Source organism: Bos indicus x Bos taurus, chromosome 23 (assembly GCF_003369695.1).
Source record: "Bos indicus x Bos taurus breed Angus x Brahman F1 hybrid chromosome 23, Bos_hybrid_MaternalHap_v2.0, whole genome shotgun sequence".
NCBI classification, from domain to species: Eukaryota; Metazoa; Chordata; class Mammalia; order Artiodactyla; family Bovidae; genus Bos; species Bos indicus x Bos taurus.
The window spans coordinates 22,059,262-22,203,440 of record NC_040098.1 but is presented as its reverse complement, the minus strand read 5'-3'; the positions used below and the strand labels follow the sequence as shown (position 1 = coordinate 22,203,440).

The 144,179-nt window shown below is 39.1% G+C and overlaps 1 protein-coding gene and 1 long non-coding RNA gene across 3 annotated transcripts; one reads left to right on the top strand and one right to left on the bottom strand.

Annotated features, from left to right (window-relative positions):
* Nucleotides 1-43,095: 43,095 nt before the first annotated feature.
* Nucleotides 43,096-57,178, bottom strand: LOC113881577. Its single transcript, XR_003508077.1, has 3 exons — nt 57,097-57,178; nt 48,168-48,229; nt 43,096-44,029 (listed from the first exon to the last, which is right to left on the bottom strand). It is a non-coding gene; the product is annotated as an uncharacterized LOC113881577 (long non-coding RNA).
* Nucleotides 57,166-115,665, top strand: LOC113881576 (patched domain-containing protein 4-like). Of its 2 annotated transcripts, XM_027524611.1 has the most exons (3): nt 57,166-57,257; nt 57,600-58,011; nt 114,586-115,665. In XM_027524611.1, exons 1-3 carry the CDS (start codon nt 57,253-57,255, stop codon nt 115,087-115,089), a joined length of 921 nt encoding a protein of 306 aa, XP_027380412.1. In that variant the 5' UTR covers nt 57,166-57,252; the 3' UTR covers nt 115,090-115,665. The 2 variants fall into 2 exon arrangements, with proteins under 2 accessions (XP_027380412.1, XP_027380411.1); XM_027524610.1 differs by lacking the exon at nt 57,166-57,257 and having other exon boundaries at nt 57,586-58,011.
* The last annotated feature ends 28,514 nt before the right edge of the window (nt 115,666-144,179 follow it).

Below are 144,179 nucleotides of genomic sequence, written 5' to 3'. Positions count from 1 at the left end.
AACCAGCTTCCAGGGATGGTTGGAACCATAAAGACTTCTATTTACTGATGACCAAGAGATCAGCCCTTGATAGGACCAAGCAGGCAAGTAGAAGGATGTTTCTGAAAAGCTCTGGTTACAGTGTCTGAAAGGCTGTCATAAAGTGCTAGAGTGGGACAAGTCCATTACCAAGTCCAAAATTGTCATCGAGCTGCCATGTTTATGGAATATACATGTCTGATGTCTGACATGCAGTCAGAACTCAAGAGGATGCTAAATCCCCCAAAGGGACAGGCAAATTTTCTAAAATTATTATGAAAATCAGTTGCTTCAAAGGTGATAACAGACTCCTTTTCAAGAGGGATCGGCTCTTCACCTTAATCTTAGAGTGCATAAGAGCCCCTTGTGCGTGAGAGCTAAGACCTTGCTGAGCTGGTCGTCTCTGTCTACTTGATATGAGTTCCTGAGGGGAGACTGGGCTGATGAGACAAGAGTTGCCATCATCCTGTTGGGAGAAGAAAGAAACCTGTGAGTTGGATGAAAGGTCTCTCTGCAGCTGTCCCTGCACCTGTCATGATTCCCTCCTCACGCTTTGTAGTCTCAGGAGGAACTTCAGCTTTCTGTTCTAGAAACTCTCTCTTCAGCAGCACTGTACACACACGATCTTACAGTTAGAATCAGAGCACTTCCAGAGATGAGAAAGCATTGTGTCACACTCTGTTGTTTTTGCTGTTTAGTTACTGTCATGTCTGACTCTTTTGTGACCCCATGGAGAGTAGCCCACCAGGCTTCTGGTCTATGGACTTTCCCAGCAAGAATATTGGACTGGGTTGCTGTTTCCTTCTTCCAGGGGATCTTCCTGACCCAAGAATCAAACCTGCGTATGGTGCATTCACAGGCAAATTCTTTACCACTGAGCCACCAGGGAAGCCGTTTATACTCTACACCTTTAGTTAATTTATTCATTCTCCCTCAACAAACGCTTAATGATCACCTAAATGGTTAAAAGATGCTATGAGATACAAAGGCAAACTAGCATTTCATTGTTTAAAAAGTTTGCATAATCACATCAGTAAGAAGGCAGATACCAAAGTAGTTAAATTATCAGTTAAAGGTCATACGTATCTGTTATAGACTGATTTATGTTATTCCCAAATTCATATGTTGAAGCTCTGATGCCCAGTACTACATAATGTAACTGTGTTTGGAGACATGGTCTTTTAAGTGGTAAAACGAGATCAGTAGAGTAGACCCTAATCCAATATGACTGGTGTCCTTTTAAGAGGAAATTAAGACACAAAACACATGCAGAGGAAAGGCCATGTGAAGACATCAGAAGGAAGCCATCTACAAGTCAAGCAGAAAGTTCCTCAGAAGAAAATAACCTGACACCTGACACCTCGGACTTCTAGTCTTCGGAACTGTCAGAAAATAAATTTCTGCTGTTTCAACCAGTCTGTGGTGTTTTGTTATGGAAACTCCAGCAAACTAACACAGATTCTCTGCACAAAACAAAAACAGACAAGCAAAAACCCCGAAACAAAACAACAAATCAGACAGAAATTGAAAGAAAAGGTCAATTCACACACACCCACACACACCCTCCTTAAGATCAAATAAGTCCTTAGAATCCATTTCTCTGATTTTAAAATATTCAGATAATTGGTTTACCTCTAAACCTTTGTTAGAAAAGTTATCAATTATTCTCTTGATCACATTTGTAAATTCTTCTATTACACTCGAATATAGTCTTTTGGTATCTGTTGAATACCATTTAAATGGTCTAGATGTTCCCCTCTTATTTTCTCTTGTGAGTTTCAATTCCGCTTGACACCCTTTCTTTACATCTCCTTGTTAATAGTTGAGTGTGTGTGTTGTTTCTGTCATGTTAACAAAAATACCTCTTCCCTAAACAGTTTCCCCTCTTGTTCAGTTTATGTTCTTGTCTGCTCTTAACAAATATTCTCTCTCTCTCTTTCTCTCTCTCTCGCTATGTAATTGTCTTAAGCTTTTTTCATATGTCTCTATATAGTCAGGGTTTTAGTCTACCCTGGCCATTTTGCTGCCGATCTGCCCACTCCATTTGAGGCAGTTCATTTACATTATACATTTAGTAATCTTAATGATCTATGTAAATTCTCCCTCTTTTTTTTTTAACCTATTCTTTTAAATGCTGACCTCAGGAAGCTCTGTATGTAGTAAATTGTTCTCTTCTCTTTTTCTCTTCCACAGAATTACCAAAAGTTTTTCAGAATTCCATTCTAGAAGGCCCTATCACTCTTTGTATCATATTTTATTTAAAATTGCTTACATGATAGAAAATGAACATGGGTTCCCTGTAAAATTGTCTTTCAGTCATACAGAGATTTAGAGAACAAAAAGATCAATTTCCCTTGTGATCATACCAATTTTAATTCCATTCCCAGAGGTAGTTATTCATATTTTGATGTTTCAATATCCTTTTCCAGACATTTGTTGGAGGAGATAATGGAGAGGACATGACGACTGGCTGACCCTATGAGCTGGCCCTAGGCAATGGGAGGCTCCTCACTCCCTCTGCTGTCCTTGGGATGCAAATTCTCACCACTGATTTTCCATAGAGGGAACCGTTTTCAAGGGTGCAGACTGGAGAGAGCCGTGTGCCCTTGAGACCTTCTGGATGGTGTACATGACAGAACCCAGGTAAGGCCTCTATATAAATTTTCAAGATCCTGGTGGAGATTGTGGAGATCTACTCATCTTGTGCTACCAAAGACAAAGCTCCTAATTAAGGAGGCTTGTCTTGTTTATTAAACCTGGGGACTACCACTCTGGAGTGGCTGCCTCTTCCTTCAGTCTCTCCAGGCCCCTCATGTATGGGCCTCAGTTTCAGATTTCACCTGGTTTTGAACAAACAGAATTTAAATGCCTAAACCCAAGAACTTTCTAAGGCTTTATAGTCTCTTCATTGATCATCAATTTATAAACCAAAGCATCATCATAATCAAAGATATTAGAGTACATGCATGATGTCATTGTGCTGTAGTGCATGATGATTGGCTGTGGTTCTGTAAATAGCCAGTTGGTGTTGCCATGGAATCCTTATTATTTGTGATACAGCCCAAAGGTGTAGGTGTTAAGGCCGGGTTGCATTAATGTCCCAGTACTGCTGCTGGAATGGCTTAAGCTGTCTAAGATGAGCTGTAATCTATATATTTTGACATGTAAAGCTCTTTATAAACCATTAAACTGTCCAAGTATTTATAAACAGCTCAAACCTTGTTTTAATACATATTCAAATCTTACTATCAAACTGCAGTGTGGATTTGAAATATCTACGTGTTGGAAACAGCCTTACACCAAAACATGACAAAAATGATACATCTGTGGGTATCTTTTTTTGGCCTTTCTAAAATCTAACATATCCATTATAGAACTGTCTTTATGTCAGTACATCTAGTTCCCTCTCACACTATTTAAAATAGCTATTAAATAGCTACTTAATAGCTATTGGTATTACATAGCTTATCAGTTGTGGTCCTAATAAGAAACATGCATGGACAGGACTAAAGGAATCTTCGAGGGATGGGAGCAAATGAGCTTTGGTCCTGGAACCCAGTGAGAGCTGTGGGCCTGGGGCACTTGCCTACATTTACCCAGTGGAAGGTCTGGCCGTAGGCAGAGGGTTATAGTCACTACAAAGCACAATATAGCAGGAAAGTACTGAAGGAGAAACATCAGAAATACCCGCTTGCTCTCCTATTTTGTTGGTGCCTCTTTGGGTTGATCCAAACCAACAGAAAACCAATGCATAACGGAAGCCAGAGACAGCTCCCCAGGGATCAGAGAAGGACAGAACATGGATATAGAGGGGCAAAGACAAAATAAAGACCATTTCATGTATTTGAGTAATTCTAAAAATATTCATTGAGGACCTGCTATGTATGTACAGGGATTCCCTGGTGGCTCAGACAGTAAAGAATCTGCCTGCAATGTGGGTGGCCTGGGTTCAGTCCCTGGGTTGAAAAGATCTCAGGGAGGAGGGCATGGCAACCCACTCCAATATTTTTGCCTGGAAAATCCGCATGGTCAGAGGAGCCTAGTGGGCTACAGTCAGGGGGTTACAAAGAGTTGGACATGACTGAGTGAATAAACACAAATAAGTACATACAAAATGTATGTACCAGGTACTGTTCCAGACATTGTTCTGGGTACTTTTCATATACTGCTTCAGTAAATAAATTAATAGCATAAACTTAATGACAAAAATTATAGGTGACTCATTTTTTCCTTTCTATTTTCTCTTACAACAATCCCAAACAAAATACATTTTCTTGAACACACACATAAGTGATCTTGTGGGAAAAACACCTAGATATGAAACTGCTGAGTTAAAGGGAAGGAATTTTTTTAGCTTAAAGTGAAAGTTGCTGAGTCGTGTCCAGCTCTTTCTGACGCCATGGACGGTACAGCCCATGCGTGGCATTCTGCAGGCCAGAATACTGGAGTGGGTAAGATTCAGTCAAATAATTCTCCAGAAAACTGCATCAATTCACACACTCACCAATGAGAATGCAAATCACTCCAGACTCCTTGCAAAATCTCACTATTTTAGCATTTTCACCCAATCATCCACGCAGGAAATCGGATATTGTTGTGGTTTTGACATGTTTTCCCCTGAATACCTATGTGATTCAGCATATCCTTTTATATTTATTACCAATTATTAGTAATTTCTATTGATACTTTGTATTATATTATCTATGCCATTTTCTATCAGATTGCTCACCTATTAAAAAAAACAGACATTTTTAAAATACACTAAATTTAGTAAACTTTTATAGCTTTATTTGTTTGTTTTACAAATATTTTCTTCTAATCTGGTGCTTGTCTTTCACTTTAAAAATCTGGTATTTTACGGGACGTGTTGCTATCCACTGAGTTGTATTTATCAATCTTCCTTTTGGAACTTTGGGTTTGTAGCATATTAGATCTTTTGCTATCCCAGGGGGAAAAATATTTTCTTTTTTTCCTATTTTCTTTTTTTTCCTCCAAGAACCCCTTGAACTTCTATATATAAGTATTTACTTTATACGGTGTTTCTTTTTGTATGTGATAAGTAGTAGAATTATAACATTAGATTTCCAATTGTTTAGTTGCTAAGTTGTGTCTGACTCTTTGTGACCCCATGGACTATAGCCCACCAGGCTCCTCTGTCCATGAGATTTCTCAGGCAAGAATATTGGAGTGGGTTGCCATTTCCTTCTCCAGGAGTTTTTCCCACATGGGTATCCAATTGTAACACACTATTTATTGAATAGCAAGCTTTTCCTCCCAAGTATTTGAAATACCATTTCTGTTATAAACTAAAAATAATCTCTCAATTACAAATTACATTTGCAATCCTGGGATAAATATATTTGGTTATATTAGTCTTCCAACAAGTAAGAACTTAATTTGCTGATTTTAAATTCTGTTTATGTCCTTATGTGACATTTACTAAGTTTTTATGACAGTCTTGTATTTTAGATTGATGTTATAGTAGCCTTTTGATGAATAAGAAAGCTTTAATCTTTTTCTTTACTATGAAACAACTCAAATAATAGGAGTTATTAGACAACTTTTAAGTGCTTTATAGGATAATTTGATTGAACTCAGAAGCTTAATAGATGTCATTTAAAGTACTTATGCTTTAAATACTTTCATTAAATTTTTTTGTTGTTTTTTATTTATTAAGGTATTTTACTGGTTTTCAGTCATCTTTTGGTTACTGATATTTTCCTAGAAAATTATTACTTCATCAAGATCTTCATGTATATTTACATATATATGCACATAGCATTTTCTTCTTTTTTTCACTTCTTCAGTATCTATAATTATATCCTGTTTCTTTTTCATAATGTGGATTATTAGAGAATTGTTTTTTCCCTGTTAATTAGACTGGCTAGAGTTTTTAATACTCTATTAATATATATATTCTAAAATGTTTCTGCTTTATAAATCCCAAATTTATCTTTGTTTATTCTTTCTCTCTCTATAACTACTTGCAATTGTTTTCTAACATCTCAAACTAAAGGTTTAGTCTATTTATTATTTCATTTTCTATTAAATGCATTTAAGGCTATTTCTCTGAGAACCAGTTGGGTGGGAGAAAGTACAAGAGAATAAATTGGTATCCAAAACTTTCCATCATCACTTATATCAAAAGATGTGAAAATGGGCATTTGGATTGAAACTCATGAGAATTAGAAATTACATCTCAAGGTGAGGTGGCAAATCCATCTCAAGGTGAGGTGGCAAATGCCTCTGACAATACAGAATTGTCAAAGGGAATACATCTAGGGCATAGAGTCAAGAGCTGAATTTCGAGGAAATTATTGAAGCTTAAACTCTGCTCTGAGTCACAATCACTCTCTCTCCCACAAGAAAAAAGAAGGAGGAATGTACTATCCCTGGTTCCCATTCACATCACTAGAAAGGGGACTTCAGGTGAACACTCTTAGTCTGTGTATTTTGTAGTTAGATGCACATAGTAGTATACAGGAATTTGAGTCAAGACCAAGAGAATTAAATAAAGCACAACATCCTGGCTGTGGATACCTCCATGGGAGCACAGTTCAGTTCAGTTAAGTTCAGTCGCTCAGTCGTGTCCGACTCTTTGTGACCCTATGAATTGCAGCATGCCGCCTCCCTGTCCATCACCAACTCCCGGAGTTCACTCAAACTCAAGTCCATTGAGTCGGTGATGCCATCCAGCCATTTCATCCGCTGTCATCCCCTTCTCCTCCTGCCCCCAATCCCTCCCAGCATCAGAGTCTTTTCCAATGAGTCAACTCTTCGCATGAGGTGGCCAAAGTACTGGAGTTTCAGCTTTAGCATCATTCCTTACAAAGAACACCCAGAACTGATCTTTAGAATGGACTGGTTGGATCTCCTTGCAGTCCAAGGGACTCTCAAGAGTCCTCCAACACCACAGTTTAAACGCATCAATTCTTCAGTGCTCAGCTTTGGCCTGAAATTTGAAAGGAAACTGCTCTTCCAAAATCTTGGGAAAGGACTTACAATGTCCATGGTTCAGAAAGTCCTAGAAAGCAGCACGGCCTCTCTCCCAATTTCCTGTCCGCCATGCCATAATTATAGTCGTCAACTATCCAAAATGGGAGAAGGAGTAGAACAAATAGGCGAAGAAAGTGAGAAGAAGCCAACTAAACTCCTTTCCTTAGATTTTTTGCCTGCCGTGGGACCTCCAGGTGATGTCTTAAGTCAAGATCAGAGTTTTTGTATATATGATACTATGTATAAAATAGATGACAAATGAGAACCTACTCTGTAACTCAGAGAACTCAACTCAGTGCTCTGTGGTGACCTAAATGGGAAGGAAATCCCAAAAGAGGGGATAGATGTATTTGTCCAGCTGATTCTCTTTGCTGTTCACCTGAAACTAAGACAACACTATAAATCAACTATACTTCAGTAAAATTTAATTTTAAAAAAAGATTAGAGTTTCTGATGATTACATAGGACTGGACATTTTAATCACTGAAATGATACTCTGTTTGACAAATTAAACAGGAAGTATTCCTTTAGGGTAAATCAGAAGGCTGCACAGTTGGCCAGAGCTCAGTAAAGGGGAAAAATAACTCACTGAACAAAAGCAAAAGGACAAGGAGAGGCATCACAGAGTTCCTGTGTGACTGCACCCCATCAGTCATGTTTGCTTACATTAGGGTTACACTTGATCTGATGGTTCTGAGAGGAAGTGTTAATGTCTCCCACTTTGATTATGTCCTTACCTACTAGTGCTTATAATTCTTTGAATTTGCATTGTGTATTTTAAACTGATGAGGTTGGAAGAATAAAATCTTCTGATTCTTAAAAGTTCTTAGAAAAATGGATCTTGTGTCATAACAAAATAGCCTCTCCAGTACTTTTGCCTGGAGAATTTCATGGACAGAGGAACTGTAGTTCATGGGCTCACAAAGAGTCAGACATGACTGAGTGACTAATACTTTCACTTTCAGCTCATCCAAATAAATAATCTTCACATTACATTCTGTCTTTTTGTTGCATTAATGTCATCACATGAGGTTTTAAAGTAAGATTTTGCTTGGTACTTTTTTCTTCCATCCTTCATTTTCACACTTTGTGTCATTTTGTTTGGGATGTGTTTCTTGAAAATAGCATTTAGTTAATGTTGTTTGATTTATCTATTTGTTTTTATTCTGGGTTTTACTGTTTAATTTTTTTACCCAATCCAATGATATCTGCCCTATAGGAAAATTTAATTCTTCATGTTTATTTAAATTACTTTTGATTTACTTTTTATTTATTTTATTAATTTTACTCATCTCAGTATCATGAGGCTTAAACATAGTAAATTATTTTAGGTTAATAATTTATTCTGAGAGCTTGTTACCTAGATTGTTTTCTTAAACTTCTGATCAGGATTCTCTATTCCAAGTGACGGATAAGCAGTTCAAAAATATATACACGTGTGTTTATGTTTATGTACAGGAGAAAACAAGGAAAACAGAACAATAATGAAAGGGAAGTTGACCTCAGTGTTGATAGGACACTAGGGTTTAGACAGTATCAGGTCATCTCCGCACATTTCTGTTAGCAGCAGCTTCCTCTCTTTGTGGGCTCCATTCCCTCAGGTTTCCTCTCCTACTTGAACAGTGACACCTACAAGCTCCTAGTCTGATAGCTCAGAATCTTAGGTGAACAGAAATAACATTGTTTATTCTCACTGGTATACCACATTAAATCATCACTCATTATTAGCACATCATCTTATTAACCCATCCCTACCCACTTCTCTACCCCCAAATCTGCCTTTAAAAAGATAGAATAAACTTCTTCCCAAGATTGGTAAATGACATTTAAAGTTTAATTCCTACAGTAATTAAAAATGTATTGTATGGCTTGAAGCTATCCACCTGACTGTCCTACATTCACATTTTAAAAAAGAGAACTGCTTGGGCAAATCACTTCAACTTTAGGGGTATCGATTTTTTTCAGGTGAAAAATGAAGTTACTTGAAGTGGATGATCCCTGAAGTTTTTGTATCTTCAGGCCTCCATGATTCTGTGACTTTATAATATCTGCGTTGTAGGATTCTGCAAGAATTTATGTTTGTGAAATAATTTAATACTCAAGGATGAAAGATTTTATGCTAGTGCCCAAAACTATTCTTATTAAATGAAGCATGCCAAGGAAATCCTTTCCACCTCTTCCTCAGTAAGACAAAATGCAAGAATGATTCTGACTGACTTGTGTTTTGATCTTGTGACTACTGTTAAGCCAATTGTAGTTGCTTGGGATTTGGATATCATAACTAGAAAGAGTAATTCTCTCAATAAAAGGACAAGAGAAGGAATTACTATGCAAAGATAGGTATCTCATCTCTATTAAGCTTCACTCAGTTGGGGTCAATCTAGTTTTTTCTAGTAGTTTAGATATTTTATAAACTATATTTATTATTCAGTGACATATGAATAGATATATGAGAGAAATATTACTATCTTATTTGTATTTAACTAATTAATTCATCTAGGATTTTCTCAACATCTATATCCAAATTTTAAACACAACAGAAATTTTAGCATGCTTTCATATCCTCTCAACCATGTTGATATAATCTGAAGATTGAAATTCCAGATTGTTTTCGATTTTATAAGCTATGTTCCAATAATTATTTAACTATGCTCTTTCTGGAGAAGGCAATGGCATCCCACTCCAGAACTCTTGCCTGGAAAATCCCATGGACGGAGGAGCCTGGAGGGCTGCAGTCCATGGGGTCGCTGAGGGTCGGACACGACTGAGAGACTTCACTTTCACTTTTCAGTTTCATGCATTGGAGAAGAAAATGGCAACCCACTCCAGTGTTCTTGTCTGGAGAATCCCAGGGACAGGGGAGCCTGGTGGGCTGCCATCTCTGGGGCCGCACAGAGTTGGACACGACTGAAACGACTTAGCAGCAGCAGCATGCTCTTTCTGGCCCACTATCCTCAATAATAATAATTTTGTCTACATTTACCTTGCCATTGAAAATCATCAACCCAGCATGTAGTGCTGAACTTCATTAAAATGGCCACTAACAGAAATTATATAAGACATGTTTCCAATGAGGTTGTTAATAGAAAATCTACTTCTGTAAACCCTTGTCTGCATATGCATGCAAATAGTCTTCGGTATATTCAATCAATGAGAAACTATATCCTGAGATCTGAATCAGATTGCCTATTTCAAAATCTCTGCTCACAACACAGTCTAGAAGTAAAAGTCCAAGCGATTGCGTTTTTTGGCTAACCTTTCTTTTTTATGTCTCAATAATATTACGTTGTATATATTGATATTTCTATTCATGTCACATTTATTTATCTGTTGATGGACACTTGATTTTTACCCCATCTTTTATCTGCTATGAGTAATGCTCCGATGAACATTCTTTTGTACAAATATCTTTTGAGTTCCTATTTTCAATTCTTTTGGATATTGACCTAGAAGTAGAATCAGTGAGTCATATGATAAAGTCAATATTCAGTTTCTTGAATAATGGACATTTTACAGGACCAAATATTCTGAATATGGAATATAAGATGACTTAGAAAAATCAGGGAGGAAGCATTCAAGGATTAGATGAGGATTTAACCAGATGCTTCCTGAAAAGTTTTAACAAGCTGAAGATCTATTATGTTTAAGCATTTATTCATTTCATCTATCAACAAAATAAAAAAAATACTACTCTATAAAAAAAATACACTCAGTTTAAGAAACACCATAATAGTGCCTTAATCTGAAGAGTACAAGCAGTAGCAATTAGATGAGATGCATCAGATACCACCGGGATGTAAAAAAGGTGCTCTGTGTCTAGAGAAATAAATCCATAGGGCAAAAGAACTAAAAAGATGCTCTTGAAAACCCTGGATAATCCAGTGATATTGACCAATAAAATAAAATGATCACAATAATGTTTAGTAGAAGAAAAGTTCTAAAGGAGACAGATATTCCCTTCTATTAGAATTGGGTTAGAAACACACCTAGAAGATGCAGTGACGTATTGAATTTAAATGGTGAGCCAACATGCATCAGCCATAATAAGACTTGGGATAGAGCATGCAAATATAGGACAAGACTTACAAGGGGAGAGTGCAGAAAACATTCCAGATGCAACTGCAGAGGAGATGACGTCACTGAAGCTTCCACTCTGTCAGAATCTTAGTGCACCTTGGAAACCATTCTGAATATGGAATGGATGCATAGGAGCATGTTGGTAGAGATTCAAGTACAGAGTAAAGATTCAATGAGATGATCCTTGAGACATTTTATAAACTGGAAGTTTATGGCTATGCCATTCTACTTAACTATAACTTTGTTTCATCTATCAGTACAATGTATCAAGATGAAGCACAAAATCATAGTGCGACATACCAACTATTGACTGATGCTGAAGTTGAAGCTCCAATACTTTGGTCATCCAATGTGAAAAACTGACTTATTGAAAAAGACCTGATGCTGGGAAAGATTGAAGGCAGGAGGAGAAGGGGATGACAGAGGATAAGATGGTTGAATGGCATCACCAACTCAATGGACATGAGTTTGAGCCAGCTCTGGGCTTTGGTGTTGGACAGGGAAGCCTGGCGTGCTGCAGTCCATGGGGTCACAAAGAGTCAGACATGATTGAACTGAACTGAACCAACTATCAGCCAACTTTACCTCAGGGAAATAGGATCTGGGCCTTTTCTGCAATTTCAAACAATTTCCCAAATTAATCCCTAACTATAAGTCATTATTGAAATCAGAGCTGAAAACACCTGTGTTTTTTTTTTAGCACTTAACAACCACTGGATTTAACACAAATCACAGATTGAAAATGTCATTAAACATAACATCAGTGAACAGTAGAACCCCAATTAGAGAAATTAGCTTGTGTTATATAGGTATTATTCTTGTCTATATATTGGTATTCACTACATATAAAATGTATCTTTCTGAAGAGTGAACTCTTGTATTCATTTTCTTCTATGACTGTTAAAGCATCTTTTAAAATCAATATCTGTAAAACTGTGCTATCCTAGGTCTTTGGAAGTACAAAGAATCTTGAAGATTGCTGATCTGAATTTTACTGTAAAGGATAATGAAACTCAGACAAACCAAGAGATTTACATGAGACGCACAAGGAGATAGTGACTGAAGTGGCTCAGAAACTCTATGCCCTAAACCTCATGTCATAATTATGTTTCCTTTGTTGTAAATACGTCAGTGTATTACTTGAATTATAATGTAGAAAACATGGCTGAGAGTAAATGGCTTGCTGTTATCCTATGGAGTTGGAGGGCATGGAGCAGAAAAGAAGTAACCAGAGTTGGGTCACCTCGATGAAGCAGAGAGTGCAAATAATTATGATGCTTGATTCTGAGAGAGTAGAAAGTCCAGAGGTGTCCAGAGGCCTGCTTCTATTGAAGGCCCTTACCATGTGCTAGTCACATTAATTACTGGAAACAGGTTCTCCTTTAAGGATCGGAACTGTGCAGAACGGCGACCACTTTGCAGAGATGCTGCCACTTGGAAAGCCCTCTCCACGCCTGCGTTAGAAATCTGGATCAGGTCTGCATCAGCCATGCCAACCTCATTACTGCCAGGAAAGAAGCAGCTTCTCAAATAAAAAGAAGATAAACAAGCTTCTTTGTCATACCAGTTCCAGACGAAAATAGCTGAAACACTGTTTAATATGAAGCAAATTGCTATAGAGGTACAGAGCTTGTTTTCATTTTAAGGAATCTGTATCTAGGTACTTAAGTCTTTGAAAAGAACATAAGATACAATATGCTCTTTATTGAGCATCTTAAAGGATTTCATTTTTGCAGTATAGTACTTAATTTTATTTCCAATCTTCAGATATACCTTAGAGTTGAGGGCAATTCTTATTCCATTATTTCATTCTTTTTCCCATAGCCACTCAGATTGAATGAAGACAGTTCTAGAGTTTCCCCAAACCCCAAAAAATTTGTGTTGAAAAGATCACTCTTCTTGTGGAGTTCAGTTCAGTTCAGTCGCTCAGTCATGTCTGACTCTTTGCGACCCCATGAATCGCAGCACGCCAGGCCTCCCTGTCCATCACCAGCTCCCGGAGTTCACCCAGACTCACATCCATCGAGTCAGTGATGCCATCCAGCCATCTCATCCTCTGTCGTCCCCTTCTCCTCCTGCCCCCAATCCCTCCCAGCATCAGAGTCTTTTCAAATGAGTCAACCCTTCACATGAGGTGGCCAAAGTACTGGAGTTTCAGCTTTAGCATCATTCCTTCCAAAGAAATCCCAGGGCTGATCTCCTTCAGAATGGACTGGTTGGACCTCCTTGCAGTCCAAGGGACTTTCAACAGTCTTCTCCAACACCACGGTTCAAAAGCATCAATTCTTCGGTGCTCAGCCTTCTTCACAGTCCAACTCTCACATCCATAGATAGTATAAAACCTAGGTGTAATTTGGTCAAAGGAAACATCAGTTTCATAATCATAGAATTCCCCCTATCCTTTTAAGTTAACACTCATTTCATTTTTTTCCTCTGAAGCTAAAGTAACTCCTATGTTTGCTATTTTGTACCTTGCATTCAGAATTTCCGTTCTTCTTGCAGAATTGCTGCAGAGTAATTGCAAGTGCTCAGTCGCTCAGGAATTCGAGTCAGTCAGTCTCTCTTGGCTACCCCCTGGACTGTAGCCTGCCAGGCTCCTCTATCTATGAGATTTCCCAGGCAAGAATACTGAAGCCAGTTGCCATTTCCTACTCCAGGGGGTCTTCCCAACCCAGAGATAGAACCGTGGTCTCCTGCATCTCCTACATTGGCAGGAATTGTAATGGCCTTAATGATAGTTGAAAATGTCCTCAGTGTTGCTTACTCCTGGACTTTTCCTAATTTCTGAGAATGGCAGTTTGGGTGATTGTGGCTTGCAGCTTTAAAAGGATACAGTCCATGCTTACGAGGCTGTAGGACCTGGCTGCTCCAGTGTGACAGATTTTGTCCAGAAGCTCAGTTACCAACGAAGGACCTAAATCACTAACATAACTTCTTTGCTTGCGACTGCCTTATCCTTCTGAAGTTGATGTTAAAAGACACCTGCGCCTTCTCCCTGCTGAAACACTTGGCCAGACTCACTGTTTTTCATACATATTTAGAAAGCCGAACTGTTACTATTTGCAAGTGGACTGAGTTTCTATATTGATGATCTTTTTGATTTTTCTTTCCCCCAGGAAACCTAGCCTATACTACATACATGTACAACAGCTTCCTGCTAAAGGTTGTTTTTATCATTCCTGGCTAGGTTATAAACCTTTAGAATATATGGGCTCTGCCCTACTTAACCTTATACACTCTAAGTTGCTTGACACAGAGTGTTCAGTGAAAGCTTGAATTCAACAATCCAGAGATCCAGTATGGACCTTATAGAAGCAGGTTGGTTGCCACCCTGGGATATTTCTTCCTCTGTTATTGTCCTTTTTATTAGTGGTTCGTTAATCATAAAAGCATGCAAATTATATTTGGAGTTGGCTAGATGTGAGTTACATTCCAAATCTATCATTTATTCATGGTATGATTTAAACTTCCTGAGTCTCATTGTCCTTGGCTTTTGAATGGGATAATGATGCCTCTTTTAAAAGGTTTTTATAAAGACATAAAACTGTTAATCATTATATTTGTCACATATTGTATGAATTTCTCTTCCCTAACAAGAAAATACAACTATTTCAACCTTTAGCATAATTGTATTAAAGAAAGGCTTTGGAGTCAAATCTCCTAACAGTCAAACACAGTGGCAAAACTATAGAGCTAACAATACGTTGAAAGTGAAATTCTCTCAGTCGTGTCCAACTTTTTGCAACACCATGAACTATATAGTCTATGGAATTCTCCAGGCCAGAATACTGGAGTGGGTAACCTTTCCCTTCTCCAGGAGATCTTCCCAACCCAGGGATCAAACCCAGGTGTCCCGCATTGCAGGTGGATTCTTTACCAGCTGAGCCACAAGGGAAGCCCAAGAACACTGGAGTGGATGCATGCGTGCTAAGTCGCTTCAGTTGTGTCCGATTCTTTGTGACCCTATGGGCTGTAGCCCACCAGGCTCCTCTGTCCATGGGATTCTCCAGGCAAGAATATTGGAGTGGGTAGCCTATCCTTTCTCCAGAGGATCTTCTTGGCCCAGGAATCGAACTGGGGTATCCTTCATTGCAGGCAGATTCTTTACCAACTGAGCTATCAGGGAAATGATACCTTAAAAATTATGAAATTCAGTGCTTTTCAAACTTATAAAGCTATGGGATTTCTGTTTAAACAAAATCATTGTAAGTGATTCAAAACTATACATTAATTCTCTAGGATGTCCTGTTTAAAGCAAAGATATAGTTGAGCCCCATCTCTTTTATCTCCCCTTTTTTTCCCACTCACTGTGCTTTCAACTTAGGAATTCTCCAAGTTTCTAGGATGCCCCATATGCATTTTTGAAATCCAGTGGATAATCCAGCTCTCTAATATTATAGGTTAAAAAAGCTAAGAGTCAGGGTGAACAACAAGGTCTTATTGTATAGCACAGGGAACAGTATTCAATATCCTGGGATAAACCATAATGGAAAAGAATATGAAAAGAATATATATATATAAATATTTGTGTGTATATATGTGTGTATATATATATATATATAACTAAATCATTGTGCTATATAACAAAAATTAACACATTGTAAATTAACTGCACTTCAATAAAATTTAGTAAAATAGAAACACTAGTGAATAGCATTTTCTAACATTTAAAAAAATGCTGAGTCAGAGATATTATGTTATACATTAATATCAGACCTGAGGTAGGAACCACATTTCTTAGTTTTCAATGTGGTCCTTTCTCCATTCATTAGAGGGTGACACATGCACTTAGTGTGAAAAGGATAATTGGTTTCATGTTGGTCTTTCAGCCCAAGCAAGTCCAGACAAAGACAGAAACAAAAGCAATTATCTAATTTGTTTTGAATTTTGTTGTGTATCAAACTATATATTTTGGAATCACTTTCATCTAACTACTGCAAAAACCCTGTGATTTGAGTATTGGTATTATCCCCATGGATGGAGGAGCCTGGTAGACTGCAGTCCATGGGGTAGCGAAGAGTTGGACACGACTGAGCGACTTCATTTTCACTTTTCACTTTCATGCATTGGAGAAGGAAATGGCAACCCACTCCAGTACTCTTGCCTGGAAAATCCCATGGACGGAGGAGCCTGGTAGGCTTCAGTCCATGTGGTCGCTAAGAGTCAGACATGATTGAGCGACTTCACTTTCACTTTTCACTTTCATGCATTGGAGAAGGAAATGGCAACCCACTCCAGTGTTCTTGCCTGGAGAATCCCAGGGATGGGGAAGCCTGGTGGGCTGTCGTCCATGGGGTCACACAGAGTCGTACACAACTAAAGCAACTTAGCAGCAGCAGCAGCAGCATTATCCCCATTTGACAGTGAAAATATTAAGCATTAGAGAGGCCAAATAACTTGCTTAAAGTTACTTAGCAAGAAACTCTTGTGATTTATGCTAAATTCAGATCTTCCCAACATGAAAATCTGAATTGAAATAGCGCTATACTCTTGATACCAAGGGCTTCCCAGGTGGTGTTTGTGGTAAAGAACCTGCCTACTAATGCAGGAGACTAATAAGAGACGTGGATTCGATCCCTGTGTCGGGAAGATCAAACTGGAGGGCATGGCAACCCATTCCAGTATTCTTGCCTGGAGAATCCCAGGGACAGAGGAGCCTGGCAGGCTATAGTCCATAGGGTTGCAAAGAGTCAAACACAGTCGAAGCAAATTGGCATGCAGCATGCACTGATACCAAGTTCTCTATTGCACACATTTGAAAAGAATCTATTAATTATTTTGCTCTACATTAATAAGACATTCTTGATTAAAAGCTATTAATAACCATTACTTTGTAAACTGTGCTTGCATTTCACAGGCATATTTAAATTTTGCAAGTTTTTATTTCCCAAGAGAAAGCTAAATTTAGTCAATATTTTTCTAAGAAAACAGTCTTTGATCTATGGTAGCACACTAATATTAAACCTTTAAATTAAATAACAAAGAAGTATTATTACAACTCAACTAGTTGCTATAAATTAATCTAGATTTCCATTGTAAGAATTGTTTTAACAGAAAATAAAATTATGGGCATTTGTAGTTGCAATCTTATATTAATTTTTATTTATATAACTCTTAAATTATCCAAAGTCAAATATTTAATCATGAATTATTTTTGAACTGATTATTTTAATGTATCCACCTATTTTTACTTGTGTAATGCAATATATATTTATGCTAGTTTTACATTGATTATATATCTTCATATTTTGAAACTTTAGTGATTCCCTCATGTTTAAATTAATATAATTGACATACAAAAAATACAAATAAGTAAACTGTACAATTTGATTTTTTGACACATGTATATTTCTATCAGTACAAAACTATGAATCAAGATAGTAAATATATCTGTAATACCCAAAGGTTTCTTTATGCCCTTTTATAATCTACCCTTCCCTTGCCCAATCCCTAAGCAACCTTTGGTTTGTTTTCTGTTCCTATAGTTTGTTTTTTCTAGTGTTTTATATAAATGGAATCATACACTATGGGTTCTTTTTTTTTTGAGGCGGGGCATAGGGGAGTGGAGATTTGGTTTCTTTCACTCAATATAAATTTTTTGAGACTCATCTATACTGTTATGAATATTAATAATACCTCCTAAAGCTACTAGCTGCTCTAACTTGCTATAATTTCAAGGAGAAGATACCATATGTATCTTAATATATTACCATTTAAAATATCATCATCTACTAACATTTACCGTATTACCTTAAATCTTTCTCATTTTCTTAGGCCATCAATCACAGATCTTCCATTGTTTGTCTTTTGAGATAAATATTTCTAGATTTAGTTGTGTCTCTTGAAAAAGAAGACTTTGAAAAGCTAGCCCTAAGAATTTAGAAAGGTAAAGTTATTACTTTGGTCAAATCCATATGTCTTCCAATGTTCTGTCAACACTGTTCTTAGCTGATTGTATTACACAGCATTAAGTGAGGACTTTGTGGTCTTCCTTGTCTTATAATCAATCTCATATTTCTTCATTTTCTCTGTAATGTAACCCTATTTCCACTTTTTTTTTCTTTTTATTCATCAACCCAACAGTAAGTTCCAAAATGCTCCAAGTACGTTCCCTCAAGGGGAATCTTCTCATTGTCAATAGTCATGATTCATATGTTCATTTTCTTGTGTTATTTTTTTTTCACAAATTAGTCCCTTGGCTCCAACATAATGTGTGTCATTTATCCCCCTAGGACTTTCTTCCATTGCTCTCTTTTAGGGAAGCAAAGAACATGATGCTTCTGGTAAAATATATTCATTTTTATCTGGAGTGCCCTCTCCCTGTCGACCTCATTTTTTGCCAATTAGTTTTTCTAGACTCACTTTGAATTCTTGCCCCCAGTCTTCACAAATCCACCCATTTTGAAATCATATGTTTTCCATGTGCTCCCATACCACTTCATTTGCACCAGTCTTATGCATTTAGTACCAATAACTTTGTGGTAGGCTTAAGTATGTATAAGATATCCTTCTGCTGCATGTGAAGTCTCAAATGGCAGGTTTGAATCCCTGAAAATGGCTGCACCTAAGGATAGATATTACTATTTCAGTGGCTTTGTGCCTATCTACCTTGTCTGAACAGAAGCACAAAGTTTCTATGATGATCTCATTAACAACCTTATGGACCAGTAGGTCTCTTTGGGGCCAATTTCTTTCTTCTCCTCCCAAACTCCTTCTTCCTTTAAAGTGATGGATGATTAATACATGGAGGTGGGAAAAGGGAGTGACAGAATGGTAAGAAGTGATTAGATCTATCTAGGATTAAAGATGGGAGGAGAGGTTGTCAGGTATAATCAAGAGGGATTCATTTCTAGCAATTTCTCTCATCCCACATCTTAAAATTAAGTGAGTAGAAATAACATTGTTTCTTCTGCTCACTGGTATGCTACTTTAAATTATCACTCATTATTGACACACAATTCAATTAACCCATGTCTGCCCATTTCTTTACCCCCTAAGTTTGCCTTTAAAAAGATAGAATAAACTTTCTCCGAAGACTAGTAAATGAAATTTAAAGCTAAATTTTTTGATAATTAAAAGTTCATTCTATAGCTTGGAGTTATTCACCTGTCTTGCATTTACTTTCTTAAAAAGAGAATATAGTGAAAATGAGTATACTACCCAAAGCAATTTATAGATTCAATGCAATCCCTATCAAGCTACCAACAGTATTCTTCACAGAGCTAGAACAAATAATTTCACAATTTGTATGGAAATACAAAAAACCTCGAATAGCCAAAGCGATCTTGAGAAAGAAGAATAGAACTGGAGGAATCAACCTACCTGACTTCAGGCTCTACTACAAAGCCACAGTTATCAAGACAGTATGGTACTGGCACAAAGACAGAAATATTGATCAATGGAATAAAATAGAAAGCCCAGAGATAAATCCACGCACATATGGACACCTTATCTTTGACAAAGGAGGCAAGAATATACAATGGATTAAAGACAATCTCTTTAACAAGTGGTGCTGGGAAATCTGGTCAACCACTTGTAAAAGAATGAAACTACAACAGTTTCTAACACCATACACAAAAATAAACTCAAAATGGATTAAAGATCTCAATGTAAGACCAGAAACTATAAAACTCCTAGAGGAGAACATAGGCAAAACACTCTCTGACATACATCACAGCAGGATCCTCTATGACCCACCTCCCAGAATATTGGAAATAAAAGCAAAAATAAACAAATGGGACCTAATTAACCTTAAAAGCTTCTGCACATCAAAGGAAACTATTAGCAAGGTGAAAAGACAGCCTTCAGAATGGGAGAAAATAATAGCAAATGAAGCAACTGACAAACAACTAATCTCAAAAATATACAAGCAACTCCTACAGCTCAACTCCAGAAAAATAAATTACCCAATCAAAAAATGAGCCAAAGAACTAAATAGACATTTCTCCAAAGAAGACATACAGATGGCTAACAAACACATGAAAAGATGCTCAACATCACTCATTATCAGAGAAATGCAAATCAAAACCACTATGAGGTACCATTTCACACCAGTCAGAATGGCTGCAATCAAAAAGTCTACAAATAATAAATGCTGGAGAGGGTGTGGAGAAAAGGGAACCCTCTTACACTGTTGGTGGGAATGCAAACTAGTACAGCCACTATGGAGAACAGTGTGGAGATTCCTTAAAAAACTGGAAATAGAACTGCCTTATGATCCAGCAATCCCACTGCTGGGCATACACACTGAGGAAACCAGAAGGGAAAGAGACACGTGTACCCCAATGTTCATCACAGCACTGTTTATAATAGCCAGGACATGGAAGCAACCTAGATGTCCATCAGCAGATGAATGGATAAGAAAGCAGTGGTACATATACACAATGGAGTATTACTCAGCCATTAAAAAGAATACATTTGAATCAGTTCTAATGAGGTGGATGAAACTGGAGCCTATTATACAGAGTGAAGTAAGCCAGAAGGAAAAACACCAATACAGTATACTAACGCACATATATGGAATTTAGAAAGATGGTAACAATAACCCTGTGTACAAGACAGCAAAAGAGACACTGATGTATAGAACAGTCTTATGGACTCTGTGGGAGAGAGAGAGGGTGGGAAGATTTGGGAGAATGGCATTGAAACATGTAAAATATCATGTATGAAACGAGATGCCAGTCCAGGTTCGATGCACGATACTGGATGCTTGGGGCTAGTGCACTGGGACGACCCAGAGGGATGGTATGGGGAGGGAGGAGGGAGGAGGGTTCAGGATGGGGAGCACATGTATACCTGTGGTGGATTCATTTTGATATTTGGCAAAACTGATAGAATTATGTAAAGTTTAAAAATAAAATAAAATAAAAAAATTTAAAAAATTAAAAAATAAAGTCACCAGGAAAAAAAAAAAAGAGAGAGAGAACTCCTTGGGCAAGTCACTTCCCCTTTGAGGATTTCAATCTTTTTCATGTGATAAATGAAGTAACTTGAAGTGGATGATCTCTGAAGTTCTTTTTATCTTCAAGTCTCCATGAATCTGTGACTCTATAATATCCGCCTTGCAGGAATTCTTCAAGAATTAATGTTTGTGAAATAATTTAAGACTCAAGGATGAAAGGTTTTATGCTAGTGCCCCAAACTATTTTTATTAAATGAAGCATGCCAGGGAAGTCTGTTGTGTTTGGGGATAGCTGCCGTGAGAGTTCCCAGCACTGCCTATGCCCAACACAGACTCAGAAAGGGACAAAAAAGAACAAGAATTCCTCTAATAGATCCAGAAATTATGATGAGTAGAGAGCACAAATATTCCTGAAATTCAAACATGGAAGTGATAACATGTACATTCAAACATTAAGTTTACAGAAAAGGGTCCATGAAAAGATCACGCATTGATAGCCTGCTAACACTCATTCACATGCCAGGGAAGAAGAATTGATGTCTGTATGCCTGCTTGTGTAGTGTATCTCCAAAAACTTCCACTTTGTGCTGAACCTTTCTTTGCCTGATTCCTTCTGCAAAACCTCTTTTATGACCCTGTTTTGATTATCTAAAATAACAAGTGATTACTGAATCACTGAGTTGGAATTCAAGACAGCATAAAATCATTAATTCAATTTTCCCCATATTTCTCTTGTCAATAAATTGAGCTTCAGGGTAGTCAATGAACTATCAAAAAATCACAATTAATGCATATTTATACCAGGACTGAATAGCATGCTGTGACTCATAACCAATGCTTATTTCACCACGGCTTAATATCTTAAAAATTAATTCTAGTCTCAATACCATTTGAGAGCATAACAGATCACCTAACTGCATGTTGACAAAAGCTTTCAATGAGTTAACACAAAAGGTTGAATGAAGAAAATAATCTACCCCTTGGCAAGGGCAGTGGAGAAAAAATTGTACACCAATCTAAAAGTGCTGGTAGAAACTCCACTTCACCATTTAGGAATAATAAACGAACCATAGTCAATAGACTTAGTCCATTGGTGGATTACTGTTTAAGTTATTTTCTAGGTTTCATTTTCCAGCAATATGAAATGGCAAGGTTAGAATTAAAACCATCAAAAACAGAGATTCATTTTTGTTCATAATAGTGGAACATCCACAGTTTTAGGACAGAAGATAGAAATATATTGAAGCCAGTTGTCCAGTGAGATCTTATTTACAACTTCATTTAGTATGTGCACTAATAATAACATTTAGTATGTGCATCTAATAAAATATAATTACAATGAGCTGAATCTAGACAAAGATTCTGCACACAGGTGATGCTGATGCTTCTAACCTGAGGACCTCATGTTGAATAGCAGAGATCTACAACAGTGCTCCTCAAACTTGATCATGCATCAGAATCCCCTGGAGGGCTTGACTGAAACCAAATTTCAGGGAACCATGGTCCATAGACTTAGCCCATTGGTGGATTACTATTTTAATTACTCTCTAGGTTTCATTTTCCATAAATATCCAGTGGCAGGGTTAGAATTAAAACCATCAAAAACAGAAAATCAATGTTGTCCATAGTAGATGACCATCAGCAGTTCATACATTCTGATTCAGTAGGTCTGTGGTGGAGATATACACATCTAACAAGCTCCAGGAAATGCTTGGTTTACTGCATGAGATCCATATTTTAAGCAGCACTTCTCCATAATCTGGAGAAGGAAATGGCAACCCACTCCAGTATTCTTGCCTGGAGAATCCCATGGACAGAGGAGCTCTGTGGGCTACAGTTCACAGGTCGCAAAGAGTCGGACACGACTGAGCGACTTCACTTCACTTTCACTTCTCCATAATCTGTGTGTGTGCTAAGTCACTTCAGTCGTGTCCGATTCTTTGAGACCCTCTGGACTGTAGCCTGCAGGCTCCTCTGTCCATGGGGATTCCCCAGGCAGGAATTTGGAGTAGGTTGTCATGCCCTCCTCCAGGGCATCTTCCCAACCTAGGGATCGAACCATATCTCTTACCATCTCCTGCCTGGCACTCCCTTTTGAAATTCCCTCCCATTTTTCTCCCCATCCCACTGATCTAGGTTGATACAGAGCCCCTGTTGAGTTTCCTGAGCCATACAGCAAATTCCATTGCCTATCTATTTTACATATGGTAATGTAAGTTTCCTTGTCACTCTTTCCATACATCTCACCGTCTCCTCCCCTCTCCCCATGTCCATAAGTCTATTCTCTCTGTCTGTTTCTCCACTGTAGATAAGTTCTTCGTACCACTTTTTTAGATTCTGTATATATGCGTTAGAATACAATATTTATCTTTCTCTTTCTGACTGACTTCACTGTATATAATAGGTTCTAGGTTCAACCACATCATTAAACTGACTCAGATGTGTTCCTCTTTATGGCTGACTAATATTCCATTGTGTATATGCACTACAACTTCTTTATCCATTCATCTGTCAGTGGTCATCTAGGTTGCTTTCATGTTCTAGCTATTGAAAACAGTGTGCTCCAACTTTGGGATACATGTGTCTTCTTCAATTTTGGTTTCCTCAGGGTATGCCTAGGAGTTGGGTTGCCAGGCCATATGGTGGTTTTATTCCTAGTTTTTTAAGGAATCTCCATACCATCTTCCATAGTGGCTATATCAGTTTCCATTCCCACCAACAGTGCAAGAGCATTCCCTTTACTCCACACTCTGTCCAGCATTTATTGTTTGTAGACTTTTTGATGAGGGCCATTCTGACAGGTGTGAGGTGATATCTCATTGTAGTTTTAATTTGCATTTCTCTAATTATGAGTGATGTAAAGCATATTTTCATGTGTTTGTTAGCCATCTGTATGTCTTCTTTGGAGAAATGTCTGTTTAGGTCTTTTTCCCACCTTTTGATTGGGTTGTTTTTTCTCCTGGTATTGAGTTGTATAAGCTGCTTGTATATTTTGGAAATTAATCCTTTGTCAGTTGTTTCATTTGCTTTCATTTTCTTCCATTCTGAGGACTGTCTTTTCATCTTGCTTGTAGTTTCCTTTGCTGTGCAAAAGCTGTTAAGTTTTATCAGGTCGCACTTGTTTACTTTTGTTTTTATTTTTATTACTCTAGGAGGTGGATCGTAGAGGATCTTGCTTTGATTTATGTCATCGGGTGTTCTGCCTATGTTTTCCTCTAACAGTTTCATAGTTTCTGGTCTTACATTTAGGTCTTTCACCCATTTTAAGATTATCTTTCTGTGTGGTGTTAAGAAGTGTTCTAATTTCATTCTTTTACATGTAGCTGTCCAGTTTTCCTAGCACCATTTATTGAAGAGGCTGTCTTTGCCCCATTGTATATTCTTGCCTCCTTTGTCAAAAAGAAGGTACCCATAGGTGCATGGGTTTATCTCTGGGCTTTCTGTCTTGTTCTATTGGTCTATATTTTGTTTTTGTGCCAGTACCATACTGTCTTGATGACTGTAGCTTTGTAGTATAATCTGAAATCAGAAAGGTTGATTTCTCCAGCTCCATTCTACTTTCTCAAGACTGCTTTGACTATTCAGGGTCTTTTGTGTTTCCATATAAATTGTGAAAGTTTTTTGTTCTAGTTCTGTGAAAAATGCCTTTGTTAATTTGATAGGAATCGTATTAAATCTGTAGATTGCATTAGGTAGTATAATCATTTTCACAATATTGATTCTTCCTACCAAGGAACATGGAATATCTCTCCATCTGTTTATGTTGTCTTTGATTTCTTTCATTAGTATCTTATAATTTTCTGTGTATAGTTCTTTTGTCTCCTTAGAGACAAAATAGATATTTAATTCCATATTTAATTCTCCTACATATTTAATTCTTTTTGTTGCAATGGTGAATGGTATTGACTCTCTAATTTCTCTTTCTTATTTTTCATTGTTAGTATATAGAAATACAAGTGATTTCTGTGTATTGATTTTGTATCCTGCAACTTTGCTAATTTCACTGATTAGCTCTAGTAATTTTCTGATACTGTCTTTAGGGTTTTCTATGTACAGTATCATGTCATATGCAAACAGTGAGAGCTTTACTTCTTTTCTGATCTGGATTCCTTTTATTTCTTTTTCTTCTCTGATTGCTGTAGCTAGGATTTCCAGAACTATGTTAAATAACTGTGAAAGTGGACACCCTTGTCTTGTTCCTGATCTTAGGGGGAATGCTTTCAGTTTTTCGCCATTGAGAGTAATGTTTACTGTAGGCTTATCATATATGGCCTGTACTATGTTGAGGTAGGTTCCTTCTATGCCCATTTTTTTAAGTTTTAATTATAAATGGGTGCTGAATTTTGTCAAAGGCTTTTTCTGCATCTATTGAGATGATCATATGGTTTTTATTTTTATTTCAATTTGTTAACATGGTGTATCACACTTTGATTTGCATATATTGAAGAATCCTTGTATCCCTAGAATAAACCCAACTAGATCATGGTGTATGACCTTTTTGATGTGTTGCTGAATTCTGTTCGCTAAAATTTTGTTGAGGATTTTTGCATCTATGTTCATCAGTGATATTGGCCTGTAGTTTTCTATTTTTGTGTTGTCTTTGTCTGGTTTTTGTCTTAGGGTGATGGTGACCTCATAGAATGAGTTTGGAAGTGTTCCTTCCTCTGAAGTTTTTTGAAAGAGTTTTAGAAGGATAGGCATTAGCTCTTCTCTAACTGTTTGATAGAATTCTCCTGTGAAGCCATTGAGTCCTGGGCTTTTGTTTTTTGGGAGATTCTTGATCACAGCTTCAATTTCAGTGCTTGTAATTAGGTTGTTCATAATTTCTATTTCTTCCTGGTTCAGTCTTGGAAGATTGAACTTTCCTAAGAATCTGTCCATCTCTTCCAGGTTATCTATTTTGTTACCATATAGTTGTTCATAATAATCTCTTATAATCCTTTGTATTTCTGCCTTGTCTGTTGTAACCTCTCCTTTTTCATTTCTAATTTTGTTTATTTGATTCTTCACTCTTTTTTTCTTGATGAGTCTGGCTAAAGGTTTGTCAATTTTGTTTATCTTCTCAAAGAACCAGCTTTTAGTTTTATTAATCTTTATTATTGTTCTTTCATTTCTTTTTCATTATTTCTGCTCAGACCTTTATGGTTTCTTCCTTTCTACTTATTTTGGGGGTGGGGGCGGGGGTTTGTCCTTCTTTTTCCAGTTGTTTTCAGTGTAAAGTTAGGTTGTTTATTCTATGTTTTCCTTGTTTCTTGAGGTAGGATTGTATTGCTATAAACTTCCCCCTTAGAACTGCTTTTGCTGCATCCCATAGGTTTTGAGTTGTCCTGTTTTCATTGTCATTTGCTTCTAGAATTTTTTTGATTTCCCTTTTGATTTCTTCAGTAACCTGATGGTTATTTAGAAATGTGTTGTTTCATCTCCATGTATTTGTGTTTCTTACACTTTTTTCTTGTAACTGATATCTAGACTCATAGCATTGTGGTCTGAGAAGATGTTTGACATGATTTCAATTTTCTTAAATTTACTGAGGTTTGGTTCATGACCCAAGATGTGGTCTACCCTGGAGAATGTTCTATGTGCACTTGAGAAGGTGTATTCTTCTGCATTTGGATGGAATGTCCTGAAGATATCAATGAGATCTATCTCATCTAATCTATCATTTAAGACTTGTGTTTCCTTATTAATTTTCTGTTTTGATGATCTGTCCATTGGTGTGAGTGGGGTGTTAAAGTCTCCTACTATTATTGTGTTACTGTCAATTTCTCCATTTATGTCTGTTAGTGTTTGTCTTATGTATTGAGGTGCTTCTATGTTGGGTGCATAGATATTTACAATTGTTATGTCTTCCTCTTGGATTGATCCCTTGATCATTATGTAGTGTCCTTCCTTATCTCTTGTAATCTTCTTTATTTTAAGGTTTATTTTTGTCTGATATGAGGATTTCTACTCCAGCTTTCTTTTGCTTCCCATTTGCAAGGAATATATTTTTCCATCCTCTCATTTTCAGTCTGTATGTGTCTTGAGGTCTGAAGTGGGTTTCTTGTAGACAGCATATATATGGGTCTTGTTTTTTGTATCCATTCAACCAGTCTGTGTCATTTGGTTGGAGGATTCAATCCATTTACATTTAAAGTAATTATTGATATATATGTTCCTATTGCCATTTTCTTAATTGTTTGGGGTTGATTTTGTAGATCTTTTTTCTTCTCTTGTATTTCTTGACTATGTAAGTCCGTTTAACATTTGTTGTAAAGCTGATTGGTGATACCGAATTTCTCTTAAGTTTTGCTTGTCTGAAAAGCTTTGTATTTCTCCATCAATTCTGAATGAGATCTTTGCCGTGTACAGTAATCTTGGTTGCAGACTTTTCCCTTTCTTTACTTTAAATGTATCTTGCCATTCCCTTCTGGCCTGCAGAGTTTCTGCTGAAAGATCAGCTGTTAAACATATGGGGTTTCCCCTGTATGTTATTGTTGCTTCTCCCTTGCTGCTTTTAATATTCTTTCTATGTGTTTAGTTTTTGTTAGTTTGGTTAGTATGTGTCTTGGCATATTTCTCCTTGGGTTTATCCTGTGAGGGACTCTTTGTGGCTTCTGGATTTGATTGACTATTTCCTTTTTCATGTTGGGGAAATTTTTCACTATAATCTCTTCAAACATTATCTCATACCCTTTCTTTTTCTCTTCTTCTGAAACCCCTATAATTTGAATGTTGGTGCATTTGATATGGTCCCAGAGGTCTCTGAGACTGTCCTCAGCTCTTTTCATTCTTTTTGCTTTATTCTGCTCTTCAGAAGTCATTTCCACCATTTTATCTTCCAGCTCACTGATTCATTCTTCTGCTTCAGATATTCTGCTATTGATTCCTTCTAGAGTATTTTTAATTTCAATGATTGTGTTGTTTGTCTCCGCATGTTTATTCTTTAACTCTTCTAGGTCTTTGTTAATTGATTTTTCCATTTTCTCCATTTTGTTTTCAAGGTTTTTGGTCATGTTTACTATCATTATTCTGAATTATTTTTCAGATAGTTTGCCTATTCCTTCTTCATTTATTTGGACTTCTGTGTTTCTAGTTTGGTCCTTCATTTCTGCAGTATTTCTCTGCCTTTTCATTACTTTTTTACAAAGTTATTGTGTTTGAGATCTCCTTTTCCCAGGCTTCAAGGAAAGTTGAATTCTTTCCTTGAAGACATTTGAATTCTTTCTTCCTTTTGGTTTCTGCCCTCCTAAGGTTCATCCAGTGGTTTGTGTGAACTTCATATAGGGTGAGATTTGTGCTGAGTTTTTGCTTTTTTTGTTTGTTTGTTTTCCTTCTGATGGGCAAGGCTGAGTGAGGTTGTAATCCAGTCTGCTGATGATTGGGTTTGTATTTTTGCTTTGTTTGTTGTTTGGATGAGGTGTCCTGCACAGGGTGCTACTTGTGGTTGGATGATGCTGGGTCTTCTATTCAAGTGGTTTCCTTTGTGTGAGTTCTTACTATTTGGTACTCCCTAGGGTTAGTTCTCTGGCAATCTAGGGTCTTGGAGTCAGTGCTCCCACTCCAAAGGCTCAGGGCTTGGTCTCTGGTCAGGAATGAAGATTCCACAAGTGGTTTGTTATGGCATTAGGTGAGATTAAAACGAATATCCAAAAACAAGAAACCAAAGATGAACCCCAGACAAATGGTAGTTACAAAATCAGGCAAATAATAATTAAAATAATGGAATATACACATATACATATACACCCATGAGCAAAGTGAAAACAGTCCATCAAAAATAAAGTACAGTAGATTAACCCAGCAAACAAAGCAAATCAAAAATTATATTTACCAGTTAAGAACAAAACTAACTTAAGCACAAACTAGAAAACAAAGCTAAAGCAAGGTGCTAAGTGGAGGAATAAAGCAATGAAAACAAAACCAACACATATGTTGAGAGGAAAGGAAAGAAAGAATAGCTATGTAAAATTAAATAGAGGTAGATGAAGAAGATTTATATACATTAAAGATTAACTGCAAGGGGAAAAGAACAGTAGGAAAGGCAAATAAAAAATAAATGTAGAAAAAATATAATAGGTTTAAAAATTAAAAATTTATAAAAAAGAGAAAAAATGAAAAAAAGGGAAACTCCACAGAACTGCAAAAGCCCAATGTAGAGGCAGAGGTTTGTAACAACAGGAGAAAGTGTGACTGAATATACACACACATATATATACACCCATAAGCAAAATCAAAACAGTCCAACAAAAATAAAGTACAATAGATTGACCCAGCAAACAAAGGAAACCAAGAATTGTATCTACCAGAACAAAACTAATTAAAGCACAAGCTGGAAAACAAAACTAAAGTAAGGTGTCAATTGGGGAATAAAGTAATGTGAAGAAAACTAACAATAATGTTGAAAGGACACCAGACAAAGAAAAAAAAGAAGGAATAGATATGCAGAATTAGATAGTGGTAGATAAAGAAGATTTATGTATGTTAAAGATTAACTGCAAGGGGAAAAGAACAGTGGGAAAAGCAAACAAAGGAACAAATGTAGAAAAAATAATAATAGGTTTAAAAATTAAAAAAGAGAAAAGAAAAAAAAAAGAGGAAAACTCCAGAGAACTGCAAAAGCCCAATATAGAGGCAGAGGTTTATGACAACAATAAAAACTGTGACTGAGGGGGAAAAAAAAGCTCAAAAGCTTAATTGGATTTCTTATTGCCAGTGAAATTGACAACTACAACAGAAGGAGGGGAAAAAAATCCAAAAGAATCTACAGAATAAGTCAAAAAATAAGAATAATAAGTGTTTTTCTTGAGTCACTGCTGTCAGAGTCCTTTCCCTTGGAAGTCACAGCCCAAATTACCTCCCTAGGATGTCCTCCAACACTGTGCTGATCTCTGGACCTGCTGTGTGGGGCAGCTCAGATTCTAATCTGGTCCTATTCCTGTGTGTTGTTGCCTCCAATGTCCAGAGCTATCAGAGCTAGTGCATTTTCCTTTGTGGGAGCTCTCAATGGACTTTTATATATTCTATAGACACAGAGTCTGCATAGTTGATCATGTGGATTTAATCTGTAGCTTGTACAGCTGGTGAGAGGGTTTTGGGTTTTCTTCCTTAGCCACACTGCACCTGGGTTTCAATTGTGGCCTCATTTCCACCTCTGCATGTGGGTCGTTCGCAGGGGTTTAGCTTCTGAGGCTGCCTTGTAGGGCTTGGGTTTGCCCTGTGAGGGCCAGATGTGGAGAAAGCTAATACAGCTGCTTGGGTTGCAGGGCTTCTGGCAGCATCAGGTACTCAGAGAGGTTGACAGCTAGGGCAGCAGAAAATATAATGCTCTAGAAGGGTATGGCAACCAGTATTGGCCAATATGCTCCAGTATTCTTGGGAAGGCAGGTTATTTACCACTAGAGCCAACTGGGAAACCCCCTATTATATGCACCATGTCTTATATAATTTCATTTTTATTACCACCATCACCAGATGTTGAGCAATGAAAAAGAAGTTGTGCTTTTGTTTTTGGTAAAGGAGAGTAAAAGTCACAAACATTTTTAAAAATTTTAAGTGAGTAGAGGTCTTCCCCAAGCTGGCAGCGTAGGAAGGCCTTGTGCTCACCTTCTCCCCAGGGCACACCAAAATTAAAACTACTTACAGAGCAACTGAAACTCCAATACTTTGGCCATCTGATGCGAGAACTGACTCATTAGAAAAGCCCCTGATGCTGGGAAAGATTGAAGGTGGGAGGAGAAAGGGACGACAGAGGATGAGATGTTTGGCTGGCATCACCAACTCAATGGACATGAGTTTGAGTAAATCTAGGAGCTGGTGATGGACAGGGAGGTCTGGAGTGCTGCAGTCAATGGGGTCGCAAAGAGTAGGACATGACTGAGTGACTGAACTGAACTGAACAGAGCAACTGTCTATAAGAACAACTTGAAGACTAGCAGAAAAGATTTCTACAACTAAAGATATAAAGAAGCACCCTGAACAAAATGGGTTGGAGGGGTGGAGACCTGGTATAGTCAGAACCCCAAGCCCAGATCAGTGATAGTTAAATGAAAGAGATTTCAAACCACAGAAGTTCTCCCCAAGGAAAAAGAGGTCCAAGCCCTGAATCAGTCTTCCCTGTGTCCTAAATCAAGAGGATGAGTCCTTAGAATATCTGGCTTTGAAAACCAGTGGGGCTTAGGTTTAGGAAAGCTGCAGGGCTACAGGAAACAGAATATGCTCTCAAAGTGAAAGTGAAGTCGCTCAGTCGTGTTCGACTCTTTGCGACCCCACGGACTGTAGCCTACCAGGCTCCTCCCTCCATGGGATTCTCCAGGCAAGAGTACTGGAGTGGGTTGCCATTTCCTTCTCCAGGGGATCTTCCTGACCCAGGGATCGAACCCAGGTCCCCTGCATTCCAGGCAGACACTTTAACCTCTGAGCCACCAGGAAAGCCCATGCTCTCAAAAACCATGTAGAAAATGCCTATGCTCCAAGTCTAAGTACAGAGGAAGTAGTTTGAAAGGCGCCTGGGTCAGACCCACTTGCTGATCTTGGAAAGCTTCCCAGGGAGGCAGGACACAACTGAGACTCCTCCTGAGGACTGAGATGCTGGTGGTAGCCATCTGGGGGAGCTCTTTCTACCTGAATGACACTGTCACCGGCAAATATCCCACTGTTGGTGGGATGTAAATTGGTGCCGCACTACAGAGGACAGATGGACCTTCCTCAACAAGTTACAAACAGAACTAACATATGATCCAGCAATTTCACTTCTGGATATTTACTCAAAGAAAATAAAAATAGTAATTCGAAAAGATACATATACTCTAATGTTTATAGCAGCATTATTTATAATAGCCAAGATGCAGAAGCAACCCCACTGTTCACTGACAGATGAATGGATAAAGATGTTGTATCTATATTCAGTGGAATACTACTCAGCCATAAAAAGAACAAAATCTTGTCATTGGCTGCAACACAGATGATCTAAAGGATATCATATTAAGTGAAACAATGTAGATGAAAGGCAAATGCTTATGATCTCACATATATGTGGAATGTAAAAACCAAACCAAGCAAAAAAACAGGATGAAAACGGACTTATAGATTCAGAGATCTAACAGGTGTTTACCAGAGGGGAGTGTGGTGAGGGTTTAGATGAAATAGGTAAAGTAGATTAACAGGTAGAAACTTCCAATTACAAAATAAATAAGCCACAGGAATATAATATACAGCATAAGGAATATAGTCAATAATACTTTAATTATTTTGTGTGGGGACAGATGGCCACTAGACTAAATGTGTAGGCAAACGCTGAATCACTACGAAACTGATGTAATATTGCAGGTCATCTATATTTCAACAATAAAAAAGGCTAACTAAAATGTGCTAAAATATAAAGATTTTGTTTTTCTGTATTTTCCTTCACCTCAATTATCCTTTGTTGTTGTTGTTCAGTCGCTAAGTCATGTCCAACTCTTTGCCACCCCATGGACTGTGGCCCGCCAGACTCCTCTGTCCATGGGGATGTCCCAGGTAAGAATACTGGAGTGGGTTGCCATTTCCTTCTCCAGGTGATCTTCCCGAGCCAGGGATTGAACCCAGGTCTCTTGCGTTGGCAGGTGGATTCTTAACCACTGAGCCACTAGGGAAGCCCTCAGTTATCTAAATTATGGTGATTTTGCCCATATATACCTTGATGCTGGATACCATCAAACCAAGAGATGGTAAACTTTCAGAATACAGGCTCTATCAGAAATAGCTTATAGTATAATTTTTAAGGAAGTTTTAATAGAAAAACATGCTTTGCTAGACATTTGTTTATATAATAAGTGTGCAGTGAAATTTTTGGTGTGAATTGAAAGCTGTGAAGAATTAAAGTACTAGGGAGCACGCTCTTTTAAAAGATGACTGAGCACTATTGAACTTTACTTCTTTCAAGAATGAAGCAAAGTCAAGACGGAAGTGCAATAGTTGATGAATATTACACATGACTTGTTTTATTATTTGAACATTTATGGCTACTAAGGTAGCTACCAATGCTCATTCTGTATTTTGACGTATTGTCTGCAGTATTGAGTGGCCAGTGCTATGCATGGCTAGATGGCAAAGGATAGAGATCTGCAGCCGTTAGCAGCCTGATGTTCTCATGGAATAATTATTTTTTTCTCCTGAGATTTGTTTGCAGCCTACTGTGGAAAAACAATGTATGTTTTCAAATCAGGCTGTTTCAGTTCAAATCCTAGCACTGATAATCATTAGCAGGATGACCTCTATGAGCCTGCTGCAAAATGGCAGTGAAAATATCTGCTCGGCAGGGCTGCTGTGAGGATTAGAGACAATGTAAGCTAAGCAGCCTGTAAAGTGCCCAGCTGATAGCCGCAGTTTTCTAAGGAGAAGCAATGTTTTCATAAGCTTCCCTGGGAATGACTTTGTCTCCAGCCAAATACCCAATGATCATGTAAAACAACTCTTGTTAATTTATCAATATTGACACAAAAGATAGCAGGTAAGTAGTTAAGTAGTGATGATTTATAAAAAATTGTGTGCATTTCTGAATGTGTATTTATTTAATATTGTTCATAATTAGGTCTGGAACTGTAACTAACATTAAAAGACCTACTTTAGAAAGACATTAATTTTCTTATAATAACAATGTAGGTTCTAAGTATTTATTAACTAAATCAAAGTTTAATATACCAAGAATTATTGAAATGAATTGAAATCTATAAAACAGCTCTGATAAGCTATAGTAAAATGGTGATGAAACATTAAATGATACATCAAATTGACTCTTCAACCAAAACAAACTTCCATACAAGAAGGTAGATGGAGAGTATTAAAGAAAAAGAACAAATAGAAATGAAAAGAGAGGTAAAGTAATCATGTAGTGGTGCAGGATGTGAACAATAAGAAAAATAAGCAACACAGGAGGCAGAGGAAGGGACACCCATGAGATAAAATTCCAATTTATAACACTGGGAACAAAAAGTTGTAATGCAGTTGATAAATGTATTGAATACTACCCAATGAAAAGATTTTTCTCAACCTGCTGAATGATATATATACTCTATATAAAAGAGCTGATTAAGGAAATTTAAGGAAAAAAACTTCCAAAATTTTACTCAAGAGTACAGTTCAACAATGGGGTTATGACAATGAGTGACAAAATTAAACCAGTAATCTCAATATTCATTCTCAAAAGATTTCTCATCTCATATGAGTATGATTATTGGTGGTCTTTACAATGACTGTATGGTTGACTACATTCTAAAATGTGTTAATATTTTACTATCAGTCAGAATCTGTTAAAACAGTAAGTTCTACATAGGTATAGCTAATTGTGATTCTTGGTTTTATGGAGACAGACTAATAAACTTTGTATACCCAATTCACCACTGATTTAGTGACCATAACTTTCCATAGTCTTAGAGTCCACTGTTATGTAAAGTATTAAATAAATAATATTTAGAGCATCCTTAAAACCCTGTCTATCCTAGAATATGTACATTGTAAATTGTTCTGCTGTCATTATCATTTAATTGCTGTCAACCTTCTAGGAATGTCCACCTTATCTAGCCCTGTTACTATTGACCTCACCCCATTATGGCGTCAGTATCCCTTTGTTTTCAACATGGGCAAGCTTTCATCAGAGTGATGGTTACCCGTGTTTCTTTAACTTAGAAATTTGGGCAAAGCCTGCATGCTGAGAAACAATACAGGTCCCTTAGACTTTGTGAAATATGTACATTTCCACCGCATTAAAACCACAGAGCTCTTTAGTCCTCCAAACACTTACTGATATTCTTAAATGATGTTAGAATTTTCTAGAGTTTTTTTGCTCACAGCTTTGAAATAATAAGACCACTTCAACAACTCACATTTACACAACCACCCAGACTTATGAGTAGTCATTTCAAGCACTGCTTTAAAAAAAAAATGTCTTCCATAGTCATCTTTAACCCAATCAATTGATAATGATTTAAACAGAGGCTAAAAAGTCAACTACTTTTTTATGGAGACAAGAGGTATTGGAAACTTACCCATTTTAGAACTTGGAGTTTTCATAAAATAAGTTTTCTAAAATAAAATCGACTTTGGAGCAGCTAAACTACGTGGGGTAAATCAATCAGCTGACCGGAGAGGTGAGGCCCAGTCTTCCAAATAGGGCACACCAAAATGCTATCAATGGAGACTTCTAAAAAATATGGAATATTATTTGCATTTTATCAGATCAACCAAAAGACGGATGCTTTCTTATAAAAATTCCACAAGAAAGGACAAAGAATCTATGACCCTGAGTTTCTTATTAACAGTGTTGTAACCTAACACGTCCACTCAAAAAATTATTTTGGTTTTGAAATAAATATAATTAGTGGTTATACTCCCAATTTATTGCAATAGCATAAAATAACATTTACATTTTATCTGAGTTGTTCTTACATTAATATATTCTGTATACTGCCCACTTCATCTGACATTTAACTTACCAAGAGGCTACCACATAATAGTTTCACTGAAAATAGAGAGGCATATACATTATAATTGATACATTATACATTGAAAATAGAGATACATATACATTATAATTGACCCTTGTCTTGGCTGCCTCTCTTTAATAATTGAGAGCTGAGGGAAATAACATTTCACACAATAGCAGATTAATTTTTTTTAGATAGTTTAATGTTTTCATTTACCTCATCAGCTTTCTCTTTAGAATCTATATACAGGCTTTGGAACAAAAAAACATCTGGATTGAATCTAGGGTCTGCTATCTAGCAGTTATGAGAACTTAAGAAAGTCATTTATTCTCTGGGAGCCTCAATTAATTCATCTAGAACCCTATAACAATGAATACCATCAACTCAGCAATTTTGTGAGAATTAAATAAAACAGTGCATGCAAAGGTCCTGGCTCTTAGTAAGGGTGCCATGAATGTTTATTATTATGATTGAGATCATTAGCATTATAATTGATTTATTAATATTGTTGCTATTCAGTCGCCGAGTCATGTCCAACTCTCTGTGACCCCATGGATTGTAGCACACCAGGCCTCTCCATTCCTCACCATCTCCCAGTTTGCCCAAGTTCATGTCCTTTGAATCAGTGATGCCATTTAACCATCTTATCCTGTTGCCCCCCTTCTCCTTCTGCTTTCAATCTTTCCCAGCATTAGGGTATTTTCCAATGAGTCAGCTGTTTGCATTAGGTGGCCAAAGTACTGGAGCTTCAACTTCAGTATCAGTCCTTCCAAGGAGTATTCAGCATTTATCAATAAGAAGTATTACGATAGCACAACTTGGTTTATCAAACTTGTTATTGTATCACCAAAAGGTACTAGTTTGAGAACCTGTCATAGGGCCTGAAAACTAGTACTAAGTATGAGACCCTGGTACTGGGACTTCTGAAAGCATCAAAGAGGCCAGAAGAAGCAAGCATTGAGGGTTGTCACAAGGGACAAACACCAAACCCCATTTCACAATTTATCTAGGTTCAGCCTAGCCCTGTTCTGAAACAAATGTCGTGTTATATCACTACACAGATAAAACCAGGCCTAAGGAGGGGTAGCTGGGCAATGGGTAGGTGACAGGAGTGAAGTTGGAGCAGCCTCCATGTCTTCCATTTCAATGTTTTAAATACCAGGCTGCTCCATCTCTGCGTAATGTTTACTTTGATACAAAGAGCCCTTTACAGAAGCTTAGAATATTAAGATAAAGGGATTCTTCTCATTACCTCCTTTAGATTAACAAGAATATTGATATAAATGATTTCTTATTTGCATTTTTAGAAAACAACAGGGATTACAAAATCTAGTACAAATTTGATCATTTGTGCAAAAACAAAACAAAACTATTAATTGTAGAGAGTTGTGGTGGGAATGTTTATTTCCTCCTGTATATGTGATATTTTCCTCTGCAGGCATTTTCACTTTCTTGAGCTGATGCATTCCCCCACCCAACTGAAATTCGAAAATTTAAAGGGAAAAAAAATCCAAATGTCACTTTTCATTTATGTTCATCTACTGCCATCTCCTCATAGTGACCTGAATTCTTAGTTTATTAGTTCATCTATAAGCAGAGATTGCCCTGAGACATAAGTCAATGTCCTTCTCCTTCAACCTCCATACTCACCATTTTTCCCAACTACTTTTGCACTGAAGCCTATTTAAAAAAAAAAAAAAAGTGGTGAATATTTAGTGGTTTAAGTTTATTTGGAGAAGTAAATGGCAACCCACTCTAGTAGTCTTGCCTGGAGAATCCCATGGACAGAGGAGCCTGGTGAGCTATAATCCATGGTGTCGCAAAGAGTCGGACACGACTAAGTGACTAACACACACAAACACACATGCCTGCTTGAAATTTTTGATCTTTTATTAAAGGATATTCTTCTGGTACACGGGTCTGCAAACTGCAGCCCAAAGGCCAAATCTCAACTTCTCTTTTTGTATGGATTATGAGCTTTGAGCTTTAAACAGGCTTTTCCTTTTTAAATCACTGAAGCAAAATCAAAAGAAAAATAATTATTTGTGGCATGTGAAAACTATATAAAGTTCAAATGTTAGCATCCATAATAAATGTTTTGTGAGAATTCAAACATACCCATTTGTTTACACATTGCCTATGCCCGTTGCCTTGCTCCAACACTGGAGTTGAGTAGTCGTGACACAGACCATAGGTTATACTCTCTTTGCTTTGCATCATTGCTTCATTCACTACAAAATCACAGTGACAGTTCTAATTCTATGGCATTTCTGATGCCACGAATATCACTATACCACAGCATTTATTACCATGACATATCATGTCAAAATAAGAACAAAGTGGAATTTGAATATTGCAATCTAATGGTACAGTAGACTATAGATTATTTCATTATCAAATTAAATGACAAAATATTTCTTTATTAAGCAATGATACTTAATAAATGTTGATCTTTTCAGACTATGCACTCATCACATCTCCTACTCATGGAAAAACAACAACCAGGGGAAGTAGAAAAATTTAAGTAGAATAATCACAGTAGAATTTATTCACAAAAATTAAAAATGAGGCTACAATGAAATTCCTCAGCAGCTCACTCATTAGCCAAGCAAGAAATGAATTTACCCATGTTGACTTAGCAATTGAAGAAATGTAATGAGAGAAAGTAAGACTATCAAATTTTTAGCAAGAACAGTTTGTCAAGGCGTTGAAAACAGAGTGACATCAATAGTCAATTATAAACAAGGCAAATGGTCTTGAGTGGCACTTCTTGGCACTTAATGTCAAAAAATGTTACTACTTCTGTCAAAACCAGCTCGACAAGCAGGGTTTTCGAACGCGCGATACGGCAAGAGAATGAGAAACGAGACACAAGAATTTAGAGAAAAGCGAGGGTCAGGGGACCGACACCGCTCCAAGGTGAAGGTGGTGAAACTGAATCCAAGCCAGCTTTATTATACTTTTAGCTGTGAATGAAAGAATATGAAGTAAGCCAGAAGGAAAAACATAAATACAGTATTCTAACGCATATATATGGAATTTAGAAAGATGGTAACAATAACCCTGTGTATGAGACAGCAAAAGAGACACTGATGTATAGAACAGTCTTATGGACTCTGTGGGAGAGGGAGAGGGTGGGAAGATTTGGGAGAATGACATTGTAACATGTAAAATATCATGTAAGAAACGAGTTGCCAGTCCAGGTTCGATGCACGATACTGGATGCTTGGGGCTGGTGCACTGGGACGACCCAGAGGGATGGTATGGGGAGGGAGGAGGGAGGAGGGTTCAGGATGGGGAACACATGTATACCTGTGGTGGATTCATTTTGATGTTTGGCAAAACTAATACAATTATGTAAAGTTTAAAAATAAAATAAAATTAAAACCAAAAAAAAAAAAAAAAAAAAAGAAAGAATATGTGGGGAGTTAAACTATAACTCATGTGGCCTTCAGGGCCAAAGAACAAAATAATCATTAACTATTGAGTAATTAGGAAACAGTAATCAATAACAAATCAGTAACTAGGACTAATATTCTTACCTATAGATTTTCCACCAGATACGTAAAACATGTGACTCTGAGACGCCAGTTGAGAAACATTCTGGGGTCAGTTTTCCAACCCCAGGATCATATCCTGTTTTCAAGGTTATGAACTGTTCCCTCTGGACTTGTTCCAAGAGTCTCATGCCTTATAGCATCCAGTTTATCAATAATTATAAATTGCTTTTGCAGCCCTTGCCGGGGCCTGCTTTTCTTTTATTCTTCCTGTCTCCTACATACTACTAATCAGCTGTCACTTATCAGAGAAGTAATTGAAGAATTACTTTCTGGGACCAAGCTGGATGGAACATAGTTAGGTGAGAATATTTTCAAGGAAGTTGAAGAAAACTAATTCAGTACAACCTCAAGTGGAATCTGCTAAGATGTGTTACCACTGATGATGGTAAAAACATGTGGAGCAGAAAAGGGCTTTTTTTTTTTAATTAATTCACAGACCTTTTGATGAATTCAAGTGTTTAAAGCTTAAGGTTATTCCCTGCATTATTCATCAACACATACTTGGAATATTGAATATTTGAATCTCTCTGGTATCACTGAACCAGTGGTGTCAACAGTGAACTTCATTCACTCTTGTGGACTTAATCATTGTCAGTTGGATGATTTTGAACTCAAGACCGATTTTTCTGAATGAGAAGTTCTCTTAACCACTGTTATCAAATCCTGAGCAGCTCTGAAATTAGCTTTGCTGCTAACTTGATAATGTTTCTTAATGAACATGAAGAAAAGCAAAATAGTACTTATATGTAAAATGCATACTTCAGTATGGTCATTTACACAACAACTGATGTTGCTGAATCACTAGTAATATCAAACTTTTTTTAATAAGTCTTACGCTGTCAAAAGTTAAAACAACAAGCTAGATCTCCATTCTTAGATGAATTGGTAGTGGGCTAACTTAGAATTTTGAGCTAAAATTATAATCACAGTAGTATTTGCCCTTAATGAATATGCAAGGAAATTTTCCATATTTTGAAATCAATTTAATGGTTCAGCTGAGGAGCTTCCATCTAAGCTTCTTTGGGCATGGTCAGTCTGCAAGGTAATGACATGTTAAAAGGCAAACATTAAGAAGAGCACCTATCAGTCTATAAATTCCTCCCAAGAGATGAATATGTTCAATTAAAACACATATATTTGTGGATTGTTAACAGCATTTGGGAGTACCTGCTTGTGTAAAAAGACATTTCACTGATGAAATATACAAAATCTCATTTCAGATCAACACTGACAGATGGACATTCCCAATGAGTTTTGATGATACAGTAAACAAAATGTGAAAGCCCAAATTTTGTCATGAGTTTTCAGTCACTGCTCTAACAAATGACCACAACTTAGTGGCTTAAAGCAATACTCAGTTATTATCTCAGTTTTGTAAATCAGAGTCTGAGTGGCAGCTCAGAATGATGGCTCTGCTCAAAGTCTCAAAAAGCCAAAATCATGGTGTCTGCAAAACTATGTTCTTTTCTTCATGCGCTGGGAATGATTTCACTTCTAAGCTCATTTAGGATGTTGCATGAATTCAGTTCCTTATGATTGGAGAACTGAGGCCCTCATTTCTTTGCTGATTGTTGTCAAGGGGCCAATCCCTGCTCCTAGATACCCACCATGATCTTTCTCATGCCTTCCATATGGCCCCTCCACCAACGGGGCAAGTCCTTCTCATGTTTCTAATCTCTACAACTTCTTCCACTGCATCTCTTGGTTTTGAAATTCCAAGTATTGGTATTCTCTCTGCTTTTAAAAGCTCATTTGATTCAGCTAAACCTACCCACCATGAATAATCTAGACTAATCTATTTTAACATCCATAGTCTCAATTGTATCTGCAACTTCCCTTTTGATATATAACATGTTAATATATAGAGAGGATTTAAGGACCAGGATGTGAACATATCTGTAGGGTCATTATTCTGCCTAACATATATAACTAAGCAAAATGCTATTTCCCAAAAAGAATCTATTCTTTTTATTAGCAGATCTGTGTTACAAAAATATTGTCCTTTATTCTTATTCTCCTTATTATTGTTATACTTTGCATTTTGTTAAATAAAAATGTATGGGAATGTGGTTCTCTCTTGTTATATAAATACCTTCTTATATCTTCAATTTTTCCTTTGGCCTATAAACCTAAAATATTTACTATCTGATTCTTTACAGAAAGTTTTTTGATCCTCTTCTAGTGGAAAAATAAGTCAGCCCAGACTTTCTGGAAGGATGTTTAACAATGTGTTTCAATAACTAAAACCAAGAAGACAAAAACAAACAGAAAACTGTACTAGGAACTATATCACTAGGAATTTTTCCTAGGAAATTATGGATGTGTGTGTTCAAATTTAGCAACAGATTTTATTAGCATCATTTATAGAGGCCAAAATTTGCAGTTAAGTATGTACCAATAAGAGAATGGTTAAGTAGGGTAAAGCTATTTGGTACTAAAATTATTTTGTAATAAATGATGTTATTTTTATCATCATTGACTATATGCATTTTAACGTTTTTAATTATGCCTATTTATAATATTTAAAGACATAACCATAATTAAGTTATTTTTATAAAAATAATTGACTTAATTTTGTGAGAACATTTTAAAAAGCAATAGAAAAAAGTCTAAAATGATTAATCCTGAAATAGAACTCTATGACTATTGTTTAGAGATGTGGAGAAATCTTTCAGAAGAAAAGGATAAAAAATAATGAGTTGTTTCTCAGGAGTGAGACTGAAAGTGGGGATTTTTAGAGAAGAGAGCCTTGCTTTTCATTATAAGGTCTGTGTACTATTTGATTTTACCTTGATAACAGTGTAAAAATAGGAATTGTGCATGCATGTGTGTGTGTGTGTGTGTGTCTGCGTGTGTGTTTGTGGTTTCTTCCTTTAAGAAACGTGGCATGGAGGCTGTCCTTTCCTTAAGAAATCATTATACTCCACAAAACAGAAATGACTGAAGAATTGGAAGTAGAGCTCATTACTAAATTTGCTCCTTTTGACCAAACCGGCCAGAGCTTAAGTGAAAGAAAGATAAATTGAATGAAATCTCACGGGACTTGAAAACAATCTTTTGTAGGTCACATTTTCTTTTTGGTCCAGCCTGTTCTCTCTACACTCATTTCCTGAAGAGAAGTGTCCCGAATTCTGCTGTGTTGTAGAAAGCCCTTCTTTTCCACCAAAATAAGGGAAATAATTAAGCAAAGGTCTTTTTTTCCCCAGCGGGAAATTTGACGCAGGCGGTGGAATAATTCCCTTGAATACATGAGGAGGAAAAGCAAGAAAAGGTCAATAGATAGGCAATTTTTCTAAACAAGGAAAAATCCACGGTATACTAATAACACAGGAAATTCTACTCAGCCTGAATATCAGAATAAGCACATGCTTTAAAGTAGGGGAAACCGATTTCAAATTTTAATAATCCTTAAGCCTACGAACCTCAGTTCTAATATCTGTAACAGTGAGTAAGTGATATATAGGTCACAGGATTCTTTAGCAATTAATTAAATAATGAATATAAAGTAACTAGCAAAATATTTAGCATTCATTAAACATTCAACATAGCCAAGGCTCTATGCCTATTAAGGTAAATGTCTCCCCTTAAACTACATCCTTTCAAGTATCTGCAATCTTATAAATAACATCTAAACCTATCTCTATATAGGCACTTAGATACAACTTTTAAATAAATACAAATGAATTTATCTGTTTTACTTCCAAGTAATTATGTAGTTCCTTTCACCTTAAGTACTTGAAGGCAAGAAGCACATCTAGTAATTCTCATATAACTCTATACAAACCTGAATCCTTCTATTAATGTATTTGCATATTTACATTCAGTATTTCACTTTATCTGAACACTAGCACCTGAGGTATGAACTTGTATTATCCCACTGTTACAGATGAAAAGGCAAAAACTTAAGAGTAGTTATTAAATATCTTGGCCAAAGTAATATCACTAGAAGAAGGAAGAAAAGAGGTCTGAGGGATTTGAACCAGATGTGTCTACCCAGAGGCCAGACACCCATTACATGTACTGCCATCACCTGTAAAACTGCAAGGGAAGAGTTGTTGGGGCAGTCTGACCACGGTTTGAAAGAGATTTTCCAGACACAGGGTATTGCAGAAGGGAGTGAGTTTATTAAGAAGAAAGAGCAGAGATAAAGTGGGCACTGTGAGCGCAGTGGGCTGACAACTCCTGACAGGCCAGGGAGAGTCGACAGTTTTCATGAGTTAATAGCCAATTTTTATAGCCTTGAGACAAAGAAAATTCCCACTGGAAGGTTGGCGTTAGGTGATTGGGGAGCTTTGAGTGTTTCATGAAGTGGGCATCTTGGCCCAATTTGGAGTCAGGAAGCCTGTTAGTGATGTTCAGGGGCTTTTGGCAACTATTACAAAGGGGCTCGATTTTGGAAGTATCCTTGGTTCTGGGATCTGCTTCTGTGACCTTGGTATGAGACCCCACACCTGTGGCCTGGGGCAGGACTCAACATTACTGCCATTGCTTTTATGCTTATCTTTGTAGGTGCATTGATGGGGTATACTCTCTTTTTCCAGTGTACACATCCACATTTAATCCAGCAGCAAATTGTATCTATTTTCGCTTGCAAGGGACCCTCAAATCATTTCATTCCTTGATATCTCTGTGCCTATTACCTTGGTCTAGCACGCCCTTGTCATTGGCTCAAACAACTGCTTTGGCTTCCTCTTCACTCTTGCGCCATCCAGCTCACAGTATACACTGCAGCAGAGTTGTGCTCTAAAACCCAATCTTTTTCCATAACACTTCAGTAGCCCCCGTGTGGCTCTAAGGAAGAAGCTCCAACCCTTTTTGCTCCCCTTACAATGTAAGCTCTGGGTGACAGTAGCCATCCTGTGCAGTTTGCAGAGGAAGTTTTGCACATTTTTGCTATTCATTAACTCTTCAGTCAGTGCACAAACCTAGTTTTCAGCTTCTTTATGTTCTTACACCTGACCGTTCCTTCAGCTTCATCTCTTGCCAACTGCTGCCATTGAATTTACACTCCAGCTATAACGAATGTTGTTTAGATTCTGAAAATCACCAAAAACAGAAACAGTTATCAGAAAAGCACAACACTGAGAAAAAGAAAGGTAAAAGCTCCAAGACTCAGACAATCTGATAAAATGAGGAGAGCTGAGCCTAGTGACAGGGCAGTTAGTAGGGTCAAAAAGAGATACTTGGGAATAAAAGGCAAATGGACAACGGACACAAGAAAAACAGGAGTACACACCTATGTCATCAGCCACGAGGACCAAATCTCTGGATCAAATATTGTCTGTATACCTGTCCTACCTACCTTAGTGCCTTTCATTGATTGGAAGAGCCTTTCTGGGATGAGTTAAGTAGCTATTATGCTACTACATGGTTATTATATGCAAGCATCCTGCTAAAAACTGAGGGTGCAAGATCAGTGGGTATCAGCCACTGCCCTTATGAAGACTGCAACATAGGTAGGCAGACGATATTGATTATTTCAGTATAATAGAAGACAGACGGCACAGCAAAGGAGGGGTACTTTGCCAAAGATGAGGGCTTGCAGAAAAAGGTTTCATCACAGTTTCTATAAACATCTATTGATTTTGCCTATGTCAACAAGATAACTAAATCTCCCGATGTTTAGTCTACATGTTTCATGGACATGCATGGTTGTTTACGTAGAACAGGTAAACGGTCATAGGAAACTGTTATTTTCCCATTTGAATATAAATTCATTTTGTTGACATGGCTTTACCTAGCTAAAAGGCTGAATCTTTCCCAAAGGTCACAGAGGAATTCCTCACTTTGTTTGACAGGCTGAAGACCAAATTTTTTAATGTCAAGCACACTTATAAATAGTTTGAGTTTATCTGATGTCTAATGCCATTTAACCTATATTTTTTTCTGAAGAAATCTGTTTTCCCCAGCATGAAAACTCTATTTGAAATTAAGTCATATGCAGGTCCTGATGCACCAGGAGTGAGGCTCTTTTGTGTCTCTCCCTACAATCTCCACACCACTGTGGGAGGTGGCGAGATGGGGAATCATCCAAGGGACGGGGGTTGTAATCATATGAATACTGCAGCTCAGTCTTTCATATTATGATCCCAAATGTGCCACCCCAATATTTTCAGAAATATGCTGCATTGAATATGCAAAGTAGGGACTTGCTCAGAAATCACAGTTGCAATTCCAGGGAGCAGTGATTTACCAGGTACGGGAAGAGGGCAGAGTGGTGGAAGCCCTCCACCTAAGTGTAGGCAGTAATAGCACTGGTTGTACAAAACTGAAAGAAATAATAGGACTTATTAAAGCCTTGTCTTTTTTTTATTATCCCCATATATTGTCAGTCTAAACCATGTCAGTGGTAAAAATCCTCCTTTCTACTGGGTTAAACCATTCCCACTGCACCACACCCTTTCTGCAAAGGAAGGGAGTCTCTTTCTCCTGCACCTACTGAACAAAGGCTGCTGTTAACCAGAGACAGGAAGTGTTGCTGTCATCTGCTGTTTTTTTTTTAATATAAATTTATTTATTTTAATTGGAGGCTAATTACTTTACAATATTGTATTGGTTTTGCCATACCTCAACATGAATCTGCCACGGGTGTACACATGTTCCCCATCCTGAACCCCCCTCCCACCTCCCTGCCCGTACCATCCCTCTGTTTTCTTTACAGTGGCATCAGAGTTGCTATTTGATGCAATATTTACATTGCAATAGTAAAGGTGGAGCTCTATCAAGGGGCAACATCCTACTGCTTCCCTAGTAGAATATCTCTTCCCTGGCAAATAGGATGCCCACTTCCACTCAGCAAATGGCTTCACAAAATAAGTTTGCCAAGATCTGATAGGAGAACTGCCTTATCAGGGAATAGGAGTGATTTTCAAGTCAGACCTGAAAGTAATGAGCACAGTAATTAATAACCGCTGGTCCTTTAAGAACAGGTTTCTCCCTGGGGCAGTAACACCAATAAAAGGCCAGTTCAGGGCTTCCCTGTGACTCAGAGGGCAAAAAAGTCTGCCTGCAATGTGGGAGACCCAGGTTCAATCCTGAGTCAGGAAGATCCCCACTCCAGTATTCTTGCTTCGAGAATTCCATGGACAGAGGAGTCTTGCTGGCTACAGTCCAAGGTGATGAAAAGAGTCAGACACGGACTGAGCAACTAACACTTTCACACTTTGGAAACCAACAACCCATTTCAAATTTAAACTCAAGTCTTTCAGAAAATGTATAACTTTTCAAATAACATGTAAGTAACAGCCTCCTGAGTTCATCTGGAAGAAAGAGATATTTTTTAGAACAATTTGTAGAAGGCCTTGGCAGGAATATTTGAGCAAACAGAACTCATATTGAGAGGAAGGGAGAGAGGGTAAAAGAGAGGAAATAAGGAGGGAAGGGAAAATGTGTAGGAAATTCTTCAATCTTTGTAGGGCAAAAGTGTACTACATTTGGATTTTTTTTAGAAAAAGCAAAATTAAATTTTAAAATGCTTTAAAAAAAAAAAAGTGTGGTCTACATCTACCTAAGTTAGAAAATGTGTATTTAAATGGCTGAAAATTGACTGTGTACAAAGCAGCATGTCATCTTTGTGCATTGATCCAATAAGACTCTGCACTAACTGTATTTTGGCAGGCAGTTTTTAATCTTCAGTCCAGCTACTCCCCTGTGGCCAAAGTATTCTAAGTATTTTTCCAGCCTCCATCTATCTTTTTCTAGACCCATGGCAAAGCTTGTGGTCTCCTTGAATGCTGGGTCTCTCCCCACCCTCAGAGATTCTGTATTTGATATTGTATAAATAGTATGGAATTCTCTAGACAAGAATACTGGACTGGGTAGTCATTTCCCTCTTCACGGGATCTTCCTGACCTGGGGATCAAACCCAGATCTCTTGCATTGCAGGCAGATTCTTTACCATCTGAGCCACCAGGGAGGCCCAAATAGTAACCACGAAAGGTAAACTGAGACTTGGAAATCAGAGGTTACAATTGTTGAGATGTAGCAAACCTAGAACCCACTCTAGTGTTCTTGCCTGGAGAATCCCAGAGACGGGGGAGCCTGGTGGGCTGCTGTCTATGGGGTGGCGCAGAGTCAGACAGGACTGAAGCGACTTAGCAGCAGCAGCAGCAAACCTAGAAAATGAACGCCATGAAGTCAAGTTCCAAAAGGATGGAGACGTCAAACCTGGAGTGAAAGTAACGTCACTTTAGCTCAATTATAAAACTTAATTTACAAATATAAATTGTATGCATATGGACATTTAGTGATTTGACCAAGGTGATATAGCGGTTAAGCAGGAGAAGAAACTAACTAATGACTAAGACGAAAGCAGAACCTTGCTGCATGAAGTCTTCTCCAGAACTTTAATCATGTTCCACCATAAGAAAATAATAGTTATGGCAAAAATAGTCTTGATGATTTATTTATAAATGGTAGAACGTGGATGTCTACAGCCTTCTGTTCCTTTTTTGAATGTGCAGTGTGGATATTTTACTGTTAGAATGAGAACAGTTTATATTTAAGTTTTAAGCATACAGGGTGTAACAACATAGCAGGGAGATGGAATACTGCCACATTTGATGCACAATCATATGTGATAATATTTGGGTTATCAATTAATGCAAATCCTGTCCAAACTCCTTATAATTTTTACTAAGGCAAGATGTTTGCATAGACACCTGGGTTAGTTTCATCCTATACAAATATGGTGATCAGAGACAGTGAATTTTCTAGGAGAGTAACATCTGTCTGTATCCTATTTAAACTAAGGCAATTTTAAGATACCCAATATTCATTGTATACATAGTATTTTAGCATAAATAAATTTCAAACCAGAAAAACAATCCCTTTGTTAGATTAGAGCTCTAATTTCCATTTAGAAAATGTGGTCCCCCCAAAATAATTTCCTCCACACAGAAAAACTCAGCACCAAAGTTAGTGTCAGATACCCACATTCAAACATCCCCGCCATCACACCATGCTGCTGCTGCTGCTGCTAAGTCACTTCAGTTGTGTCCGACTCTGTGTGACCGCATAGACGACAGCCCACCAGGCTCCCCCGTCCCTGGGATTCTCCAGGCAAGAACACTGGAGTGGGTTGCCATTTCCTTCTCCAATGCATGAAAGTGAAAAGTGAAAGTGAAGTCGCTCAGTCGCGTCCAACTCTCAGCGACCCCATGGACTGTGGCCTACCAGGCTTCTCCATCCACAGATTGTCCAGGCAAGAGTACTGGAGTGGGTTGCCATACTTCTTCCTAAAAACAAACAAACAAACAAAAACCTTTGATTAAAATAAAACAACAACACAAAACAAACTAACAAAGTGAACCCCACATAAACTTCCATTTGAGGAAGTGCTCAGAGAGGCGGCTCACCCCTTTCCCAGCCACAGTGTGAGTCCAGATAGGTCTAAGTCCATTACTGTGTTATTATTCCTCTCACCAGTGACTGATTTAGATAATGGTCTTCTGGGAAAGAGTTCTTCACTCTTAGAAGAGATTAAGAGAAAGAGGCGGCTTCCTTTTCTTTGGGATCTTGTTTTGCCTGGATGTATGGCCCATAGAGTCAGCAGGAGCTTGGAGCCCATGCTCTAGGGATGGGTAAAGCAGAATGAGCTTCCCCAATGGCTCAATGGGTAAAAATCCACCTGCACTGCAGGAGACACAGGAGACACGGGTTCAATCCCTGAGTCAGGAAGACCTCCTGGAGAAGGAAATGGAGGCCCACTCCAGTACTCTTGCCTGAAAATCCCAGATGAGCCTGACAGGCCACAGTCCGTGGGGTTGCAAAAGAGTGGGAGGTGACTGAACAACTAAGCATGATGGATGCACAGTGCAAAGCAGAATGAGAAAAAAGGACTTGGATTCCTAGTGACACCCTAGAACCCAGATTAACCAGTTCTATAACTGCCATTCCTCTGGACATCTTGTTGTGTATAAGGAATGTTCTTATTTCTTAAACTAGTTGCGACTGGAAACATCCAACATGAAAAAAGACCAAAACTGCCTCTAAAATTTCCCTCTCAGACATGCTTTTTCTGGATACAACCAGCCTTACCAAAGGGTGGGAAAGCTGAGGAAAGTTCCTTAAAGCCATTACAGAAGGAGATCAATTTTGAGTATTTCCTTCAAGCCCCAAAGCCAACATTGCTGGCAGTGCAGAGCAATGAGTCCTCTGTGAAATGGCAAAGGGTGCCAGATGTTCACCTTGAACACACAACAGGGGTTTAGGGTAAACAGGAAAGAGAGTCCAGGAAAGGGATGAGAGAGTTGGCACCATGATCGTCATACCCATCTCTTCTCCCTAGATACACAGCTGACCGGCATCATTCATCTTCTCTTGTGACTAATCGGAGGCATATAAGACGAGGTGATGTATGCATCTCTCCAGACTGAGCCATAAACCTTCCAGATGTGCGCTTCCAGGCTCTCTCCCCCATCCAGCTGGCTAGCTAGAAAATGGCATTAGGAATGACCTCGGGAGCCATGAGTTAAAGGCAGATGAGTGCCCCATGGAAACAGGCCTCTGTCTTCTACCTGATCTGCTCAGCAGGAATATCCAAAATAGACTGTTAATCTTGAACAAGATATAAACTTTTAGTGTTTTACACTGCTGAGTTTTACTGTTTTATTTGCTAAAATTGCTCTTATTACAGTATTAATTCAGCAGAGGTACACAGTTTCGGTGAACAGTGATATGACTGAAGTGAACAAGTAGGTTAATATAATCTAGGTTTATAAATAAGGACAACCTGAGGCTCAGAGATTTAGTGTCCTGTCCAAAATATCCATGAAGCAACTTGTAGAGCTGACCTAGAACTCAACCATTCTGTGTCCAAGTTCACCTCCTTCTGGTATCCTAACCTACAAAAGGACAAGGGGATAAAATCTGACTTGGTTCCAAGTCTTGAAATTTCACCTTGACCAAGATATATCAGAAAAGACAAATCCTGTATGAACTAAACAGTATAGATTATTGTGCTATTACTGACTGGTCCCTACGTGCACTAATTTCACCTTTATACTAAGCTTTATTTTACATCAGATTCACTAGAATTATCACACAACCGGTATCCACTGAATCAGATCAGATGAGATCAGATCAGTCGCTCAGTCATGTCCGACTCTTTGCAACCCCATGAATCGCAGCACTCCAGGCCTCCCTGTCCATCACCAACTCCCGGAGTTCACTCAGACTCACGTCCATCGAGTCAGTGATGCCATCCAGCCATCTCATCCTCTGTCGTCCCCTTCTCCTCCTGCCCCCAATCCCTCCCAGCATCAGAGGCTTTTCCAATGAGTCAACTCTTCGCATGAGGTGGCCAAAGTACTGGAGTTTCAGCTTTAGCATCATTCCTTCCAAAGATATCCCAGGGCTGATCTCCTTCAGAATGGACTGGTTGGATCTCCTTGCAGTCCAAGGGACTCTCAAGAGTCTTCTCCAACACCACACTTCAAAACCATCAATTCTTCAGCACTCAGCCTTCTTCACAGTCCAACTCTCACATCCATACATGACCACTGGAAAACCACAGCCTTGACTAAACGAACCTTTGTTGGCAAAGTAATGTCTCTGCTTTTGAATATGCTATTTAGGTTGGTCATAACTTTCCTTCCAAGGAGTAAGCATCTTTTAATTTCATGGCTGCAGTCACCATTTGCAGTGATTTTGGAGCCCAGAAAAATAAAGTCTGACACCGTTTCCACTGTTTCCCCATCTATTTCCCATGAAGTGGTGGGACCGGATGCCATGATCTTCGTTTTCTGAATGTTGAGCTTTAAGCCAACTGTTTCACTCTCCACTTTCACTTTCATCAAGAGGCTTTTGAGTTCCTCTTCACTTTCTGCCATAAGGGTGGTGTCATCTGCATATCTGAGGTTATTGGTATTTCTCCCGGCAATCTTGATTCCAGTTTGTGCTTCTTCCAGCCCAGCGTTTCTCATGATGTACTCTGCATATAAGTTAAATAAGCAGGGTGACAATATACAGCCTTGACATACTCCTTTTCCTATTTGGAACCACTCTGTTGTTCCATGTCCAGTTCTAACTGTTGCTTCCTGACCTGCATACAAGTTTCTCAAGAGGCAGATCAGGTGGTCTGGTATTCCCATCTCTTTCAGAATTTTCCACAGTTTATTGTGACCCACACAGTCAAAGGCTTTGGCATAGTCTATAAAGCAGAAATAGATGCTTTTCTGGAACTCTCTTGCTTTTTCTATGATCCAGTAGATGTTGGCAATTTGATCTCTGGTTCCTCAGCCTTTTCTAAAACCAGCTTGAACATCAGGAAGTTCACAGTTCACATATTGCTGAAGCCTGGCTTGGAGAATTTTGAGCATTACTTTACTAGCATGTGAGATGAGTGCAATTATGCAGTAGTTTGAGCATTCTTTGGCATTGCCTTTCTTTGGGACTGGAATGAAAACTGACCTTTTCCAGTCCTGTGGCCACTGCTGAGTTTTCCAAATTTGCTGGCATATTGAGTGCAGCACTTTCACAGCATCATCTTTCAGGATTTGGAATAGCTCAACTGCAATTCCATCACCTCCACTAGCTTTGTTCGTAGTGATGCTTTCTAAGGCCCACTTGACTTCACATTCCAGGATGTCTGGCTCTAGGTGAGTGATCACACCATCGTGATTCTCTGGGTCGTGAAGATCTTTTTTGTACAGTTCTTCTGTGTACTGAATGGTTTAGTGCAAATTAACCTGTAGGTTGATCTAGAATATTGCTAACATCTCCTTTAATTTTGGCATATAATTTATCTTTCTAATATGATATTCGGCATTAACTTTTTGTAAAACTGAAATTAAGAAACCATACTTTTCTTCTTTCTCTTAAATATTTTTTTTTCTAATTATGAGTTAGTATGCTTTCATTATAGCAATGTGATTTCAAATTTTCCCACAGAGCCAGTGTCTCATTGTTGGAGGGGGAAGTTACAGGTAAGCAAGGGGAAGAGGCTACAGTTATCCATCTGGCAATAGATTATAGCTGGAGACGTAAATATAAACTCATATTTAGCTTAACATAGATACAGAGAGTTACATAAAGAACTCTATATATACACATATACAGGGATTAGTAAAGACCCATGTATTTCCTTTCTCTGTCAGCTGAGAGGGCTTAGAAGCAATAACATCCCAAGAGCAAGCAGCACATAAGGTGCCCAGATCTTTGTTTCTATGACCACCGTACAATAAAACGAAGCATGGCTCCTTGGGAAAATGGATGATTTTAGAACTGGGGCAGGAAAGATAGAAGACGAGTCTGGGGTATCTTATAGTGCCAGAAAATAAGGAATACTTTTAAAAAAGGTATCCCACAATAATGGGATATGTCAAAGGAGCTCCCTATAACCAAAACTGGAACAATTTGGGTAACAAAGTAATATCAAAATTATAGCCCAAAATATAAAAGAACTCTCTAGAAATATCCATGAGTCTGTATTGATACAAAATATGGACTAAATGAACGTAGTAGAATTGACAAGTATTCCATGTAGAAAAATTCCAAATAACTTAGGGAGACTCTAATCTCAAGGAGCAAGGAGGTAGACCATAACTCCCACTCCTTAAGTGTAGGTTGTATATATTGACTTCCTTCCAAAGAAGACAGTGTGGAAAGGCAAATGGAAGAAGAGTAACTTTAAAGTGGAAAAATCTAACAAGCACTACTTCAGGTAGGGTATTCAAGGTTCACATCCTCAGTGACAAGTCACATTGATAGAATGTACCCTCCATAAGCTGTAATGAAAGCAGCTGTAATGAAAGAGGTAAAGAATACCTCTGTATTCTTCTTCAACAAAACTCCTTACTCCTGTCTAAACATGGAAAAAAAAATCAGACAATTCCCAGGTGAGGGACATTTTACAAAGTATGTGACCAGTTCTTCTGAAATCTATCAAGGTCACCAAAAAAGGAGGAAAGTTTGAGAACTATCACAGCCAAGAAAATCCTAAGGCAATAGGACAACCAAATGCAATGTGATGTCCTGAATGGGATCCTGGACCAAAAAAATGGATGTTAGTAAAAATGAAGACAATCTGAATAAAGTATGGAATTCAGTTAAAAATAATGTATCAATATTGGTTCATGAAGTGTCATGCAAGTACCATACTAACATGAGAAATTGATAGCAGGGAACTGAATATAAAATGTAAGAGCGCTGTGTGCCCTGTCTTCACAACTCTTCCATAACTTAAAACAGTTCTAAAATTTAGAAGTTATTTTTTCAAAAAAAAAATCTTAATCCTATCATCTTGCAATAGGCAGACATTTTAATGCTGATTTAACCTTTTTTAAAAATGGGTCTATCTTCATTTTTCAAAGTCATTTCATCCTGTACATACTTGTTCACTTAAACTTTATGTCATTACATGTTTTCATGTCATTATAATCTTACAACATAATTTGTATTCATATCAAGGTAATTCATCTTAAGGATGTATCCAAAATTATTTAGTCAATTATCTACTGACTATCTTTATTCTTCTGTGTGCATGTGCTTAGTCGCTCAGTCATGTCCAACTCTTTGAGATACTATGGACTGTAGCCTGCCAGGCTTCTCTGTCCATAGGATTCTCCAAGCAAGAATACTGGAGTAGGTTGCCATTCCCTCCTTCAGGGGCTCTTCCTGACCCAAGGAAGACATCTCCTGTGTCTCCTGCATTGCAGGCAGATTCTTTACCTGCTGAGCCATTAGGAAAGCCCTTATGCAGGTCAGGAAGCAACAGTTCAAACTGGACATGGAACAACAGACTGGTTCCAAATAGGAAAAGGAGTACGTCAAGGCTGTACATTGTCACCCTGCTTATTTAACTTATATGCAGAGCACATCATGAGAAACACTGGGCTGGAAGAAGCACAAGCTGGAATCAAGATTGCCGGGGGAAATATCAGTAACCTCAGATATGCAGATGACACCACCTTTATGGCAGAAAGGGAAGAGGAACTAAAGAGCCTTTGAGGAAAGTGAAAGAGGAGAGTGAAAAAGTTGGCTTAAAGCTCAACATTCATAAAAATAAGATCATGGCATCTGGTCCCATCACTTCATGGGAAATAGATGGGGAAACAGTGGAAACAGTGGCAGACTTTATTTTTGGGGGCTCCAAAATCACTGCAAATGGTGACTGTAGCCATGAAATTAAAAGACACTTAATCCTTGGAAGGAAAGTTATGACCAACCTAGATAGCATATTCAAAAGCAGAGACATTACTTTGCCAACAAAGGTTCGTCTAGTCAAGGCTGTGGTTTTTCCAGTGGTCATGTATGGATGTGAGAGTTGGACTGTGAAGAGGCTGAGTGCTGAAGAATTGATGCTTTTGAAGTGTGGTGTTGGAGAAGACTCTTGAGAGTCCCTTGGACTGCAAGGAGATCCAACCAGTCCATTCTGAAGGAGATCAGTCCTGGGTGTTCATTGGAAGGACTGATGCTGAAGCGGAAACTCCAATGTTTTGGCCACCTCATGCGAAGAACTGACTCACTGGAAAAGACCCTGATACTGGGAGGGATTGGGGGCAGGAGGAGAAGGGAATGACAGAGGATGAGATGGCTGGATGGCATCACTGACTAGATGGACATGAGTCTGAGTAAACTCCAGGAGTTGGTGATGGACAGGGAGGCCTGGCGTGCTGTGATTCATGGGGTCGCAAAGAGTCGGACACAACTGAGCAACTGAACTGAACTATTCTTCTTTAATCCTACTGAATTTACTGAGGAAGGAGGTATGGAAAATGGACAGAGTAAGAAGATAGGAAACAATTCTGACATATTTGTTCATTGTGAGAGAGAGAGAGAGGAATGGGCCCAATCCAGAGCTGCCAGGGAAAATGCATTGGGCCCAGAAACAGGAGACCAAGACCAGTCACTGGTATCAGCTCTGCAAATAACTCTAAGTGTAGCCTTAAAGTCACTTCACTCTATAGTTCTTTATCTACAAAATGCCTTTATCCATAATATAAAGTAGGTAACTTACTTGACCCCAAGTAAAATTCCATTCCTTAAATCTATTCTATATTTTGCAACAAGACTATTTCTTAGAAAATTTCACATAGGTGATACAGCCAAATATACTTAATATAATGAAGAGGGTGTAGAAAATGGACAACAGATACATTTCCTCTTTGTTGTATAGCCAAAAACAATTCTCCATCATGTGGTACTAATGGAATACATTACATAAAGTGACTGTTGGTCGCACAGGGGACTCTTCGAGTGAAAAAGAGGGAGTACTAGTCCATGAATGTTGCAAGAAGAGTGAGTTTAGCTGAACTTAAGAAAAATGTCTAACAACAGAATGGTTCCTAGAAAAATTAGTGAGTTTTTAGTTGTGAGAGTTTTGCAGCCTGGGCTGGATAGAGAACCATTGAGAATACTACAGAATGTATTTCTGTCCTGGGTAGGAATTCAAGCTGAATGGTCACCGAGAACACTTTCCATTTTTAAGGGCTAAGATTTTTCTTTACTCTTATGAGCAACACCATCTTCAGCAGTGACCCTGTTTCTGAGCTCTCTCCTGTCTCCTTGGTCTCTCAACTGAAGAACAGATTCATTAACCAAAATAAAGGCATCAATTAGGTGGATAAATCCTTTGGCTAGTTTGTATGCTTTGATGGGTGCATCTCTAAGTATCCTGTGAAGGATGTGATTAAGAGAGTGTGAGTGGAATCATCTCTATTAGGTCAATGCAAAAAGAATAGAAACTATGGAGAGCAGATCTCCAGTTCACCATCAAACTTTAGAACCTGCCCTCAAAATTTCTTCCTATTCTTTCTAGAACATGAATTTGTGAAAGTCCCAATAGATACTAAACAACATATACACATTTATTAAAGGTTTTGAAATTGATCTGATTTGCAGGTAAAGGTTCTTCACCTTCACACTGTGGAGGGTATATATTAAGGGAGGACCTGGGGGTTTTCTTTTCCATATGGGGAAGGTGACTGTTTTATACACGCTTGTGCCGCCAAGTCGCTTCAGTCATGTCCGACTCTGTGTGACACCATAGACGGCAGCCCACCAGGCTCCCCCGTCCCTGGGATTCTCCAGGCAAGAACACTGGAGTGGGTTGCCATTTCCTTCTCTAATGCATGAAATAAGTGAAAAGTGAAAGTGAACTCGCTCAGTCCTGTCTGACTCTTAGCGACCCCATGGACTGCAGCCTACCAGGCTCCTCTGTCCATGGGATTTCCCAGGCAAGAGTACTGGAGTGGGGTGCCATTGCCTTCTCCGGTTTTATACATTAACTGACTCCAATGTGTATCCCTTCTACCTAGCTCACCTTCTTTCTTCAAACAAAGACTAGGCGCTAGGCGTCCCAAAACTTTTGTTTCTGGAATTTCCCTCCGAGAAGAAAAATCAGATAGGTTCTCAGTCCTCAAGGATGAGGGGCAGAAGGCGAAATGGGAGAAAAAGACTAAAACCAATTTTAGGAACTTTTGGTCCTAAACTTCAAAAGTACGGAAGTGAATGCAATATTTTATGAGAAACCACATATTGCCTGCGGATCTTCACTTCCCAACACACACACACACAAACACACACACACACACACACACACACACACACACACACACACACACACACACAACCAAAGGCGACTGCTATTGGCAAATGCCTCCTCTCCAATCACCAGAGCAAGGAAGGATCCCTAGAGCCTCAACGCACCGCCAATAGATGGGGTCTCTGCAGCCCGGGGAAAGATAGCGTGGAAGGAAATCCCTTGCAAGCTGTGTGGTGTGTTAAAAATGCAGCATCATTCTCTCAGCTCCTTTTCTTGGTCCGACAAGCCGAATTCGAGAGCCCAGGGAAACTGGAGGGCGAAAAGGCTGCCTCCTCCGGAAGCCCTCGAGTCCCTCCTTCCACGCCCCCCCCCACCCCGCTTCTGAGGCTCCCATCGCCACAGCTCCAATGGGCCGGCGGCGCCTTCCCCATCTCCTCTTCCATTCACTCCGGAGGGGAAGGAGGAAGAGGGAAAACAAAACTCTAAAAATAACTGTTAGCCTCTTAAAAAAAGGAAAAGCTTAGCTGCCCACCCCCCTCCATCCCCCGCTCCCGCCCTCCTCTTCTCCCTCCTCCCGCCCCCCACCCCCCCTTCGTGGGGCACATGTCTGCTTCTTACAACACCGAGCCACATGGTTCCAGTTAGGCGCCGAACCCCACCGGGACGAAGAGGAAATTCACATCTGTGGGACGCTCCGCACGGAACCAGCTCCAGAGAGGGAGACCGGGGGACTGCAGCACCGAGATGAAGGGCTAGACCGCGGGATCGCTGCTCATGCGGTGAGAAGGGGGCGCGGGAGGCGGCCGGGGCGGGCGGGGAGGGGTGGGCCCGGGGGCCCTCGCAGCGCCCGCCGGCCACCCCCGCGCGCGCGGTCTCTATCTGCCCGCCTTGCTGCAACTTGCTGCAGTGTTTGAAAGAGTAGTAGGAGCGCATGGAGGTGGGGCCGGGGAAAGACCGGGCGGAGGAAGGGGCGGGGGGGGACGCGGGGAGCGCGGAGGGGGCGGGGAGGCGGCGGCGGCTGTGGGGCGGGGGGCCGACCCGGAGCGGGTAAGACGGGGCGGGGGGGCGTGGAGAGAAGCGGGGTAGCCCGGTGCTTACACATGTCACATGTGCTTTTTAAGACGGCCGGGAGCGCCTGCGAGCTGGATTTGGTGGAGGATGCTGCGGCAGGTGCTTCGCAGAGGGCTCCAGTCGTTCTGCCACAGGCTGGGCTTGTGCGTGAGCCGGCACCCGGTCTTTTTCCTCACCGTGCCCGCAGTCCTGACCATCACCTTCGGCCTCAGCGCGCTCAACCGCTTCCAGCCCGAGGGCGACCTGGAGCGCCTGGTCGCTCCCAGCCACAGCCTGGCCAAGATCGAGCGCAGCCTGGCCAGCAGCCTTTTCCCCCTGGACCAGTCCAAAAGCCAGCTCTATTCGGACTTACACACCCCCGGGAGGTATGGCAGGGTGATCCTCCTCTCCCCACCCGGGGACAATATTTTGCTCCAGGCTGAGGGGATCCTGCAGACCCATCGAGCCGTGCTGGAAATGAAGGTGAACTACAAGGGCTATAATTATACTTTTTCCCATCTGTGTGTGTTGAGAAATCAGGATAAGAAATGCGTACTGGATGATATTATTTCAGTGCTAGAGGATCTCAGGCAGGCTGCCGTCTCCAATAAGACAACAGCCAGGGTGCAAGTGAGGTATCCCAACACTAAATTAAAGGTATGCTCCTCCTGCATGCTTCTGCCAATTAAAGAGGCAGCACTTCATTTCTTGCCCTAAACAAGCAAAGAAAATGCAGAGGTCTCATCCTTAAGACTCAGAAGCTGGTGCTTCTCTCATTTTGGCGGGGTGGTGGGGAACGATGGGCAACGAGTGAAGAAAACAGGCAATAAATGGCATGACTAGATATTAAGCAATTCAAAGCCAAACAAATGCCAAAAATGAGAAAAAAAATGGACAAAAAAAAAAAAAAGTTGTTTCTGAGACCCTGCAATTACATCTTTGTTCAGGGTTAATAAATCAGTGAATGGAAGGGGGAGGGGGAATCCTGAACAATTTGGGGGATTTCTTTTCATTCTGGGGCTCGATGTATTTCTTATTACTGATTACACATCCCACCTGGTGCCATATCCACCCCTTTACATCTTCAGCCTTGCTTGATTTTGACATGTAGGGAGTTTGTGCTTGGCTGCCCTGCGAGTGTGTGTCTGGAAGCAGTGGGTATGAATGGCTAAGGATTCCAGGAATTATGTGTGTGTGTGTTTGCACAGGGAAAGAAGCAGGAATTTTCTCTGTGTGAAAATGGAGATGTGCAGCTTACTGATGTAGTAGTTAACTGAGTCCTGTTATTTCCTCCCCGCCACACACACAGACACTAAATCCAAACCAAAGCAAGATTATTATAATAGCCCAATAGCAAAAGAAAAAATTCCACAGTCAGCAAAAGTTGCCATGAATGATAATTGTGGCATTAAATAGACAGTACTGTTTAAACTCTCAATTCAGATTTTGTTGCTCAAATGAGATTTCTAAACTCATTCCACACTGTCAGGACTAAGCTGCTGCAGGCAATGAGGCATGCAGTCTCCAGGTGACTGAAGTTTCAGGGACAAATGTGACTTCCAAAAGAGTCACTGCACCATTTGTATGCTCAGCCCTGAGCAGCTCAGAGGCTGCACAGTCAAGAATTCCCAAGGCAGGTGTTTCCCAAGAAGAAGGAATTTTCTTTCTTCTAATGTGTATGAGGATGTGTGTGTGCTTCTAGGGAAATCATGGGATAGAAGTCATCCCAGTTTCAATGAATGGGTGGCCAGATATAGCAAATTGCTAATATTTCTATTAATTTATTTGATACAATCAGCATCTGTACACAATTTAGAAAAATTAATTTCTCAGGATTTTTGAGGTAAAGGGCTCTTTTTCCTGAATCGAAGGAGAAATTAATGCACTTGGAAACTAGGGATTCCTCAGAAAATCCCATAACCTGCGTCCTTTTAACATATTTCCCTTGTTTATGGATCCAGAGGCTGACAAGGTTTCAGCCCCCTGTTCACAGGAGCAGTCCCTTGGAGTTTAGTGAGACTAGACAGATGATTCATTAGCTTGAAATCTAGGTAAGGGCTTGCCTGCCTCACACTTATTGAAGGGAGCATGATGAATAGATGTGGTCGGGTTGCATGCTTTTCATTTCCCAGACCCTTTCCATCAACATTATTGCTCGTTCAAGAGAAGGACGCAGTGAAGAGGTGATCTTCACCTACTGTCTTTATCTGAGTTCTTTTCTATGTCAAACATCAGGTGTAAAGAAAGATTTGAAATTGTGACATATTTAAATTTCAATTTGTTTTCCCTATTGAAGCAAGTTTGCAGTTTATTAATATGCAGGCTTAATTGAGCCCCTTATTTAGTTTAGTCAGCAGTACTCTCCAGGTGTAAGGGCTCTGTCCAATCAGCCACCATGGGCATTTTATTTATCCAGCAATATCATTATGATATGTGTGATACAAACTCCTAAGGCCTCTAATTCACCTCTTTAATAATGACTGACTGTACTCCTATGATTTACTGGATGCTCTTCTAGGCACATGGGACAAGTCTGCAGCAAGAAAAGCAAAGTTCTTACCCTCAGGGGTCTTAATTGTCGATGCCAAGGTCCTTCCCTTGATTATCTGTAAGCAGGGACTCTAATCTTTGGGTCCAGAGGTTCTCCATCTAAACTTTCTGGCTGATTGGTTGGTTCATCTACATCTTGATAGGAATCAGTGGATAATCATAAAAGAATGGAGTAATTGATTACAAAGGGCCACGTAGTATTAGTGGAATTATTCTGCTAACCATAAGAACAGGAGAATTATACACTGGCTATCTGATATACAAAGCCCTTTTTCTGCTACATTCTATCAATAATATCAATGTGTCCTCCAGTGCATTGGCTTGACTCTTTCTGCATGCAGTCAGTGGGGTCCTTAAGGTATTTTGGGGTAAATGTCTTCTGAGAGGAGTGGGCTTCCCTGGTAGCTCAGATAGTAAAGAATCTGCCTGCAGTGCAGGAGAGCCAGGTTCAATCCCCAAGTTGGGAAGATCCCCTGGAAAAGAGAATGACAGCTAACTCCAGTAGTATTGCCTGGAGAATTCCTTGGACATACCATGGGGTCCCAAAGAGTTGGACACGACTAAGCGACTAACACTTTCACTTTCTGAGAGCAGTGGGTTCTCTGAAGCATCCAGATGGAATATCACACATGCTAATGTAATATGAAGTACAACTGGTGGAATTCCAGGGACACCTAGAATCCTATCAGAGTCTCCAGGGACTTTCAGGTGAAGAACTCCCTCACACAGAGCGAAGTGAGATGGCCTTTTGTTTTGTTTATATGTGATATGGAAATGATTTTAATTCATACATAACAGTGATGCTCAAAGAATGTCCCTAGGATGCTGACCCATAGTAAACTTTGAGAACTTCTGTTGTATGATATTTGAGAGAAATTTTATATTCACAGTTTTTGGCCCTTTAATTAATGTTGCTTTCATCTGCTACACTTGGGTCACCAATCTTCCCAACTCTGGCCAGTATGGAAAATTTCAGTGCTGGATAATGCCATTGGTGGACAGAGAATCAATAGTTGAGGGAAAATTCAAAATAAATAGCAGGGGCAGGATGGTGTGGATAGGAACTGGCAATCTCCTGACATAGAAGGATCAGTAGGTCAGAGCCTGGGGATAGTCTGAAGATGTATAAACACTGATTGACAGAAAGCTTAGGACAGAAAGCTTTTTGGCAGAGGTCAGAAAGCTTAGGTTATGACAATTGGAAGGACATCTTCCAAATATTATTAAGACACCCAAGTAGTTCTGAGCACAAAAAGGTTTAGAACTTCTGATAAACATGATTATCTTGACAAGGTGATCCAGACAGGCAGGAACACAGAAAGTTGCTGCTATGGAATTCTAAAGAGAGGCTCAGATAAAGATGATATGAAAAAAGGAGCAGTCAGCTTAGAATACCACAGAAGAAACATATATACTTTCAAATGCTGTGTGGGAAAGGAGCCATGATCAGAAATCCCTACACCTATATAATACCAACTCTACTGTTGTGCCTGTCTTTATATTCTTTATGTTATTATATCCCTGAGCGGGCACAAAGCTCAAGTCTTACATTCCTTCTGTACTATTCACATCCCCCAAACCCAACCTGTACAGTTCTATGCAGGCAATATTTACATCATTGATTAGTCCATTGACTAATGTGTTCATTTATACTGTAACATCACAAAGCTATTATCAACCTTCAAACTTCTATGATGTGCTTTTACTTTAAAGATATTCTCTACACGCTCCAGATTTCTATAAATTTTTTGACCCTACTAATTCAGGGGCCATTTTTTCCCACTTATTTAAGCATACATATTGTATAAATTGATATAGTGTAGCCAGGCTGAATTTTGAAATTAAACACATAGTGTTGGAACCAGTCTCCTGATTAAAATGAGACAGGCACTCAAAATCCTTAAGCAAGGACTGCTCTGGACTCCAAAACATATTGTCATTATAATTCCAGGGGCTCAGGTGGTTACAGGTAATATTTCCTTACTTCTTAGGTAGGCCATGATGACCTCACTTTTCCATCTGGCTAGTTCTAAGAAAGTACCAACTTCCATATGTCCCTGTTTCTTTAATTTTGCCACTGAAAAAGGCCAAGTAATGAAGAAGCAGAGAAATGTGGTCCATGACAAATGGTAAGAAAGAAGTGAAACAATCCCCTGTAGCCTGTCTTCCCCATTAAATTCCATTAATACATACCTCTGAACAGATGTTTAAGTGAAGTATATATTTTCCAAGGTACCACATTTAAGAAGAGGAACAAAGATAGATTTTCCTGCTTCTTAAAAGAGTGTTTCTCTGGGCACATTTTGAGTACATCTTCCTAATTTGGAAGCTGTTGCCATTAATTATTTAGTGCAATGCCAATATTAATGGAAGGGCAGTTAAAGCCAACATGAAAAGTAAAAAACAAGCATTACTTTTAAAGATTTCCAAGAAAAGTTATTCCATAGACTCCTTTCCCTAATTCATTCTAAAACCTTAAAAACTAGCTATGTCAGGATCTTCTCTTAGATTTAAGTTTGCATTCCTAATTCTCTCTCTTAATAATGAAAAAAAAAAATCACTACCTTATTGAGTACATAGTTTGTGTCTTAACTGACATGGTATTTCATACACAGCATGTCATTTTTGCAAGCTTATGAATCAGGAAGAATATTTTAATTCCCATTTTATGAGTTGGGAACCTAAACCTAAAGACCAGGAGATTAAGTAAACTTTAAGAGGACCCCATGTTAGTGCATGTTGGAGCTGGGCTTTAAATCCAGGTCTGTCTGACACTGAAGTTGATATTTTTAACTATGAATACTGTATTGGGTCCTTGCATATCCTGCATCTTTCTCTGAGACAGCAACCCCTTGTACTAAGGAAGAACTAGGGTTATAACTCCCAAGCCATCTCAAATCCACACTGTGACCACTGCTCTCTCATACCAGTCCCCTTGCTTACTGGAGAGACCAGCCCAGATGAAGGTGCAGTGAAGCTTCTCTTCCCTCACTAACCCACAAAGGAGTAATACTTCCAGTCTGGGTAAACTCCGATGTTGACCCAGGTGCTGCAGTGGTAAAGAATCTACCTGCCAATGCAAAAGATGCAGGGTTTGATCCCCAGGTCTGGAAGATCCCCTGAAGGAGGAAATGGCAACGCACTCAGGATTCTTACCTGGACAAGTCCATGGACAGAGGAGCCTGGCGGGCTACAGTCCATGGGATCGCAAATAGTCGGACACGACTGAGCAGGTAGTATCTGTCTACCATCCATATTGTACATGGATTTGCCACAAACAATTTAACAGATTCCTTACCAACATGTGATTTCACCTTTCATATTATTTCACATCAACTCAGAACAAACTAATGATCCACTGAGAGTGGGAAGCCTGTTAGGTGACCGAGTTCCAAGCCAGGGTCTTATGTGCCAGGCAGGCTTGAGTCCTTCTGTTTAAAATTGGCATCAGGAAATAGAATTGATGAGATATGATGGGATAATACAATGCAGACTAAATTGAGACATATTCAGGAGACCTGAGTTCTGACCCCAGTTCTGTAAAGACCAGTTATGTGACATTGGACAAGTCTCGTCACCAATCTGTGCCTCAAGCTCTGGGATTTCTCTGTGACATTCCACCATGCCATAGATAAATATCATCGCAGTAGATCTGGAGATTTTTCTAGAATATTTCTTCTCTGGAGTGAAGTAGATGTCTTGATTAGTTAGATTTGAACAATGCTGTTAAGCAATAATCATAGTTTCCTAACTAAATAGTTGTACATATATTTCCAAGCCACTGTATCAGGATCAGTTCAGGCATTAAACTTTTCTGAGCAACCAGGTGGGCAAAAATCTTGCCTGGTATTGGGACACAGATTCTGGTTGGCTTCAACAAAGACCTACTTTAAACTACATTAGGTAAATTTCATAAGTACTTATTCATGCTTCTTTCCATAGTTTTGGAATTCAAGGATTAAGGTAGAATTTTTTAGAGAGCAGAGAAATGACTTTCTCCCTTCTAATTTTCTTACCCTCAGCTGAGCTGATCCAGTGGTTCAGAACCACCAAGGGCTTGGAGTGGACACACGGAGCAAGATGGAAGTGTAGGAGGGCCTAGAGCCATGTCTGCCCCCTAAACAAAGAAAAAACAAACATTCCTTTGCTGTCACTGCTCTTAAGTATTGCTTTAAGCAATACTTAAATTTAATAGCTTTGTCCTGAATCTTTTTCTACTTTAATGCTATTATAACTGAAACAAGCTATGGTGTTGTGCTTTTCAGAATATATTGTGTTAGGAGAATATTTTCATTTTAACCCATTAGCCCTCACAGCATGATAGGGCTTCCCTGGTGGCTCAGATGGTAAAGTATCCACCTGCAATGCAGGAGACTGGGGTTCTATCCCTGAGTTGGGAAGATCCCCTGGGGAAGGGAATGGCTACCCACTCCAGTATTCTTGCCTGGAGAAATGTCTGTTGGACATGATTGGAACACATTGGTTTTATCTCAGTTTTAGAGTTGATTGATCAGCAGATGTGCATACCTATTCCAGATACATCCAGACATTTCTTCACATGCTCAATATCAGCATTTTTAAAGGAGACATTTGGAAATTCCAAGATTCTGGATTTTTATGACACAGCTCTAGATTAAACAGCAGGCCTGTTTCTTCCCTAACTTAGTTCAACAAACAGGTCAAGCCCCTTCCGCATGGAGAGGTCACAGAAGCGACTCCTATCTCTGGATTGTTTCTGCTAGGCTGCTGGGGGACAGGGAGACAGCTATCACAGCCCTGGCACCCAGAAACATTATGGCAATGCTTCTGATTTAAAAGCGTGCCAAGCTGTATTGTAAGCTACAGAATTAATTTCTTTTTGTTTCTAAAACCTTTTTCCTCAAAGTGTTCTGTATTGACCAGTGGTATCAGCATCCCTGGGGAAACTCACTGGGAATGGAAATATCCCAGGTCTTACCACAGACCTACTGACCAAAACCTGTGTTTTAACCAGCTCCCCAAGTGACTCACAGGCCCCTGAGACTTTGGGAAACTCAAGTCTCAGATGCAAGGTTCACATTAGTGTTCCCTATTCACAGGTTGAGTTTGAAGTCACGTGTGTTGACTTAGACCAAACACACCCTAAGAAAATTGAGTAATTGAGCCTGCACCATCTTATGTAGACATGTGATAAAGACATTAGAGAAATGCCCAGAGAATTATCAAGCAGCTAGTCCACACAGAAAGGCTCACCCTTATCCTCTGTGGTTGGGCCCGTCACCTGGTTGAGCTTAAAGCCTATTACTGTCGGTCAATATTTTCCAAAAACGTTGAAATTAAATCTAACCGTATCTTTAAGAAAAAAAATCAGCAGCGATTTTCTCAAGCCTCTTTGCGATTAGTTTACAACAGTAGCAGCATTAAGCCCTCGTTAGCCTAATCATGTTAATATTATATGGGAACACAAGGTATAGGAACTATACATAGGCACAAGGGTATTTGGGGAAAGTGAAACACAAAATTAGAGTGGAGTAGATTTTTGAAGTGGCTTTGCAATCCATGCCTTTCTCAGACAGGATTATTATGGCAAAGCCATTCATTGAAATCAAGGCTCATTCTCTGTAATTCAGGGAAATTCAGGGCCTCTGAAAGGTACCTGATGAGCAGCACTTAAAATGAATGAGTCTGTTTAGTTACAGGCTTTGCGTTGGAACAGCCGATGTTTTCCCTTCAGAAATCCCCTTCTACAAGAAGAGGCTTCATCTGGGCCACGCTTACTTCCCTCTGCTGTCTCAAAGGCTAAAGGCAGAGGATGACTCGGCTTCTGGAAAACAGAAACCTGTTTAAAGGGTTCTTACAGCTTCAGGAGGGTCTTAAAGCAGTTCCAGGTGTTCAGGGTAGATGGAGGCTTGCCTGGACATTGAGCACTCGGTACATTGTCACTGTGGATCATAATCAGCCTCAAAGTTCTCTCTGCCCTTTGAACATTCAGGTCTGTTCTCTCACCTCACCTCCGCCTATGTGGAGGAAGAGAATGTTCAGTTCTGATTGTCACCGTGGATCATGCTAAAGTAGGTGAGGTGCACCTTAGACTCAAAGCCATTCAACTATAGGTATACCTATGGCTGATTCATACTGCGGTTTGACAGAAAACACCAAAATTCTGTAAAGCAGTTATCCTTCAGTAAAAAAAATTTAAATAAAGCCATTCAACTAATGTAACAGATTGTGTCTGCTCTGTGCCACGCCCTGTGTTGGGTGCTGGAGACTTGAGTAAAGAACAAAAAGAGATGTGATGCATGACCCTCCAGGAGCTTGAGTCTAATACAAAAGACAAAAATCAGATAAATGTATCATTACAGATTATCACAGAGGAAAATTGCCTGGTGCTGTGAGAGGGAAAATTTCATGGACAGAGGAGCTTGGCGGGCTACAGTCCACGGGGTCACCAAGGACTAAGGACACACACCAACAGTGAAAGGAGGATACCAAGTCGTGGGCTCTTGCTCAACTTTCTTGAGCAAGGAACTGTGAGCTGATGTCGAGGTTAGATGGTGAAGCATCTAGTACCTTAGGTACATTGAATGAAAGCCACTGTGGGTGGAAGTAAAACGCTGTCATGGTGGAGGTGCTAAGGGCTGTGTTGAGAATTTCTTAAGAGTTGCTGTCACACAGTTTAGATCAAGATCTGTGAAGCTTGATAGTCCAGTTTACATCTTTACTCTGTCCCATTAGCTCTATGACTTTGTTCAGATGTTTTAACTTCTCTGTAACTCAGTTCTATCATCATAAGCCCGACTTCTTATCATTCAGTTGGCTAATTAAAGAAGGGCTTCTCAAATTCTGATTGTCATCTGGAGATCTTGACAAAAATGTGGATTCTGATTTAATAAGTCTGGGATGGAGTGAAATTCTACATTTCTAGCAAGCTGAGGCCTCTGGTCCTTGGACCACACTGAGCAAGGAGAGTATAAAGCACTTAGAACAGTACCTTATTCGTTGCAAATTCTTAACAAACACTCTCAGCTTAGCTCTTCGAGCACTGATATTCTGCCCTTATTCAGAATTGGTTAATTGATTTTTCTTGTGAACTCTTTTTTTTAATTTATCTTTTATTGAAGTATAGCTGAATTGCAATGTGTTATTTACTACTGTACAGCAAAGTGACTCAGTAATAATATATATATTCTCTTTCATATTTTTTTCCATTATGCTCTATCACAGGATATTAAATATAGTTTCCCATGCTATACAATAGAACCTTGTTTATCCATTCTGTATATAGCATTTTGCATGTGCTAATCCCAAACTCCCATTCCAGCCTTCTCCCACTTCCCTCCCCCTTGACAAGCACCAGTCCATTCTCTATAGTGATCTCTTGATTAGATGAATATTTTTTTGTTTCAGTCCTCAAAACTGAAGTTGTTTCTATCCTATTATAGTCATTGCTATTTCCTTAGTAAGTAGAGTATGACAGGCATAGATTCCTCTGATTTTTGCTCCAAAGAACTTGAGCTGCCTTCATTCTGAATGTGACATGTCTTTGCTAAGGACAGTAATGAACAAATAAGGAAACTGAGACCTTGGTTTCAGTGTCCACTGGGTCTGGAAATATCTCAGAAGTTGTATATTCTTGTCACTTTCAGCACAGCTAGCCTTGACCCCTTTATCCCCTCTGGGTTTCTGTGACATTCGGTTCTCCTCTTACATCTCTGATGTCTCTTTGCTTCTTACTGGCTGACTCCCCTTGCTACTTCCACAGTTATAATTATTCCCATGGAACAGTCTTTTTCCTGGTGTGTTCTCAATATTCTCATTCAAGCCAAACATCAGTTCTCTTCCACGTCTATAACTCCTTGAATGGCATCTCTATTCTGTCGTTTACTCGGGCTCAGTCACTATGATTAACTCTTCCCTTCCCTAGACTCCCACCCAGCAGAGACATAAACAGTAGGAGCTGATTCATTCTAGGCCAAGATGGCCCTTAGATCAGTAGTATCCTGATCACCTGAAAGCTTGTTAGAAATGTGCATTCTTGGACCAGATCTGCTGAAACTGAGGATTGGGTCCCACAAGCCCTCTAGGTGCTTCTGATTCCTGCTGAAATATGAGAACTTCTCTTGTGCAGAAGAGATGTTCAGTCTTGGCTGAATGTAGGCATCATGAGGGGAGCTTTAATGATGCTGATGTGTGGATCTCATCTCCAGAGGTTCTCAGTAAAGAGGTGACATGGACACTGAAATTTTTTAAATCTCCTCTGTTGATTATAATGGATTAGCAAGGTTGAAGACTAAGTTCTCCTTTTCAAATTTATTTTCCTTTTCTTTCTCACTGTCTCTCCCTTGGGTTTTCATTAACTTGTACCTGTTTTATCTAGGTAATAATCTAGTCTCTATCACATGATTTCTCTCACCTGGAACCTAACCTGTGTAATAGGGTTATACATCTCTTGATATATTTTCCTCTAACCAAATCCTGCAAAAGTTTCTCATTGCCTAGAGAAGAAATGGCAAACTCCTGACCATAGCCATTGAGAACTTTGCTTAGCCAGGCCTCTAACTTTACTTGAAGTTTCAGGTTGCAGTACATCTTATGCAGCAACCAAACCAAAGAAAACCCACCCTGAATTTTCCTGTTTTCTTACCTTCATTCATAATGTTCCTTTTGCTTGGAATTTCTTTCACACTGTCAAATTCACATCTCTTAAAAGTTGCTTTTTCCATGGAACTTCTCCAAAGTGCCTCCAATGGTAGAACCCACTTTTATACACTTTAAGAGGTACTTTGATGGCAATTTCCTTAATCACACTCTAACTTGTATTGTAGACTTCTAAGAAGTCTTTGTTAAACTGTATGTGCCTGATGTAGAGCTGGTAGCTTTCACTACATACATTGATTTGCCTACGTGGAGCCAGCTGGTATGTGGGGAAGTTGCAAGGAAACAGGAAAAAAAGCCCATCCCAGCCAGCCTTCCCTTCTATCAGTTCAGTTCAGTTGCTCATTCATATCCGACTCTTTACGACCCCATGGACTGCAGCACGCCAGGCCGCCCTGTCTATTGAATCTTGCTCAAACTCATGTCCATCGAGTTATCCAACCATCTCATCCTCTGTCATCCCCTTCCCCTTCTATACTGCTGCTACTGCTAAGTCACTTCAGTCGTGTCCGACTCTGTGCGACCCCATAGACGGCAGCCCAGCAAGGCTCCCCGTCCCTGGGATTCTCCAGGCAAGAACACTGGAGTGGGTTGCCATTTCCATCTCCAATGCATGAAAGTGGAAAGTGAAAAGTGAACGTGAAGTCGCTCAGTCGTGTCTGACTCTAGTGACCCCATGGACTGCAGCCTACCAGGCTCCTCCGTCCATGGGATTTTTCAGGCAGAAGTGCTGGAGTGGGGTGCCATTGCCTTCTATGGCTGTGCCTAAACCTTAAAGAGAGATAGCTACTGGTAACGTCATTGAGAATTGCCTCTCTGAGTAGTCCTGAGATGCATGAGCCACAAGCAAGATTGTTTGGGGCTTAGGAAACAAGGGGCCACAAGAATAGGGAGAGTCTTTCTCCACTTGTACATGGTACACGTGTGACTTCAGCTCAGGAGAGCCTGCAGGGAGGCAGCTTGAGCACCTGGAAGGGTTACCAGATTTAGCAAATAAAAATACAGAACGTCCAGTTAAATTTGAATTTGGGATAAACAAAAATTTACGTTTTTAGTATAAGTATGTTCTAAATATTGCATTCTTCACTTATCTGAAATTCAGATTTAACTAGGTGTCCTGTATTTTATCTGGCAGCATAGCACAGTGGGAACTCACAGAGTCACATCTGAAGACCCATGCACAGACTTCAGAATGCCAGGGGACTAGCCCCGGTTCTAATGCACAGGAGTCACCATCAGCCAGGGGGCCAGAGAGCAGAGCGTGAAAGCCAATTTGGGAAATAATAAAGATATTAGGGGCTTCCCAGGTGGTGCTAGTGGTAAAGAATCTGCCTGCCCGTGCTGGAGGTGTAAGAGACGAAGGCTCGGTGCCTGAGTTGGGAAGATCCCGTGGAGAAGGGCATTGCAATCCTCTCCAGTATTCTTGCCTAGAGAATCCTATGGGCAGAGAGACCCGATAGGCTACAGTCCATGGGGTGGCACAGAACTGGACACGACTGAAGCGACTTAGCACAGCACAAAGATATTCTAAAGACTCCCAGAATGGGTCAAAGTTTTCAGGGGCCAGAGTTTCTGTCTTATTCAAGTAGGGATGCAAGCAGATGAAATTTAAGTTCCTTTTCATATGACTTCATATGTGTATTCTGTCCTGAGGAAACATAACTTACACTGGTCGTTTTAATAGTTCCAAGTCTTCATTTGCTAGTGAAATGAAAACTGAATGGATAAATGAAAGAAACCCATTCAAAACTGCACTAAATAAATATTCCATTTAGAAGACGTCTTTTGTTTTATATTTTATCTATGAGAAGATGAAAATATTTATACATAAATGGAACTATAATTAAAGAAACTAAGTTATAAGATAAATAAGTCTTGGGGATACAGTGTGCAGTACAGTGACTATAGTTAACAATGCTGTATTGTATATTTGAAGGTTACTAAAAGAGGGATGTTAACTAATGCAATATTCAAACATATCAAATCATTATATTGTATACTTAAAACTAATACAGTGTGATATGTCACTTCCATCTCAATTTTTAAAAATTTAAAAAAGAAAAAAGAAAACTGCCCACATTTGCCAGAACCATATCTATATTGAAAACATTAATTTATGATACATAAAATAATTTCGGTCCACAGAATAGTTTCAGAAGACTTTTGTTTGCTTCTTTTTTAAAAGGGTCCCTCAATTACTCAATTTTGAGAATCATTCGATTGGAGAGAGGGATATTTATTTAGCTACCCATGCTAAATGTAGGACTGAGAGTATCATAAGCAGAAATTCAACTTTCTTAGTGGCTTAGATGGTAAAGAATCTTCCTGCGATGCTTGAGACCCAGGTTCGATTCCTGGATCAGGAAGATCCCCTGGAGAAGGGAATGGCTACTCACTCCAGTTTTCTTGCTTGGAGAATCCCGTGGACAGAGGAGCCTGGCAGACCACGGTCCAGACAGAGGAGCCTGGCAGACCACGGTCCACGGGGTCGCCAAGAGTCAGACGTGACTGAGACACTAACACTTTCACACTTCCTAAGCAGAAATACTGAAGGTCATAAAATGTAAAGAGATTTTATCGTTTCTATTCATGTGATGGTAAAGAGTGAAACTGATTTCTTAAAACTAAGGGAATTGGTTAAAAAAGTGAAGAGCAGAAGTCCTATGTCAGAAAGGAAGGGAGGGAGGAAGAAAGAAAATAGATGATGCAGCAGGTTAGTGAAAATTTGTTCAGTGAGAATATTAGCAAGCCAAAGCTAAACCCCTAGACAGGATCGGTTACCCTTTCTGTGTATGAAATGTGGCATTAAAATCAAAGATGAAGCATGCTCTTAAACGTCTGTGCACCAGCACTAAGCACATGGGCTACTTAGAACCCTTCTTATTTTTCTTTTAAGATTATCAAGCTTGTTTTAATAACCAGATATGTTTTTATTGGGCTGTTGTTATCCTCTCTTGTGACATATGTTCCACTCAGAAAAATAAGTCTTTAAAAAAGGATCATTTGAACAAAACTGCTAAAATTACTCTCAAAAACAATTTAAAAATAGGTAATGAGTCCCCCATCCCTGCACTGATAAACTTTCTGTTTGTAATTTATCTGCAAGTCATCTTTTATTTATAAAGCAAGAAATCACCATTCTGTTGTATATTTTAATCAACATTTTTTTTGGTAAACTTATATAATTACATATGTATAGTGAAAGTGAAGTCTGTCAGTCGTGTCCGACTCTTTGTGACCCCATGGACTGTAGCCTACCAGGCTCCTCCATCCATGGGATTTTCCAGGCAAGAATATTGGAGTGGATTGCCATTTCCTTCTCCATATACATATGTATATATATGTATATGTATATATGTCCATATATTCTTTTTTTTTTCATTTCACATTTCTTGCTTAGAAAGAAATGGGAAGGATTTTCCTGGTGATGCAGAGGCTCCGGTTCGACACCCTGGTCGGGAAACTAAGACCCCATATGCCTCCTGACCAAAAGGCCAAAACATAAATCAGAAGCAATATTGTAAAAGAAAGGGACAAAAAGTCTAGCATGTCATTTCTCCCTTCCCAGGTTCCAGGTCTTCTTGCACAATGCAGTTTGTGGGATGATTTCTCTAGAACAGACTCCTGGGTGGGCAAGGCAGAGCCTGAACAACGGAGCGTGAGGTTAGGGTCAGTGGGGCCCCAGTAAGTGCCCCTGGAGACAAACACCCTGCTTGGCTCCCTGGGGGGCGTGAGGAGCTCAGTGGCTGCACTAGCTTAATGACCCCTCTTTGTAGATCAAGCATGCCTCTCTAAGGGAATAGCACACAAAACTGGTACTCGCTGCTTGACTTTATTATCATTACATTCTTTTCAACCATTGTGCCCTTGGGGATTATTTTTAAGGACTTAGATCCTTTCTAGGCTATGAAACTTAAGACATCTTTTATCAACTAATCACATCAGCATGTCTCTTGCTAAACAATGTTCACTTACATTTTTAGTTAATTTATCTCAAAATGTTGTTTATAAACTGATGTTATCCTACTCATCTTCTTGACAGAAAAAATATTTTGGTAGTTGGTAACTAAATTGACATAAGATTTTTACTTCCCTTTTTGCCCTCAGCTCTGCATCCTTAAGTTATTGATGATGTTAAAGTTATAAGCATTGACAGTGTGACCCATTTAGCTTAAAACAGCAATTTTTTTTTTAAATTGAGATGGGTCATAGTTTTTAATGGATTGAGATGGGGGAGGCTCTAATTGATTGAGCCCCCCCTTTGAAATTATTAAATAATGATGAAGAGGGTAGTAAAAAGGAAATAGATCTATGTGTGAATCTAATTCTATCATTTATTACTGTATGACCTTAGATGTGTTATTTAGTGTTTTTGTCCCAGTTTTTCTATGTAAAAAAGTATTATTAATATTTTTTACATGACACTAAAAGTATTTTTAGTATCTACTCTCCATATTTTGAAATTTTCAGACACTTAGTGATTTCTTAATAAATTGTAACTTTTTAATCTAAATCAACATCATAAAAACACCAAGTGAAAACTCACTCACAATCCTATTGACCAATTTTATAAACAATTGATTTCCAGTCTTTGACTGTGAAGTACATAGATGCTATACAGAGTTCATGTCTTTCTTGAGACTGTTAAATTTTTCCATAAAAATTTACATAATATTTTTTTGTAGCTCAAAAACCTGGCAAGTGATTGTAGCATAATTTACTTAATTGTTCATTTACTGTTATCTTGAGAGTAGACTAGGACTGTTTTTGGATTTCCACATTCCTTAGCAGACAAAAGGAAGAAAGCAAAATATTCTGGCTTGTCAACAGAAGCTGGAGAAAAAGAACATTTTCTTATGTGATTTAAAATGTAGCTTTCATAAGTATATGCACTTATGCAAGCACGATACAAATTTAGGTCAACAAGTTCCAGGGGAGCAGGTGTCCCAAGGAAAACCTTGGATAGAAATTAGAAGGACCTGATTTATTTATAGACCAACTACAAAATGCTGTAAATTGCTTTGTTAAGGACCACAGCCAAGAGTAAGCTCATAAGAGTACCATGTGGCTTGTCCTATTACAAAGTGATTTTTAGTGCTTTTCATTTGGTATAGCTCAATGATTCTCAAAAGGAACATTTCAGGAACTTTCCTATTAAATGATGTCTGGGTCCCTTCCTCAGACCAACTGCATCAGAATCTCTGGAGAAGGGGCCTGAGAATTGGTGTTTTCTTAAGCTCTTTGTATGATTCTAGTGGATAACCAGGTTGAGAAACACTGAGAGACCTTAGACCAGAAAAAGATCCCCCTGTCCTACTCACCTCCTTTACAGATTCATAGGATGAAAAGATAAGGGAATGATACCGCTTCCTTTGACCCTCCACTTCAAGTCTTAATCTGGGTCTCAAAAAAGAGAGCATTTGCCTTGACACAATCAATCACAGTACCATTTCCTTGGCACGTAAGCTGCCTCCACAAGAGCTCTGTAGCTAAAGTAAACAACTTCATTCTGTCTTGTAATTCCCTAATCCGGTATTGATTGGCCAGAAATATGATGTCTTAATCATTTTGCTCTGCTCCAAAGATGTCCAGGATTGCCAATCATTGGGAAAATATATCCCTTGACACTTTAGAAGGCATCCTTTCTTAATATACTTCTTCCAGGAGATTAATAAGAAAACCTGTAAATATTTATTATTATGGTGATAGAGCCAAAGGAAATGAATCTTGATAGCTCAAATAAGTCTATTTCAAGTATAGGCTTTCAATTCTTACGAAGCTGTTATTAGCTCCTTGATTTCCATTGTGTGTGTGTGTGTTTTAGTCACTCAGTCGTATCGGACTATTTGTGTCCCCATGGACTGTAGCCCATTAGGATGACCTAAATTCCTTCATATCCTGAGACAGTGTTTGCTACTTTGTAACCAGTTAATTAATACTATTCATTGTTAGCCTATTTTTGTAATAAGCATGTAGTAGGAAGGTAATGGCACCCACTCCAGTCCTCTTGCCTGGAAAATCCCATGGATGGAGGAGCCTCGTAGGCTGCAGTCCATGGGGTCGCTAAGAGTCAGACACGACTGAGCAACTTCACTTTCACTTTTCACTTTGATGCGTTGGAGAAGGAAATGGCAACCCACTGCAGTGTTCTTGCCTGGAGAATCTCAGGGACAGGGGAGCCTGGTGGGCTGCCGTCTATGGGGTCGCACAGAGTCAGACACGACTGAAGTGACTTAGCAGCAGCAGCAGGAAATAAAGAAATATGTATTGAATAAATGAAGGATCAAGTGAATTAACTATTTGGCTTTTTAATTGTGCCATATTAAGCTTTAAAGAGCTTCCCAGGTGGCGCTAGTAGTAAAGAAACTACATGTAGGAGATCAGAGATGCAGGTTTGATCCCTGGGTCAGGAAGATCCTCTAGAGGAGGGCCCGGCAACCAACTCCAGTACTCTTGCTTGGAGAATCCCATGGACTGAGGGACCCAGCAGGCTCCAGTCCATGGGGTGGCAAATAGACACAACTGAAGTGACTGAGCATGCTCAAGCTTGGAGAGTATCATATTAAAGAATTTCAAAATACTCCCAGTCTTAACTTAGTTGAAATTTACTTAATCTTCAACCAAATCCCACACCTTCTATCTTTTCATCTGTGAAAATACTATTATCCTTTTCTAGATGAATGAGTTCTGGGAAGGCTAACTCTAGTTTTAGCAAGCCTGAGACTTCTAACTCCTTCATAAACGGATCTTGGCGCCCCCAGATCAGTGTGGCAAGTCCATTCATATAAAACAATATTAACACGATGTCTAATTACAGAAAAAGTATGTTCATTAAAGTGCAATGAATATTTAAAGTAGTTCAAACTACAGAGGAGCCATAAAAATCTAAGTGCCCTTCCTGGGTCAGTAGAAAGCTTTCCATTGGCATCCCAGTGGGTTCACAAATCTTATACTCCCTCTCTTATTATTTTTAAATGGCAATTATAAATCACCTGGTACAGTGAGGTGAAAGGATGTTTTCTACATCAATATGAATGATGTGGGTATGCAACACTGGCCACCAGTAACTGGAAATTATACATTGCAAAAGGAAAGCCAAACATTTGGTGTCCCATGGTCACTTTCTATTAAATATTTTATTTTATTCATTTATTAAATATTTTATCTTAATATCTGTAAAAGTATTTTACAGAGTTGAATCCATACTTATATTTTGCAGAAACATATATAATAAAATAAGGAATTGACCTTTCTTTTATTTACTGTTCTAGAATAAAGTATTTTTTTACTTTTTCTTACTTTTTCACAAATAGTTACTGTGACATGCCTTAAGGGAGTTTGACCTAATCCTTGTTTTGTGTGCACATATTTTTACAAGGCTTCATTGAAAGATATCTGGGAAGGTTATCTAACCTACATGTTTCAGAAAGCCCTGTTATATATAAATTGCTTCAATAAACTACTCACTATCTCTTCAGAAGAAAATTACTCCTCATATCTATTTAAAACAGGTATTTCTATTTGTTCTTCCTTCAGTAAAAAAGAAAACTGGTCTTTGCTATCATTTTTTAATCATCCTATGACCTTGGAAATGACCAGTACTTTCTCTTGGACTTCTGTTTAACTGAATACTCTGTTATGCATAGACCTCATTTGCTACTACACAGCCTTTTTGTTTTTAGCAAACTTTTAAGTTTTGGGAAATTGATGTATCCTGAGTTTTGAACACCAATGTTGTGTTCAAAAGATATACAAATTATCTTTCCTGATCCAAACAATCTCTCCGTATTTGTCTTACCCCAGTGAATAGCTTTTCTCAATAGAAATGTATGCTATGCTTATACTGTTTCAGACACTGGGCTAGGTGTTGGAGTTATAGAGAAAAGTTACAGACCCTCTTTCCTAGAAACCTACAGACTAGTGAGGAAGAGGGCCAAGTGGGAAAGTAGCAGTAGAGCATGGTAACTTGAATCTTAAAGGTTAGTTCAAAATGATTCAGAGCACAGAAAAGTCCAGAACTGGTGTTGCATTAGATTCAGAATCCTCCAGGGCTCTATAATAAAAACAAATACTCTTTCCTGGTGGGAGAGGTCTTTCAGGAATGCTTATTTCAATTGGTAATAAATGTTTTATTTTTTGAAATGTATTCATTAAAACTAAGGTCAGGGGAGAGCTGCTTTCTGTCAGCAGGGAAATGTTTTGCTGTGATCGGTTACTCTGAAGGTTATGAAGTCAGCATAAAATCCCAATAATGCGGTAGACTTAAAAAGTGAATACAAAGCAGAAAAATTTTATGGGTACAGACCAAGAAATATCAAAATGAAAAACATGAGGGTTGTTCACCATCCACAAGATCTGGCCAGAAGATTGTGGGATACTGGAACTTTCCATGATCCCCCCAAGTCCTCCTATCCTCAGGTCTTTCTTCCCAAGTGACAGTAACTGGTAAGGTAATTGTGCGATTATTTAACCAGCAAAAATAAAGGATCTATGCAAGTACAAGAAGGTTGTTTCACGATTTATTAAAGACGCCTTGTACTTACATAGATGCATCATTTTGCTGGCTAAATAATCCCACAGTTACCTTAACAAAATCGTAAAACCACTGATAAAACATTGAGCATTTTTAATAAGGGCAAAGAATAGGTTAATTCTTACTTTGGGGCCGGAGGGATAATGTCTGATTTAATAAACATCTCTGACTTAATGCCTGCTTGGATGGTAAATCAGCAATTTTGTTTCCACTAAACAAATGAGTTAAATCTCTCTGGAACAGGATGGGTAAATAAAATCAACAAAATGTATCTCACGTCTTTGCTGATCGAAAGGATGTTAGATGTATGCTTCGGAGAGTTAATGTTTATATTCAAATTCTAGGACTTGAAGTCTCTGTGTTGAGAAACATAAAATGAAAATGTGCCTTCTTTTTTCATAAGATTTTTTGTACTAACAAAGTGAAGTGGAGCATTAAAAAATCACCCAGTGAATTCAATCTTTATGGATAGAAAATCGAGACGTAATTGTCTAACTGTCCTAAAGCCACACTTATTTTGCTCTACTTATCTTAATAATTACTACTTCTCTGAGATTTTGTTGTTGTTTGTTGAATTCACACATAGTACGACTGAAAGTTGGCAACTCTCTTTCTTTGAGTTTTTTGGAGCCAAGGATGGACCATGGCGTTCGTGATGAAGGTCCATGGGAGCAGTTCTAACATACAATGTGAAAGAGCCAGGACTCTGTTATGTGGAGCTGCTACCTTTCCAGATAACAGGCAGGAATTCATTTGGTTCTCACCAGCAGTCGAGTGAGGTGCTACCTTATATTATTTTTTATCTCTTCACAAGGAAGAAACTGAGGCACAGATGGTTAAGTAACTTGTCAAAATTTATTCAGACGACAAGAAGCCTGCATCCTTGTTGCAGTGCCAGCCACTCTTACTCCTATAACCACTGACCACACGGTTGACCACTGATCATATAGGTCTCTCAATCTCTAGTTTGGCTGCACATAATATTTCTAACGTTATTCCTGAAAGTTTTCATGGGAAACTCAAGATTAAAAGTGGAAAAGGACTCACAATTCATCCTCACCCAAAACTAATAAAAGTATATTCCCCATAGCATTTCTTTTCCAAAGCAATTTAGGCAGTTTTATTAAGTTCAATTTATGTGCACCTCACTTAATTGATCGAATTTCTGTCACTTTCTTGGAATAGCTCTCTAAAGTCCTAATAAACCTAATATCATGACATTTTTCTGTTATAAAACTCTCTCTCTTTATTATGGCGATTCATTATTCCTTTTTCTATTAACAACTTAAATTGACCCTAAATAATTCTTCTTTTTCTAATAAGTCATGCTGATTCCCAGTGTTTTAAAAGACCAGAAATCAAAGCCCACATCCCAGTTTTGTGGAATAGGAACCATTGTAAGTAGAAACATATTTGATGTAATTTTTAAATGACCTCTTCCTGTCCCAAATTTAGACTGGAGGAAACTGGCGGCTAAAGTTCTTCTAAATTTTATTTAGTAACCACTATGCTGAGGGTACCCATAATATTTGAAGACATGACAAATAAACATTGATAGAGTTCTTACTATGCGCAAAGTCAGAGTTGACTGTGTTTCTGAAGCAGTCTTCTGTCCCTACTAGCAGGGAATTTACAACTTCATTAACATGTCACATGTATACATTGAATATAAGGCAGTAAGTGCCCAGTGAGAATGCAGACACTGCTTGCTATAGAAAGGAATTCGGAAGAGTGATCACCTTTATCTTTTCCTAAGCTTTAAGGATAAAGTAGGATTTGAGCTAGTTCCAAAAGCAAAAGTTAGAGACAGCTGAAGAAGTATAGGGATAACACTTGAGACAAAAGAAGAGCAAGTCTGTAGAGTGTGCCCACTGGGTGGTAAGTCAGCATTTTTTTTTTTTTTTTGCATTAAACAAATGAGAATTATTTTCTTTCCTCAAACTGGCCCTGGTACACTAATTAGACTTATAGAAAGCCCTTTTGAAACAGTGAATTATAGGACTCCCTGAGTATCCCAAATTTATGAGAACTGAAAAACTGTGTAAGATTTCTAGGTACTCTTGACATTGAGTGTGATGATTCTTAGTTGTGCGGCAGTTCTGTACATCATAGGCTTCTCTGGTGACCCAGATGTTAAAAAAAAAATCTGCCTGCAATGCAGGAGACTTGGGTTTGATCCATGAGTCGGGAAGATCCCCTGGAGAAGGAAAAGGCAACCCACTGCAGTATTCTTGCCTGGGAAATCCCATGGATAGAGGAGCCTAGCGGTCTTCAGGCCATGGGGTTGCAAAGAGTTGAACACGACAGAGCCACTAACCCTTTTTTCATTTTCTGTGTATCATATGGTGTTTAGGGGCATCCCTGCTCTTTATTCTGTAGACTGTGGTAGTATTGGCTTTCTCTCCCAAGTTGTGACAAACAAAAACAGTGTCTCCAGATAGTAAGCACCCAAAGGGTGCAAAATTGCTCCCCACTGAGAACCAGTACTCTAATTCTTTGAACATGGAAGGAAAGAGTCCTCTTAGAATTCTTCCCACCTTCTGTAACACAGACCATCAGGAAAATAGTCTTTATTTAACCTGAAGCCCTCATATTGCATGTTGTAAATCCTCTTCTTCAGTAGCCTGGGAGCATGTGCCTTGCATGTCAGGGGTGCTCAGCCCACTTGGCAGGGCGTCAGGCTTTCATCTCCAGAGAATGTCTAGGATGCCTAGTGAAATCCACGAAGACGTGCTCGCCAATATCTCCTCTCAGAGGAGGAGAAGCTCTTCAGGCTTGTTCGCTTGTCAAAATTGTAGTCCATTTTAGATTAGAAACCTATTTCAATTGTAAATTCCATTGGTGGGAGAAGCTCAGCATTTAGGAGCAAACACAGCTGGTGCTTCCTGGATGTTAAATAATTCATCTTCCTCATTTTTGGAGAGTCAGAAACAGCCGTGGTGAGATGCTAAATCCTCAAGGTAATATTGCAAAAGCTAGTCCTTGGCACCAAGGAGGGAAAAGGCCTCCTAAATCACAGAAGCCATCCTCCACGGCTTTAGGGGAAGCCGGAGAGAGGATGCGATTTGCTAACTTGATTTTTCCCCATTTTGGTAACATGGGGAAGATAGGTTTCCCTGGGAGAATTTTATGAGGCTCCGTTAAGCAAAATCAGCCTTTCCACATTTTATACGTTGTCATGCCTGTGTCATTCACACTTATAGTTCATTTTTCAAGTGAAATACTTTGACCTTTCTAAAATATATTTTCCCCAGAAATCAGAAACTAATAATGGAATGGGGAAGCACTTGCTAGAAAATAGGTGACTTTTGAACAATTGCCTAATGATAACTATTTCTCATTAATGGTTCTATTCTCACAGTTGGCTATTTATTTCAGTCAAAATTGCCCCTAGTACCTGAGCTCATTCTGGGATTTTCATATTATTTCTTTGAAGCTGTGTTAAATCTTCCAAAATGCACAGCTCCTCAAATAGTGTTCCAGAACAGTTCATTAATGCTTTTCAGCTAACTAGTAACCTTAGAACTTTTATTTATGTGCCCTGAAAGAAGTAACATTCTAACCATAATGCTGTTTTTAACGTCTTAATGAGACAAGGTTCTTCTTCATATATGACAGGGTCTCCAGGTGTTACTGCACCTGTGTGCTCAATTCAACCAAGATTCTTGACTGTGGGACGCAAATGAGAATTTATCATGCCCCAGGATTGCAGAAGGGCTTCCCTGATGTTTCAGTGGTAAAGAATCCACCTGTAATGCAGGAGAGGTGAGTTCATCCCCTGGTTCGGAAAGATCTCCTGGAGAAGGAAATGGCAACCCATTCCAGTATTCTTGCCGGGAGAATCCCATGGACAGAGGAGCCTGATGGACTACAAACAGTCCATAGGGTTGCAAAAGAGTCAGACACAACTTAGCTACTAAACAACAATAGCAAATACAGAAACCTTCATTTTAATCCAGGATGCTTGTGTGGTTGATCCCACGTGATAAAAATATCAAAACTACCAAACTTCCATTTTTTCCGTTGGTTAGGGTCTAAGAGTACATTAGACAAAGGTAATAGAGGAAGTTTGCCTCCAACTGTTGTGATTATCAAGGCAACACAGATTTATACTGATCATTTAGTTCTTTATCCAGGGGCATTTCACAGAGTACATAGCTAGACAAAAAATTGAATTTCCCAACTGGAAATTGGCCAGGTGTGATTCGTAGCAGCTATGTTCTTTTGAAAAAGTCATTGTAGTCATTAAAGCAAGAGAGAGTTCTAGCAAATACAATCGCATTTTGGGTTCATTTATTAAAGTCTTTCTTCGTTGTATAAGAAGCAGAGAGGAAAAAAATTATCCTGGTGATTGGGCCCTGGGCCAACCAACCCAGTATTCAGGCTCTGACAGTTTGAATCCAGGACATCTCAAATGTTAAGTTTATGGCCGTGATGCCAGGGGACATATAGGAACATCTACTTTTTTCCTTCATGATGTTCTCTTCAGAAGTTAAGAGTGTAACCTGAGCTCCTCTAGCTTCTCAATAACTCAGCTTGCTTTCATATACCCTAGAAAGGAGCATTTATTTCAAATAAGCCTTTGTTTTATTATGTTTCAAAGATATTTTCTGGGGGAAACCTCATTTTATGTGTATTTTATTGCATTTGAAAATTGACAACTTGTATCATAAGTCAGATGTTATATTGCATATTTAAATAAAGACTTTTAAGAAGGCACAATTGAAAAAGCTGTTCTAATATAATATCAGTAAACTTGGAAGCATACAGTGGAAGGAAAATAGAAGTTGCTGAAGAAGTTTAAGGATCCCTAAATATAATAGAGTTAACACAGTTGAAATGCTAGTTTATGACTAATATTAAACGATATGAAAGAATAAGCCTATACATATAATTTATAAACCTATAAATTAAATGTATATTTGCTCAATTGAAATTGAAATCATGGTACTGGGAATAAAACTGACACTTTAAAATCTCCATTCAAAGGAGATTAGATTGTTCACTCAAAACACTTTGTAGGAATGGGCTTTCCCAACAGAACTACTTGCATCTTGAATTCTTTTATTTCTGTAAAGGAACAACTCCAATAGGAAGGAGTGAGAGAAACAGATTTTAACATGGGTTTTGTTGTTCAATTGCTAAGTTGTGTCCAACTCTTTGTGACCCCATGGACTGCAGCACACCAGACTTCCCTGTCCTTCACTATCTCCCGGAGTTTGCTCAAACTCATGTCCATTGAGTTGGTGATGTTATCTAACCATCTCATCCTCTGCCACCCTTTATCAATTAATTAATGACCCAAAAGAATGGTTATGAAAAGGCCTTAATAATGAGACGTTTGAAAATTAAACTAGTTCAAGAGATGGCAAGTTTTATTTTCTGATTTTGTCCTCCCAAGTAACTTGTCTTTATTTGTTCCCTTGTACTGTTTAATTTATAAGTGTATTTACTCTCTAATTTTTTGTTTTCTCTGAATGTCTGGTTCAGACCTGAAGAAAGTGTTAGTTGTTCAGCTGTGTGTGACTCTTCGGGACCCCGTGGACTGTAGCCCTCCAGGCTCCTCTGTCCATGGAGTTCTCCAGGCAAGAATAGTGGAGTGGGTTGCCATTGCCTTCTCCAGGGGATCTTCCCAACCCAGGGATTGAACCTAGGTCTCCTGCATTGCAGGCAGATTCTTTACTGTCTGAGCCACTTCCTGACATTCAAACAAATTGTGAAGTAGCCAGGCTTGCTTGGTCACAGCTAAACCAAGACATGACCACTGCTAGAGATACAGCGAAGATTTTTATGTAAACATTTCACACTTTGTTTAGAGTTGGTTTAGCTCTCCTTTCATTCAGTGTACATTTGAATGAGATTCTCTTCAGTATCAGAGTTTGTGCTGGACCCTGGAAAAGCAAGAGGACTTAAAAACACAAACCCTGTCCTCCAGGTTGCAGAACTTAGTGGACAAAAGCCGTGTCTGTGGAATCAGACAAATCTAGGATTCCATCCTGATTTTGTGCCACATTTACTAGCAGTGTGATATTGACAACAACAATTGAACTAAAGACATTCTCTTTCTAAACCTTGGCTTCTTCAGTTCAAAATGGGGTAATGATAGGAATGATCCTATAGTCACTGGAAGGACTGAAATAAACACTTTTCAGTATCTATAGCAAAATAAGCAATGAGTAAATGTCAGTGTTTATGCTCTAAATTGAAGCAACACATTTTTAAAATGCAAAACAGCTATACTGGAGACGTCTCTAGAGGAGGGACACCAAGGGTCTCTTGGCGTCTCAGGTACAAGAAGAATGAAAATGAACCATCCTTTCTGAGTGGAGGTGTGGGTTAGTCACTAAGTCGTGTCTGACTCTTATAATTCCATACACTGTAGCCTGCCAAGCTCCTCTGTCCATGGGCTTCTCCAGGCAGGAATACTGGAGTGAGTTGCCATTTCCTTCTCCAAGGGACCTTCCTGACCAAGGGAGTGAACCCAGGTATCCTGCATTGTAAGCGATTCTTTACTGCTAAACCACCAAGAAAGTGGAGGTACTGGTGGAATAATCAAACCCTGCAATTTTAGAAATATGACAATACAAACATTTTTAAGTGAGTTCAAGGAATTATTCTGTTCCTCATCTCTGCTGAGTTAAAGAAAATAGAATTAAACCATAATAAAATATTCTAGAGATTGTTAGTAAAATTTATCACCCCCCAAAATGTATTTTTAGAAATACGATGTGTAGCTGTCTTCCCTGGATGATTTGGGTGCGGTGCTGACTGAAGCCAGAGGGGTGGAATCTCTAGGATCTTCCTCTTCTCCTGTGATGGATGCAGGAATGACACGCAGGGTTGACAACATGTAATAAACCATCCTGGCAGAGATGGAAGGGCTGTGGTAAAAGGTCAGAGAAAGAAGCAGCAGTTATATTTTTAATAAGGAATGGAACAGATTCTGTAATGTGTGGAATTGCATAGTCTTTTGAAGGTTTGATATGGAAATATCAACATATAAATTCTGTTTGCAAATGTTGTTTAACATTGCAGCCTCCAAATCTTATGGTGCTGTTGCATAAAAGCCCAATGGCGTTTCAGTTTGTAAGATGCTGTTTGACAAGATTTTGAGGACGGTGTCATTTGGAATGCGTGTCAAAAGTATTTGTTAATTTAAACCTAAACATTTATCTGTGCCTTCATTTTCAAAATACATGTCACTCATTTCAGCAAAAAAGAGATTCTAAGCACAATGAACCATGGGGATAAATAAAACTGAAACATACAGATATCTGTTTTGCATGCTCTAAAGTTTGTTCCAGGTGTCAGCAAGCTTTTCTGTAAAATTCCAGAAAATGCATAAAGAAATGAGGATGACTTTGTACCAGTTAAACTTTACTTACAGAAACTGGCAAGGTCTGGATTTGGTTGGTGGGCTGTAGTTTGCCAATTCCTAGTTTAGACTTTTTAAGCTATTTTTTCAAAATGATTAATAATATCTTCTTGAGCTCAGTATCAGAGGCCCCCACCTCAAATCTGGTTTACAAATTTGTTTTCTTCCAGTGTGCAGAATGCAGTGTCTAGAACTGCACTTAGACTAGGAGTCTCAAAGAAAATTAGACAAATGAAAAAAAAAAAAGAAAATTAGACAAATGTACTGCAGGTCTGTATTATAAACTTGCGTTCAGTTTAAAGAGAATTAGTGGACACTTAAAGGATGGCTGAGAAGAATCTAGTTCCAGTGACGAGAATATCTTCATGGTATATTAAACCTTTCTGCAAGCAGGGAAAATAAAATGTCATATTTCCCCTTTGCATGTTCAAAATTGTTCCCTTCATGAAAATGTCTCATGAGGCAAGTGCAAAAATTAAAATATTAATGAAAATACATGAAAGAGCATTAAGCTCCCCTTGAAAAAGGCCTGATAAAATAAGACTTATGCTGGACCCTGCCTAAAGTTTCAATGGGGAAGAATGAGGTTTCCCATTTTATTCCTTTTTTTCTCTCCTTCCCGGCAGATCCCTGAGTTTTTGCCATTCTAATTCTCACGTGAAAGTGAAAGTGTAGTCGCTCAGTGGTGTCCAACTCTTTGCATCCCCATGGACTGTAGCCCACCAGGCTCCTCTGTCCGTGTAATTCTCTAGACAAGAATACTGGAGTGGATGGCCATTTCCTTCTCCAGGGGATTTTCCTAACCCAGAGATTGAACCAGGGTCTCCCGCATTGCAGGCAAATTCTGTACTGCTTGAGCCACAAGGGGATCCTCGTTGAAGACAATTCTGCTTTAGATTTTAGATTGGGGTCTAAGCCTGAACACTCTCTGTTTCTGCCTGCAAGTTAAATAGCATCTCATCCTTATATCCACAACAGTTTCCTGTGGCTGTTACAGTGCATCTGATAAGCCTCATACTCTCAAAGAGGCAGACAGCCTTACTTTACAAATACTTGGCATCTGGAAGCACATTTTTAATTTTTGAATATTGTTATGAGCTTGGCAACTATTTTTGGTGGCATTTCTTAGAGACATACAAAGGGAGAATAGCAAGCATTGGACTCCTTTGAATTTAAGGTGTGATAACATTTTGAGTTTAAGATTATATCCATGCCATGCCATATATAAAGCATGCTTTATAGCAAATATAAGTTGCTGTACGACTGGAGGTGCCAGCAAACTCACGTATTAAAAAATATTCACTTATATAACTGTGATATAAGTTATCACTCCAGTGGCTTAAACTAAAACTGAAGAAGTATACAGAAAGTACAAATGAGCTTGAGGCAGAACTTTGAGACTCAGATGAAAAAGTGAGAAAATAAAATCTAGACATTTCAAGTCAGAGTCTTTTAATTTGGGGCAACAGAAAATGCTGCCTCTTAGCATGAAAAGAATAATTAAATCCTTTGATAGGGGATGCATCCTATGAGGTGTATGCCTCAGATTGGCTTCTGGACATTTTTAATGTTGTTGTTGTTTAGTCACTAAGTCATGTCTGACTCTTTGTGACTCTGTGGACTGCAATACTGTTATAGATACTAAAAGAAGACTTTGGATCAGGAAATTGTAATTGTGGAAAAAACACTCTGGGAAGGTTTGGGATTAACATGCAAATTTCGTCTAGTCAAGGCTGTGGTTTTTCCTGTAGTCATGTATGGATGTGAGAGTTGGACTGTGAAGAAGGCTGAGAAGAATGGATGCTTTTGAACTGTGATGTTGGAGAAGACTCTTGAGAGTCCCTTGGACTGCAAGGAGATCCAACCAGTCCATTCTGAAGGAGATCAGCCCTGGGATTTCTTTGGAGGGAATGATGCTGAAGCTGAAACTCCAGTACTTTGGCCACCTCATGCGGAGAGTTGACTCATTGGAAAAGACTATGATGCTGGGAGGGATTGGGGGCAGGAGGAAAAGGGGACGACAGAGGATGAGATGGCTGGATGGCATCACTGACTCGATGGACGTGAGTGAGTGAACTCCGGGAGCTGGTGATGGACAGGGAGACCTGGCGTGCTGCAATTCATGGGGTCGCAAAGAGTCGGACACGACTGAGCGACTGAACTGAACTGAACTTATTGAAATGAAAGAAAATTTAAAGATAAATAGTGCTTGTGCATATTTATCTAATGTTTGTGCCTCCCTGGTGATGAGTAATTTTTAAAATGTGGGTTTGCTTGCACCTCCAGCCCTTTTTAAAAATGTACATGTGTTTGGAACTAATTTGTCTGAATTCTAATATTTGTTCCCTCACATTTTCAACTTAGTCACTAATGTTGTTCCTCTGTTTGGGACACAGTAGAAACTCTACAAATTTGTTTGATACATTAGCTAAGACCTAAGACTACAGATATTCATCAGAAATCAGAGTAGGCAGCAATTTGGCAGTCTTTCTTTTTGGCTACTATTCCTTGGGTTAAAATTAAGCAAACGAGAAAATACAGGCAACTCTTTGTAGTGCTGGATTTTGTTGGAAGTTGTTTCTGATTAATCCTTTTATTGATTGATGTAGTATTTATTAAGTTTCCACAGCATCAGGTATCTGCCTAAGTGCTTTGACTAAGGCAAGACCTAGAAACTGCAGAATAGAGCTGCAGGGCAGAAAATAAGAAGGAAGAAACTGCACTGCAGCAGCCTGTGGAAGTTGCCCGAAAGTGCTTCCAGCCAATGGCATCCAGGAAGAAACAAGGTTGGGTCAGTGACTTGGTTGGAAGGAGCAGCTGTTTTCATCAGTTTCCATCTCTCTGTCCAGAATACTAAGCTCATATTTCTACCACACTTTTCCGCCTCTGTGAAGAACTTGTTTTATAAGGAACAGGGGCTCCTCTGGCCTGGACATAGGTTGGAGTTTGTATTTCTATTGTACTGAAGTGTATTGCATTAGCATCCTCATTTAAAGACCAAATAACTAAGGTTCCTGGAAGGAAGTGATTTCTCCAAGGTCACATAGCCAAGAAAGAATGAACTCACATACAGGACTTCTGACTTCAGGCTTAAATGTTGGCCTTTTTGCACATTGCCTGATAGGAGCCATTCTTACTCCCTTATGGGAAGCACCTGTTTGTGGACCTATATTCGAGTTAAAAATTGCTCAATATGGGTGATGATAGGAAGCAAAAACATTAAAGAGTGACTTTTCCCCCCTCTTTTCTTGGAGTTAATCAATGAGAAGAAAAGAAAGTGCTTATACCTGACATACCATGGGTTAATATCCACACAGGTTGTAAACTTTAAGAGACTGTCTGTTTTGTTCCAATAGCTATGACCTTGAGCACCAAGATTCTAATCAATTTGTCAATATGTTTCTGTGCGTGTCTTAAACTGTACCAATCAAAAGGAATTTTATAGTGTGTTGCCCTTTCTTCCAGCAATCTAAACATTTTGAAACCTTTTACTAGTTACATAAATATTCACAAATAATTTCAGGTGGCTTTTAAAAAGATAATGAAAACTGAAGAAAGACAAAAATGAAAATGTTACTACACATCTGCTAGCAATTGTGGCCAAATGGTTACTAAGTTTCAACTTCAAATTTGGATGGTTTTCTAGATGCTTCCAGATACAGCTAAAAACAGTATGACCCTCTCAACAGGAAGACTATAATTCTATCAGTTTTCCCATCACTGAATCTTAAAGAACTGATATCCTGGACAATAATCCCAGTGACATTTGGGCAAGCACAGAGGGAAATTCTATGTAGCTGTTGCCATCAGTAACCTGTGTTAAAAATGGAAAGCATAGCATTGAAACATTTTAATGATGGAAACTCTGCTACAGCTAGGTGTGCAGAGCCCTCAAATTCTAATTGATACCAAGGAGAGATTTTAGCAAGTTCAGCAGGGTTGGTGGGCAACATGTAGGCAGTCAAGTGTTACTAAACATTTGGTAAGAGTTGAATTTCAAAGTGTTCCAAATTGCATGCTTTGATAGGGAAATTCAGAGCTGATGGCCTATATTCCTAAGTATGGAAGGGTGAATGCTTTTAGAAACCAGAGGAAGTGGTATCAGGGTTGATACTTTATTATGAAAATTGAGAATCCAGTGAAATTTTCAACTGGTTAAAGAACAGCTTTCTCTCCTCTCTGTGATATAAATTAGTTTACTCACTAAATTGAACTTGTCATTGCTAAGTTACCTTGGAAACAGTTTTTAAACAAAGCTCATCTCACTGAAATTAAAAAAAAAAAACTGATAGTTTATATCTAATGAGTTTATTTCTGGATTTTAGTTAAAACTTGAGAATCAGAATGAATACCTGCCACAGTCATCACCGGGAGTTTTTAATATATATCAAAGATAACAATTTCTTAGATGTTTCTGAATAACCTAATGTGCATGGTGAAGTCAAAGTATTAGTCACTCAGTTGTGTCCGACTCCTTGTGACCCTATAGACTGTAGCCTACCAGGCTCCTCTGTCAATGGGATTCTCCAGGCAAGAATACTGGAGTGGGTTGTCATTCCCTTCTCCAGAGTATCTTCCTGACCCAAGGATCAAACCCAGGTCTCCTGCATTGTGGGCAGATTCTTTATCATCTAAGCCATCAGGGAAGCCCAATGTGCATGGTTCTCTCATTTATGCTTTACTAGAATGAGATTTTGCTCCTATCTAGAAGCTACAGGGAGGCAGTATGATGGGCCAAAAAAGGACACTGCCTTGCAAATTAAGTGATTTTCATTTTTACTCCACCTATCATGAGATGTGCTGCTATGGATAAGCCACATGACTTCACCCTATAAAATGTGAGGAAGAATAATACTCATTTAATGACTTGTAGAGAGAATTAAAGCATAAGAAAGCACCTACCAATGTATCCAGCATGCAGTACAAACTTGATAGATAGGTTTTACTTATTTTTCTTCCTTACTCTACACCCACTGTTTTCCATGTTGTAAAGTCTCCATGCTATAGAACACTCATCGTTCATAATTTAGAACCATCCTGCATGCATGCTAAGTCGCTTCAGTCGTGTTTGACTCTTTGCAACCCCATGGCCTGTAGCCTGCCAGCCTCCTCTGTCCATGGGGATTTTCCAGACAAGAATACTGTAGGGGTTGCCATTTCCTTCTCCGGGGGATCTTCCCGACCCAGGGATCAAACCCGCATCTCTTAAGTCTCTTGCACTGGCAGGCGGATTCTTTACCACTAATGCCACTTCATTCACAATGATCCTATTGACCCTGAAATTTACAACTAATCATTATAATCACTTATGAAAACTAGAATGCAAGTCACACTTGATAGTTTTTCCTTTCTTTTTGATCACCCTGAGACAAAACCTGACTTATTCACAGTATAGGTGCCCTGAGGGAGGGAGGAAATCGCATCTGGACCATGGTGGCTAGTCTTTCCACTCCGTGGGTTACAGAGAAAAAGTTAGGATGAATACTTACTAGAAAAGACCCTGATGCTGGGAAAGATTGAAAGCAGGAGGAGAAGGGGATGACAGAGATTGGATGGCATCACCGACTCGATGGTGATGCCACACTAAAAGTATGGTTTTTGTGATTACTTCTTTCCTTGTTTTCTTTTACAGTTTTTTCATTTAAGTATACATGCTTAAATAATAATTATGTTTCATCTTTTTTGAGCATTATATAAATGGAATTCTACGGCATGTGTTCTTGCTAATTCTGTTGTTTTTGTATAGTTATGTCTGACATTTTGCAATCCCATGGACTGTAGCCCACCAGTCTCCCTGTCCATGGGATTTCCCAGGCAAGAATACTGGAGTAGTTTGCCATTTCCTTCTCTAGGGGATGTTCCTGACCCAGGGATCAAACCTACATCTCCTGCTTTGGCAGATGGGTTCTTTACCACTGAGGCACCAGGGAAGCCCTTGCTAATTTTATTCAAGCTTGTATTTGTATCAGTTATCCATGTTGATTTGTTTAGCTCTCATTGGTTTATTTTCATTGCTGTTGTAGTATTTCATTGACCACTGATTTCACAAGTTATTCTAATGTTGATGAACATTTGTGTTGTTTGCTCTTTGGAGCTGTTACGGACAATACCAACATGAACACTTGTGTACAGATCTCCTAGTTCAGTTCAGTTCAGTTCAGTTGCTCAGTTGTGTCCGACTCTTTGCAACCCCATGAATCGCAGCACTCCAGGCCTCCCTGTCCAGCACCAACTCCCAGAGTTCACCCAGACTCACATCCATCGAGTCAGTGATGCCATCCAGCCATCTCATCCTCTGTCGTCCCCTTTTCCTCCTGCCCCCAATCCCTCCCAGCATCAGAGTCTTTTCCAATGAGTCAACTCTTCGCATGAGGTGGCCAAAGTACTGGAGTTTCAACTTTAGCATCATTCCTTCCAAAGTAATCCCAGGGCTGATCTCCTACAGAATGGACTGGTTGGATCTCTTTGCAGTCCAAGGGACTCTCAAGAGTCTTCTCCAACACTGCAGTTCAAAAGCATCAATTCTTCGGCGCTCAGCCTTCTTCACAGTCCAACTCTCACATCATGCATGACCACAGTACCTACGTGCAAAGCTGATCCAGGCTACCTAGCTGAGAGAGGAATCCCAGAGTCCTGGAGTCTCTGAATCTCCAGTTTGGCTTGATGATGCTGAGAGTTCTCCAAAGTGGTCCTGTCACTAACATTCACGTTTACATGACAACCAGCAGAGTAAGTGAGAATCTGGTCACTGTCCAGAAGAGATGTTTTCAAATGCTGCCTTGGTAGAGACCAGTGCACAAGGTCCTCTGTAATTCTTCACGTATCTGTCTGTGATTGTTTTTGCTTTAAAAGCAAAACTCAAACCAACATTTCATTAACCCTATCTCTTATCTTAAAATTGTTTACCCACTACTGCCTGGAATATTAGGTTTCAAATCAACATCAATCCTTATAGAAGCAGGTGAGAAATGTCTTTCCTTTTTTAAACCCAGATTACATTTGCTCATCCCCAGGCTCCTGATCCCACATCGTTCCCCATGATTGCCTTAACATCACTGTTGGCAGGTCCTGTTCTCTTGGAACAGTGGGTGGTAATTAACCCAGGTCAGGAGACAGATCCTTTAAAAGCACTGTTCAGCAATGTTTTAAGCATCTTCTACCCATTCCTTAGCTTAAATTCCTTTTTCCCCATATTCTTCCCACTCCTTCATTCTCATAGAAACAGAAGACAAAAACCAAGTCGTAGTTTTAGTCTTCAATTTCTTTTCTTCTTTGTTAACCACCAGGAGATACATTAGGAGCCCAAAGCCGTGGGCCTATTTATTCTCTGAACTGCTCCATCCAAAGAAAAACAAAACAAGTCAAACATTGACAGCGACAAACGAAAAAAAGCTCTTTTCTTACTTTTAGCGTTTTGGTTGCTTATTTTAAATTTAGCCTTCGGAAAATTATTCTTATAGATCCATGATGTTCTTTTAAATTACTTTCTCCTTTTCATGATTTGGACTTCTCCTTTTAAAAGGGAATGTCATTGGAGAACATTGTGTGCCATCTCATTCTCTGTAGGTTTCTTCCCTTTTCCTTCCTCAGCGCATTTTCTTCTATTAACACCATCTAAGTGGTATTTTAAAGACTTTTCCAATTTCTGAGCTTTCTTTTTCTGTTTTGGAGCTGCATGACATAGATTATGTCAGCTTTTCCTTAAACCTTTGAAATTCTTTCTGAAATTCACAGTGTATGCCTGATTAAGCGTACTTGGTCAGAATGAGATTTTTTAAAAAGAAGAAAAAAAAAGACACAGATCTGTGTATACTTCCAGTATGATGAAAGGACCTTTGTTTCTAGAGTTTGTATACTATGTGTTTCTTCAGTATAACACACCATCATTAAGTACTTTCCTACCTCCTCACTTTAGTGTTTTCACTTTTTCTCCTGGCTGCCCAGAAGCCTCCATCTGTCTTACTAGCATAAACTTTCTCTTTAATTTTTTTTTGTCTTGTTGCCTTCTTTAAACCATCTCTCTGCTAATACATACATACTTAAGTTCTTAAGAGCCCCTCCCCCCAAAAAACCTAAACTTCTCACCATGTTTCTGATATGAAATTTGACTCATCATCACCCATCATGCTAATGGGAAGATCCCCTGGAGAAGGGAATGGCTACCTATTCCAATATTCTTGCCTGGAGAATTCCATGGGCAGAGGGACCTGGCAGGCTATGGTCCATGGTGTTGCAAAGAGGCAGACACAGCTGAAGCAACTGAGCATCCATGCATGCAGGGGCTTATTAAAGTAAACATGACTCAGAAAAAGACCTAAATGGGAAAAGAACCTTAAAACAAGGTGGATATGTGTATATGTATAACCAATTCATTTTGCTGTACAGCAGGAACTAACAAAACATTGTAAATCAAATATCCTGCTATAAAAATTAAAAAACAAAACAAAACATAAAACTGGGCCATACTCCTAAGGTTTTGATTCATAGAAATAGAATTTTATAGAATTTGTATTTCTATCAAGTTCCCAGGTGATGCTGATGCTCCCTGGTCCAGGGAAACACATTTAGAAAATCACGGTACTCAAGTGAAATACTAGAATCTTGTGAAAGATTGATTTTCCTAATTCACAGAGACCCATCTTCATACTTTGTTATTATAAAGTCTCAGTGTGGGTTCATGCATTGCCATCTTCTAAGTGTTTCAATGGAATATTATATGTATTAGGAAAAAGCATATTTTAATATCACATATTTCTCTGCAAAATGAAGAGGTCATTATCTAGCACAAAGAGAATAACCAAAAAAAAAAAAAGATTTAAAGAAGAAAAGTAAGAAAAAAGCAGTTACATTTTGCCTTTGATACATGGTATGTAGGACAGTAGTGTATAATGATGCAAGGGTCCCATTCTTTGAGAAATAAGTCTTCTTTGGGTAGGGGTGGTAAATGTAAAATGTGTGCAGCAACTCTTCTGGAAGGTACTTCACTGTCCCTGATAAGGTAGCTCACTGCCCAGATGGCTTTAACCAGCATTTTATTATTGCTCAGTTCTTCAGAACATTTTATCTTCTTCTCATTGTTTGGGGAGTGAGAAGATGAATGAGTGAAAAGCAAAATGTTCATTGATTGCAAAGGGAGTTTATTCTGATAAGAGATGGTGTCTGCAGTAATCAGGTCTTGAGAGATAGACTTGCCAACAGATTTGGAAAAGTGCACAGGATGCCAAGACTTAGACGAGAGAAAGCAGCAAATAAACAGAAAACAGGTCTGAAGACACCCTTTCTCCCACCCCAGCACTCTGCCTGTTACACCTTTTGTGTTAGTCTTTCTGTCCTTTCTGGCTCTGTGACCCCGTTGGACTATATCCTGCCAGGCTCCTCTGTCCATGGAATTTTCCAGGCGAGAATACTGGAGTGGGTAGCCATTCTCTTCTCCAGGCGATCTTCCCAACCCAGGGATTGAAACTGGATCACCTGAATTTCAGGCAGATTCTTTACCATCTGAACCACCAGGGAAGCCCAGGATGCTTTAAAATTTCAAGCCTCTATTCAAATATGAATAATACAAAATTCTCTGAAGTCATAAATGGTTTTGAATACTGTGCCACCCTCGGCTTTGTTCTACATGTAACCCAAAAGGTCATCGGGCAATCTTTACTGTTTTTCGAAAGAAACTTAGAGAATGCAGTACAATTAACTTCTAATCTTTATCTATAATTCTTAATTCTAGTCCCTTTTAGTGAGACCTTTGGCCAGAAACCTCACCTCTCAGGGTCTACCCTGGCAACCATACCCAGTCACCTAATCACGACTTCCCTTAGCTCTCCTTATCCAAATGTGCCATCATTCTGATCTAAACCTGTCTGCTTAAAACCGACCATTTTAGGTTGTATGCACCTGCGGGCTTTCTTTGTTTTTGTTTTCATTTTTAGTAAAATAAAAAGGACTATTGCATCAGTCACACAAAAAAAATTCCACAGTGAATTTTTGTTAAAAGGGTACAATATGCTCAAGTTGCCTTTTCTTCTCCAGGATCTGGTAGCCCAGGGTTTCCTACGGTGTCCTTCAGGGCCCACAAGTCCTCAAGAAGTGCTGCCTGTTTGATTCTTTAAAGCCTATTTATTGAATTGGTCCTTCTTTCAGGCCCTTGCTCTGTGCCTTCCGAGGTAACAGACTGGTACTCTGGGCTGACCTGAGAAAGCAGCAGTATCCAAGGTAACCATTTCCCTTGGGAATTAACATTCTTAAGGTTGATCTTCTGGGAAATGTTGCCTCCACCCCCTTTGTTCTATAACACACACCTATAGCACCTGGTGGTTAGGATTTGGCACCCAGGGAATAGGTGAAGGCAAGGCTTGGATATTAATGGGAAAGATATTTGCGAGAAGGCGGAAACCTTCTTGGTACCAGCCCAGCAACCATTCTGACATAAAGAGAAAGCCAAGACTCACCTGGACCCCATCCTTCTGCCTGCAACTGTAACGTCCTGTCCTTCTCCTCTGTTGTGATCTAGTGTTACAAGTCTCCACACAATTCACAAAGAAGAGCTTTTAGCTGATAAAGCACACATCACTCTTGGTTGAGTAACAGATTTTTGAGGAGTTACTCTGTTGTAGGCAATTACACAAAACATAAGATGTATTCTGCCTCTAGGAAACTTCCAGTTTAAAAAGGGGAAGAACTAACATAATGAAAATACCATATAATGATTGTAAATGCCACAGGAGCAGCCCAGAACATATCATAAGACTTCAGAGGAAAGCGCTTTCTTCCAATTTAAATTTCTTAAAATGTTTTATATCAGTTCTAACTTTTTATTTACCACGGATAAAGAAAAGTTTTCTTACAGATGTTAGCTCAGACAGTTCTGAGGTTTCCTAAGAAATATTGTGGCCTTACTGGTCATATTGATTCAACTTGAAAATTTGTCCATTTTATTATTTAGTTATAAGCAGCACATGTAGCAAGTTGCTAAAGTTATTCTTATTGTAAATATGCTATTGCTTCATAAATAGGAGCTCATTTTTGTTATTTCCTTACTATTTAAACTAATGTCTCTCTCTTGAAGGTGTTGCTATGGCAAATTAAATTAGAATTTTGGACCCCTCTCCCCTTTGCATACTCACACACTGCTATTTTCATGCTGACTCATGTGGCCCTGAGTGATCAAAACTCTTTTACAAATAACTCTTAGCATATTCAATGATCTAACCTAACTTGAGTCTATTTCTGACCTGTTCAGTCTTCACAGATGCCTGACTGTGAAACTGGAAATTCATGAGGTCACCTCTAAGAATTTTCTTTGTATTGTGTACAGCAGAGGGGAGGGTGGTATTTTTCATACTTATTTTCTTTTAACTCTGCTTTTTAAAAACTTTCTGAATCTGTCATTGCTATATGCTAAGCATATGGTCCAAAGCAGTTCCTGCTTTTGTAGAGAATAACCAAGTCAAGGACAGAGGGTACATTGTAATAATGAAATGCGAAGTTCTCATTAAAAGGCAAATCCTTCATCTCAAAAGATTGAACAGGATGCAACCTCAGTTGACTGGTGGGAATCTCCTATGAAAGCACTAAAAAAGTATTCCAACTGAAGACTATTTTTTGGATCTGTACCACTTTCATTTCAATGAATTGAAATATTTGAGTGTACTTTAAGCGTACATCCTATAAAAATTTATTCTGGGATACATAAATGTCAGCAAATGGGTTGCCAGCCATTATAATTCCTTCTTTGTTTAATACATATTTTCCCATCAGGGATTGTGACATGTTTCATCAATATAGACTCTACAAGAAATGTTGCCAGTTTTCTGCATAGTTGTGCCTCTTAATGAAATTTCCTGACCTTATTTTTCTCATTCCTGTGGACTCACCATCTTCCTTGTCTTCCTGCAGTCTGTTAGCTGCACAATAATTTTCCAAGTGTTCATCTCTAGCCTGTCTTAAACACTCTACCCATAACTTTACGCATTTCTAAAATCTCCACCTTGATGTTTTTTCAGGTGCCTAATAAAGCTCAAACCCCATTCCCCTCATCCCACCTAAACGTGATCTTCAGCGAGGGTAGGACCACTGTTGTCTACAGGGTTGCTAAGCCACCACTGTGGAATCACCACCTCCCTCTCCCCGCTTCCATTTCTCACCTTCAGTCAGGCACCAAGTTCTATTCATGTGCTTCTTAAATACCCCTTTATTAGCTCTCCTCTCTGTTGCCATCTGGTCCATTCAGGGATTCATTCTCGCTCACCTGGATTTCTACTGGAATTTGCTCATCTACTGCTGCCCTGTCAATATTTTCCTAAAATCCTGACATCAGTTTAATTAGGTCCCACTTGTTTATTTTTGTTTTTATTTTCATGACTAACAAGAACCTACTGTGTAGCACAGGGAACTCTGTTCAGTGCTCTGTGGTGACCTAAATGGGAAGGGAATCCAAAAAAGAGGGAATATATGTATATGTACCGCTGATTCACTTTGCTGTACAGCACAAACTAACACAGCATTGTAAAGCAACTATCCTCCAATTAAAAAAAAAAAAAAATTTTTAAAAAACAAGAAAAAGAAATAGAAGGAATCCAAATTGGAAAAATAAAATCCTGACACACACATACCAACATAAATAAATATGCACAGGCATTTCAGATCATCTCTCAAATTGCTACCAGAGGGAACTTCCAACATATACATCTCACCAGGTCACTTCTAGTTTTAAAGATTTTTCAATGGCATTTCTTCCCAGTGACTCAGATGGTAAAGAGTCTGCCCATAGGGCGGGAGACCTGGGTTCGATCCCTGGGTTGGGAAGATCCCCTGCAAAAGGGAAAGGCCATCCACTCCAGTATTCTGACCTGGAGAATTCCATGGATTGTATAGTCCATGGGGTTGCAAAGAGTCGGACATGACTGAGCAACTTTCACTTTCACTTTCAAGCCCCTTTTGATGTCTGTCTTGGGGTGGGATCATCCTTTTCCATCCTAGGTGAGCAGTAACAAACATCATTGCTCAAGCTGCTATTGGAGGGTTAGTGACCCTCATTGTCCTTCCAGGCAGGGGTCCTTTATTATTCCAAACTGGGTAGCTTAGCCCTGAGTGCCATTTTATTGCTTTAGAACCTCACTCAAGATTTCCTTGTAAAGAGCTCCAATGTGGTGCAGACAGCTGCCAGCCCCAGTTCTCAGGAGTGTTGTTTTCGTGTGTGTGTTATGACCAGTGTTTTTAATAGCGCATTGACAACAATGTGTGTTTGAAAAGTCTCCCCTAAATACCTGCTTCTGTAACTGATTGCAGTGGCTTCAAGTAGCCCTGATCTTTTCAGCCAAGTCAGACACCCACTTTCCAAGTTAACTCTGCTTCCACAAAGTACTTCCATGTAAATGAAAGATGTTAGACTTCTTTACATAAGCTCTGTAAAAAAGAGAGCCTCTCACCTTTTTTATAAGGAGGCCTGAAATATTCACCGTGAATTCTCTCACCACTTGAAAAATTACAGGGAATTAATGTCTGTTGCAGTAAAGGAAAATGACTGTGAATAGTCTTAAGGAGAATGAACCAGCCTTTTATATTTTTGTGTCTGTAAAACAGCTTCATTTGTAGCAGATACTTAAAAAAAAAGGCTAGTTCTTTGTCGAATGTGCTTAGTTGAAAGCCATGTCTGTGTCTGCTTTTTGTATTTGCACTTCTCAGTAGGCAATTTTTTTCCTTCTCTTTACTTAGATGTAATGGACTCATTTGAATGAAGATATCTGTGATCAATGGGGAAGATGAATAACATGGAATTTTTATTGACACTGCATTAGACACTGTTCTTGGCGTCCTTAGAACATCAGTGACGCCTGTGACAGGTGATAGAATATTGGAGAGAACACTGAATATCTATAGCAAGCATTAGAACTGGTACTGAAACAAATACATTAAAATCAAAGTTTCATCAAATATTTGGATGAAATTATATCCCTTGGAATAATCCAGTAGGGTGCTCAGATAGCACGTCAGAAAACACAAAATGAAGCCATGTGAGTGTAGGGTCACTTCATCTGTCTTTTGTCTGCTGCCATTTTATATGTGAAATGTAAAGACAGGTGGTAAAATAGGGAAGTTATGTGAGGCTCCTGCATGATTTCACCGGATGCTTTTAGTTACAGGGACTGGCAGTGGGGGCCGTCTGTATTGTGGAATCTGGAGTTTGACTCTTATTTCCATCGTAGTCTTGGCTGCAAAGAAAGCCACAGAGCTGCAGCAGGCCCTCTTTTCACCGTGGAGTGTGTCACATCCTGAAGTCCACCTGTTTGCTGCCTAAAATAAAAGCACATGGCAGTGCGATGCCTGGGCCGGACTCAGTGTCTGAACCCGGTGAGTGCTGGGAGCCCCACAGCGAAGGAGCGTAAACTTCACAAGCTCAGTTGCCCCGAAAGTTTGCTTTGACAATAGATTGTTTTCTGGATTAGAAAAATCCTATGTCCAGGTGATCATTTGGCATATATTAAAAAAAAGAAAATTTGAGCCAACTCCTCTAGATTTGCCCCAAAAATACTAGGTACATTTTGTCTTCTGAACTTGGAGCAAGCTCTCAGACATATGGCGAGTAGACACCCAGGATTGGAACACCAGGACAGGATCTTTTTGTTGCTCCTTTTAGCTAAATATACCCTACTTAGGGAACCCTGGAAACTTCCTGTATTTGTAGTGTAGGCTGGGGGTGGATGGAATGTCCTTGGTATCAAGGGTCATGGTCTGTTTTTAATTCATTTTAAAATCACAGAATCTCTCAACCATCATTTTGTAATTAGATAACAACTGTTGATAGAGCCCTTGCAGAAATAACATAGGGTGCCATCCCTCTTTCAATATCATAAAACATTTCTCATAATAAAGCTTATGAGCTAGGCAGTCCTATTTCATAACTGAAGAAAGAGACTCAAAGAACCTAAGTAACTTTCTAAAAGTCACAGAGGTTGTAAGTGGCTAAATCAGCACTCAAACCCAAGTTTTTAAACTTTAAAGTCAAGCTGCTCTTTCCAGCCCTGTGGCCCTTGATGCTGAAGTGGTTTTTGCTTCACCATCACCGTCATGGCAACCAGGCAGCCATGACCTATAGTATGTGCTGTAAGTCTTTCCTCTGAAGAACAGGAGGGAACCTGTTCTTTTTCTACTAAGTCCATTTTCTACTAAGCTTTGGAAGAAATTCTCTCTGCCAAAGTTTTATAGTTTGAAAAGGAAGGTAGTGATTTATTAAAGAAAAAGAAATGTTGATTGTCAGATTATGAGAAATTGGGCTGCTGAAACTTGGCCCTGTTTTGAAAAATCCAGAAGCAAATTGAAACCAACCTAAAAGAGGACTGCAATTTTGATTAGAAGCCCTGTCTCCAGACTCCATGAAATAGGGCTAGGTGACACAAGAACTGACGCAATGAAGAGGGATATTTATGGAAAATCCCATGGATGGAGGAGCCTGGTGGGCTGCAGTCCATGGGGTCGAGAAGAGTCGGCCACGCCTGAGCGACTTCACTTTCACTTTTCACTTTCATGCATTGGAGAAGGAAATGGCAACCCACTCCAGTGTTCTTGCCTAGAGAATCCCAGGGACCGGGGAGCCTGGTGGGCTGCCGTCTATGGGGTTGCACAGAGTCGGACACGACTGAAGTGACTTAGCATAGCATAGCATAGAAGCAGCGATCATGTTTATGTAGTGAAGGCAATCAAGCTCCCAAAGGCTGGAGTGTTGGTTGACCCACTTAAAATTGGCCAATTTTGAATAGTAAATTTACAGTGATGATTACTTTCATTACCATGAGACTAGTCTTCATATTTTTCCCTGTTGCCTAAAAATCTAAGTAAATCAATTGTCATACCTTCTAGCATTACACATTGTTATTTACCCATCATAACTTTCTACCACCTAACTTACTCAGGTTACCATGTGATCCAGGCCATAAGGGATGTGCAATCAAATTAAGGACTCTAGTTTGTGAATATTATTAATTAAAAAGCCTCACATAGGCATAGGACTAAAAACACACACCTGTAAGTGTTCCATGAATTGATCTTGTTTAAATAAGTGAAGTCGCTCAGTTGTGTCCAACTCTTTGCGACCCCATGGACTGTAGCCTATCAGGCTCCTCTGTCCATGGGATTTTCCAGGCAAGAGTGCTGGAGTGGATTGCCATTTCCTTCTCCAGGGGATCTTCCTGACCCAGGAATCGAACCCAGATCTCCAGCATTGCAAGCAGACATTTTACTATCTGAGCCACCAGGGAAGCCCCTCCTTGTTTAAATAATAAATTACTAAGTTTTATCTGCCTTACTAAAACTAAAGTCTGCAGTCATTAGACATAACTTAAGTGCTTCTGACTTATTCCCTTGCTTAACACACTCAACTTTATGAATCACTTTTTTCCTACATCAGAGAAGCATTTATAAATGAAATACCAACAAACTTTAATATTAGCCTTAAACAGAAACAACCAGAAAGGCAACAAACCACCAGAAAAATTAAAGCAGAAATTTATTTTATAAATCTTTAAAGATTTTTGGATAATCTTTTCCTGGAAGTTAAGTTATAGAGCAAAAAAAGCATGCACTTTACTTTTGGGTTAATTTTTCATTCAAGTGCTTTCAAAGTTTAATTAATTTTTATTTTTATTTATTTTTATTATTTGTTATTTTTATCTTGTGGCTATGCCACACAGCGTGTGGGATCTTATTTCCCGACCAGGGATCAAACCCTCACCTCCTGGATTGGAAGAATGGAGACTTAACCACTGGACAGTCCAGGCAAATCCCAAAAGTTTTAATTAATTTTTAAAAGTGTACCTCCCAAGACAGCCAGAGGCTCCTCTGTTAAACATCCAGGAATATAGAGCTAAATTAGCCCATATATTTGACTAAAATATGTCCCATCAACTTGGAAAATGCTAACATAGTTGCAAAGTGAGTCATGGCAGCCATCTCCTAGAAGTAATATTTAGCTCCCTCATTGAGCTGTGAGCTAGGAGAATACCTACTTTCTTGGGTTTATCAAAAGGCTTTCAATTATTTTAATATCTTTGAGACTGAATAGGTTGGTAGTGGTAAAGAGCAATTGCATGGATCTCATTAGAATGTATATCACGCACAATACTTCCAAAGCATGTCTGTCTTTTCAGAGATTAAAAAGAAAAGGTAATTTAGGGAAGATAGAATGGACTTAAGCAAGCGTTGTATTCTTTATCTGGCATTTTACTGACATAGGTCAGTAATTACCCCTCGCTGTGGCTTTGTGGTACTTGTCTTTCAAATAAAGGAAGGACAGAGATGGGAGGGGGAAGAGGAGGAAAAGGAAGGGGAAAGGTCAGAGCGGAAGGAACCAAGAATGAAAAAAATAGAGAGCATGCTGGAGAAAGAGAGACAGGAGGGGTAGGGAGAAAGGAGGTGGGGTCAAGGAAGAGGATGGAGGATGTTGATACAAGACCATGAGATGCTGTATTAAGGTCTGATTCATCTTCAGGATAAGTCAAAAAGAGAAAAACAAATATCGTATATTAACGCATATATAGGGAATCTAGAAAAATGGTGCTGATGAACCTATTTGCAGGGCAGGAATAGAGATGCAGATGTAGAGAATGGACTTGTGGATGCAGCGTGGGAAAGAGAGGGAGGGAGGAATTGAGAGTAGCAGTGACCTGTATACAGGTCTAGTTGTCTAGTTGCTAAGTCATGTCCAACTCCTTTTCGACCCCATAGACTTTAGCCTGCCCGTCTCCTCTGTCCTTGGGACTCCCCAGGCAGGAATAGTGGAGTGGGTTGCCATTTACTTCTCTAATATGTATACTACCATATATAAAATGGATAGCTAGTGGGAAGCTGCTGTACAACACAGCTCTGTGATGACCTAGAGGGGTCGGATGGCGGGGAGGGAAGGGAGGCTCAAGAGGAAGGGAATATATGCATACCTACAGCTGATTCATGTTGTTGTACAGCAGAAACTAACACACACTGGAAAACAATTATCCTCCTACTAAAACATAATACTTAAAAAAAAAATCTGATTCATCTTCAGTAGAGAAACAAAGATGCACCTTCATTTTATTAAAGGATTAAGACACGGGTAACCTCACCCACAGCTGCAAATAAAGGCTGCACCACTGGTTTCTTCTTTCTTAGTAGGTCAATTTCTCTACATTTCGTTGAGATATGTGCCTCAAATTAATTTCCTTTAGCTGGAAAAAGGTCCTACCTTCATTTCCTATCTTCACTGAATTTGGAAATCTAATTGGAGTGATAAACAACAATGAAAAAATGCATATTAATTATTGGAAGAAGCCTTTTCAATGAAAATTTTATACAATCTTGGAAAGCAAAGAAAAATAGAAATTAGAAAAATGGGGCACATAACTGGCAACATTGTTTTCAAACTGCCTAAATTAAGTGGCCTGTCTTCTGGAAGTTTTAATCAATCTGATAATCATTAGAATTATCTGGATAATTTAAGAAAAAGAAATCAGCTTTTGCTTAGCTTTATGTTTTATGTATATCAAATCCTCAAAAAATTTTTGAATTTGATTAGTCAAATGATTTGGCTTCGTTTTCAGATTAAAGAAAAACGCATGGGAAGGAAAGGTACAAAGACAAAAATTAAAGAGAACCTCATAAGGACCATTTCTGAACTCAAGTTCAATACAAGGAAAACTATATTGAACTACCAAGGTCCTCATGGTCTTTTCTCTGAAAACATCCTTTAGTCAAGGGCAAGGTCAGATCACCTTGAGAGTTAAGTGAATGTTAGTGCTGTACTCCACCCTTAGAAGCCAGGAATCTGCTGTTACTCTCAGTCGAATACCATCATTCCTTCCGTCTCAGTGGCCAGAACCACAGTCCTTCATGAGAATGAATGAACCACCATAATTTGTTTCCTTAGAAGCCTGGAGCTTGAATTCAAGTTTCTAGCTTGAATCTGGGACTAAAGGACTCTTGATTCTTGGCCTTCCTCCTCTCCCACTCCCTGTTAGAGTGAAATTTGAAGTCTTACTTAGTTTCTCCCTCTCACTCCCATCTACCCTTTATTCAGTTCCCTTCACACACTTATTTTTATCCTTTTTGTGGGTGAGTCAATAGGTTTTTTAAAAGGATAATATAAAATAGCATAATTAGCCAAGGAGGTAGACATGACCTATAATTTTATACCAGATAAGAGCCAATGTTAAAATTTTGATAGTTTCCTTTGAATATTGATATGTGCATATCTAGTTTTACATGGTTGAGTTCATGCTCTATGTGTATCATTTTGCAGCCCTCAGCAGTTACCTTGATTCTTCAACGGATGTCTCCTGAGTTCTAATGCTGTATGCAGTTTTATTTTGTTACCATCTAATGGGCTTTGTTTTCATAACAATATAAACTCTTCTAAGGAAGAGACTTTATATTCCATTTATTTGTCCTTGTTTTGCTTTCTACACATGCCTTCCTAAGCACTCAAAACATGTCTTGTTTTAATTCATTAGATTTATGGAAATCATTAAAATAAGTAGATCCCTTTCAGCAACCCCTTCACCTCTAGAAAGTAAGCTTTCCTCCAAGAATCCTTCAGCACTCCAAAATGAGTTGTTCTTTGGGAAAAGGACCTGGGCGTGGGGAAAATTTACTTTCAGACAATGTGCATGCCATAAAATCTGAAAAGTCTTTTTTTGATGCTCATTTAATCAGTTATATAAGTCTTGGATTCGATAGAGCTGTGAGGAAGGCAAAAAACAAAAAAAATGATCCCATGGACCTTCTCTAGTGTCCATCTCCTTCCTTAAGGCCATGCATGAAGTTCATTTTTCACATTGCACTTAAAGAGAACTTTCGAATCAGCAAATCTCCATCCTCACTACCTGCACACATCTCTGCATCACCCTTTCTTGCCCCCCACTGTATATCCCAGTCATTACCAAAGTGCCAGTAATGCAGTGTCTTACGCTTGTCTCTAGGCCTTTGCACGTGCTGGTCCCTCTGCCTAGAAGACCACACCTCCCCATGTCCACCAACCAAATCCCCCATCTTCACTTGGGGAACTGTTATCGTGTTTCAGGTCTCAGCTAAGAGGCCACTTTCTTTGGACATCTTCTTAGTCCTCGATAGGCTAGTGATTCCATCTAGCGGTACCTTAACACCTTGTGTTAACTAGTATCATAATATATAAAATGCCTGCCTGCTTACTTATCTTCCTCCATCTCCCACTGCACCGCAAAACCACAAGCTGTTTGAGGATAAAAATTGTATCTGTTCACGATTCTGTCCTCAATAGCTGGCTCTCATAGAGCAGGTCCTCACTGAATATTTCTGGAATGAAAGAATGACTTCCCTTCTTACCTGTTTCCACCTCTGTCATGTCCTTGGTACCCCATAAGTTTACCACACTACTGTCTGGAGTACCTACACCTTTGATCTTCCCTAACTTTCCCCTTAAGGGGAGACTGTCCTGGGCTCTACACTGAGGTTTGCCTCAGTAGTTTGTTAGTCTGATCTACTGTTCCACTCACAGGTGCTAACATCACACTCCTTACAAAGCGTGCATGCATGTGTGCTAAGTTGCTTTAGTCGTGTTAGACTCTTTGTGATCCTGTGGACCATTATCCGCCAGGCTCCTCTGTCCATGGAGCTTTTCCAGGAAAGAATACTGGAATGGGTTGCCATGCCCTCCTCCAGGGAGTCTTTCTGACCCAGAGATTGAACCCATGTCTCCTTCGGCTCCTGCATTGCAGGCAGATCCTTTACCGCTGAGCTACCCAGGAAGACTTCTTACATAGCACATGATTGTAAACTAGAGTCTTGCTGCTGCTAAGTCACTTCATTCGTGTCCGACTCTGTGCGACCCCATAGATGGCAGCCCACCAGGCTCCCCCGTCCCTGGGATTCTCCAGGCAAGAACACTGGAGTGGGTTGCCATTTCCTTCTCCAATGCATGAAAGTGAAAAGGGAAAGTGAAGTCGCTCAGTCGTGTCCAATCCCCAACGACCCCATGGACTGCAGCCTACCAGGCTCCTCCGTCCATGGGATTTTCCAGGCAAGAGTACTGGAGTGGGGTGCCATTGCCTTCTCCGAAACTAGAGTCTTAGCCCCAAAGAAAGCCTATCACAGCAGACTTTCAATCCTTCTCTGGAAGGGAGCTTTCTGCATTCCTCTAACACTGGCGTGAATTACAGCCAGCTTCTTTTATGTAGACCAGTGTCAGCACTAAATCTCTTTGAATAGTGGATACTTGCCCTGAGTGGTCATTTCACTTTGTGAAAGACTAATGTAAAATGAAATTTAAATGAGTCATTTTAAAGGAAATGTAGGGGATAGGGTCACTAATGACTTAGAGAGAAATAAAAAAGTCATTGTTACATGCTTCACACTTAATGTAGATATTAACTCTACTTCCATATGTTACTTACACGTTTGTGCAATGATTTCATTTGAGTTGAGGAGAAATTAAATGTATTTATTTTACTATGTGATTAAGTGGGGAGGATACTCATGAAATAGAGATCTGAAGAAAACATGAATTTTACTATCTAAGAAATAAATGAATTCATCTGAGCTACTTAGAGATGATTTCCATCTAGGTAAAATGGGGCAAAGTCCTGATTTTTTACCATTTGAGAAAAATTCTCTCTGGAAATTCCTCAAAGAGGAGAAAAAACTACTTGGTTCAGATTTAAGAGAAGATAAAACGCTTCTTGTTTCTATGGAAATGAACATGGGTCATCTTGAGTCTCTCCTTTCTTCTTATTTATTTTTTTCCTTAGGGCAGATTTCTCTAGCCTGCTTTGTAGTGTCTGATAACTTTACCACAGATGAATCATTAAATACAGAGCTAGTGAAATCTTTAGAGATAATATAAGTCAAATCTTTTATTTTGGAGATGAATAGTTGGCATTCAGACAAGGCAAGCATTTTGTCCTCTGTCACCCTCCTATAGAGCACCAGACTTGGAATTCACAACCAGTCTGGAACCTGGACCCTGGACCCTGGACCCTGTATTCTTTCTATCACATCACAGACATTTACTGGGAAATGTGAAATAATGCTAGATGGCTAAATAAACAGCCCCACTCAAACATTTAATGGATGCCATGTTAGCAATTTCCAACATGTTCTGACCACTGCTGCTGCTGCTGCTGCTGCTAAGTCGCTTCAGTTGTGTCTGACTCTGTGTGACCCCATAGATGGCAGCCCACCAGGCTCCCCCGTCCCTGGGATTCTCCAGGCAATAACACGTTGCCATTGCCTTCTCCAATGCATGAAAGTGAAAAGTGAAAATGAAGTCGCTCAGTCGTGTCCAACCCTTCTCCAGCGGATCTTCCCGACCCAGGAATCGAACCGGAATCTCCTGCATTGCAGGCAGATTCTTTACCAACTGAGCTATGAGAGAAGCCCTTATAAATCTTATTTTAGCCAGTAATAAAGCTGACGTGCCCAGAGTTCAGGAGACTTCCACAGCTTGACGGTGATGACATTGGAGCTTTAAGTCCGACAGTGGCCTCTTGAATCTGTGTATCGAACTGCTGCTTTGTATTTCCTTTCATTCAGGTACATTCGCAGATCATTCAAACATATGTGCAGGTGTGTTAAGAACACGAGCGTTGGCATTAAAAACAAGAATCAGATGACTGGCTCTGCCTCTTAGCTGTGTCACCCTACTTTTCTTCCTCTTGCTAGGTGCCTGTGTCCCAGGGGTGACCTGAGGCTACTCCAGAATAGCACTTCCTCTGAGAGAGGCCGCAGAGTTACCTAGGAGAACGCAAATAAAGTGCTTGCATCTGGAAACTGAGTCTGCCACCTGTGTTAAAAATTAATAAGCTAGAATGTTTTGTTAAACTTACTTTACATTCTCATTGGCTAAAGCTCTTGTTTTATTTCAACACCAAAACCTTACTTTTTTTAACCTTCTTTGAAAAAAAATTAAAAATTTACACCACTTAGTAATGTCAAGCTTAGCAAGGTCACATAAGAAGTTTAATTTATTCTTTATTAGGGCATTTTAACACTTTAAAGTCTTCCTTCTTAAAATGGCTTTAGAAAAAAAAAGTCCAAGTACCTTGTGGGAACTTGCTTTGTCATTATTTGCTTGTTTCTACTAAACATAAGGCTCTAGAGAAGAAATTCAAGATAACTGAAGATTTTGTTTAATCCTACTTTGTGTGTGTAATCAGTATTGAGAATAAAACAGAGATATGTTAAGAAATAAATATAAGAAAAAATCTTATTTAAACAAACAACAAGAACAACAAAATGTATCATTCTTTTAGAAACGTCACTATATGGTACACTATCTGTACCATACATAGTCGTTTTTCTTTTCAGCAATTAAAGACTACTGACCATCTAAAAATTTCCAGTATCCTTTCAGTGTCTACTGTATTGAAAATCTATGAGATCAAAAGTACAATTGTTCTAGACAGGAGCTATGCTGCCAAATTATGTTGTACAGAAAATAACTTAATATCAACCTAACACATATTCTGAGCAGATATAAAACTTAGTCCCCTATAATTTCAAAGCATCATTGAATAATTTGTTTCTCTGCACAACAGTTTAAAACATTAACATCTCTTTCCTCTTGTATTTCTTTGAGAATTTATTCTTTGATCTTGTCTCTAAAGAGTTTGATTTCATTTCCTACTACAGAGGTGTGGATTGGGTGGGAGTAATTTTAAAAGCTACAAAGTAGTAGCCATAAACAAAATAAGACCCGAAGAATGGAAGATTTTTTTTTTTCCTGGCATTACTGCTCCTGGAGAGTTAATGTGATAATGTGATGAGCTTCCTGGCTGTGAGATAGCATCGTGACCTGTAATTCTATTGATTCACCTTGGAACTATTCACCTACCAGAGACATTTTTTTTTTTTCATGCTGCATCGAGAAACTGAAATACTGCAGGGAGTTCCTAACTGACCTCCTACGTTTAGAGTCACCCCAACTCCCTAAATCATTTCCCACAGTACAGTGAGAGAGCACTCCAGAAAGTAAATCATGTCATCCCCTGCTTAGAATTCACCGGTAGTTTCCTATTACAAGACAGTAAGTCCAACTCCTTTAATAAAGCTTTCATGGTCCTTACAGAAGAGGGCCTGCTTTCTTGTCTAGTCTCAAATCCCATCACTTACCTCGGTTCCTTAAACATCATTTGCTGTTCCATGACGTGCATAATCCATGATCCAGCCCCATGATGTACATAAATGCCTTTTCCAGGTACTCCCCAAGTCCCCTGTCTGTTCACTAGCTTATGGCACATGCTTGCTTGTTCAGTGAAAAATAGAAGAGGAAACATATTTTGGACTAAGGTCACACTAGATAAAAGAGATTGAAAAAAGGATAAAGTTTGTTTTCTTCTCTACCAACTTCTAATCTCTGTATATACTATACCTCTCTACATCTGACTGCCTACTAATCTCAGACACTTATACTATCTTTTACTTTCCCTGTTCTTAGGGAAGCAGGCTCTAAAAAATAATTTGTGATTAGTTAAATACACTCAGCGTGAATCACTGAGTCAAATATTACAGAATGTTTATTATATACCAGGCTTTGTTCTAGGCTCAGGGAGATTACCAGCGAACAGGATGGTGCCAGCTCTCAACAAGCACACATTCTAATGAAGGAAATGGAAGAGGAGCAACTAAATCATTAAATAAGATGATTTCAGGTAGAAATAGTAGGGAGAAAACAAAACATTTACATCCTATGGAAAAATCTGAATGAACTTTTGGGCCAAGCTAACAGGACTAAGTGCTGGGAAGAAGGGGTCTAGTTTAGATTACGTGGTTCAAAGGGTCCCTTTGAAGCTAAGCCCTCTGTGAGGAAGAAGCCTCGGCCATAGAACAGAAGCACCCGGCAGAGGGGTGGGTAGTGCACAGGCCATGAGGTGAAAATTAACTTGGTGTGTTTCAGAGTAGAAAGAAAGACCAGGATAGCTGGAGTGGAGTTCAGGAGAAGAGGCCTGAGGGCTTGGCCAGCAGCAAGCCATGCAGTGCCTAGCAGACCTAGCAAGGGGCTCTTATTTTATTCCTAGTGCAAGTGAAAGCCAGTAGAAGGTTTTAGGTGCATAAATGATGTGAGCTTATTTAGAACTGTCCAAGCAGGCTCTGGCTTCCATGTAAAGTATACTTTGAGAGAGAGCAGAAGTGGACCCAAGGATGCGGGTTAAAGACCTAAATAAAGAATCTGCCTGCAATTCAGGAGACCCAGGTTCTATTTTTGGGTCAGAAAGATCCCCTGGAGAAGGACATGGCAACCCACCCCAGTATTCTAGCCTGGAAATTTCCATGGACAGAGGAGCCTGGCAAGCTACTGTCTATGGGGTCGCAAAGAGTCAGACACGACTGAGCGACTAATGCTCACTACTTTCACTTTCACTTAATGATATTGGTTCAATTCATGATAGAGCTGAAAAACTTCTTCAGTATTATGTAAACATTTTTACTTATATCACTCTTTTTATAGAAGAGAAAACTGAAACTTAGAAGGGGAAATGAACCAGCTAAGGATTTCTTATCCAGTTATTAGGAGATGCACACTACAGCCCAGGTCCATGAATCCAACCTAACTCCTTACAAACTCAGGGAAGTTCTGCCCAGAGGATAATTATTGTATTCATTCTTTGTTTCTCCTACATAGAAGCACTCACGTGTTGGGAAATGAATTGACTCTTCTACCACAAAAGAGTAGAATTATCTCTTACAAATAATGTGCAGAAGTGTATTTCTGGACTGTATTGAGTAGATTTGATTGGGCCAATGGTTTGTACAAGATGTTCAGTCAATAGAGCTTTCGATTCAAGGATGTGCAAAGACTGTTTATTTTATCCTAGTGTGTGAAGTAGAGCCGGTTAAAAGAGAGAAATGCATTCAATTTGTTACATTCATTTACATATAATAAGATGAAAGCATATCTTTTATGAAGTCATTTTTGTAAAAAATGGATATTAGACAATTTTAAAAGAAGCAGTGAACAGCTAGCCAAACCCAGTATAGACCAGCTATTTAAAAATCTGTATTTTGCCTTCTTCAAAATTTCGACTTTTGCCCAGACACATTATCAGCACCCTCTTTGATCCAGAATAATCTCCAAACAAGGCCTGAGGGAGACATAAATCTTTGTTCTGCTGCTAACAATCCCTCAGAAATCTTTTTGATGACAGAAATGAGTAAAGACAGAACTGCACTTTCTTAAGTGAATAAATAAAGCCTTTAAAATACTTTTTTTTTTTTTCAAATAATTTGAAGCACAAGTCAACATCGCAGATGGGATTTCAAAGAAGTGGAGACAAGGGCGGAGCTAAAACATATACCAAGCTTAAAGCAAAAATAAGCCCAAAAGAGGAGCAAATTGACCTGTACTAAAAGAACAAAAGCCATCCTTGAAAACCTGTCAGTGCTAGGGCAGAATTTCCCACCTTTCTGCCTGCAGCTCACTGGGGGACTCCAGAGAGTTTACTAAAGACAGAGCATTGGGAACCTACAGCCAGAATTTCAGTTTGGCTTTTTAAACGAAAAAAGATGGGGAAATTGCAGAGATGCCATAGAGAGTGGGAAATAATGCCAAATGAAGGGGAAATATTCTCACAACTCTTATTTAGAAATATATTGTTCATTTAGAGTTCAGTTCAGTTTTGTCACTCAGTCGTGTCTGACTCTTTACGACCCCATGAATTGCAGCACGCATTTAGAGTTGCTGCTGCTGCTGCTAAGTCACTTCAGTCGTGTCCGACTCTGTGCAACCCCAGAGACGGCAGCCCACCAGGCTCCCCTGTCCCTGGGGTTCTCCAGGCAAGAACACTGGAGTAGGTTGCCATTTCCTTCTCCAATGCATGAAAGTGAGAAGTGAGAGTGAAATTGCTCAGTCGTGTCCGACTTTTAGCGACCCCATGGACCACAGTCTACCAGGCTCCTCCATCCATGGGGTTTTCCTGGCAAGAGTACTGGAGTGGGGTGCCATTGCCTTCTCTGCATTTAGAGTTAGGTTTAGTTAAATAGAAAAATTGTTTTTTATTAATTTTTATTGGAGTGTAGTTGCTTTACAATGTTGTGTTAGTTTCCACTGTACAGCAAAATGAATCAGCCATACATATACATATACATCTATCCACTTCATTTTGAACTTCCTTCCCATTCAGGTGACTGCTGTTCTTTAAGTCAAGTTCCCTGTGCTATACAGTGTTCTTTCACTAGTTATCTATTTTATATATACTATCAATAGTGTATATATGTCAATCCAAATCTCTCAATTCCTTCTATACCCACCCCCTTGGTATCCATATATTAGGGTGAAGTAAGTCAGACTAAGAAAAACAAATATTGTATATTAGTATATATATGTGGAATCTAGAAAAATGGTATAGGTGATCTTATTTGCAAAGCAGAAATAGAGACAGACATAGACTGTTCTTATTTAACATGTTGGGAGGAAATGGGTATATGGAGTGACTATTAAATTTTTCTTGTAATTCTTGATGATCCTTACTAATAAAATGTGTTATTGTTGTTTTGTCTCAGTTGTGTCCAACTCTTTGCAACCCCATGGACTGCAGCACACCAGGCTTCCCCATCCTTCACTGTCTCCTGGAGTTTGCCCAAATTCATGTCCATGGAGTCCATGATGTCATCCAACCATCTCATCTTCTGTTGCTGTCTTCTCCTCCTGCCCTCAGTCTTTCCCATCATCAGGGTCTTTTCCAATGAATTGGCTCTTCGTATCACATGGCCAAAATATTGGAACTTCAGCATCAGTCCTTCTAATGAATATTCAGGGTTGATTTCCTTTAGAATTGATTGATTTGATCTCTTTGCAGTCCAAGGGAATCTCAAGAGTCTTATCCAGGACCACAGTTCAAAGGTATCAATTCTCTGGCATTCAGCCTTCTTTATGGTCCAACTCTCACATCATTATATGGCTACTGGAAAAACCATAGCTTTGACTGTTGACAAAGTGATGTCTCTGCTTTTTAATATGCTGTCTAGGTTTGTCATGGCTTTTCTTCCAAGGAGCAAGTGTCTTTTAATTTCGTGGCTACAGCCACCATCCACAGTAATTTTGGAGCCCACTTAAATAAAGTCTGTCACTGTTTCCATTGTTTCTCCATCTATTTCCCTTGAAGTGATGGGACCGAATGCCATGATCTTAGTTTTTTGAATGTTGAGTTTTAAGCTAATTTTTTCACTCTCCTCTTTCACCTTCATCAAGAGGCTCTTTAGTTCCTCTTCACTTTCTGCTATTAGGGTGGTGTCATCTGCATATCTGAGGTTATTGATATTTCTCTCAGCAATCTTGATTCCATCCAGCCCGGCATTTTGCATGATGTACTCTGCATATAAGATAAATAAGCAGGGTGACAATATACAGGCTTGATGTGCTTTTTCCCAGTTTTGAACCAGTCCATTGTTCCATGTCAGGTTCTAACTGTTGCTTCTTGACCTGCATAATATTTGTACTTTCTGTAAATTTCTCAAGATTTTTGTGTTTCAACACATTCTCAAGTTCTAGGGCGGCTTTGGTATAAAAACAAATACTTCAGATATAAGTATCTAATCTAGCAAGTCCACAATAACGTCCCTTGAGTACACAGCACCCTGTGAAAATAGTAGTGGTAACCAGAGTTGGATTTGTGGCCCTTATCTACTACCTTTCTGTTCCCTGTTCTGACTCTCCACCTTTATATCTTCACAAGATAAATGTCTTGCCTGATGTAGCAAGTGCACAATCTATTCACGACATAAATTCACCTTTGTACCTGTCTCCTCCAGGACCTGATGTACATTTTCAGAACCAGAATCCATCCTGCAACCTGCCACTGGGTTCGATATTCCATCTAACAACCACAGCCATTAAAGTACATGACAGTTGTGGCAAAATTAATTAAGATTTGATGATGGCTGTCTGGGATTTCTTTCTGAATGTACAGCACACTGGTTGAGAATTAACTGCTGTGAATCTGGTTAAGCAACTCAGTGTCCACCTTTTGAATATCCTGGTGGGCTTCCCTTGTGTCTCAGCTAGTAAAGAATCTACCTGCAATGTGGGAGACCTGGGTTTAATCCTTGGGTTGGGAAGATGCCCTGGAGAAAGGAAAGGCTACTCACTCCAGTATTCTGGCCTAAAGAATTCCATGGACTGTATAGGTCGGACACAACTGAGTGACTTTCACTTCACTCTTTTGATTTTGTCCACTCTACTTCATGTGAAATCCTGAAATTGAAATGACTTTTGACAACCCCACCTGAAGTCTTATCCATCTCATTTGGAAGGTCTGTCCACTGTGTTTTCTGGTCAACCTACAACTGGTGGATTAGGTTTTAATGAGTGAACAAGTGCTCACATTATATTTAGTAAACATTTCAATACTATTAAATTATTTGTTAAAAAGCAGTATTTTTTTCTACTTGTTCTGCAATACACAGCTGTACTCCCAAAATATAAACAAGGAGGGATGTTTGTAATGCTTGGGTGTGTTAGTGTATGTGTGTGTGTTAATGTAGGTGTGTGTATTAATGTAGGTATGTGTGTTAGCCTTAGAAAGTTTAGCATATATTTTAAAAATACATTATTATTGTAATTTTTTAAAGATTGTTAACTTCATGCCATGCTTCACTTTTGGCCAAAACTGAATACTTAAACTTGATCATGCATAAAGGAGTTACTATTGATTAGTCCAAAAGGAAATGGTAAGAATGAGGTTATGGATGAGATCAACATAATCTGTATGTACATTTTCCTATGCATGCAGCAAGTCTTGTATAACTTCATGATACTCTTTGCATCCTTTCTAATCCCAGTCATCTTGCATGGTATCTCATGGAGCTCCAAAAGGTTGAATATAAACTCATCACATGCTACTCCACCCACATCAGTTCCTCAACTGCTAGAGCCTACTTCTGCCTTTTGTGCCCCTTCACTTAGAGTAAGAATCTGTTCTCTGGAATTTGCATCCCCCTAGTAACTTCAGTCTCCCCTTTTTCTGTTTTCAAGGATGGGAGGAACAGTTTTATTGGACACCAGCTGGGCGGGGTAGTGGAAGTGCCAAACAGCAAGGACCAGCGGGTCAAGTCAGCCAGAGCCATTCAAATCACCTACTACCTCCAGACCTATGGCTCTGCCACTCAAGACCTCATAGGGGAGAAGTGGGAGAATGAGTTCTGTAAACTTATGCGGAAGCTCCAGGAGGAGCACCAGGACCTCCAGCTCTACTCATTAGCATCCTTTAGCCTCTGGAGAGACTTTCATAAGTCCAGCATCCTGGCCAGGAGCAAGGTCTTAGTGAGCCTCATGCTGATCCTGACCACAGCCACCCTCTCCAGCTCCATGAAGGACTGTTTGCGTGGCAAGCCCTTCCTGGGCCTCCTGGGGGTGCTCACCGTGTGCATCTCCATCATTACTGCAGCTGGAATCTTCTTCATCACCGACGGAAAGTATAATTCCACCCTGCTGGGAATCCCGTTCTTCGCCATGGGTAACTATCCATCCTTGCGGTAATCGGCTTCTTACCGGTGTGGGGCAAGGCAGAACATTTCTTGAATTCTCAGGTGGAAATCTGTTTTAATTTTGCATCGGTGTATCTGTGTGATGATGTGAAATTTTACTCAGGGTGGTGTCTGTTTTCCCTTAGTCCTTTTTCAGTCATCTGTAGGCTGACCAAGCCATCTTCCCATTTATACCAGGGACTTTCATGCTGTTCAGTGTTTGTTTTTTTTAAGTACACACTACTGGAATTCTCTACTCAACTTCCTCAAAGATCATAGGATGAAGATCATGGGGTACAAATTTAAAGAGATCCAAAATCTGCTTCACAAAAAACTATGGTTCATACTTGTCTTGAATCCTCAGATTAATGGTGGTCAGGAGTGGATATCATGGGATGAAAATTCTGAGAGCCGCTGAAAAGTTCTAATCTCAAAGAACTTCTTCATGAAGTTTTGTCTATTAATTCATTTCAAATCTTTTGCAAAAATATACTCCATTTGCCCACCTCTACTTAAAATTTTCCTGCAACCACTTAAAGATGTGTGTGTTATGCTAAGTTGCTTCAGCTGTGTCTGACCCTTTATGATGCTATGGCCTGTAGCCTGCCGGGAGTCCGGGATTGCCCATGGGATTCTCCAGGCCAGAATACTGGAGTGTGTTGACATGCCCTCCTCTAGGGGATCTTCCCAATCCAGGGATCAAACCCATGTCTCTTAAGTCTCCTGCTTTGGCAGGCAGATTATTTACCACTTGCACCATTTGGGAAGCCCACTTGGTGGGAAGTCCTCTAATTTTTTGATATCTCGGTGAAAACAATTCATGAGTATCTTCAGTCAAGTTTATTCCTTCTTATGTGTTTTCCCCAGACAACATTAACAGTGTAGAAAGTGGAATGTGTGTGTGTGTGTGTTTCTTGCAGAGAATATCAAGTCTGGGAAGAAAAGTGAGTGACGTTTCATTAACAAGATTGATGGAGCTTATCAGAATAGAGATGATAATGGTGATATTGTGGTACTGCTGAAGAGTTCTGTCCCTTGTGATACAATTCCCTACATAAAGCAAAGGATAAGCTGTGAAAATGGTCTCTAGATGGTGAACTGATATTCACAGGAGAGTTTTCAGCTATAAAATAATTGCTTTGCACTCCCTGGCTTAATATCAGCCATAAATTATAGTTTCACTATTAAGTAACAAAGATATAGGCATGTGGTTAAAGTCTTCAAGGTGATCTGGACTCTTTTCATGTTGACTGAAGCAAACATTTTTGAAAACAGCCCTGCAAAGTGGATTTATCTAGAAACACATCTTCACTGTGGTCGTGTTAGCTCATCCCCTTCTCAGTTTCCTCTTATATAAGAAAAGGGTAAAAAAAAAAAAAAAAAAGAAAGAAAAGGATAAACAAAAAGTCAGTACCAATTTGACCACCATGGTACAATAGAATTCCTACTTAAAACTAAATAATAATAACAATGATAATTATAATAATAATAAAGCTTTGATTATCAGTTTAAAAATGAGGCTAATGATTGAATAAAGTAATGAGGATAAAAAATAAGTCAAAGAATTGTTTTCTGAACATAATAGAATATCCTAAAGGTATTAGTACAGAGTAGACACTCAGTAAGATTTATTGTGTTAGTTCTTAACAAGGGGTGTTAAGTGCAGTGTATTCAATGATGAATAGGAAACAGTCCCTGGCTTCAAGAAATTGAAAGTCTTTCTTGCATTCTGTGTATCATCTTTAAATGCATGTTCATCTTGTTAACAAAAAGAATTTTTCTATTTCCTGAAGGAATATATGAAATTTTTTTCCACTAGTGACAAGGATAGGTCTAGATTAGAACCATTTATACTTGTTATGTTTGGGAGCTCAGTGTTTTAACTAAATACAGGATTCTTATAAATCATGCAGCATGATTCACCGATGAAACATGGATCATTCAAGATGGACAAATTAGACACCTTAGAGCTGAGAAGGCTTTTTCTAAAACTGGTAGCAATATAATTAGGTAGTGGAAAGACTTATTAGGAAAATTCTATAAAGTATGCAATTACATAGTTTATACAAATATAGAGAAAAATTGTCTTTGGTGGTGCTGAGTTGTATCCTCCGCTCAGATACAAAATCAGAGTGACGTTTTCATTCCTTAAAGAAAGACTAAAGAACACTGAAAGCCACAGTGAGGAAAATGTTCAAAACCTAAAACCCACACCTTTCATATTTTCTTCTCTCTCAGTCATCTTTATAACCACAAATCAGTCCTGGACTGGATTTGTACAGACTCCAGAAGCCCAGTGAATGGTTACTCTTCAGTATTTCTACAGTTCAAGTTCTTAAAATATTCTTAAAGGAAATTTTCTGCTATCTTCTGAAAACATGGCACCAATAGACCTGTAAACATATACTTATCATTGAAGATATTTACTCCATCAAGGGAGTGTTGGTTTTGTTGTGCTTTGTTTTGCTTGTAAAATGATTCTAATATTAATAGTAAAGATACCAAGATGGAGATCTAGTGAAATGAAAAGGACATGCCACAGAGCTCAGACATCTGGCTTTCCATCCCAGCTTTTCCACTAACTTTGTATGTTTTGTTAGGCAAGTTATGTATAGTCCCTTTGTCCCAGTTCTTCATCTATGAAATGAAGGATTTGGACTCTTCAGTCATAAATGTTGAAGATCTTATAATATTATTCATTTCATTTCTCAATTGAAGTTAGAATTTTGTCATTCTTTTGCAAAAACCTTGAAGGTATGTATTATCCCCAGACTTCTTATCTCCATTCTGCTTTGTTGACATGCATGTGTGTGTGTGTGTGAAAGAGAGAGAGAGAGATGGACGGGGAACTTTAGAATAGAAAAATCACAGCCGCTCATGCAGAGCCTCAGATCCACAAAGCACATCTCAGTGACCGTGGTGAGATGTATGTAATGTCAAGCATCCATAAGCTGAGTCTGGCAGATATATACCTCCTGGTGGTACACATAGCATTGTTTAAAAGTAGTCCTTTGATGAATTAGTTGACATGGTGTCAAAACTGCACAGTGCAATGTCAGTTGTATATAAGGGAAAGAGGCCCAACTCTTTTTATAAGCCTCTATTTCTGTGTTCCTTCATGGATTTCTTTAAGGTAGTGAATATTCTCTCCTTTATGCTCCAGGATTCAAGCCATTCATCCTCATTAGAACTTATCCCTAAAGCTGAGTATGTCACTGAGGTGTTCTACTCTTCAACCATTTTATTTTTGACTGCCTGTCTTCCTTTTATACTTCATCTTCGTGTCCTTTTTCCTGACTATCCATCCACTTAATGTCCCCAGTGTCATTTCAGAAGCGTGTATACAATACTTCTGAATCCTGTATTTTTTAAGCCTGTACCAATTTTCATATTTTGCCCTGGTGTCCGTATTAGTAGGGCTTCCCAGGTGGTGCTAGTGATAAAGAACCTGCCTGCCAATGCAGGAGACATAAGAGATGCAGGTTCCATCCCTGGGTGGGAAAGATCCCCTTGAGGAAGGCATGGCAGCCCACTCCAGTATTCTTGCCTGGAGAATCCCATGGGCAGTAGAGCCTGGGGGGGCTACAGTCCATTGGGCTGTAAAGAGTCAGACTCAACTGAAGCGGCTTAGCACACACGTGTGCCCTGTAAGTACAGGTATGTTTGTCAAGTTGTACATTTAAGATATAGGCTTAGAAAGAAGTTAAAAATAGGCATGTGTATTCTTTCTAGAAAAGATTTCAGAGAGAGAAATCCAGAATTAATTTCTTTAAAAATGCCTAAAATGACCCCTTTTGGCTCCAGCCTAATGTCCTTTCTCTGCACAAGCATAAACCAATGAGAATGCCACTAATTTAATTTATAACTCATTGTCAGCTTTTTTTTCACCTCATTTGCTTTATGTGGATGGGTTTCCTCTTTCTGGAAGGAGAAATATGGGCTAATATCACACACAGACGCCAAGCTGGCTCCTGCTGTATCTCTTGCTGATCTTCTGTGGATCGCTGCCAGGGACATTAAGAGCCTTGGTTCACTATTATTTTTGCTGTCCATCCTGAGTTTGTTTTATATGCCAGGAGTCTTAACTTTAGTCAGTTTGATTGTACTGGACATGTGCAGATGACTTGTGATCTTTTTTTTCAGGTGAACCCAGGGTTTTCAGATAAAAGACTCTCTCATTCATTATCCAAAACTGAGCTCCATATTCATTTAGCTATTAATTTATTCAAATATTTGTTGAGCACCTATCATGTCCTAGAGTAAAAGATATTGAACAGATCTGATCAAGCTGTCACCCAAATGGATCCTACATTCTAGGGCTGCTAAGGAAAGATGTGGGGCAATAAACAAATAAATATATACTGCTATATTATTGATAAGTAACATAAAGTATGGTCATAAAACAGGATAAGGGATAAAGAGCATAGGTGGGCAGAGAAAAGCCTTTTTAAACAAGTGAAATTGAAACAGAAAGCTAAATAAAATGAAGTAGGAGCCATATACTGAGAAAAGAATGTCTCTAACAAAGAAAACTATCCATGCAAAGGCTTTGAAATAGACCTTCCTTGGTGAAGTTAAGGAAAAGCATGAAAGGGCGTGTGGCTGGAGCAGAGTGGGTACCTGTCTGAGTTTTATGCCAGGTAGCATAGAGCTATGTCATATAGGGCACTGAGAACTTAATACTTAAGATGCTAAGCTATCTGAAGCATTTTGAGATGAGAGTGTGATCTGACTTACACTTTATGGAAATGAGTCTCAGTGGAGCAAGAATGGTTATGGGTTATACCTCATACATAGGTAAGAGGTTATTGCTAAGTCTTCATGGGCTATAATGGTGGCTTGAAATAGCCTGGGAGCAGTGACAGTGGTAAAAAGGGATTAGACTCAGGATAGAAACTGGCAAATAGAATTGACAGGACTTGCTGAAGGACTGGATATGGTATGTAAGAGAAAGAGGAGTCACAGATGACCCCAAGCTTTGAGGACTGAATAACTAAGTGAAAGCGGCTGTCATTTCCTGTCATTGGGGGATCGTGGGAGGAATACATTGTGGGGGACAATACAAGAGTTTAGCTTTCTATCTGCTAAGTTAGATGCCTATTAAGTATCCAAGTAGGAAAATGTGGAGTTGCCTATATAAGACAATATACAGATCAGGTTCAGAAGTAAAATCTATTCAGCTGGAGCTGAAAATAAAAATTTTGGATTCATCATGAAATAGCTAATAACAAAAGCCATTGAATCTGATAAGATCAACTGGAAGGATAAATATTAATGAAAAATAAAAGAAGTATAAGAATCAAGCCCGGGAGTCTTCCAATGCTTGCAGATTGGGCAAATGAAGATGATTCAGAAAAGAACACTAAAAAGGATCAGACTTTTTAGTGAGGATCAGATCAAGTGAGATACAAACAGAATCAAGAGAGAATAGACTCCTAGCGGCCAAGTCAAGAAGATGTTTCATGAAGGAGCAAGAGATCAACTGTTCCAATAGCTGTTATGAAATTGTGTCTAGTGAGAACCGGTCATTTGATTTAGGAACTTAAAGGTCATCGGTGACTTCGACAAGAGTTGCTTTAGAGGAGAGCTCAGTGTAATTTAAAGAGATTCAGCAGAGCTGGGAAGAAAGAAAGTGAAGACAGTGAGTAAAGCTAATTCTTCCAAGGGATTTTTCCCTAAAGGGAAATAATGATTGTGTGCTGTTGACCTGCAGTAGAAACAGCTTTATAGTAAAGCAGAGAGAAGAAGAGATTGCAGAAGCAATGTCATTGAGCAGAAGAGATAGGATGAGATTCAGAGCACAACTAGAGTTGTTGACTTTATATAAGAGCCTAGACTGTAGGCTCATCTGTAGTTAACTTAACTGTAGTTAGCTTAACTGTAGATGGCTCATCTACAATTAAGAAAAGGGAAGGTAAAATATATGGACAGATCCAGACAGGTTGGTACATGCGGGGGTGGAAATTCTCTTCTGTGGCTTCAACTTTGTCAGTAAAAGAGGAAGCAAGTCATCAGCTGAGAATAAATTTGGGGAAGGAGGCGTTAATGTGAGGAAAGTAAAGGCATTTTGAAGTGTCACCTCAGAAAACTGGAGAATGAATTAAAGAAGAAAATTTAGGGGAACAAGCTAGGAAGCACAAGGGCCCCCTTGAAATTACTGTGCATGAATTAAAAAAAAGAAATCAGAGAGGTTGCTGAGTCGGTACCCTCCTCCAACCATATAGAGCTGCTTTTGAGAGGATTTGAGTAGGCATTGAGTTGAATTTAATAGGATAGAAACTCCCAGGAAAAAAAAAATGGAGAGTTTATAGTATATGCAAAAGAATAACTATAATGACAGATCATGAAAATTGTAATAGTTAGGTCAGATAGACCATGTTGCAATAACAAAAATGTGTTGAATCCACTTAGCTTGACAGAACAAAGATCAATTTCTTGCTCATATCACAGTTTGGTGGGGGTCAAGAAGCTCTCTTTGGGAACTCTTTTCCAACAGAGATTCAAGGAAGTCAACATCTTCACTTCTCAGAGTTTGTGCTCCAGCACGAGAGAGAATACACAAGAGAGAATAATTAGAGAAATCACACCTATTTAGAACTACCATGTCACTGAAGTGATTTGATTACTTCTCATCACATTCTGTTGGTCCAGAACTAGTCATATGGCCATGAGCTGACTGCAAGGGAGGAGAGAAAATGTAGGAGAGCAAATAGATTATTTTATGAGCATCAAATGTCTCTTCCACATAAACCAAGCCAAACAATAAAGGTAATGAGGATTTACTCTGCCTCAGCATCATGGCAAAACACTGGTAGCATGAAATTAGTATGATTCTTTGTGGGGTCAGAGAACTACCTTAGGCTGGAGTCTGTTCTGGTTATCTATTGCTATATAGTAAACACCACAAAGGGACTTCCCAGGTGACACTAGAGGTAAAGAACCTGCCTGCCAATGCGGAGACATAAGAGACAGGTTTGATCCCTGGGTTGGGAAGATACCCTGGAGGAGGGCATGGCTACCCACCCCAGTATTCTTGCCTGGAGAATCCCCATGGACAGAGGAGCCTGGCAGGCTATAGCCCATAGGGTCACAATGAGTCCAGACATGACTGAAGCAACTTAGCATGAACACATGTGAACACCATAAAACTGGGCAGTATAAAACAACCACCATTATATTACGCTCATGGAGTCAGTGGGTCAGTAATTTGGAAACGGCTCAATGAGATGAGCTCCTCCCACCTCTAAAATGTCTAGAGCCTTAGCTGAAAGTAATTTGAATATTTGAGATTTGGAATAGCTGAGGCTAGAACAACAGTTTTCAATACAGCTTCTTTGCTCACAGGGCTGGTAACAAGTCTGGGAATTCTGAAGGAGAATCTCAGTTGGGATTGTTGAACATAGCATCCAAATGTGACCTCTCCAGCAGGGTGTTCCCAGGGTAGTCAGACTTCTTATATGGTAGTTCAGGGCTCCAAGTAAAAGTATTGCACGAGACTGAGACAAAAGTCCTAGGGCTGGCCTAGACATAGGAGTCACATAGCATCATACCAGTCCTATTCTACTGCCTGAGTATTAGTCCAGATCCCAGAGGAGGGCACTGGAACTCCACTCATTGAGACAGTGGCAGAGAATTGAGAGAGTGGCAAAGTTACATTGCAGAAGAGAGTGTGGCGTGGGAGCTACAGGTGTGGCCATCTTTGGAAAATGCAGTCGCCGCACAGTCATGATGTGAGTGAGAGAGAGAGGTGGATTCTAGAGCTGCTTGCTACAAAGGTTTTGAGATGAGATGATTACTTAATGAAAATGGCTATGATTTGATCATTTGGGATTGGAAGACAAATGTTAGATTAAAGACATTAGATATTCAAAGGTCCAAACTTAACAGACTTGGGTATTCTGGGATCTCCAAGGCTCAACAAATCCAGCATCTGCTACCCCTCTGACCTCAGGTCCAGCCTGTCTCTCTCTCCTCTACCCGTGGAAGGCTCTTCCTTAGATTTTTCCTTACCTCCTGCAGGTCTTTATACAAATGTCACTTTCTAGTGGGAACTTTCCTGGCCGTGCTATTCAAAACCACAAGTGCCTCAACAGTGCTTCCTATCTCCCCTTCTGCTTCAATTTTCTCCTTAAAGTTCATCATTATCTAACATACAGTATATTTTATATTTTAACTTGTTCTCCCTGCAATAGAATGTAAGCTCCCAAAGGATGTAAATTTCCATTTGTTCCCTTCACTCCTGTTTTCCAAATACTTCAAATAGTGCTGGTCTTGGGTAGGCCCTCAGTAAATATATGGGGAATTAATGAATGGATGATCTCTTAGCATTTCTCAAATGGGTTATGATCTATTGCGAGCATGCTCAGTCGCTCAGTCCTGTTGGACTCTTTGTGACTCCATGGACTGTAGCCCATTAGGCTGTCTGCACATGGAATTTTCTAGGCAAGAGTACTTTCGTGGGCTGCCATTTCCTCCTCCAGGGGCTCTTCCCAACCCAGGGATTGAACCCCCATCTCCTGCACCTCTTGCACTGGCAGGCAGATTGTTTACCACTGTGCCACCTGAGAAGTCCTGATCTATTAGAGTCATTAAACTAATATAACATATCATGATCCACATTTATATTTAACTTATGAGAAAAAAGAGAGTAGAAAGGTATGGGAAAGATCAAAAGATGGTGCACATAATAGTGTATTATTGCATCATATTTCTGCTATAGTTTAATATACCTATGTATACTAGATATTATATAAAATGTATTCCCTAATTTGGGTCACAGTCAAAATTTTTGGAGAAAACACTGTCTAAATACTTCTTTGGACTAATGTCTTAAGCCTACATGGTGATAGGTAAGGATTTATTAATGAGGAGGCAATTGGGAAAACTCATCAAAAGTACAGGTAGCTGTTCTTGATTCTTCTGGAGATAGGATCTGAATGTGGGAAGCAGAAGGTATTTCCAGGGACATAATGCGTTACTTCTTGGGCACTTTTATTTTCCTCAATTTGAACCAGTACAATGTTTAATACATAATGAGCACTCTAAGGTTTGATGGTTGGCTAAAGTTTTTTTTAACAATTGTATTATGGTTTTTGAAGTGTTTCTCAATAAGCTGGTTTTGCCCCAGGACCTAATTTACTCAGGGTCATTAAACTCATCAAAGGCCTTCCCACAATAACCCCATTGCTAGAAGCTCTCTCATTGGAGCTCCTTTTTAGCCATGTCTGTTGCAGCCATCCTGCTCTTGGTGATAAATAATCATCCCTTTTGGGAAAAGGTTGGCCAATGATGTGAAACTGTTTCTATGTTTAGAAGCTTGGAGTCAAAAGACCTGGGGTCCAGTCAAGTGTCTCTCAGTTCAGGTGACTCCTTCTGGGGCCATGTTTTCTCTTTCATGAGATGAGGGAGTTGGACCCATTGGTGCTTGACGTCTTTTCCACCTTTACTCTTTAATCAATGAATCATTCATTTGACATTTAGGCTATATGTATTCTCATCTAGATTTTTGGCTTGGTGGGGGTTGAAAGTGGATCTCTTTGGCATCTTTTCAAGTGTCCACTCAAAGTGCCCATAGATGCCTTTTACAAATGCTCACTTATTGGTGGCTTTTGCAAGAGAAACCTTAACTTTGGTGGTTTATCTTAATGTCCCTATTTTTTTTGTTGTTATTTCCTTAGTTTTCATTTCTTTATATTGATCTCTGTTCTTTCTGTAGCTGTAAATGGACCTCCTGGGACAAAAGTTTTTAATAAGTTAAGATGTTATCCAAATACCTGGTATTTGTAGATATTTTGAAGGAGGTGGAAAGGGAACAGATCTTGGCATAACAAGTAGAAAGCTGGATTTTATGCCAAGCATTTGAGATAGCATTGAATATGTACTTTGTATTGTATAGCACTGTCCAACATTGCTAATAATTACATCCCGACTCCTTAAGATTCTTATGTTCTTTGGAATCCGCCTCCATCTATTGCACTTTTTACTGCTAATGAGCTTCTTCCAGTGGTAGCTGGAGTTTAGGGATGAGGAAGAATACTGTTATGTAACAATTTTACCCATAGTAAAGAGAATATGGTCCCATTTTGGTGATTGTGTTTATCTCAAGGGTAGCTGACATGCTAGTTTAGTTTTTTTTTAATGGAAAAATTTGTAAATAAGCCTCATGCTTTCTAATATGTTGTGCCCTTATCTTTTTACTTCTTAAGTCAGATAATGAATCAGGCTTCAATATTTAAGCAGACAGGAAAAGGAAAGAGCATCAGTTTATCCAGGATATGGTAGAACTCTTCCTCTGTCAACTCATACCACTTCTCTAGTCAGGACATCTAAGCCTTTCTCAAATACACATCTATCACAAGCAACTTTAACTATCCTCATTGATTGGAGTTGACTGTCATATCAGAATGTTCAAAGAAAAAATATTTTCCTGATGCAGGAGAGCTGCAGTTGCCAATGAGATTGGGATTTTCTGCAGTGCTGCCTCAAGGTAAACACTGCAATTCAAACCCTTGAAACGTGAAGGGTGAAAATGCGCTAAGCCCATGCCATTGCTTTTCCGAGGAAAAACAAAGTCTCATCCAGATAAAAATCATTTACAAACTGGAGGCTTGCTTCCGAGATTCAGTTCATTTTCACATCAGCACTTTTCATACTCCAATATTGAACAGAAAGGAAAATTAGTGGAGAAAAATGAGATAAATCTTGCATTGATGTGAAGATCCTAGAGGCCAGCCTTAGGTTTCTGAGAATTGAGGAATCCTAGTACACTGATTTTCATTTGTCTTTCTGGAACATAGTGATTTATGTATGCATCAAGTATCTGTGCGTCATCGTGGTTGGTTTCCTCTGTAATGAGAGAGTGATGCCTTCATCCAGATCAAGACAAAAAAACTATCATTCAAGCCTTGGATTATGGATATCACTATGTGCCCTTCAATTCAGCTCAGTCACTCAGTCGTGTCCGACTCTTTGCCACCCCATGAATTGCAGCACACCAGGCCTCCCTGTCCATCACCAACTCCCGGAGATTACTCAGACTCATGTCCATCAAGTCGGTGATGCCATCCAGCCATCTCATCCTCTGTCGTCTCCTTCTCCTCCTGCCCCCAATCCCTCCCAGCATCAGAGTCTTTTCCAGTGAGTCAACTCTTCACATGAGGTGGCCAAAGTATTGGAGTTTCAGCTTTAGCATCAGTCCTTCCAATGAACACCCAGGACTGACCTCCTTTAGAATGGACTGGTTGAATCTCTTTGCAGTCCAAGGGACTCTCAAGAGTCTTCTCCAACACCACAGTTCAAAAGCATCAATTTTTTGGCGCTCAGCTTTCTTCCTACAAGTCATTTCTTCAATAAATAACTATTGGTTAGTTTTGTAACTAAGAAGTGCTCAATAGTTATTTATTGAAGAAATGACTTGTAATTTCACTAGCTCACAACAGAGATAAAAATGATTTTTTAGAAATAGATGAAAAGCTGTTTGAAATTGTACATGTTCTTTGGAAAATGTTAGAACCATGGCTTTTAAACAAAGCCTGTGAAATGATTGTGTGATGAGGAGACTGTATTTCCAAACATAAGTATATAGTCTAAATGTTTTCTCTTTTGTTTGCTGCATCTCGTATGGTACAGTGGTAAAGAATCTGTAAAGAATCCTCTTTTCAGCCCAACCTCCCATTTCCTGCCTCCTAAAGTACCACTTGGGCTTCCCTGGTAGCTCAGCCGTAAAGAATCCATCTGCTAATGCAGGTGACACAGGTTCGATCCTTGGCTTGGGAAGATCACCTGGAGAAGGAACTAACAACCCACTCTAGTATTCTTGCCTGGAAAATCTCATGGAATGGACAGAAGATCTTGGCAGGCTACAGTCCATAAGTCATAAGGTCAGACATGACTGAGGGACTGAGCAGGTGTGAATGCACCTTCAAAGTATCCCTCTGACCACGTGATCATGAAAATGGCTTCCTTATTGGCCCAGAGGAAAGTGGGGCAGTTGTTTCCATTAAATGAGGAAATAAAGTCGTGAGACCTATTCTCAAACCTGGTGTGGAGCCAAGATGAGAACTTCTATTATTTGATTTTTCCTATCTGCTTCCTTGACTCTATTTGCAGTTCTCAAACTCAGCCCCAGGGGTTCCCCAGGATGTGCTGATGTTGCAATGGACCTGGGAAAGAAGCCGGCAGAACTCCTGGCTATTTCTTCCTGCTTCCAAACGTACACTTTACTCTGATATTTCTACATTTCAACTCTCCATAGAGACTTAGTTTGAGGAAAAATTCTTAGGAATTAAAAAATAGTCTGACAACTGCCCATCCTTTACCTTCCTATAGTGCCTCCTTCATAATAAAAGGGAAGGTAGAAACTAAACTTGAGATGAATTAAGTATATTTTGTAGTCTGGGTGGCTGTACTTTGATCACCTATTGTATCCACAGACAGCTTGTAGTCTTTTTGCTGTCTAGAGGTGGAAACCTCTAGAAAAACTTAACCTCTAAGTTGTTTTTTTTTTTAACCTCTAAGAAACCTCTAAGAAAAACTTAACGCCTTACCTTTCTCTCTTGCAGATGAGTCAAGCTATTTTTAAGATGCAGAAAATCTACAAGGATGGAGGCAGTGAGGTTGTATGGTTGCCAGGACTGAGTAGGACTGCTGTGAGACTCCAAAAGATAGAATTAATTGTAATTTTACTGTATTCTAGGGTTAGAATGGCTGTCTTATGGGTCAAGACACTGCATTATAAAACACAGTGGCAAAACTAGATTCTCAGGGAAAGAATCCCATTAACTAAGCTGACAAGGGTAATATGTTAGCCAGAATCTCTGCTCTGATAACCTTTTCAAAAAGTGATTTACACTGGCAAGGCTTCCCTTTCTCAAAATGTATTAAAAAGACCAACTATTGCTCAGAAGGCTATATGATGAGCATAAATTTAAACTCAGTGATGTCTAATGAATTTTCTTGTTCCCCACAAGGAATACTGCCAAAATGCCCACCTGCCCCTCCCGGATTCAATGTCATTCTCCCCTGGGAAGTTCTGTGTATACAGAACTCACATTGCTAGACCTTACCATTCTATGTTGGCCACCACCATTGATAAGCTTTCTCTCTAAGATGACTCAATATTGCTGACTATGATAATAAATGAAGTAAGTAAATAGTGGTTCTGTTGGGAGTAGGAGACATTCTTTCTCCTTTGATTATTGATGAAATGAGTTTAATCCTCGGAGAAGGACCATCTTTCTATGATTTCCAAGTGTTTGAAGCTCCTCCTTTCTGTTCCCCCTGTGAACTTTCTTTTTGGTTTTATTTATTTATTTTTGTATATTTTTTTAATTTTATTTTTACTATTTCTTTTCAGTTGTGCTGTTTGTTTCAGTCTGTTTATCCCTTTGCCCATTCTGTTCATTCTTCTTCACCTTACCCTGAAAGATGAGAACTGTAAAGGAGTAGCAGGTTAGGTGAGTCCCTGTATTTCCCCAACCTCTCCAAACATGGTTACCAACACCCCATCTACTCACTCAGCTTAGCACTGCTGTGTGTCTATAGGAGTCTGGCCAAGGGGGACTTGTCTGCCAAACGAGACCCATGGGCTTCATCTTTTTGCAGCTTCTAATTCCAATTTCCTTCACATTCTTTGCTCAGACCAAGACAAAACTGCTGTATGCCCACATATACAAGGCTGCTTCTTGTCTCCTGAGTTCCTTTTCCTAGAGATTCTCTTCTTTCTCTGCTTTGTTCTGATTTTCGTAGCTTAAGTATCTCTCGCTCTATGGGAATTTTTAATGATTTCCAAACCTCCAAATAACTGATTTCCTTTTTTGCTTATCCTTGTTTACATGCCTATCATCGCCTTCATGTTAGGTTGCACAGCTTTCATTAGAAAGAATCAATTTACTGCTTTTTATCCTTAGCAACTAATAGTGGGTCCAGCACAAGACAAAGGACTTTGCAAGTGGCGCACGGGTAGAGAATCTGTCTGCCAGTGCGGGGGACACAAGAGATGCAGATTCAATCCCTGGGTTAGGAAGATCCCCTGGAGGAAGAAATGGAAACCCGCTCCAGTATTCTTGCCTGGAGAATCCCGTGAAAAAAGGAGTCTGGTGGGCTACAGTCCTTGGGGGTCACAAAAAGTCAGACATGTCTGAGCACAGCACAGCAGCACAATACAGGAAGTATTTGTAAGCTATCTTTGGACTGCTCTGCCATACTGGTCCACTATGCCTAACTGGTCTTCACCTTGGATTCTTTGAAAAGCACTTGTGCCTATAATTTTGTTTGCACTTATCATCATCATCAACGGATTTTCTTCTCTGCCCTTCTCTTCCCGGGTCTCTGTTCTGGAAGGCTGATTCCTATGAACTGTGTCATCTAGGCTCTGTTATTCTCTGGCTTGGCCAATAAGAGGCATCACCAGGAGACAGTGGGACAGAAGGAGAAAGAGGTCAAGGTCTTTCCTCCCAGCTCCCTCCCTCTCTGCATTGGCACTGTTTCTCTGGCAACAGCTGCAGTCTTTGACAGACAGCCATTCCTCTGTATCTGTAGCTCTTATGGGACCCTGGAAATACTGTTTCCTTCCTTTATTCCTTTAGATTTAAAAGTGGTAACAGCTTCCTGACCTTGATAGTCTCTTGTTAGCTCAACATACTTTGTTTTTGTTTTTTCCACTGACCTTGCCAGTATCTCTGTAAGTAGTCTTTCAATTGAGGCCTTCTTATTTATACCATCAGAGAGATTTCTACATGTCCTGCCAAGCCTTTTAGTCCCTTGCAAGATATACAGCATCCCAGTACCTTGTTGGATCTGATATCCTGCACTCAAGTCCATCTGCCTGCCTTAATTCTCTGCTTAATTCTTGCCAAGCAACCTTCTTTAAGGGCACTGACGGTTACTCTCTACCATTCTAACTCCTGGCCATCAGTAGACCTACATAAGAAGCAGTCTGCCTTGTCTACCTGAGTTTGATTTCCAGTTGACATCTGGATACCTACCATCATGTTCTGCCTGCCATTTTGGACCTCTCAAGTTCCCAATATCCCTTGGACACTGGGCAGTGTATCTCCTTTTAAAGGTGAGTCTTGTGTGAGGATTCCTTTCTCCTACTTTATAATTCCTATACTTTGCTTTCTCCAGTGAGCTTCAGTCTTGAGGGCGTGTAAGCTTCCTATGTTTTTGTTTCTTTTATGGCTATTATGATATATCTCTTTTGAGAAAGATTCTGCAGAAAAAAATTAAACATACATGTTTTTACCATCACCCTTGGTAAAATTTCAGGCTGTCATTAACAGAGGTTATGCCCTCTACAAAGCAAGAATAACAAATGAACTTGTTGGAGAATTCTGTATCACCATAGTCATTTTTAGGTCATGGTGGCTATTTTTCTTCCTTGTACCTAGTTTAAGCTAAAAGTAGTTTGATATAAAATTGTTGCCTTACCGTCAGATTTTCCAAAATATATATAAAAAGAGGCTGCGTGTCCTTGTTTTGTGCCATGGGGCCTGTGCTTTTTGCAGCTGAAAATAGCATTGGCACTCATTCTTGGCACATTTTACTGCAAGCTTCTACCTAATTTGCTGTCCACACTCACTCCGAAGTCCTTTTCAGCACTGCTGCTTTCCAAGTATTTCCCTCCCATGGCCTATCTGTGTCTCACTTTCCACAAAGCTATTCATTTTCCAGTTTTGAGGTTGATACACATCCTATACCAACCTCTCTTATTGCTAGAAACCCTATTTTCCCTATTCCTGGGTAGAAAGGTTTTTTTTAATTGGTTTGTTTCCATTATTACAAAAACAATACATTTTTAGGAAAATACAGAAAGGCAAAGAAAGTCTAAAACTGTCATCCAGAGATAATTGTTGATAAAAATTTCATGTATATCTTTTAACTATATCCGGACATAGATAAATACATCAGTGTATAAAATGAAATGAGATGACTTTTATATACACTATTATGCAGCCTATTTATCTTAACTCAGTATCTGAAAATTTCCATATGTGCAAAAAGGAGTGGGTAGCCTTTTCCTTCTCCAGGGGATCTTTTGAACCCAAGTCTCCAGTATTTTAGGCGGATTCTTTACCAAATGAGCCACAAGAGAAGCTCAAGAATACTGGAGTGGGTAGCCTAGAGATAGATAAATATGTCAATGTATTAAACAAAATGAGATGACTTTTATACATACTATTATGCGGCCTGCTTATCTTAATTCAATAACTGAACAATTTCCATATGTGCAAAAAGGTATGCAACCTGAATGTATACTATTTTCACTAGTAGTTATATGTTAACACATGTTTGAATACTGCTCAGATTAAAACAGGGAACATTACCATCATTCCAGAAGCCTCCTTCTAATCATGTCATCTGCCTTGCGATTCTGTAATCATTATCCTGACTTTTAAGATAATCAGCTCTTTCCTTCTCTTTATAGTTTCACAACCTGTGTTATAACATACATACAGATATGTATTATTATCTCTTCTTGGTAAACTAAATACTTTATCAATGTAAACTAAATGCTTTATCAATGCAAACTAACTTTCTATATCTAAAAACTTTCACTTTAAAGTCTGTTTTCTTGTATTAATATAGCTTCATCAGAATATTTTATTTATACTTTGAAAATATGTATTTTTCCATTATTTAAGTATCAACCTTCTGTTTTCTTAGATTTTCTGTATGTGTCTTGTAAGTTGCATATAGTTGGTTGTGGAGATTTTTCCTGTTTAATGATTTTTGTCTTTCAGCTGAAGGACTTAGTCCCTTGAGTTCTTTTAATATAATTTTATGTATTTGGAAGTTTACATTTACCATTTTATTTTGTGCTTCCTTTTCATACTTCCCATATAGATTCCTATCTGTTTGTCTGTCTCGTGTGTGTGTGTGTGTGTGTGTATGTGTGTGTGTGCGCATGCACACATGCGAGTGAAGATCGTTGAGCTTACAGTTAAAAAATATCAGTCTTTGACATGCTCTGGGTTCAAGTTTCATTAGACCAGATTGACAGAAAACACAATTCATCTCTACTAGTCAAAACAGATCCAGTGACTTGATGATGACAAACATAGAAAGCATCTCATTTAAAGCCTGTGAAGACAGTTAACAGATACATATACCTCTTTATCAAAAGGTTCTGAACCTAAATTCCTCAGGGGACAACTTGCTAATACTGATGTATTTACACCATAGTTATTGTTCAGTCACTGAGTTGTGTGCAATTCTTTGTGACCCTATAGACTGTAGCCCACCAGGCTGTCTGTGGGGTTTCCCAGGCAAGAATACTGCAGTGTATTGCCATTTCCTCCTCCTATGTTTACACAGATGGGTGGAATAGACTACTATAGGACAGTAAAGAATGCTGGGGATTGGTGCATGAGAGTATATGTAGGCAACCAAGCTCCTTGAAATTTAATTATTTTAAAATCCTGTATGTATATGTCTAGTCAAGGCTATGGTTTCTCCAGTAGTCATGTATGGATGTGAGAGTTGGACTATAAAGAAAGCTGAGCTCACAAGAATTGATGCTTTTGAACTGTGGTGTTGGAGAAGACTCTTGAGAGTCCCTTGGACTGCAAGGAGATCCAACCAGTCCATCCTAAGGGAAATCAGTCCTGGGTGTTCTTTGGAAGGACTGATATTGAAGCTTAAGCTCCAATATTTTGGCCACCTGGTGCAAAGAGCTAACTCATTTGAAAAGACCCTGATGCTGGGAAAGATTGACTGTGGGAGTAAAAGGGGATGACAGAGGATGAGATGGTTGGATGGCATCACCGACTCAATGGACATGAGTTTGGGTAAACTCCAGGAGTTTGTGATGGACAGGCAGGCCTGGCATGCTGTGGTTCATGGGGTCGCAAAGAGTCGGACACGACTAAGCAACTGAACTGAACTGAACTGAACTATGTATATGAGACACTTCTGCAGGCAAGATTGTATGTTCAAGCAGTCAGGAAAACTGACAGTAGAGATTTAATAGTAACTAATATGTATCCAACACTTGATATGTCTCAATAATAACATTTACAGGTATAGATTTACCTGATCCTCACAATAACCCATCATATCAATATATGAATTTTGTTATCGATCAGAACACTGAGACAGAATTTTACTAATTGGCTGAAGGTCATAGTAGATAGTATGTGGTGGAGCCAGGGTACAAACACAGGAGTTCTGGCTCCATCCACACTCTCTGCCACTAACCATTGGTCTCTCCAAGACTTGATAAGTGTCTAATTATTAGACAAATTAATATTCTAAAAACAAAATTAATACTGTCTACCAGATTCTCTCAAAACTCAGATGTATTTTCCATCTGATAAAATGAAAAAATGTACATAATATTAATATAATATATTAATATATTAATTGTATACACATACACATCATTACTCAGTTAAGTATAGTTTGAAATTTTAGCATGACGTAAGTCTGCTTTGGTCTCTACTCAAAAACAATTTGAATATTGAAAAATCAAACAAGCCAAAAAATGCAAACACAATTTTGAAAGGAGAAAACTCACCTCAATATAAGAGAATATCACCATAAGATTTTTCTCACCATTTAGACTCCTTGCTAAAAATTGGATATTTACTAAAATATTGCTAAAAATATCAGTGTGTTTGAATGAAAAATTTTATGTTGAAATATTAAGCTTTCTATACCTGCAATGAGTGGTAAAAATAAAGCAGAGTAATAAAAAGTTTTCTAAATATGGATATCCAACATAAATAATAATTGAATCAGCATTAATTTTATTTACTTAAAACTAGATTTTTCACCTTCCATTAAATGAAAGATTTCTTCTAAGACAAGAATATTAAATGGGACTAGAGAATATATATGTATATAGAATATATATACATATATTGTCTATATCATGAATTTCTCTTCCTCCACTTTTTATATATTTCTAACTTCATAATACTAAAACTATTTTGACTAAGTAAATGGCTTTCAAACAACTTCTCACTACATTGGCAAGTCCTTTGTTACTACAAATAATTTCATTGCTGTTCAAAAATATCCGACCATTCTAGCTAGTTGCTTCCCAGAATTCCATGTGTCCTCATGTCTGTCTTTGTACCCTGCTATGCTCAGTCGCTAAGTTGTGTCTGACTCTTTGTGACCCCATGGACCATAGCCTACCAGGCTCCTCTGTCCATGGAATCCTCCAGGCAAGAATACTGGAGTGGGTTGCCCTTTTATCCTCCAGAGGATCTTCCTGCCCCAGGGACCAACCTTGTGTCTCCTGCATTGGCAGGAGAATTCTTTACCACTGAGCCACTTGGGAAGCTCCTGTCTTTGTACCACTTGTACATTTTTAGCATGAGCTTCATTTTATGCCGTGTGGCTTTTTCCAATATTTACTTAAGGCATAGAGAACCAATCCCATCACTATGATAATTTTTATTCAACTGTGTCAGCCTAAAGGAGCAGCAAGAATGGCAGCTATGTACAAGGAAGGCAGGACTCGGTAAGAAGATAGGGACTGAGAATAATTCCCAGGAATCACATGAAGAGATATATTATGTTTTATGAATAAAAATCAGTTTTGAAAAGTAAATGGAAATGTGTTAGAATGGTCACAATTTAAATTAGAAATTCCTGTATTATTCATTTCACTGCAGAGAACTGAATTAACCTTATACTCATGTTAAAGTTATAGGGACAATCATAACACAATTGAAAACAGGAAAATTTGTCTTAGCCACAAACTTAAAGAAAATCTTAAATTATAAATTATTTAATTACTTTCCCTATCTTTGAAATTCCTCCAATCTATCTTATATCTCATATCTATTATGCTGGGTTCTGGGCAGGATTCCCCACACTAGGCCACAGTGGCATATTGATTATTTTGAACTGAAGTTGCTTAAGAAGCAGCTGATGAAGGAAACTCTGACCATCCTCTGTCTCCCTGAAAGAAGGAAATAAATCTCCCATATGAAAGATGCCCTAGCTATATCTGGAATTAGAAGGACACCCTATTGCCAGAGATTGGCAATTTGGGGCTGAGATGCCTGTGTAAACAAACCTCATTACTTCTTTAATTTACTATCTCACGTAAAGGAAATCAGTCCTAAATATTCACTGGAAGGACTGATGCTGAAGCTGAAGCTCCCTACTTTGGCCATAGGATGCGAAGAACTAACTCATTGGAAAAGACCCTGATGCTGGGAAAGGTTGAAGTCAAGAGGAGAAGGGGACAACAGAGGATGAGATGTTTGGATGGCATCACCGGCTGGATGGACATGAGTTTGAGCAAGCTACAGGTGCTGCTGATGGACAGGGAAGCCTGGCATGCTGCAGACTGTGGGGTTGCAAAGAGTCGGACACAACTGAGCGACTGAACTGAAACTCTGTTTAGATTTTCCAACAATTAAGTACTTAAGACCTAAGTTTCTTTTTCTTGTCAATCTCTCACAAATTTATCTTTTTCTTTGTCTAAAAAGTACAGTAGCTGCCTGCTTTGGCCATTTCTTAAGTCCTTATTTCTATGAGAGCTCCAAGAGCACAAATTAAAATTTGTTTCCTTTTCTCCTGTTAATTAGTCTGTGTCAATTTTATATATTAGTCCAGCCACAGACTGAGGTAGAGGGAAAAATTTTCCTTCCCTGATGGGTGCAATTGTGACATACTACATGTGCATTAAATTGTTAACTAAAACATACTCATAAGGTATTAATAGTTATTTTCCTTTCTGATGCATAATCATTCGTAAATATCTTCTGAAACTGTACCCATATATGTTGTTCAGTCACCAGGTCATATCCGACTCTTTGTGACCCCATTGACTGCAGCATGACAGGCCTCCCTATACACCTCCCAAAGTTTGCCCAAGTTCATGTCCATTAAATCGGTTAATGCAATCCAACCATCTCAGACTTTGTCGCCCTCTTCTCCTCTTGCCCTCAGTCTTTCCCAGAATCAGGGTCTTTTCCAATGAGTCAGCTCTTCTTATCAAATAGCCAAATTATCACTGGAGCTTCAGCTTCAGCATTAGTCATTCCACAGAGTATTCAGGGTTGATTTCTTTTAAGATTGACTGGTTTGATCTCCTTGCTTTCCAGGGGACTCTCAAGGGTCTTCTCCAGCACTACAATTCGAAAGCATCCATTCTTCGGTGCTCTGACCCTTATTGTCCAGCTCTCATATCTGTACATGACTACAGGAAAGACCATAGCCTTGACTATTCGGACCCTTGTCAGCAAAGTGATGTCTTTGCTTTTTAACAGACTGTTTATCATAGTTTTCCTTCCAAGAAGCAATTGTCTTCTGACTGTAGACTGATGGCTACAGCCACCATCCGCAGTGATTTTTAGAGCCCAAGAAGAAGAAGTCTGTCACTGCTTCCACCCTTTCCCCTTCTGTTTGCCATGAAGTGATGGGACCAAATGCCATGATCTTAGTTTTTTTTAATATTGACTTTTAAGCTGGATTTTCCACTCTCTTCCTTCACCCTCATCAAGAGGTTCTTTAGTTCCTCTCTGCTTTCTGCCATTAGAGTGGTATCATCCACATATCTGAGGTTGTTCATGTTTCTCCCGGTAATCTTGATTCCAGCTTCTAACTCATCAAGCCTGGCATTTCATATGATGTGCTTACCCATATATGTACCTTCAGTATTTTTTTAAGTATCTATTGATTTGCACTGAAACTCTATATGAAATAGTAGCTTTCTATTTAAAAGAATCATTTTTACCCTTTAATCATGGTTCTGAAGATTTAATATATGACAAAGTAGGGAATCCTTTTTGTAGGTTTTGTAATTATGAAGTCAATTATAATTGTCAAGTTATATAGTTATGTAGAAATATTACTAGTGAAAAGATATTCATAATAAAAGACTTGTTGACTATTAATGTTGCTATTCATACACAGCCTCTCATTTCTATTTAAATATACCATAATACAAGGTGAAGGAACTATGTCATTGTTTTTGTTTAAAAATTACATATGTGATATGACCATGAAGTTACATAGGTACTGGGTTAAAAGATCATTCTGTTTACTGACATGTTTGCTATTTACAACTTATAGAATTTTTGTAAATGCAAAACTAGAATTTGTTTTCTAGGTTCTAAGGTTATAATGACAGGTTAGCATAGATTACCATCATATTTAAAGTTTTAAATTTTGAACTTCATAAGCTTTTGAACCTTTAGCATAGCATTTGCTGAGTTTATTGGTAATTTACTATCTTCTTTATTTTTCCTTAATATGCTAAATTAACTTCAGGCATTTGTCAAAATTTTATTCAATTACACACAAAGACTGATTGTTGCATATGGTTGCACTACAAAAGACTAAACCTGGAAATCGCAGTTATTTGCCCTTGAAATCTTGAAATAACAAATGTGCTTTCCTAAATAGAAATGTATATATATATATATTCAAAACTGTTTTAATATCATGCTTTTAAATTGCTTTCAGAATGTTTGCCTGAACTGTAAGAAAGCGACATATACCACTGAGAACTAAATCTTCCTGTTCTGAGATTCAAAAACTTATTTTGAATCATGAATAAATCCAACATTGGCATTATAAGGCATCATCAAAACTTTCTGTAGTCATATTGTTTTAACATGCTTAAATTCAAACCAAAAAAGCAAGCAAAAATACTTGGCACACGGGTATGCCGCACAGTTCTCTTTCTGTCCTCCACATTAGCTCAAACACAGTTGTCTTGCCCTTGTCATTTATTCAACTTTTGATGTCTACTTTTTTATTTTACTCTCACTTTTAGAAATGTGTATTCTAAGTCTCTTCCAAAATGTATTTTTATATTTGATTTATTTTCTTCAATTTATTGCTTCCCTGGTAGCTCAGTGGCAAGGGATCTGCCTGTCAATGAAGGTGACATGGGTTTGATACCTGGATCAGGAAGATCACCTGGAGGAGGAAATGGCAACCCATTCCAACATTCCTGCCTAGGAAACCCCATGGACAGAGGAGCCTGGTGGGCTACAGTCCATGGGATCCCAAAAGAGTCGGACACGGCTTAGCAACTAAGCAACTTAGCAACAAAAACAACAAATATTTAATTAATTTTTTAATTCAATTCCATTCTGAAGAAATTAGTGAAGTGAAAGTCACTCAGTCTTGTTTGACTCTTTGCGACCCCATGGACTATAGAGTCCATGGAATCCTCCAGGCCAGAATACTGGAGTGGGTAGCCTTTCCCTTCTCCAGGGGATCTAGCCATCCCAGGGATTGAACCCAGGTCTCCTGCATTGCAGACAGATTCTTTACCAACTGAGTTTATCAGGGAAGCCCCTGAAGGCATTAAGGGCATGCCTATTCTGTGCTTTGCCATATATATCATATATATTATTTTGTTAGCCCTTTTAAATTTTTTTCAGAGTTATTTATCTTGATATACATTGCATGCATACATGCTAAGTTTCCTTATTCATGTCTAACTCTTTGCAACCCTATGAAATGTAGCCTGCCAAGCTCCTGACCCAGGGATTGAACCTGGGTCTCCTGTATTACAGGCAGATTCTTTACCGCTGAGCTACTGGGGAAGCCCTGATATGCATTCAGTTCAGTTCAGTTCGGTTCAGTCGCTCAATTGTGTCCTACTCTTTGTGACCCACATGCCCTCAAAAAATGTAATTTGGTTTGCAATTTAGTTTATGCTACATTTGTGGGTTATTTTGTTATTTCATTCAAAATTCTTATTGAACACCTACTGTCTCCCAGGCACTATGCTAGGTAGTGGGGGGGGAAAGGTAAGTCAGTCTGATGTGGTTCCATCATTCATGGAGATTATTTTCTAATTTTTACACATTTAAAAAAAATAGGGACTGATTTAGGATATAATCTGAGAGGTAAATAGTATGAAAGGGCTATTTAAAAAAAGAGATCAGATTGTGGTTGATTAGTTGAAGAAAATTCAAGGGAAAATACAACTTGATGTCAGCTTCATACATAGGCAATGCTTTTAATTAGAGATGTTGCTACAGACATTTTTAATGGCATACATCACCTCCAAACAACTGAAAGCAAACCTACAATCTGCACTAAATTGTGAAGAATATCTGCACTTTTGGACCAAGGTGAGAGGAAACAGTGACAGACTTTATTTTGGGGGCTCCAAAATCACTGCAGATGGTGACTGAAGCCATGAAATTAAAAGACACTTGCTCCTTGGAAGAAAAGTTATGACCAACCTAGACAGCATTTAAAAAGCAGAGACATTACTTTGCCAACAAAGGTCTGTCTAGTCAAGGCTATGGTTTATCCAGTAGTCATGTACGGATGTGAGAGCTGGACTATAAAGAAAACTGAGCGCTGAAGAATTGATGCTTTTGAACTGTGGTGTTGGAAAAGACTCTTGAGAGTCCCTTGGACTGCAAGGAGATCCAACTAGTCCATCCTAAAGAAAATCAGTCTTGAATATTCAGTGGAAGGACTGATACTGAAGCTGAAACTCCAATACTTTGGCCTTCTGATGAGAACTGACTTATTTGAAAAGACCCTGATGCTGGGAAAGATTAAAGGCAGGAGAAGGGGATGACAGAGGATGAGATGGTTGGATGGCATTGTCAACTCAATGGACATGAGTTTGAGTAAACTCCTGGAATTGGTGATGGACAGGAAGGCCTGGCGTGCTGTAGTCCATGGGGTCGCAAAGAGTTGGACACGACTGAGTAACTGAACTGAACTAAGAGAAGATATAAAGTCAACATGTATCCATCTCCTTGGTCTTGTAGCAGACTGCAGATTTCCTAACAGTTAAATGGCAGAATTCTGAGAAGAGCTCAGACTATCTTTCTAATAGCAGAATGAGGTGTTGAGTGTATGCTCAGTTGCTCAGCCATGTCCGACTCTTTGTGACCCCATGGACTGTAACCCACCAGGCTCCTCTTTCCATGGGATTTTACAGATAAGAATACTGGAGTGGATTGCATGCCTTTTGTCAGGGGATCTTTCTGACTCGGGGATTGAACCTGGGTCTCTCGGATCTCCTGCATTGACAGGTGGATTGTTTACCACTAGTGCCACCTAGGAAGCCCCAATGAGATGTAGAAGCCAAGGCAAACCTTTAAAGAGTTGGAGCAATGTCCAGTAGGAACTCAGCCTAATACTGTAAAGTGTTAGGAAAAAGCAGTCTTCACTGATGTAGGTAAGCCTGGGTGAGGGCTAGAAGGGGAGCAGTGTGGATACCTCTTAATCTCAGAGAACCTATCATTTCAGGAGGGTCTCCTCCAGCCATCCAGACTTCCTGAAGAGCAAAAGGTAAAAGAAAATGGGCGAGGTGGATAGAGGACAGAGAGGATTTAGTGAGGGAGGACTCGGATGGCCAAGTCCACACTGAGGTGTGAAGGGCGAGCCCTCCTCACTTCTGCTACCGTCCCCTCAGCATTCAACAACAACTGCTCCAGATAGAATTGCTCCCATTTCATAACCAGGCAGGTGCCAGAACACAACATGAAGGAGAAAAGAATATAAGCAAAATACAGATGATGAAAGTCTACCAGAAGAGCAATTTATCCCAGAAAATAACATGCTCCGTGGAGGATACGAACACCATGACCTCACTAGGAACTACGAACATGTGAAAAATAGACATGGAAGGAAACAGAAAAACTGCAGAGACAGTAAAAAAAGGAAAAATAAGTTGGTAGAACTCAGGCAGAAAAGGGAAGGAAAAAATAAAACCATTATTAGAGAGAAGAGCTACTTTGAAAGCAACAAAACAAGTGAAAACACATTTAGAAACATAGAATACAGAAGTGAGGAAATCACATAAAATAAATTAAGAAAGAACAAAAATAGGAAAACAGAGTGAAGCTGATTGAGAGGGAGACAAAGGCTTCAACATAATGAAAAGCTATGATTCTGAGGGAAAATATAGAAATATGGAACAGAAATAAAATATTCATAATTATCCCGACTGTCTTTCAAGCTTTAAAATTAAAAGTAAATTATCTCCTTTGCATAATAGCTCAGGAAATGCAGCACACATGACCCTTTCTTTAAAACGAAATTCCTTTAGGTCACTAAAAAGGGAATCAGAATAAAAACTCAAAAAGGAGAAACCATGATAAAGCTATGGAACCAAAGTTACTAATTCTTATTATCATAGTTATGGCATTCAAATATAATGCTATAAAATTCTGTAAATATATGTTTTAGTTATCTGTTGCTGCATAACAAATTACCCCAAGACTTACCAGCTTACAACAATGAAAATTACTATCTACCATTTCTGGGAGTCAGGAATCTGGGTATGGCTTAGCTGGATCCTCTGTTTCAGGATCCCTTATAAGACTGGAATTAACATTCAACTAGGGCAGGATCCCTTCCAAACTCATTCAGTGATTGCTCATTGGATTTAGTTCCTCAAATACTATAGGATGGATGGTATCATTTCATCAGTGTCTGTTGCCTAAGGACTGTCCTCAGTTACTTGTCACATGAAATTCTCCAAAATGAGAACATGTTTCATGGAAGCACAATAGATCTGTGAGCAGGATGGAAGCCATAACCTTTTGCAAGTTAATCACAGAAAGGACATTCATCATTTTTGCTCTAGTCTATGTTTTAAAAGGAGAAGGCAATGGCAACCCACTCCAGTACCCTTGCCTGGAAAATCCCATGGATGGAGGAGCTGGTAGGCTGCAGTCCAAGTGCTAAGTCTAGCTCATGCTCAAGGGTGAAAGATTATAGAAGAGTGAAAATAGCAGGAGATGGGTGTGACTGGAAGTCACCTTAGAAGTCTGTTTACTACTATTGCTATGCCCAAATTCTGTTCATTCACCCATCAATATATTGTAAATATTTTCCAATGCAATGCATGTTTTAAATTATTTAAAAGTCAGCATACCATTCCATCATATGGATGTGTGATAATACTGTCAGCCCTGTATTCTTATGAACAGAATCTAGGGATGTTTTGCCTGGATTGGAATCTTGGTTCCCCCGTTTAGTATTTGTGAAGCCTTGAAGAGTTACTTAACTTCTTTATAGCTTCATTTTTTCATTGGCAAAATGGAGCAAATCTTAATACCTATTTCAAAGAGTGAAGAACAGTGCCTGACACATAGTAAGCACTCCTTGAATGTTATCATCATCATTATTGCTATTATTCCAGTGGTTAAAATGCTGCTGTGATCATCACTGAACATGCAATTTTATTCATTTCTCTAATTTTTTTCTTATGATAAATTCCTAAAAAATTAAACTGCTAGGCAAAAGGATATATATCATTCATTGTCAAGTTAGTTTTCAACAAGTTTATGGTAATTTACCATCTTAGCAGAACATGACAATGTCTGTTTCCTCACACTCTCACCAGTTCTGGAAGGTTTCATATTCATAACTGATGATGACTTGAAAAGCAAGAAAGTCTATTACATTTTCATTTTAATTTGTATATCCTTATCATTGACCCTAAATTCTTTTTCCATTTTTTGTGGAGGTATAACTGACATATAACATTGCATTAATTTCAGGTGTACAACATAATGATTTGGTATTTGAATATATTACAAAATGTTCACCACACTAAGTCTAGTTAGCACCCATCACCAGAATAGTTACAGAGTTTTTTGTGTGTGATTAGAACTTTAAAGATTTAATCTATTAGCAACTTTCAAATATGCAATACTTAGCTATAGTCACCATGATGCACTGTACATCTCCATGACTTACTTATGTTATAACTGGAAATCTGTACCTTTTTTACTTCCTTCATCCATTTGCCTACCACTCCACTCCCACCTCTGACAGCACAGATCTGTTACCTGTATCTATGAACTTGGCTTTATCTTTATTTCATATATAAATGAGATTATGTAGTATTTGTCTTTCTCTGTGTGACTTATTTCGCTTAGCATAATGCCCTCAAGGTCCATTCATGGTGTCACCTGGCGTTTTCTTTGGATGACTAACTAGAAGTGGAATTGCTAGATCAGAGGCTGAACTTTTTAATCTCCTTATTGGCAGTATAAATTTCTTCTTTTGTGAATTACAGTTTATATTCTTTGTCCATTTTCAAGTGGGATATATTATTTGAATTATTAATTTGTAGTTTCTACTTTCAGAACATAAACGCCTCTGAAATATTGATGAATTGAGATTTTGGCAGGCTTTTGGCTGGTTAGAATTCACTTCCCTTTTGGAAGCAGGTTGTTAAGGCTCTGAGGAACTCATCCTCTGTCTCTGGGAAGGTAGAATGATGAGTTTGAGCTGACTCCAAAGACAGTCAGGAGCATGTTCATTCCATCTGTGCTGTATCATATCTAGTAAGTGCTTTTTAAGGTTTTGAGGGCTTCAGCAACAAGCTGAATGAGGTATATCAAATGGAATACCCATTTCAGTAAGTGCTTTATCAAAGTTAAAAAAATAAGAAGTTGGAGAGTGATGTGGTCTGTAAAAGTCCTCAAATGGTATGACCAACCTAAAAGAAGAGGACAGACAAGGCATCTGAGAGCCAAAACAGGGGAGACATGAGATACAGGGGAAAATAGAAGAATTGAAGGCTTGCTGGGGGACCAGTCTCAAAAAATGACCCATCTCTTCTGGCCCCCGTCTTGTATACAAATGACCAGGGATGTGTGTATAAAGTAGGAAGAGCATATGGCACATTATACACTTTTCAAAAGCAAGAGTTTCTGTGTTCATCTTTGTATGCAGAATGCTAAGCACAGTGCCAAACTCATAATAGGTACTTTAAAAGTATTATTGCTCTAACTAGAGAATGACTGTTGTAGCACAGTTAGGAAAAGGCATAAGTGGGTGTAACAGTAATACATGGATGCTTGGAGGAAGGGAGGTACTGAGAATAATGATTGGAGGTGGGGTGTGGTTATCAAAATCAACCTCACGAAGTAAAAAAAGAAACACTAAAGACAAGGCAAGATTACTTTACAATATTGTGGTGGTTATGAGCCTCCAATTTAAAATAAATTATTTTAAAAAAAGACAAGATTAGTTAGGCAAACTGTCAGGAATTGAGATATTAATGGAAACCAAGAACTGGTCGGGAATATAGATATTAGGAAACAAGGGCTTCCCTGGTGGCTCACACAGTAAAGAATCTGCCTGCTGTGTGGGAGACCTGGGTTTGATCCCTGGGTTGGGAAGATCCCCTGG

Excerpts from the sequence above, each read along its gene's own strand:
- LOC113881576 (XM_027524610.1), top strand. The coding sequence starts at position 57,586 with ATGTGCTTTTTAAGACGGCCGGGAGCGCCTGCGAGCTGGATTTGGTGG. Across the intron at positions 58,012-114,585 it reads GAGCCGTGCTGGAAATGAAG|GATGGGAGGAACAGTTTTAT; the intron begins GTGAACTACAAG and ends TCTGTTTTCAAG.